This window comes from Eulemur rufifrons, chromosome 5 (assembly GCF_041146395.1).
Source record: "Eulemur rufifrons isolate Redbay chromosome 5, OSU_ERuf_1, whole genome shotgun sequence".
NCBI lineage: Eukaryota > Metazoa > Chordata > Mammalia > Primates > Lemuridae > Eulemur > Eulemur rufifrons.
Genome location: NC_090987.1, coordinates 27,652,198 through 27,796,376, shown reverse-complemented (window position 1 = coordinate 27,796,376; position 144,179 = coordinate 27,652,198).

Below are 144,179 nucleotides of genomic sequence, written 5' to 3'. Positions count from 1 at the left end.
GACTAAAACTTAAAGGAATTGTGATTATCCTCTCATGCCACCAGGAATAATAATTAAGTCAATGCATAAGCAGGCATATAGCACAATTCGTGTTACAACTGCCCTCTGGTAAAGCATGATTGTAAGATGCCATCAACTATAATAAGATAATATTCCAATTGTAAAAGTGATAAAATATGAGAAAATTGGTATATTATGATTATTGAATTGGAATCTGAGTTGGAATAATAGGAAATAACATGATAAGATATTGTCTTAACAAATGTTACACCCAGCCCCAAACATGTAAAAAAGAAAGGTTGCTTTTAAATTCCAATTAGAGACAAATTTTATTCTCATTATTAATAAGTGGAAAAATGGATATGGACTATTCAATAAATGAAGAGATGTACTCATCTGTGGTTACTGCATCATGGTTTTTAATAATAAAAGTTAAACTTAAAAACCTAGAAACAATAAAAAATACACTTCAGCTTTAGGATGGATACATAAATTGGTGGGCATTTCTAAATGGAATAACTTACAGACATGAAAACGAGTGAACTTTACTTATGCTTATCAACATAGATGAATCTCAGAAACAAAAGCAGAACAGATAAATAAATTATGCAAATTGAAACTACAGAACATAAAAGTTAAAATGAATAAAATAGAGCTATATATAAAACATGGTTAAAAACTCAGAAACATAGCATTGAGAAAAATAAAGTTATGTAGAAGATTTTGATAAACTGTGATCCCATAATTAAAATATTAAAAAAAAACAGAAGTATCATAGCTTGCACAAAACATTCAAACCGTTAATAATGATATAGAAAATTAAAATCATAGTGAGAAAGGGAAGGAGGGAAAGAGACACGGAGAGAAGGAAGTAGAGAGAAAGACAACTTGAACTAAAAAGGAGAAAACCTGTAGTTGTTCTTTGAAGGAGATAGATTGATTTTATGTACGTAGAGAGATAAGAAGAAATATTGCTATACCCACATAACTAAATATTTGAACTTTGAACACAACGTTTTACATGATCTCTTTACTTCAGGGTGTACTGATTCTGAGAAATATATGACCAATATTTGGATGAAAAACACCATGTCATTGTATTTGTTATGGCATTTTGTTTTTTCATAATAGTTGAATAATTTTATTTCATGCCCCACTTTGAAGAAATAATTGTTCTGGGTGTTGTGATTTAATCTTGGTGTAACAGAATCTTGTTCAGCCATTTATCTCAATAATACCCCAAATTCTGCCTTGTCTTAAGTTGAGTAGTCCCTTTCATCCTCATTATTGTGTTTATATGCCCATCTAACAAAGAAGTGGATCCTAAAGATTTTGGTCATTCATCCTTGAAGGTTGAATTAATATCAGTTTCTTTAAAGAACACAGAGCAGAGAGAATTTCAGCAACAGCAGCCTGTTTATCTCTTTAAAGATCTGAAATGGAACTTCTAAGAGCCAGGTTGAACACTTGCCTTAAAACAATACAATATTATTCTCTAATTCCTCTTGCCTTGACTATACAAAATATGTGTAAAGCACACATGAACCAATTAAAGCATAAAACAAAAGCATATTACAATCAACTTCACCTTCATGCCATAGTAGTTGCTAAAATATGTAAATGGCTTTATGGTTTACAATATACTTCCACTTGTACTGGCGTTACCTGACCCATACAACAATCCACTGACAGAAGTGAGACACGCATTATGTTTCTCATGCTAAATGTAAGGAAAATAAGCTCTTCAAAATTATTATTATTGTTTTTTTTTTCAAGTTGATAAGACGCAGTATTGCTACAAATACAATAAAACAGGGAGATCTTGCAAATACATGAGGATATCAGCTGGGGAAAAATTTTTGTTTGTTTTCTGTTTTTTTGTTTGTTTGTTTGTGTTCATTTTTGTACAGCACATTATATACAATCCCAAATATAAGCTAATGAGTAAGTCCAAGAAAATGGCACACACTACCTTTACCAATAACTTAAATAGTTTGAGGCATTTCACTTCTGGAAGACTGTCTCTGATAACTTTATGATTTATACATTTCAGTGGCCTTTCTTGGATTTTTCAGGGTAACTTCAGAATATCTGATATTAAGAAGAGTGTTTAACAAATCCAAATGATGCTTGAATTGAATGGAGGTTGGGAAAAGGTTTTTTAAAGCTTCAGTGTGTGTTGGTGGCAGTCATTAGAGGTGTTTGGATTATGTCCAGATCACGGATCATTCTCCTGAGGATCACTGACCTCCAGTAGGGGTGCCTGCCAGTAGGATCTGACTGTGTGTTAGTCTAGAGGGGTTGGACAAGTACTCGGCTCAACTCCTTAAAAGACGTTGTGAAGTCCTGCCCAATTCCTCTTAATTCACTGAAATAGAAGCATAAGTTCTGGTATCCTCTATGCTTCACTTCAAAGCAGTTCAGAAAACAACCCCTTCCCAGCATTATGCAGTTGATATGGGATGTCAGTGGAGGTGAGTAGAGAAATATTCTTAACTCGCTCCTCTTCTGATGCTCCAGGAGTTTTCATGGCAGCAAACTGAAGCCATTCGGCTTAGCTGGTGTCCGCTGTGACTAGCACATAACAGATATAGCTGCCTTACCTGGTAGTACCTGTGAGCAGCAAAGAGCACTAGAAATGTACTCTGACGGGGCTCCTTCTTCCACTCTGCTGAGGGATGTGCTCAGAAAGGGTTGAGCCTGAGTCCAAAGCCTTGGTTCAAGCTTTCCACATAAGTAATCACTTTGGATGGGCTAGCATTTTATATCTTTATATCTCACTGCCTCTGTAGATTTAACGTCTTCCCCATCCTCTTCCTCCCTTACACCTGCATTTCACCTGTCCCTTCTCCTATAGCTGTCGCTGGATTAGACCTGTACTCTATGATTTTTTTCTGTTTCATTTGTTTTCCAAGCCAGGCTGCTGTAACCAGTTTATTAAGAAGTTTCAATTCAGTGGAGAGTAAATACAAAATGTTATTTTTCTCCTGTCACTGACTTCAACTATATTCTGTCCAATGCCCCATCACTTACTAACACCTCAGGCAGATCTCACAGTTTTTTGTTCCAACTTTTGATCACTTTCCAATTTTAAAAGTTTAGTCCCATTAAAAGTTCCAAACCCTGATCTGATTTAAAATTCTTCTCTTTCCCTTCCCCCATGGGCAGTCAGGCTGCAGCTCAAGGAACCCGAAGCAGAGGTGGGGACTGGTATCTGCCCTTTCACCCTTCCTCCCACTCCAGGTCTCCTCTGGGGAAGTGGAGCCTGCTCTTAGTCTGGGACACCTCCCTCCCTCCCTTCCAAGAGTTAGATGCTAGAAGGGAGAACCTGGGGCATACAGATTTTCATATCTAGCTTGCTTTTTAATTATCTCTGAGTGGAGAAGAAACATCCCTTGTCTTGCTCCAGCCAGAATGACTATCGTCTTAATGTAAATTTGTGCGGTCTGCATGTTTTTTGGAGATTTGCTCAGCTTCATTCTGGTCCCCTTTGTCACCAAGGATGCCCTCAGAGAGGGGCAGCCCTGGCTCCCTCTACTTTCACTAGCATTCCTTCCCCCACGACCTGGTCCTTGCTCCTCTTTATCTTCTGTGTGCCTTCATATGAAACCCTGGTGGCTCTGAGGTTCTTCTCTGCATCTTCATTGTGCTCAGCGAAAACTGTGCCTCAGGTCCTAGTCACAGTGCTCTTGCATTTGCTCTTGTAAACCATTGCCTTCACAGATCTGCAGACAAGAATCCAGCAATAGTATCTATATTCACATAGACCACTGAACTCTAGGGATCACTTCGGAAGCTAGGAAATCTCTCATCACACTTCTCTTCACTATGTATTTGGTGTATGCTTCCATAGCTCAGCAAATCTCTCTCTCAATAAGACGCCAGTCTCTGCAAGTGATACTCATGAGGCTCCCCTTCACCTGGCATCCCTTCATGAAGCCTGGAAGGAGTAACCCCTCACCACATTCACTGAACTTCCAGCCACTCCTATTCTGTCAGCTGTCTCCCCTCCATAACCTTCTTATGTTATCAGGAGATAGAGGCTTGCTGGGTGGGCTGGTGATAGGGGAGCCCACTCTGCCACCTTTAAATAAGCTCTGGAGAATGCCTGGCCCCAAATACTTTTTTTATTGTAGCTTTTATAAGACTAGGCTTGAATAATCACACCAATTTGTCTCCAGTGGGGGGACTGGTTGCTAATTCTGCGACAATAAGAGAGATTCTAAATCACTATTCTGGATTCTAAATCCACTATTCCACAATTTTACCTACTTGACAGAATCAAGATTGGATGCCTATTCTAAGGTTTCCTTAGATAAGAGAAATTTGAAGAAAGCCAAAAATTCTGCCTCCCAAGCTCAAAGTCCATAATTACCTAAACCCCAGAAGTGGCTGTGCTGGATTTCCCCAAGTATGTCCAGAGTAAAGGACAGGCATTTGGAGTTAGGTCATCCCTGATGTGGTGAGCCAAGAATTATGGGTAAATAGGCCAAAATGGAATTGCTATGGTTTGAGTTTGTCCCTTCTGAAACTCATGTTGAAATTTGATCTTTAATGTAGTGGTATTGGGAGGTGGGGCCCAATGGGAGTTGTCTTGGCCATGGACGTGGATCCCTTGTGAACAGATTGATACCCTCCCATGGGAGTGAGTTTTCATTCTCCCAGGACTGGATTGGTTACCCCAAGAACAAGTTGTAGTAGAAGCAAGTTTGGCTTCCTAGACTCTCTTGCTTCCTTTCTCACCCTGTGACCTCTTTGCACACACCCACTACTGGTCAGCCTCTCCGCCATGCTCTGAGCCAGCACATGGCCCTCACCAGAAACCATTCAGATGTGGTGCTATGCTCGTAACTTTCAATCACGAGCTAAATAAATGTCTTTTCTTTATAAACTATCCTATCTCAGGTATTCTCTTATAACAACACTGGATCGACTAAGACGGGAAAAAATTTACTTTTTCATTTTATGTATATCAGAACTGTTGAACTAAGAATTGCATTTCTCCGTGTACTATCCAATATTATTTTTTTTGTACATTTGCTTGCTTACAGAGGAGCATTCATGTTCCTCGTAGTTCTTGTATAGACACATATTTTGAACCATTGTTTTGGACTTTTAGTTTTAATAGTCTAAATCTCAAATTTTATATTGTATTAAAAAGTTCACACTCTCTTTAAATAATAAATGTTTATGTTGATAAAAACGTGACATTTTACTTCACATACATATCTTATATAAATAAGACTATTTTTAAATTTTTTTTTATTTCAGCATATTACAGGGGTACAAATGTTTAGGCTATGTATATTGCCTTTGTCCCACCTGAGTCAGAGCTTCAAGCACGTCCATCTCCCAGACGGTGCGCACTGCACCCATTAGGTGTGTATATCCCCATCCTTCCTCCCCTCTCCCAGCTGCCTGACACAGAATGAATGTTATTACTATATGTGCACTTAAGTGTTGATCAGTTAATACCAATTTGATGGTGAGTACATGTGGCGCTTGTTTTTCCATTCTTGTGATACTTCACTTAGTAGAATGGGTTCCAGCTCTATCCAGCATAATACAAGAGGTGCTAGAACACCATTGTTTTTTTCTGGCTGAGTAGAACTCCATGGTATACATGTATCACATTTTATTAATCTACTCATGTATCGATGGGCATGTGGGTTGTTTCTACATGTTTGCAATTGTGCTGCTATAAACATTCCAGTGCAGATGTCTTTTTTTATAGAATGCCTTTTGTTCTTTTGGGTAGATGTCCTATAATGGGATTGCTGGATCAAATGGTAGTTCTACTTGTGGCTCTTTGAAGTGTCTCCATATTACTTTCCACAGAGGTTGTACTAGTTTGCAGTCCTACCAGCATGTTTGAGTGTTCCTATCTCTCCTCATCCACACCAACATTTATTGTTTTGGGACTTTTTGATAAAGGCCATTCCCACTGGAAATAAGTGATATCTCATTGTGGTTTTTAATTGTATTTCCCTGATCATTAGAGATGTTGAGCATTTTTTCATATATTTCTTGGCCATTAGTCTATCTTCTTTTGAAAAGTTTCTGTTCATGTCCTTTGCCCACTTTTTGATAGGGTTGTTTGATTTTTTTCTTGCTGATTTTCCTGAGTTCTATATAGATTCAGTTATCAGCCCTTTATTGGATGTGTAACATGTGAATATTTTCTCCCATTCCGTAGGTTGTCTGTTTGCTCTTGTGATAGTTTCCTTCTGTGCAGAAGCTTTTTAATTTGATCAGGTCCCATTTATTTATTTGTGTTGTTTCTGTGATTGCCTTTCGAATCTTCTTCATAAATTCTTTGCCTAGGCCAATGTCTATAAGAGTTTTTCCAACATTTTCTTCTAGAAGGAGAAGATTATAAATAAAACTATTAAAAGGTAATATGCCTACTTCTTTTAAATCATACTAATTTAATCATTATTAATTTAATATGTATGAATATGTCTCTGGAGGTAGAAGAAGAGTTATTCAGTAAAAATCTCTATCTCCTTTTCTTTCTCTTCTCTTCTCTCTTCTCTCTCACTTTCTCTTGCTGTCTCTTATTCTCCAGTAATTTTCTAATTTAATTAAGCAAGAGGTGTTCAGTAATATGGTTAAAATAGTATGTGATTTATAAAAAATCAACTGGCATACAATTTCTGAGTAAAATATCTATTGCATATGAGATGAACACCTATTCTAACATTCTATGTAGGGCTGTTCCAGTTCAAAGTGTTTCCTCTCAGCAAAATATTAACACATAATCTGCAGTAATGGTTGGAATTCCTTTCAGCATGTCTCCTTTACAGTAGCAGTAACCTTTCTCAGCAGAGGTTCATTGGGAGGATATTGCAGGAAGCAGGGGACTGTGCTCCTGTTTTTTGTGGCCTAAAGGTTGGTCAGCAGTGTGGGTGGGAGACTATCCTGTGAGCCTCTGCTACATCATGAACTCAGAATGTGCAGTTCCTCAGAGACCTGTAGCCCAGGCCTGAACAAGTCATCACCTTTCCACAGACCTACCTCACTTCTAGGCCCTCAACTCTGGGTGGAGGGATGACCAACAGAAGCAGAACGGGGAATCAAGGCATAGGAGAGAGCCAAGATTGCATTTGGACACCATAAGAAAGGACATAGAACCAGTGTGGCAGGGCATAAGGAGAGAATTATGTCCTAAGTGTTAGAGCCACAGAGTGAGTGAAGACTGTTCAGACAATTAAGTCCTGCTCACAAGACAGGCTGTGTAAATCCAACCATTTATATGACATCGGGGAAAGCTGGGCCTCAAAGGAACTGCACCTGGCTTATCTTCTATTTATGTGTATGGAATTTAGTACAATCTAAATCTAATCTAAGTCTAATCTTAGGATAATCTAAGAATACCTATTTTGAACAAGAGATGATACTAAGTACATCAAGGGCTCTAAGTTAACAAAAAAAAATAGGCTAGGTGGTCTCTTGAAATGATGTCCAGTCTTTAAGATTTATAATTCTATTTTGCATCCATGATAATTAAACTGAAGTTGAGACATAAAGTAACATCTTTAATAACATTTAAAATAAAAATTTATAGACATTTATCTGAATAGTATAGCACAAAATAAAAACACCATGATAAGTTGCCAGTAAATCCAATTTTTCTCTTTTTAATATATATGATTTCAATGTACTCAGTTTTACAACAGTTTACATAAGCCAGCCATGGATCTAATCAGTAAAAAGCATAAAATTGTGCTGAGAGAGATATGAGTTAATATCATAATCACCAACTGACTTATTCAAACAATAAATATCAAAGATATTCAAAAAAGAGACCTATTATATTGACTGGTAAAATAAAAGGTTTCACTAAAGGTAGAGGAATTGGGTTGGACCTAAAAGAATTGGTACATGGAGAGAAATAAAGTTTTACTGGAGAGTGTTGGTTAGACATTGTGGAGAGATTGTCAGTACATCACATGATCTGTAGAGGAAATTATGGAAAATCAAATTAGAAATACATAATAGATCCACATTGTGGAAGAAATTTTTCATACTGTTAGGGGAATTCAATTTATCATTGTAGCTGATTTCAGTAGCTTGACAATATATAGTTATTAAGTGCTTCTATGTTTTCTACAATTTCTCCCTCTTTTATTGGTTTTCCTATTCTTATCCCTAGATAGTACCTTTGCTACAAAGGGTTATATAGCTCCAACAAGCTCTCAATGTTTATGATTCTCTTGAGTTTATTTGTACACTGGCATCATTCTCTCCATTTTACAAGCAAGAGTTGTGGTGGAAGGTTTGGCAGCTATCGCACAGGGTATGAGTTCAGTCCCTGGGCCTGAGTTTCCAGATTGCATTTAGATTGCTGTGTTCTGAAACATCTCTTACCCTTAACTCAGCTAAGTGTGAGTTCCCTTGGCCTTTGATTTCACTTTGCTCGACTTAAGACTCATGGCTGTGGATTTGGCTGACTGTTTAGCATTTTGCCCTTATCTATTAATCTTGCCTTGGAAAGCAAGACTTGCTCTCTGCCCTCAGATGCAAGTCTTTCAGGGTGAGCCTACCTCTTCCCTATGCAGAGGATATCTCTTTACTTGACATGCCCATAAAGAAATCAATGTGACCTGCAGAACTGCTGAGCCTGGGAGATGGAAAGGGTCTTCATTAGGCCAATCCAATCTCTAATCAGATCTTCTCCAGGTGGCAGTAGTTGATGTGAAATTATTACTGGCCTGCTGGTAGAGGAGGCTGAAGGAATCCTGAGGAAAGTGAATGCTTCTCTCCCTCATCCCTATTACGAAGTTAAGCCTTATACCTATTACCTCCCTCCTATTACCTAATCTCTCCCTTCTCCCATCACCAAGCCCCCTGCTCTCTCTTCAGCTCAGGCATTTTCTCCTAAAAGTGCCATTCCCCTTGAAAAACCCTTGTTCTTAAGTCCTGCAGAACTGTTAGATTCTTTGTAGAGGTCCTTTTAATGTCTCTTTGACCCTTTCCTTAATGAAGTGAGAATATTACAACCAAGCTTTAAATTGTTCTTTAGTATCTGCCTATATGTAAGTAAAGCAATCCCTTTGGTGATTTTGCAAATGGCACATGGCTTCCAAGGTCTGTGGAATGTTCTTTGAATATCCTAAGGCATATTGAGGGTGAATTTCACTTTTGGAAACATTGAAGAATTATACGTGGCCAAATCTGGTATGCAGTAAAAGAAGTCCAGCTAAATAATGTAAGTCAGAGTCAAAAACAGGATTTGCTTTTAAAACTATGAATGAAAATTGAAAATTGGTGTTAATCACTTCTGTGTCATCCTTTTGGAGACAGTGTGTGCCACCCTACATGACCTTTGTATACTCTACACCTCTACAACACCCACAGTGTCCTGGCAAGGGGCACACCTGTATCATAGCGCCTGTTAATCTTGTGTTGTAATCTGTTCTTTTCATATACCATTCCTCCATCCAAATAGCCACATCCTAGAACATGGGGACTATGTCATAGTCATCTTTGCACAATGTTTGGCACATAAAATGTACACAATAAATATTTATTAAATACATACAATATTAACTGAGGATGACTTTAGCAAAGGTGTAATGTTCAAATAGATCTGTGAAAAAATTTCCGAAATGTGTCTTTCTTGGGCTGAGATGATTGTGTGTAATTTTCTTTGTTTCTGCTGATTACTGTCATTCTGTACATTCCAATTTTTTTAAAAGGAACATGGATTACTCTGTTAAATAGGAGAAATGAAAGTTAAAAGTTGAGAAAAAATATACCTGTGGTAATGTAAACAGTTTTACTCATTCATGGCCATGATCAAGAGAAAACATCTAATATAACCAAAAGTATGGCCAGTTTGGAAATGTGAATGGATTTACTACTTCTTTCTCTCTCGCTAGTGTTACATGTGTACAGTCTATGAGATATATGATCCACAGATGAAGGTCTGTGCAGAAGCATGACTGATGCACAGCCTTTGCATTTTTCTAAGATATTACAGGTGTGCTTACCTAAAATAGTTGATGTAGACCCTCAATAGGACCTCCCATGTGGCATGCAGGTGAGGTTCTTTCACCTTGTTTACCAATGACAATTAACAGTCCCAATGAGAGCATTGAAACACTGACCCTACACGTGAAAGATTTAGCATCTGCCTTTGCCTTCAGTCAGTCTCTGCCTATAGTTCAATCTGAAGGTGACAATGCAGAGCTTTCTCCTTTATGGAATGAATGGTTCCTCCTAAGTCCTCTCTATGTCAGTCACAGTGATTCAAAAGAATAATTGAACCTATTAATGAAATGGCAAGGTTATTTTAATTTATTGGTATGGTTTGATTTTTGCATTTTGATATAATTTATTGAGCAGAGCACTAACAGTTGACCCAAGACTTTTCTAAATGCTCTGTTAGCTCACAGGGAAAAGAGCAGAGACCAAACAAAAGGGCCAGGGTTATATAAACAGAGCCCCACCAGCCTCCCTGTCTGGGTAACCTTTCACCCACTTGTTCCTGTCATGGGCTCCTAAGTCTTTCCTGAAGTCCATGTTGTCCCATTTATGGATATAATAGATGTAGACCATCCCTTAACTAAGAAAATTATCTCCTGTTCCATGAATAGGGCTTACTCTTAGCTAAGAATATGATAAGCTAATTCTTACACATTTGGGAATTAGTAAGTCTTAGAGTTCCAACCTTGTGGGTACATTCTATCCTTTGCCCCAGGGCTCCTAGTCCAAGGATAACCTCAGATTCCATTTCTAATCCAAATATAGAATGAGGTCCCAACGTTTATGGAATAAAGCCCAGAGTCCTAAACAATTGCCCCAAGGGAAGCTCTTTGGTCTTATCTTCCAAAAGATTAGACTTCTACTGACCAAGTCCAACACAGATACTTACTATTCCTTGAAAGGGTCAGCTATTTCATGGGCACATGCTTTGATGATGTTTTTCTTTCAACACTGAAATTCCTATGCCACTCCCTCCTATATACTAACACTTCTAAATTCGGCTCAAATGATAGCTTCTTTTTATAGGTTTTCCTCCTCTTTCCCTAGCATTATAGAATGTGTCCCAAAGCACTTTCCTTTTTGATACTTTTCATTTTTTGACTTGGGTCATAGTTATAAAGATGCATAAAGCCACTAAATTTTAAGTTTACAAAAGGTCTATGTACAAATGCTTAGCACAGTGACTTGCCCATAGTTAGAGCTCAACTAAATTTTATTTGAAATTCAGAGGTATTTAAATTGTATCTTAGATGAGTCAACTGTAATTATAAAATCCTAATAAAAACATTTCATATATTGCAGGTGAGGGAACTACTTTAGGGTTAGTTATACTTCCCACTTTATACTAAAAGAAATTATATTATGGGTGATTTCTTTTCTTTCTAAGATTTGAAGCAAGCTCTAGTCTGTGTGTGTATATGAAGATGTTCTTCATATGGACACCCAATAAGAATGCACAGGGGAAAAGAAGATAGAGGGAAGATTTCAGCCTATGGTAGAATTTTATAAAGTTAGAGGCTAGAATTTGGAAAAGGGGACTTCTAGATGAAGAAAACAGCATGATCAAATGGAAGAATTATGTTTTGGGGGGTATGACTAGACTAGTGTAACTGTTGCAGAGGGTATAGTTTTGAAAATAGTTCAGATTCCCTGTAAAGCAATATGCAAATATGACAAGGTCATATGTGGGGGCAATGATGGTGTTCAAAACGCCAAGCTGTCAAACCACTTCTCTGTCCTTGCAGAAGAGCATGTCTGTCAGGGAGTTGTAAATGAGGTGAATTTGTGTTAAGTCTGGGCAGCCAGGAGACTTGGAAATAGCCCAATGCACACTATGAAGCTCTCCATCCATGGCTGTCTTGATGCTCAGCCTTTTTTCGAGAACACTTTTCAACCTCTGCTCTGATTATCTACACCCTTTCTATTCACACTTTAAGGCCCATCTCCTCAGGGTCATCTTCCCTAACTGCTCCACCCTCAATAATCTCTCCGCTTTCTGAATGTCACTAGTTCTGCTACTTGACTAGAGAAGATTTTAGATTAATCTAGGAGCATGGCATTGCATGAAGTGAAGAGGGCAATGCATATTGACATGGGGGGGGGCGGATTTAGAAGGTCATTCTCTTATCCACATTTGAGGTGATGAAAAGATGAACGTGGACAATATTGGAAAGGAAAAAAATATATATGTAAAATAATCAAAATGAATTAGCTATTAGAGAAGAGGAAGGCAAAAGAGGAAGGAATCCAAAATTAGTTTGAAGTTTCAGGTTTGGAAAATTACTTTGATAACATTAAGAGTTCTCTAAGAAAACAGAAATCCAAGGGAATGTATTTGAAGCACTGGTTGGAAGCCAAACCCTGGAATATTGAGAGAGGATGCCCTTAGGGTCAGGAGAGGAGTACTGAAGCTGTTGGTTGAAGTGAGCAGCTGGAATTGTGGTGCAGTAGTGCTTACAGAAGTAACAGCTAGACTTTAAGATGTGAAGGTCATCAGACCAATCAACCACTCACCAGTTATCAATACATATTAATCAATTGATAACAATGGTGCCTAATGCTGTGGCGGCTAATACTTCTTTCAATGTAGCGGGAAAGGAAAATTTGCATCTTCTTGTTAGGTAGATTAAACTCTACATCGTAACATTTTTAGCAATAGCATTTCCTTTTTCTTTCTTTCTATTCAGTGACTACTGAAGTTTTGATTTGAGACAATTTTTTTTCTCCCCAACTCAGAAAGTCCAATATCTAATTTTGATACTTTCAAGGATTGAATCTATGCTCTTAAACAAACAGTTTCTCTACTCTGTTATTTTCACTTGATATGAAGGCTAGGTTAGGCCTAACAGGAAAGCCAGAGTGAGCGACATTGTTATCATTTTTTAAAGCCATTTCTTTTGATCTGTCTATGTACTTTTCTATCGTCTGTTCTAAATATTAATATACTTTTCACACACATAAAATACCTACATACACATAATAAATAAGAAGTTCCAAACTTGAAGCTTTTGGGGATTTCAATTTGATTATTTTAAAAATAAAACTGCTGTCAGCTTTGTTTGTGGAGAGGGTTTAGCAGCTCTGTTTACTCTAAAAGTAATCACTTCTTGATTCAAACTGCTTCACCAGTAAATAGAATATCTTAGGACATTAATTATATGGGAGAGAAGTCAGCAAGAAGTGGCTGTTACAATTCATTACTGTACAAGAAATAGCAAGAGATGGGAGAAAATGTAAAGACGGAGATAATTGTTATTGCTTGGCTGTGAATAGGATTGGGGTAGATGGATTGGAATTGGTTTATCTTTCTCCTTCATAATAAACTGGAACATAGGCTAGTGAGGGAGGTTAGGAGACACAGCCAGTTACCCACAGGCTTAATGCTCTCAAATACAGACAAAAGAGGCACCGGGCAACATTCTTTGGAAAAAAAATGTATAAATTAATATTTTTATGTAAAACAGTTAATTTCAGTTCATATGGTTGGGCAAGACCTCATGCACTATTTTGGCTTGTGGTTTGCAAACTTTCCTTTGGAGTGGTCCTTCTCAAAGGGGATCTTACTGATGACCACAACATATAAAACTGGCTCTAGGTGACATTGGAGTTCAAGTTGGCCTTTTGCCAGATGCCTACACACCATCTCCCTTTCTTCACTCACCTCTAGCATCCTGAGGCATCCCTGAGGAACTCTGGCACCCTACAGAGCACAGCATAACAGCCCCTGATCTGAATCTCTCATTTTACAGATGCTAAAATCAAGACCCAGAGAGAGGCAGCTTTTTGAGGTAACTTACATCATTGGATTTTTGGATTGTGCTTAAGCTGACTAAAGAAAAAGTGTCTTTGGTTCAGGTGTGTTGTTCTTGGCTATACACTTTCTACTTCTGATTTGAGGTCAATAATGTGAGAAGATCATTTCAGTGTCATTAATACATCATTTTCCAGTCCTATCTTGAAGCAACACTTCCTTTATATTGGCCCAGGTTTGTCTAATGCAGCACCTAATCGTAGATATGGAATAGTAAGTTTATAGCAGGGGACATTTCGGAGAGAGAACCACATGATAACTTAACTTGGGGTCTTGTGACATTTGGTCTGGGATTAGAGGGCAAGAAGCATCAGATTGCAAATGATTTTAAAGTAAGACATGGTGTAGATAGTACACACAAAAGTTTTCACGTTTTTTGTGTGTTTGTTTTACTTGTTCTTGATTTTCCTGACCATACGTAGAAAGAGTCATATTCATTAGTCAATAATCCCAATGTAACTGCTCAAGAGCATATGCAAGCACTCTGGTATGTGAAGGTGAACAAATATCATCATGAGATATTGCATTATCAATTACAGTAAAAGATTAAAAGTATGACCTAGGCAAGGTAAGTTTGCATAGCTTTGTCACTGGAGGGAAGGGAGACCTAAATGGTTTAATAATTAGACAAAAGCCTTCTTGTTAAAAAAAAATACAGAACAATAGAGAGGACAGTAAAAAGAAGAAAATTAAATACAGATAAGGTAGATAACGGATGGGACAGTGTAGTTGTAAGAGAGGAATTTGGGGGAGTAAAAACAAGAAGAGGAAGAGCCAACACAAGTGACATTGAAAAAGAATAGACATTTGAGTGCATGTGTATTTTTGATAAAATGCCTTTTTTTTCTTTGGGTAAATACCCAATAGTGGGATTGCTGGATCAAATCATAGGTCTACTTTTAGTTTTTTGAGGTATCTCCATACTAATTTCCATAGAGGTTGTACTAGTTTGCAGTCCCATCAGTAGTGTACAAGTGTTCCTTTGTCTGGAATCAACCTAAGTGTCCATAAATACATGAGTGGATTAATAAAATGTGGTATATGTATATTACGGAGTACTACTCAGCCATAAAAATATGGTGAACCTTTTATATTAACTTGGATGGAACTGGAAACCATTCTTCTAAGTGAAGTATCACAAGAATAGAAAAACAAATACCACAAGTACTACTATTAAACTGGAACTAACAGATCAATACTCACACGCACATATGGTACTAAAACTCAGTGAAACCAAGCAGGCAGGAGGGGGAGGAGGGGACAGGCAAATTCACACCTAATGGGTACAATGCATGCTATCTTGGTGATGGGCACAGTTATACATTTTGGTGATGGGCACAGTTATACATTTTGACTCAAACTGTACAGAAGCAATTCATGTAACCAAAACGTCACTCTTGGCAATGGGGAACACTGTCAGGTATGTTGCAGAGGACTCAGGACACTAGGTTTTGGATTTTAAAGCACACAATTAGATTGTGGAAGTACTGCAATTTAATCATTGTCTCTGCTCCTTGCCTCAAAGAATGGAGTACTGGATGAAGGTGTGGTTTCTAAACCTCCATCCTAAAATTCAAGGCCTCATATCTAGCTTTAAGTGATTTGACAGATTGCCCTCCCTTAAACCCAAGAACCTGGAAACCATTTTACACAGACCTCCTTTGACTTCTCAATGGAAGTTACATTTTTATCTCCCCTCCTTTTTATTCCCCCCTTTCTAGATATGCCACAGATCTCCAGAGGAAAGAATTAGGCTGCTCAGGGAACACCAATTAATAGCTCATTTTTCACTGTAGTTGATGCTAGCTGCAGAGAGAAGCATGCTGTGTATATGTTCCATACGTGCTGCGTGCCACGGTTATCCCTTGAACGCTGTCTTTTCTGATGGCTGCACACGCCAGTCACAGGGTAGCTCCTTAGGGGAGAGGGCACTCATGCACAGTGCCATCGTCCCTCTCACAGTGACTCTCTTATCATAAACACTCCAACACCTCCATTCAAGTACAGAAACTCTGGAATTAGGATTTCTCAGCAACTTATCTCAATGTCAGCTTTGTGAGTTCTTGCGCTATTTCTGCCATTAATTTACTAGAAGATTTCGATAAATCACTGAATTTATCTTGACTTTAGGTCACTCCTCTTTTGGATGGGCATAATAATTCATAACCAACTAATCCAGTGGAATTATTTGTAGGATCAAATTAGATAAATATGTGAAAGTGTCTTATTAAAAGACACATGATTAATATTATGATGTTATGATTAATATTATCAAGTTAAAAATTTATACATCAGTTTCTCCATTATTCAGTTCTAGAATATATATAAATGTAATATTGCAAATTATTGAAATATAATTTAATTTTCAAATATGTTATGTAAGATAAATTTATGAACCACATGGTGTTGTAGAGTATTTATAATGGTAGATCCAGGAATCCATATAATTGTGTCCATTTCTTTTATGTAGAAATATGTAGAAATATCATAATCATCACACATAGAGTCATTCATTTATTTTATAACTGGTCAGTCACTAATTACATTTATCAAATTCAAGACCTTCCTTGAAACATTCAGTTTTTTAGGTTCTTGTTATCAAGGAACACCTATTCTAGAAGGTAAAGTGCCAAATTATTACAATCCAATTTAATAAGCAATTTTTTGAAATTTTTCAAGTTTTCTGAAATTGTGGTAATATATAAAACAATATTTTCTATTTTAGCTATCTTTAAGTGTACAATTCAGTGCCATTAATTACATTCACAATGTTGTGTAAACTCCACCACTATTTCCAAAATTTTCTCATCACTCCAAACAAAAACTCTGTACTTATTAAGCCAGAACTCCCCACACCCTCTTTCACGCATCCCCTGGTAATCTCTAATCTACTTTCTATAATTATGAGTGTGCCTACCTGTTCTAAATATAGTCATTCTCTGCATAACAATGTTTCAGTCAAAGATGGACCACATATACGACAGTGGTCACATAGGATTATAATACTGTATTTTTAATGTACCTTTTCCTTGTTTAGCTATATTTAGATACACAAATTCTTACCATTTTCTTAAGTTGCCTACAGTATTCAGTACAGTAATAAGCTGTACAGGTTTGCAGTCTAGAAGCGATAAGTCTATACCATATGGCCTAGGTGTTAGTAGGCTATACCACCTAGATTTGTGGAATTACATTCAATGATGGTTGGACAATGACAAAATTGCCTAATGACATATTTCTCAAAATGTATCCCTATCATTAAGTGATGCATGACTGTATTTTATAAAAATGGAATCACAATATTTGCCACTTTTAAAAAGCAGTGGCAAAAGTAGCCATACCTTTCTTATTTCTAATTTTAGGAGAAAAGTTTTCAGTCACCATTGAGTGTGGTGTTAGCTGTGAGCTTTCCTAAATGTCCTTTATTATGTTAAATAAGTTTTCTCTCATTTCTAGTTTTCTGAGTATTTTTTATCATGAAAGGGTATTGGAAGGTACTGTTAAATGCCTTTTCTGTGTCAATTAATACGCTCATGTATTCTTCCTTTTGTTCTATTTATTCTCTTATGTTAAACCACCCTTGGATTCTATTAATTCCCTTTTTTTTTTCCTTTTCATGCTTAACCCAGTTTTACCATCATCCTAAGCCTGTCCTTTCAGCATTCTGCCTTGGTGTCATCATGATAACTTTTCCTCAATGACTATAACAGAAATTTCAAGTTCTGTGATCAAAGTGATGCTTAGTGTGGTAAATGCTGCAACCGTACCTGGACCTCATTGTACTGAGGAGAGGTTAGTATGTTAGTTCCAGTTATCTTTCCATTCCTGTGCAGGAATGAAAAAACCTATACAACATATGCAACCTAAGTTTGATTTTATGTAGTCACCAAACATTTGTTGGGCTGCCCCGACCTGGAGAGGATCCAGCGATATAGTCCAGACCATAAAAATACTCACATTCTAGCTATATGGCAGAGACCAGAAGAAACCTCATAACTTTACCCTTTTCCTATATGTAGAAATACTTTAAAAATTACACATAGTTATTGACTGACCCAACCTTACCAGCTGCTATAGAAAACTGTTAGACTGGCCACTGCCCTGATATGATATTCACTCTTTGTTCCCCACTCCACCCACCATTCAAAGATAATCTTGATGGTAAATTTGACAATGCTTTAATGGTATTTTTGTACTGTTAGGTGTTAATATGATTTCATAGATATCACTGTGGACTGTCATAGGAGATATTAGGGGCAGGAGAGCCCTTTCAATGCCTTTAAGAATCATACTACTCGGGTGTCCCTGAATATGTTAATGAAGTAATTAAGGTCACTTTAGCCAGTCAGAACTTAATGCCTTTATGGATTTTGACTACTGTTTTAAAATGGCATTTGGAAAATAGCCTCATATAGGCACTCTCAAATTACATATATAATTCCTATGAGGACACTGGAAAAGATGATAATTCACAAGTATGGCTTAAGCGAGGACTGGAAATTCAGTCAAATATTAGTCTCTGTGGATAGATATCATGAAGTATAGGAGAGTTTTGAACCCCTGCTGTGCAGCTACGGAGCCTACCTGTTTGACAGTATATAGAAAAACTCATCCTGTTCCACTTAAGTTCATTTTGAGTTAAAAATACAAAATTTCTGTGTATCTATCACTTTTTTGGTGACTACTATTTTTTTAAGACTGATCCTTGGGTAGTTTTTTATTCCCTCAATTTCTCCAACAATATAACTCTTCTCATATCTGCTTTAAAAGAGCAAGTGGTAATGTGAGGGGCAGGAAGCACAGAGAGATGATGCATGCACATTATATTCTGGAAAATGCTGACCTGAAACTGTTTAAGCAAGATGGAAACAGGAAGAGTCCTAGAAGCAGAATATTCTGGGCACTGTAACATCACATGAACTCCTTCTATCTTGAAAGAAAGAAGTAATAGAAGGATGGCACTGATTGCAATTCTGTCCCACAAAACCATGTTATATAAATGCCTGTTAGACTCCAGAAATTGGGTCAGGGGCTGCACTCCACCATCTGAAATTCTCCAATAGATAGGAGATTTTGCCAGCACCTAAATGTACAGAAAGACTGTAGCTAACTCAAACTGATACAACACATCTGTTGATAACTATTGAATCCGGTTATATGATATTTTGTTCAAAGATAAATTTAAAAAAGAAGAAATAGTAATTCTTGTAGATATACTTTACTATAAGGAAAAGAGAGACCTGCATAAAAACTCTTGTGAAAGGGTAAGAGTCTTACCTTTTGTAAATGGCGTTATTGACTCAAAATGTTCACACTTTCTTGTACACATGCCCTTTTCCATGCTACTTTAGGATATCTTCCACAAACGCAGAATATATTTCTCCATTCATTGACTTTGGTCTGGATCAAAGTATATTTCCCCACACCTTGATTTGGCCAACAGAAAAAGGTAAATGGTACAGTGCGTCAGCTCTGAGTCTGGGCCCAAGGGGACATGTGTGCTTTAGCTTACCCTGTTGAGTATCCATCCCCACCAGGAGAAAAGTGTGTCTGAGCTAGCCAGTTGGTCAGAAATAAGGTAAAGGATAAGTGGAGCACAGCCTCCCTGCCCAATCTCCTCTAGTCAATCTCAGTCTAACTCAGCTAATACCTACAGGCAGCACACAGATGCATGAGCAATATGAATGATTTTTGTTTAAAAGTTTTAAGGTGCTATGACTATCCATCTGGAGGTTTCCATGATGTGAGGAAGCCTAAGCCACATGGAAAGGCCACTTGTTGGCACTGGCACTCTGGTTTACTGTTCCTGTGCCCAGCTATTCATGTCTGCCCAGCTAAGGCTCCAGACATCACTGAACATGGAGAAGCCATCCTCATTGCACCCATTCCAAATTCCTGACCCACAGTATCTGTGAACATAATAAAATAGTTGCAGTCTTAATACCACTACAAAAAATGTTTTAGGGTGGTTCAAATACACAGTTGGAAACTGAAGAAGACTCCTAAAACTTACCTATTGCAAGAATCAGAAAACACAATTTAGATAACTCTGAAAATTTCAGAATTGTTGTAAGATTATTTGGCCCTGATGAAATATAGGCTAAATATGTATTTTTAAGAAAAACTCACCTGTAATTCCAGCACTTTGGGAAGCCTAGGTAGGAGGATTGCTTGAGGCCAGGAGTTTGAGATCAGCCTGGGCAACATAGTGAGAGCCCATCTCTGGGAAAAAAAAAAAAAAAGGAAAACAATAGAATACAATGATTTTTTAAAAAATAAGAAATGACTATTTAAGACTGTAATAAAAATAAACTATTCATGAAAGAAAGAAATAAAATACATTCATGGAGGATAAGAATGTAATTCATGGATAGGATAAACTTGATATATCATCTCTTTTGGAATTACCTAAAATAAATAAATAGATACAAATACAAAGATGTGAGATATTTGTAATAGAAGTATTTTAAAAAGAAACATTTTAGAAACTATAAAAAGGAGTAAATAAAAACAAAAACTTTTTTAAAAAATAAAAGGATTGTCCCTGAATGGGAGGGAAGAGGTTGGGAATGTAGATCTAGATCAAAAGGTCCATGTATAAACATAGTTCCAATAAATCAATGACAAGAAATAAGATCTTTATAGATGCTGGAAATGATTTCAGTTGAAAAAATATAGAAACATTGCTACAAACAGTCATGTAGAAGGAAGAAAAAAATATCCAAAATTGTTTTGTGTCAGACTTCTCCTCTCCAACACTAAATTTTGGAAGATAATAGAATTAAGGTTATCCATTGTCATCTATTCATGACAATTCTTTCTGTATTTAAAATTATAGGATAATACAGTAATATTCTCAGATAGTTAAAGGATAAGATAATAGAAAGAGTTTTTATAATCATTAAGTTGAGTGGAAAATGAAGCAAGATTAAGAACCCCAAATCAGGGATGTCTCAGTATAAAATTCTCTATGTCTACTTGTATATTTTGTGCTTTTCAACTTAGAAATTCATTTGAATTATACTTTAGATAGTAAGATGGTACGATATCCCCAGAGTAAAGCTTGGCACTAAAAGTTTATCTTCTTTTTGATACATTCCTAGAATCATAAATGTGATTCTTTTTTACCAGAAAGATGCCAAAGAAAAATAATTTTTCCTTCTACAAAATCTGAGGAATCAAGAAATAATTTGAAGCTTTCAAAAATAGATGTTAAATGATATGAGATATTTTTTGATTTTTAAAAATAAGAATAGACTAAAAATCATACATATTTTTTCTCATCCAAAATCCTATAATTTGCTCATTATTAAACAAATATGCAGTATACTTGTAAATGCAAACAATATAGGAGAATATTATTGTTATGAAATGCACCAAAATTTTAACTTTGTTTATTTCTAGATGTCTTTCTTTCTGTATGTATAAATTTTTTCAATTTTATTGGAGGAAAAAATGGATTATGTTTATAATGGAACAATCCTTATTTAAAAAGAGGAATGTTATGTTTGTCTACTTCTTTATACATTTTTGTGTCATCTAGTGTTCACAAAATTTGTGCATTAATGATAAGGATTACATAACTATCAGAGAAATGATGTGAGCAGAAACAGGTGTTTTGTGAATTCTGCTGTAAGCCCCATATTTTAATATACAAGTGACAGCTGTGCTACTGATTTTAAATCACATAATGTTTAATATTCATTTTCCAAGATAAGACATACAAATCAACAATATGATAAAATTTTATGATATAGTAATAATGCCACATTTTATTATTGTTATTTGTAACTTCTCATCATATTTCTATTAGCTTTTTCATAAATAACATGCAAATATATATTAATAGCTGCAATTTCAAGTTTTATTATAATACCAATTCCAAAGCTATTTAGCTCATTGTCTAGAAATAGGAAGCTATCAGAATTTTAACTCTAGAAATTAAGAATTGTAACTAGAAACCACAGAGCAGCATTTGACCTACAGTCATGGCCTTGGACAAAACTCATTTGCACATCCACCTCCCTATTTGTGATTGATTCAGATAGTGTAGTTGACTGTCTCTCCTTATTAAATAGAAATTATAGGATTTTAATGGGATTCTGTAATTGAATCTGAACCCCAATGTTTTGGAAAGCTTATGGTGTGAAGGGGCAAGGACGTGGGCAGTGAGGGTGGGGATAAAACTGCTATTTAAAACTGCAGCAAATTTTAGTTGCTCTAAATAAAGGTTCAGAGCCATCTGTGAAATTGAGTTAGTCCATTGCTTTAGAAAGATGGGTGGTAAGCAACTTAAATGAGTCTTTTATTTATGCTAGGAAGAGAAAACTTCTCTTTTGAATTGGGAAACTTTTAGAAAAGATATAATTAAATTTTTTTTGTAAAAATATATAAAACATTTTCTTTTCCTATAAGAGACAGGGACTGTGATTGAGGAAAAAATGGGGAGATAATATTTTCCCATTCTCATTGGTCCTCAGAGAAGTTGGGGAGGAGAGCTCAAACTCTGGGTAAGGGGGCATAGTAAGAGGCACACAGGTCAAGAGAAAGCTCATCTCCCTGCCAGACATGGAAACAACTAGGCAAAGCAAAAACGTGGCCAGTAAGGGACACTTTGGGGAAGTGTGACCTGTGACCCTAGCAAAAGTCATTCTGCAGTCAATAGCAGGTTTTTTGATTTCATGTCTTCTAATTCCCTTCTATTATCCTCAGCTCTTCGGTGAAACCTTATTGCCTTTTATGGCCTGATATTGACTCTGTCTTGAGATGTTCACAGAGTCTAGGTCCAGACTTTGGGAGAAGTGATGCAAATAAATAGAAAGAAGAAACCAGGTAAAAGATGATTACAGATGATCTTTAGGGAGTAGAGCAGTAATATGCAGCAAAACACCTATCTGTCTAGATCCATACAACAGGCAGGTCAGATTTGTTGGATGTATAAGCATTCCTGAGAGATTCCCAGAAATACCTGGGAAGTGGTGCTCAGGGGAATCTAGTAGAGATTAAACTTCCCACATATATGTGGGTCAAAGGATTGTTACGCTGACACTGAAGGCACAGTGAAAGTTAAAGAAATTGGAAAGTTTGAGCAACATGAATAACACTTGTAGTCAAAGTAGTAGAATGTTATACGTTTAAGTTGTTAACTGCAAGAAATGAGATTTTAATTTTTTTCTTTGCCAGTTCATGTTGCATAGTAGAATCTTCATATGATTGCATATTTCAAGACTCATATATATATGTGTGTGTGTGTGTGTGTGTGTGCTATTCAAATAAAAGGATAATTCTGTTAGTCGTTTAGGAGATATGCATTTATCCAGGATTGAAACACATTATTTCCTAGGCATGTTTCCTTTTTCAGTGTCATAAGAATTGGAAAATTTGGAAACCTACTTTACAGATTATACTCATTTTAGTCTGGTATAATACAAAAAGTAAAGCCCCCAGTTTCTCTATTTGTAATCACAAATATCATACCTTTGGATGAAACCACAAATATTTTTGCTAGTAAACAAGGGATTATATCGGCTGGTGGGTGGAAAGTTGTGTAGGATTTAATTCTTAAGAGAATTGCCCAATAATGAAAAATGTGCTGCTGGCCGAGAGTAGCCATAATCTTACCTTTCAGTTCCCAAAGTCCAATTTGGTTTTGTGCATCCATTCATCAGATGTATATTTAAACAAGATGTTTTCCCAGACACTGTGGAAGGTAACAGAGCTCCAGGAGGGATGAGACATTCTCTCTGCCCTTAAAGAATTCAGAACGGAAAGAAAATAATATTAGCTGCTATTTATTATCCAAGTAGTATGTGCCAAGTTCTGTTCTAAATATTATCCCAAAGGTGGAAAAGAGCTAATTCTCCCTGGGAGGTGAAGAAAATGTAGAATGTGAAGTGAATCTTGAAGGACAAGTAGGGCTTCATCAGTTGGAGAAGGGATGGAGCACATTCCGGATGGAAGGAGCAGCATGGACAAGTTCATCTATGTGTGATCGCAGTTGTGTGACAGCAACAGGGAAGTTCAATACAACTGAGTAGATGTGGTACTGAGGACTTGTGGTGGCAAATACCGCAGGCTGAAGCTAATGATAAATAAGAAAGTGTCAGGTAGGAATCAAGAGTTGAACCCCTTCTGTGGCAACTACTATAGTAGAAGGAATACTCCTATTTTTTTTTTCCAGAATAACATGGGGGTACAAATGTTTAGGTTACATATATTGCCTTTGCCCTGCCTGAGTCAGAGCTTCAAGCATGCCCATCCCCAAGACGGTTGTACCACACCCGTTAGGTGTGACTATACCCATCCCTTCCTCCCCGCTCCCACCTGCCCTACATGTGATGCATGTTATACTAAATGTGCACATAAGTGTTGATCAATTAGTACCAATTTGATGGTGAGTACATATGATGTTTTTTTTTCTCCATTCTTGTGATACTTCACTTAAAAGAATGGGCTCCAGCTCCATCCAGGATAATAAAAGAGGTGCTAGTTCATCATTGTTTCTTATGGCTGAGTAGAACTCCATGGTATACATATACTACATTTTATTAATCCACTCATGGACTGATGGGCACTTGGGTTGTTTCCACATCTTTACCATTGTGACTTGTGCTGCTATAAACATTCTAGTTCAGATGTCTTTTTTATAGAATGTCTTTTTTTTCCCTTTGGGTAGATGCCAAGCAATGGGATTGCTGGATCAAATGGTAGATCTCCTTGTAGCTCTTTGAGGTATCTCCATATTACTTTCCATAGAGGTTGTACTAGTTTGCAGTCCCACCAGCAGTGTGTGAGTGCTTCTGTCTCCGCATCCACACCAAAATTTTTAATTAAATATTTCAAGTAATACTATAAGGCATCTATTATTACTGCTATTTCACAAACAAGCAAATGGATAACACTAAAAATAGATATAAAGCATTACTTATCATATACAAGTTTATATAGCTAATCAATGATAAAGACTTCAAAAAGTTTCTCTTCCTGTTGATCACCACATGAAGACTCTCACATGGCATGCTAACAAGGTCAAGCTTAGATCAAAGCAATGGTGGACTAGCTGCTCATTACTCAGAGTTAGAATGTCCATCTTCTTGGATTCATTCATTCATTTAAAATAATTAGATTCCAAATGGGTACTAGACATTGTTGGTGTTTTTGCACAGTCCATTAGAGAGAAGAAGATTGATGCATAAAGTATGTCTTTGATATAAGGTATGAGGCTTTGACAGAAGCATTTTAATACATGATTGCTGCACAAAAGAGGAAGTGGCAAAGCCTACGATGGAGGCACAATGGGAATGAGTTAGGGAAAGCTTCACAAAAGAAATGATGCTTGAGAAAATTCTTTTTTAAAAAATGTAGTGGGTTAGTAGGTGCTATGTGACTCCAACAGGCATCCAAGGCAGAGAAAGAAAAAAAAAAAATAGGCAGAAATGTATGTAATTCAGTAAGATCAACAGTTGGACCACTGGCGATATGGCTGAGGAGAAAGTCAAGTGTCATGTCATAAATAGTCTTGTATTCTAACAGATCTTTGCAAACCACAGATGGTGACCCAAATTCAGACAATAGTTATACTCTTTTTTTTCTTTTATTATTCACACACACAATTTTTTCAACTAAAATTTGTTTAAAAAAAAAGAAAAGAAAAGTAAGACTTTACATAAGATCCAGATTTCTGTCTCTCTTGAAAACTCAGGGGAGGTGTCCACTTTGGGCCTGGATTCCAGTCTAGTAACAATTGTTTGGTGCTGAAGAATAGTTCCCTTCTTGAGGTGGACAAGTTCATTTCTTGAACTGCCTCATTCTTTTATGTTAATTGACTGTTGGTCACTGTTGCTTGTGTTTGTAAAACTGTTAGTCAGGTGGGGGTGGGTGGGTAAACTCATAACTAATGGATGGGGTGGCCACTGTATGGGGGAAGGGCACACCTTTAGCCCTGGCTTGGATGAGGCAAAAATCATTACTTGTAACCAAAATGTTTGTACCCCCATAATATTCTGAAATAAAAAAAAAAAAATAGACCTTAGGTTTGTTTCACAATCACTCATGTATCTTTTCATTTGGCCCTCAAACCCTCTTACACCTACTTAAAACCCAGTTACTTTTGCTAGAATTCATTGTAATTTTTGCCAACCCAGGGATTGTAGAGTTGGTTTTCTAAAGCAGTGGTCCCCAACATTTTTGGCACCAGGGACCAGTTTCCTGGAAGACAATTTTTCCATGCCTGAGAGTCGGAGCACAGGGGAGAAGTAGAGCTCAGGCAGTGATGCCAGCGATGGGGAGCAGCTGTAAATACCAAAGAAACTCCACTTGCTTACTCACCACTCACCTCCTGCTGTGTCTCATGGAAGATAATTTTTCCATGAACAGGAGCAGAAGGGTGGGAAAGTGGCAGAGCTCTGCAGCCCAGTTCGTGGCCCAAGGGTTGGGGACCACAGGAAAGAACTAAGGCCTCAGTTGAAAATTAGAAATAGAAGCAAGAGAGGGGCTGGGGATGCTGTGATAGTAAATAAAACAATAAAAGATTCACTTATATTTAAACATTTTATTCCTCTCGTTTTACCTACAAGTGCCAAATACAAAGGCACAGAATATTATGATAAATATGTAGAATCACTTTTTATTAAATGATCTTCTAAAGTGTGTACCAAATAGTGTAAGGTCCCATGATACTGTTCGCAAGTAAAGAATTTCAGACTAAATCAATAATTTTGGAAAATCCAATGCCTTTTTCTTGAAGATTTCAAATGGACCTTAACGTACTAAAATATCTTAAAAGTTAAATCTTATCCAACAACAATTCAACTCTCTGACACTAGCTCTATGTCCTATAGTTCACTTCTGACACTACTTGAATTTAGCACAAACCCCACAAGTGAAAGACAAAGTCCTTCAATTCTGACACAAACTATGTAGAGTTAGTGTCCACCCCACAGGTTAAAAGCTCAGTTCCACAAAACTACTCTCAATGCAGACTCCAGTTGCAAGTTTTGAGTACCCCCAAGTTACCTGTACTTTTTTCCAACAGAATATAAATTTGGGGCTCTCATTATACTCCACCCTCAAGTTTGATAATTTCCTAGCATGACTCACAGAACTCAGGAAAGTGCTACAGTTGAGGATATAGTTTTATTATAAAAGATACGATTCACAAACAGCCAAATGGAACAGATGAATAGGACAAGGTATGGGGGAGGGGGGCACAATGCTCCCATGCTCTCTCTGAGTGTGCCACCATCCCAGGACATTGATATATTCACAAACCCAGAAGCTCCTTGCATCTCATTGTTCAAGACTTTTATTAAGGCTTCATTATCAGTGTGGATGATTAAGTCATTGGTCATTGATGATTGAACTCAATCCCTTTCTCTTCTCCCCACATCAGAAGTCTGGGGGTAAAGCTGAAAATTCTAGCCTTCTAATCATGTGGTTGGTTATTCTGGCAAAATAAACCCCATACTGAAGCTATTTAGGGGCTTCACAAATCACCTCATTAGCATAAAAAGACACTCCTATCACTGGGGAAATACCAAAGTTTTTTGAAACTCTGTGCTAAGAACCTGGGGAAAAGACCAAATATATTTTTTTATTAACCTATAGAAGTCCTTCAGGAAACAACTTATTTATTTTTGTTTAACCTGGTATTAACCATACAAATGTCTTATGAAAACTTTTTTGATAACTTTTTTATATTACATGAAACAAACTTTTGGAAACGTTAATTTATAAAATGGCAAAGCAATGAATGGAAATTCCCAGGAAATACATTACCTTTTATAAAATTAAGCAGAGAGAAAACAAAAAATGAAATCTGGTTGTGTCTCTGAATTTGATCATTTCTGGATATTACCAAATGGTGTTGTCTTTCTGAATGTATACACTTCCAGTGCTTTCTGGTCTCCAGCCATACCTAAGAGGAAAATAGAGATAAAAATACATTTTTCAGCCTTTCCAGTTGTGGTTCCAAATTCTCATTCCTGTGAGCAGGCACAGGGACAGGGTGCGCAGCAGCTGAGGGGCTCTGAGCTGCCTCTCCACCATGGTTGTCCCTCTAGGCTGGCCTGCACCTGACAACCAATGTCGGCATCTTTCCTCGTTAGTACAGTTTTGCCCAAACAACAGTAACCCATCAGGGATGCAGGACATAAACATATCAAACCCACACTACCATCAGCCAATGTCCATCATCCTGAGAGCCCCTTCTGCTCCAGGGTAGCAATGAGGTTTGGAGAACTGGACCAAGAGGAGTTCTGTGCGGTTGTGTGCAGCCTGGGGCTGCCTTTGGCCAGCCTGCCAACATGCAGCTGTGCTCGCAGTCCAGCTGCTTGAACTCCCTCTAGACATGTGGAAGCTAACAATTTCAGTATGTACAGTGTGTGTCTTCATTTTCAAATCCATTGGATTAGCATCTTAATATATCTATAGAAACTATAACTTCACCATCAATAGAGATGTCTCCTTTTCTTTCTTTCTGCATTTCAAATGCTTTCTTATATTAAGTTACTTCCTTTTTTATTCCTAATCTGTAAAGCCAGATATTGCCAAGTCACCGAGAACATAGTAACTAGCTCCCCACTAGGCTTTTTATTAATAAAATCAGGACAATAATATGACACTTACCTACCACAGCAAGTTATAGCAACTAATAGTCAATGTCTATTGAAGTAGTGTTTATTTAAACTATCCTGTTTTAAGTACTTTAGATAGATAGATAGATAGATAGATATAAGCTCATTTAATACAACAAATATAGTACATGTATACTTTTATTATTGCCATTTCATAATTAGGAAACTTAAATACAAAATATTAAGTAACTTACCCAGGGTTGCACAATTAATAGCAAAGGTAGAATTCACACCCATGAATTCTCTCTCTGTTTACCATACCTCTACAACTCCATTCATGGAGCTTCCTTAATAAGGAATAATGATGAAGGGAAAAGTGAAAGCACTTTGGCAAATGTAATATACTATAAAAATATAAGTTTTTGACATGCAAAACCAAATGTAGTACAAAGCATTGCATGTATGTCTGTGTGTGTGTGTGTATACATATATGTAGGGGTATATGTGTAGACACGTGTGTGCATATATACACATATATATACACACATATATGCACACATAAACACACACATGTATATGCAAGTTGTGTGTGTTTGAGTGTATGTGTGTGACTTGAAGAAAGAGCAGTATGCCTAAGATCTACCATTAGTCCAAATCAAGACATTTAAATTGGATTAAAATACTACAGATTATACCAATATGAATATTTTGCTAATTAATGGAACTATTTAACTTTTAAAAGTAATCTAAATTCAACTGAAATAAATAATTTCTTTAAAGCATTATTTGAATTTTTTCTTTTCCTTCTTAGCATTCGAGTCTGTTCCTCATAGCACAGTTGACCAACTTCTCCCTTGGGCACCTGTGTACCAGACACCTTAGGCCTCTTTGCCAGAGTCAAGGGCAGTGTCGACTGCCACACCAGTAGCCTCCTGTCTATCCCTGTTTATCAACTCCAGCTTTTGGGTTCTCTTCCTCCAGAGAGTTCCTGGGCTGACAGCTCCACTGGTTTGCCTTCCTAAATGTACTTACTTAATGTTCTTAACTCTTTGTATAATACATTGGTTCTCTTTCTAAATCCCACATTGCTGGAGGACAGAGGGTCTTCCTTCACCCTGTGGGCTATAGCAGACATCACATAAATGAAAAGTCATTAGCAAAGGCTTATAATTGATCTTCCACTTCCAAATTATGACACTTTAGGCAAACCAGCTACTTGCCTTTTTTTTGTTGTTTGTTTGTCATAGCTTTGATGCTATCCTCTGTAAAATAAAAAAAAAAAAAAAAGCAACGCTAAATGCCTGTACCACTCTGAGGGTCTGTGTTTGGAGTACAGAGCAAATTATGACAAAGCAGAGGAAGCACCAGGATGGCTGGTTGGGCCACATCACAGGAAGTGCTATGCTCAGGTGTTTTACATTTAGGTCCTGCCCCTCCTTGATGGGGATTACTGTTTTCTGGGTAACACTGCTCCAGTGGTGAGACAGCCAGAAACTGTCTTGCTCTCATAAGAATGAAACAATGGCATAGACCTCACCCGCAGTGGGGGTCTGGGTTTCATTTGGTCTGAAATGCCCCCATAATGAGGGCAAAATCAGGAAGACAACTAGCAATTATTGTAGCCCAGTAAGGTCTGTACACTATGCTGAGAGCTTTCAACCACTGTATCACTTAAGCCTCTCAACAATCATATGGGTTATGTGCAATAAATTATCTATAGTTTATGGATAATATAACTAAAGCCTATTCAGAAGCAACCTATTCAAAGTCAGTCAATAAGCATTATTATAGATACTCAAACTCAAGTTTATGTGACTGGCAACCTTGTGTTTTTGTTGTTGTTGTTTAGTTTTTGTTGTGTTTCACCAGATAGGACATGGTGTGGCCCACTCCAGTTGCACTCCTTTGGAACTAATGGTTCATAACCTTAGCCACTACATTTGGTTCTCCGAATCTGGATTACTCTGTGGCCTGTTTGCTTCTCTTTGATAAATAGATTGGCTCATCAGACAAAGCAAGAGAGCACTTGTACATATAGAAACTATTTTAAACAAAGGTACAAACACTTGGGAAAGCTGGTGCCACAAAACTTCATTTTACTTCACCAAAGTATTTATTTTTGTCTGTAATACTTGGAAGTCTTCTAAATCTTTTACTGATGCTTTGAGCAAAAATGTTCACATCCCTTCGTCTTCATACACACTAAAATGCAATGGAATTAGATTTAAAAGCAGTGTATTCTTTGAGGCAAAATAAATTATAAGCAAGTCTTGCAGATAGTAGCTAGGTAAATTGATTTCTGTGTACAAAATGTCCTTTCCCTGATTTGTTGATAAAATTTTAATGTTATACATGTTAGAACTATTAAACATATCCTCCAAGCATAAGACTTTTACTAGTATTATGTTTTCCCCCTTTTATCACTTGTTTTGTTAAGACATTCACATTATGTTGGAAATTGGGTAGATCATGGTGTTGGGAAATAGGATTCTAACTATTACCAAAGGGACTTCATGGTATTTATTACCTTTACTTGCCACTCTGAGCATTAGGTCTGAACATGGAAAATAACTAGGCTGTCCTAGGTGTACTTTAAGGAAAACTGATGAATAGAACTTCAAAACCTATTACAATTTGGATTTAATATCAAGGTATGGTGTTTCTGTGAATCTGGAGGCTTATCAAAAAAAAAAAAAAAAGAAGTACAGGAAAGGCTGCTTTAGCAGATGGTCTAAAATTATATTAAAATCTAAGTGGTGGTCACAGTAGGCCCTGTAGCCAGTGGTAGCATCTGTGCACCGTGACTGGGCTAAAATGTTTGGCAAGGTTAAAAGCAGGTTCAAAGCAAAGCAATACACACCAAACAGTTCATTCAGAGACGTTAATCATATATTTAGAATTTTTTTTTTAGGTTCTTTTAAAAACAGGGAGGGCCACATTAATTTGTGGCTGATGCACTATCTTTTAACTAAAAACGTAGAGATGCTGGGATCTATATCCTGGATGCTCCCATTTCACTGATCTGAAATTGCTCCCCTTCTCTGCTCTCTACCATTCAAATCCTTCTCACTTTCACTACCTAGATTAATACCTACCCCAGACTATGAATATGCATGGATCAATCATCTAGCACATTATGTGGGCACTACATATAGGTATATTTTAAAAGGCTAAGAAAAAATGCTAAGCTTTAGGGATAAAGAGGCCAAATCTTGGTCTGAATTATCATAGAAGGCTTCCAGAAGAGGTGTGATACGAATTGCAAGGATTTGCGTTGGTATGAGGTTTCCAGAACTTCACTGGTCTCTTATACTATTTATTTTTGATTAATAAAAACATTTTTCTTAACTTACAAAATCAATTTAACCCGGAAACTTCATATCCTTGAAATTAATAAAAAAGATATAGTATATATGTGTGCTATATATGTATGTATGTATGTGTAAATTTTCCCAGAATTTAAGATGTTAAAACAATAAAAACAAAGACAACAAAAATAAAATAATATTTTTGAGCTACAGTTCTTACCTGTTGCCTGCGTAAAGCTCTGAGTCTAAAGTCTACTCCAATTTTGTTAAAAAGGAATATGCACTCAGATATAGTGACCCCCTGCTATGGTGTAAATGTGTCTCCCAAATTTTATGTGTTGGAAACTTAGTCCCCCAATTCATATGTTGATTGTAGGTGGGACCTTTTGGAAGTAATTAGGATTAGATAAGATTATTAGGGTGGGGTCCCCATGAAGGGACTGGTGGCCTCATGAAAAGAGGAAGAGAGACCTGAGCTGACATGTATACATTTGTCCTCTATATGATACCCTCTGTCATGTTATGATGCCTCAAGAAGGTCTTCAGCAGATGCCAATGCTATGTTGTTGGAATTTGCAGTCTCCAAAACTGTGAGCTAAATAAACTTCTTTTCTTTATAAATTACATAGTCTGTGGTATTCTGTTACAGCAACAGAAAATGGACTTAAACCACCCCCAACTCCCAAATGAGACTTTCATCTTCCCATAATCAGCAGGACTGAAGGATAATTGAAAAGGGAATAACTCTCTCATTATGTGATTCAATGACATTTAATGCCTTATGCACCCACCACTGGAATGAGTACAAATCTTGCACTGAAAGTCACGTTGCATTGTGGTAGCACTACATAGCCTACACATTGAACATATTGAGTTATGGGAGAGAAAACCAGGAGAAATTGGTATTAAATTAAAAATAAAGGGTGGCGGAAAGTCCATGATTGAGGTGTTTAGAAGACCGGGAAGCTCTTCTAAACAATATTTTTTTCTTCCTTAAGCCTTTATTGCACAATCAACTACACTTATTTAGATATGACTTACTTCCTTCAGGAGATTACAGCCTGTTTTGTGTAGAAACAATGTCCCACAGTTCTTTCTTACTCCCTCAGCAACGAATAAAGAATGAAGGACATAATACAAGGGTAGGAAATAATTGATTGGAGTCTATGTTGAGTAAGTAGCCACACTCACATATAACTGCAGAAAAAAATTGGAAACCATAATTTCATTGCCATTTAGTCATAGCTCTCCTGAGCTGTAAGGTACAATGTCTGAAAAAAGACACATGGGTAAAATTGAATCCACAGTCAGGTTGGTGTCCCAGTTCCAGACATGGTAAGGGCCTGCAGCTACACAGGGAAGGAGAACTAGAAGAGCTCTTATCTGAGTCCTCTTCTCACAACTCTTCTTAACTTATTCACCTGATGTACTTGGAGTAAGCTTGTGTCTCTTAAATAGAGTTTTTTCTTCCATTGAATAAATAATAGTATCATTCTTGAATTTCTAAAATACTATGCAATTTTTATTGACATGAAATTTTTTGTAAAAGATCCAGGGTCACCCAACATTTGAAATGTGTGATGGTTAATTTTATGTGTCACCTTGAGGGGACCAAGAGATGCCCACATTGGTGGTAAATCACTATTTCTGGGTATGTTTGTGAGGATATCTCTAGAAGAGACTATAATTTGATTCAGTAGACTGAGTAAAGCAGATCACCCTTACCAATGTGGGCCAGCATCAGCCAATCAAAATAGAACAAAAAGGGGAAGGAAGAGTAAATTTTCTCTCTCTCTTCTTAAGTGAGGACATCATCTTTTTCTTTCCTTGAACATTGGACTTTGGACATTGGAGCTCCTGGTTCTCAGGCCTTCAGACTTGGACTGAATTATAGTGACAGCTTTTCTGGTTCTCCAACTTGTAGATGATATATGATAAAACCGTGGCTTCCATAATCATGTGAGCTAATTCCCTTATAAATATTCTCATATATGTATATGCACATACACACACCTTATTTTTTCTTTTTCTCTGGAAAACCCTGACTAATACAGAATGTGCTAAATCAACCAAAGAGACTTGCATACCTTAAAATGAGTTCATAATTATTAATAAAATCACCTTCAAAGAAGTGGACAAAACAGGGAGACCCAACTTCACTGATAAGGAATCCTATTACATGGGAAATATAATATAATAAATGTAATATTCCCCACATAATTAAATGCTTTATGATAGGAATATTGTTGTGTGTGAAAGGAGAAATAGATTATTTGTAGAAGGGAAGACAGACCAGAAGGAATAAGCTTGGGATGAAAAGTACAGCCTAAGGCCAGCCAAAACTAGTCTGCTGTTCCCTGACTTTGGCATGTCCTTGTGAAGGACACCGTGAACTGCATCTAACTTGCATGACTTTCTAGAAAATGTGACAGTAAATGCTACTAAATATTAGAGAACAATCCCACATACATGCACACACACAGGTACTTACACAAAAACCTCTCTGACACATACACCACTAACTTTGGCTTGAAAAACCTTTCATGGAGAACCTAAAAATAAAAAACTTACAGCAGTCTTGGGTCCCTTTACTATCCTTGCACTCCACCCCTAACTGTCTCTAGTGGAAAACGGAGGCAGCCTGCTGCTATTGTTCCTCTGTTTAAGTGAGATAAGATCCTCATTCTGCACATATTTCCCCTTTATCTCCACAGTCCTCCTGTCTCAGCTTGTTCTTTGAGTTTAATGACTTTCTTTCTTGCTTTGTTTTGCTTCTTCATATCTCTTTGTGTTATGAGATCTTTATTGATTTCATGACTTGGTACATTTTTTTTCTCTTTGAGTCCTTTCTGTGTTCATTGTTAACCAGTTGACTTAAAAATGTGTCCAAAGCATATGAAAATTCTATTTTTCCTCCTTTGTTAGTTCAACTTTCCTTAAGAAACCAGTAACAATTGAAATGTATTTTTATAGATGGTTTTGGCCATTTAATGATATATTTCCATTCATTCTTGGTCCCACCCACAACACAGTTTCTTTCAACAAAGACCGAAATTGATAAATATGTTTTGCATAAGATAATTTTGAATTTAATTCATTACCATATGATGTGTTTGTAACTACCTTATACTTTATTTCTTGGTAACTACCTTGCACTTTGTTTCTTTACCCATAAGATTTATATCTTTCATCCTTGTCCTATATTGCAAGTCTCACTATTTTAAGTAGAAAAATAATTGTTTTAGAATAAAGCTGATTCATCTGTTTTAGAATTGGCACAATATTTTCATTACTATAACATGACTTGGTGTTTGTGGGATGGAGGCCCATCCCAACAATATCATTATCAACCAGGAGAATAACAGTAAATGGAAAAGAGTACACAAATGGCATATAATTCCATGTTTAAAAGATAACCTAAGCATAAGCTTGCCATTTATTAAATGAGGTTGCATAATTTATTAAAATCAAAGGCCTTGATTAGATAACAGTTGAATGAAGACCGTATACCTAAATATGATGATATGATAAAGTTGAACCTAAATGAAAACAGATTTTCTTAAATATATTATACAGGTTTAACAATCCTAAATGCAAATACTCCAAATCCAAAATGCTCCAAAGTCCAAAACTTTTTGAGGGCCAACATAATACTCAAGATAAATGCTCACTGGAGCATTTTCAGACTTTGGATTTTCAGATTTAGGTTGCTCAACCTGTAAGTATAATGCAAATTCATAATCTGAAAATATATAAAATCTTATATACTTTTTGTTTCAAGCATTTTGGATGAGGACTACTCAACCTCTGTATGCCCAGAAATGTGCTAAGTATATCAAGAGGTAAACATAACCAACATTTACTATCCTTTACCACCAGAGATCTTAGGATTTAGCTGAAGAACCAGGGTTTTAAAACACGAAGAAAGAAGAGAATTAGTCCAATAGAAATATAATGAAGTGGGGAAGTATGCAGTAGAGGTTATGTTATAAAAGTCAGGGAGAAGAGAGATTATTCTGTGTGGCAGCACTGTCAGGGCGGGCATTGTAGAAAGTACAGGATGCATATATGGACAAGGTACTCTATTCGTGCTTCTATCCCTGACATGCCTTTTGTAGACATAATTGGCGAAGGGGATGCAGAGTTACAACTAAGCTATACTACTGTACTTAAATCCCCCCATAGGCCAAGGTCAATAAACCTAACCCTCATAAATTATCTTATGACTAACTACATTAAAGTCACAATTAAGGTGGCCATTTTTTAAATGCTAAGTAAGTATGATCAACCAAAATATATCATGTCCTTTTCATCTGTGCTAATATAAATGTAATCTATTCCTCCCTGATACAGGCCATTTCCCCACTGAGGTATAGATGGAATCAGTCTTACAGGTACGTAGAGGATGTAGACTATCCATGTACAGTAAAGGCTTCACTGGCACTCTTTTTTCCCTGAGAATGTGATATTTTCAATATGTGTGTTTCTAATGCTCTCCCACTCCAACAAAATACCTTAATAATCTCCTATCATATTTGAAAACTCTAATAAATAAGTTTAGTACATAATACTGAATTAAGTGCTCTATACATTCATGTGTATAAATTTGGATTGTATAGTAAAGCTTTTTATTTTTTTAAACTAGAAAACATGGTTTCATCTTGAAGAAAAGAAATTCTACATCAAGAATGATAAAAGTATGTGATAATGTCAAAAAACTTAAAGCTGAAGTTAATGATGAGTGAGTCCCTGGACTAGAGTTTTATGAAGCTCTGTTCCTGGTGGTCCCACGGTCTATAGTTGATGGGTGGTACTATTCAAATGTTCAAATGACACAAGCCTGGCAGAGGTACTGACCATCACAATGGACTGAAATGATAAATTAAAACTAGGAAGTTGAAATTTGGCCGGAATAAGCGTAAAAAATTAATGTATCTTTACAGGCCTATAACAGATCACTCAAAATAATCACAACGTTTCAAAAAATCCACAATACAAAAAGGTTAAAATGAGCAGCTCTATTAATTGATGACCTACCTCATCTTTGAAAGTATCTAAAAATGTGGAATGATACTTAAAGAATTTTCTGCTAAGACTCTGGAATTTAGTGGGAAATCAATTATGACTGACTACAGAAGCCACTAACATCACTAACATATTTCTTTGGCATTCCCATTAAGTTGCATTGCTTACAAGTCACCAGATTACCTGAGCCTGGGGCTCAAAGATTTGGAACAGTTTGGCCATGCAAACTGGGATTACCAAAAAAAAAAAAAAAAAAAAATCCCAAAATGAAAACCAAAACAAACAAGCAAAAACTTAATAAGTCCCCAGTCCTGTGGACTTCTAATGACCTTCCCTTGCATTTCATAGGACAACCAGCTACAATTGCATTATTTCCATGGACATAATTCATTCCAGTTGTGGTTGGTCACTCGAACAGTAGATTTCTTATTTATCACTAGGTTTATACAAAAGTAACCACATCCAAACCACCTACCCAACCAATATTAGTAATGTCCTTTTACTTCCTGATTAAAGTGCAAAGTGCTTTAAACATTCAGTGTAAACACATTTGTTTATTTCTTTCTTAATTTGTGAGGCCACTTTGCTGGCAGAGACCAGAGTAGAGGAATCCAAGATGTATTGATTTCTTTCTTCATGACTATTTAATCGGTTAAAGTGTGCACCACTTGCAAGTGCCAAGATGCTGGTTACATTTTAATAAATGTCCTCTTTGGTCGATCAATACTTCTCAGCCCAAAAATAAATAAATAAATAAAAGTGCTGTTCTCTCATAAGTTAATGGGGAGAAAATCTTTTTACTATCGTCAGTCATCATGACAAACAAGAATATGAAAAGTGTTAATGAAATGACCAACTGTCTATAAAATAAAAGACTTGCAAGACAGTCTCCTTTCTTCCCTCAATTTGATGAAACAAAATGGAAAATTACACTAGTGCCCATCCAGCGTGAAATGATGTTAACAAGCAGAAAACAAATGCCATAATGAAGGACTTCTAGGATGTACTATGTATAGTCTTACTTGTAAAGAGGGAATTACTGGGCAGAGCTCTAGCCCTGAGCAACATCCCACCCCCTACTGAGGAGAATCACAGCTATCATCATGTCCCTGGGGAAGTAGCACCATTCAGCACAATGCGACAAATTGATGTTCACAGCATAATAATTATCCATGTGCTGCAAACAATAGGCCACACAATTACCAACCAGGGCAATGCCCTACACAGACAAAGTAAAGTTACAAAATGAAGCAATTGTACAGATAATTGAGGCAACAGCCCCACAAAAAAGGCATGTGGACAACTTGTCATTTACTGAGCATTGTTTGAGAAGGAAGAGTTACAAATAACTGAATTTTCCAGAACATCAAAACTTACCATTTAAGCACAAAATATTTTATTTTAAGATGCATTCATTGTGGATGGATATCTTACTTAAAATATATTATTAATCTCCATCTCTTGTTAAACACAGTATATAAATATGATTATATACTGATAACTCTCTTGATTAAACAAACAAACAAACAAACAAATCTTTTGTTAAGGAAAGGTAGCCCAGAAACTGGTACCTGGGTTAAGAACTTAACCACATTCATGTAACACTTTGCCGATTTCTACATAAGGGTGGCGGAGGCAGGGGGACATTGAAGGACACGTATAGAGCCATTATTCCAAAAGAGTTAGCAGGTCCCCACATAAACACTGCAGGTGCAAAGAAACACAAACCAAACACATGACATTTCTAAAGTTAAATGGGATACAAATTGTAGATGTTTTAAAGAGTATGGTGCTATTTTTGAACTTCTTTTTTCTTATTAAAGCGTGGAGAATAGAGGAAGAGTGTGGAATGAAAGAAGTAGCTTAATGCGGTGGTTATGTACTTGTTATGAAACTCGGATGGCATGGGTGCAAACCTCATGTAGCATGTAATAACCGTGTGGTGCTGGAAATCTTTTTTGAATCATTCTAAAAGTGTGGATTCTCATCCACCAAATAGGAATAATTATAATCCCTTTATTGTAATTTTTAAATAAGATTATCCATGCAGAATTTTTAGCCCTTTCATTGGCACTTATTAAGGGCTTTATAAATGTTAGTAATTTAAGAAAATGGGGAGGGAAATTGGTTAAATAGGAATCCAGGGATGTAGATATAAACAATAAGCATGAGAAAGACTATAAAGGGAATGAGTACAGAAAGCAAAAGAATAAAGAAAGGAGTAGAGGAAAATAGCTAAGGCTATTTTCGAGATCACCATGCCCTTGACTGTTCAGAAAAATCACTATTTTAGTATTAAGAAATATTCACTGAGCACCATCATAGACTAGACACAGTGCCAGACACCATCAAATTATATAATATGGTCTATTTTGTACCACTTTCTTTAAGGTAGAATTAGTCACTGCCATTTTGTAGATGAGAAAACCAAAACTCAGAATAAAGGAATACTGCAAGTCATACGGTAAGTAAGATTCAAGCATATGATTTAAATATATTATCTTTCTGCTTTAAGTGTAATGTGCTTTTTCCTATCATAGAGCCTACATACATGTTTTCCTTACTACTCACTTCTCTTTCTGACCCATCTTCTCCTTCTCCTGTGGTTTTTGAGCAATCCCTATGTGTGAAGTGCTGAAATGAAAGGAAAATTAAAATTCGGTCTCTGCCCTTAGAGATTTTACAGTCTATTGGTGGTCAAAAGCATGTGAAGAGATGCATACAACATAACAGATGACTTCAGCAAGTGTATGAGTGGAGCGCTATTGTTTCTCACACGGGCATCTCTGCCTGGAATGCTTTCTCTTTTCCAGGTGCCCAGATCCTGATATTCTTCCATCTTTCAAGCCTCAGCTCAAATTTTCCTCCTCTTCCACAACACGTTGCACGGATAGTGATCCCCTCCCCGCTCATATGAACCCTCCTGTGATTTATAGTATACAATTGAAGAGCCTATTAAAATACATAGCATTTGACCCCACCTCCAGAGTTTAAGATTTAGTATCTGGGGTGAGCTTTGAGAATTTGCACTTTAACAAGTTCCCAGATGATCTTGCTGCTCCAGGGAGCATACACTGAGCACCACTCAGTGGCCCAAAGCACCCCTTCAGCATTCGCCAAACATCTCTGGTCTGAGCTAATATTCCCGTTGCGTATATCCAGTTCCTGGCTTAGCCATTACCTCCTGCATCCAAAAGGTATTTCTTTTTATTTTTTGTAGTTTGCTAGTAGCAAAGTAGGCCAGTCAATAGTAGGTGTTGAAGAAATATGCTTTACTTGACTGGCTGATTGGTGGATTGATTTATGGAGAGCTCCGTGGCTGTTTCTCTCCCACTACTTCCACCTCTCACAAGGGCTCCACCCAGAGCAGCTATTTTATGTGCACTTGGATTACTGTGTGGAAATGGAGGTAAGCATATGTAGATATTTGTATTATCATATCTTTCAAATAATCTCTCAAATAATGATACTTACAAACTTTTCCTCATGCTTATTTGCAGGGTAATACATAGACAGTTGCCTTGGAAACACTCACTCTGAATATTCTAAATTTTCTATAATGGAAATTCTTGCCTTTACCTTATAATTTACACAGTCTCTCTCATTTTTGTATTTTGCTGAGAATACATAATAAGATCCAAATGCTGATAAATGTCATTTTTGAGGACATAATTATTATATTCATGTATTACTTTTTTCATAAACCCATTTTTGTCAATCAAGCTTCCAAAGGGCAATTATCTAATAAAAAAAATTAAATTTTAACTAATGCTATTTGCAGTGGTGTTTTAACTGCCCTTTCTATAGTGTCCATTTCTATTTTACTAGTATGTTTTTAAATATTAGGGTTTTTTATTATCCTTTTTGTCATAAATCATAACTGGAGTTGTCATTATCATGTTTGGGTTTGTGAAAGAGATACAGAACTGTTAGGCAAATTTTGGGGGGATGTCATTAAATACCAACTAGCCTTAACAATTCAGAACATCTGGTTCCAAAACCCAATTGCTGGATACAGTCATAACACATTGCATTTTCCATTAGACTCAGCAAAGTCTCCATTATTTATTGCTCCTGTTTACTTAGTTTTAAGCTAGACTCTCCCAAAGTACCAATTATGTCCTGAGAGCACCATGTACCACAAGGTGAAGAACAAGTTTGACAATTATCCTATTAATTTGAGGTATGTTTACATGTAGATAGCCAAATCAGATAATTCAATACAAATAACTCACCCAAAGGACTTATTATCTGAGTTGGTTATCTACATCAATCAAATTAGATCCTAATAACTCCCAGATCTCCACTTTATTTTATGTCCTATAGACATAACCAAAAAGGTGATTCTACCTGCTCTGGCCTATGCATGCCAACCTATCCATTTATATATGGAGAATTCAACTTTCACAGTTATCACATACTTACAGAAAAGTGCTTGAAATCTGGAAGTATCAAAAATAGGTACTAATGGGATATTATTACATTTATTCTCATTAGGAGAATAAACATCAACAGGAATGTACATTTTGTTTACATTGTCATTATCTCTCTTTTGCATAGTATGAACTCTAAGATTGGCTTAAATATCTATTCTATGCAGGTCCCATCTGACCATTTATATATTGGTGCCTCTACTTGTCAATGAAAAGTATATCATACTTGACCATATCTTAGCTATGAGAATGTGACAACACCAACTCTAAATTAGTCTAGGCATACATTATTGAAATTATTTACACAGGCTTCCCTTCTTCTAGAATTCATAACATATGGCTACTAGACTCCTCAAAGATAAAGAAGATGATATTTTTGTGTGTACAGCCAGAGCTTTTCTGAAGCATGATTGATACTCAATAAATTATTGAACAAACATGAGCATTACAAAAATTAAACATGAATATTGTAGGAAATAAAAAAATACTAACAATGAAGAAGAAAAATAATAATAAGATCACTAACCCACTACTCCAAGATAACTACTATTGATATTTTGCTGCCTATTTCTTTACATATTTTTAATATTTCAGCATTTTATAGAAAGTGCCTTGTAAACTTTTTTCACTAACCATTATATTATAAATTCTTATCCATACAAATAAATATATTTCTGTGACTGTGAGAAACCTGGTTTGCATTATTACTTACGTATATATATTTTACCACTGCAGTGCACTCCGCCCTCATGCAGAAGCTGACATCATCCCATCCAGACTCTGGAACCCCGTGTGGAGTTACCTCCACTGCTCACCCTGCTTGGGCTTGGACACTTCTTGTACCTTGAGTCCTGCTTGGACTCTGACACCGTGAATTCTCTCCTTACCACCCTTGAGTTCTGATGCCCAATCTGCCTGTCCCCGCGGATGGATAACCCACCCCCCAGCTTAGGCTCTGACACCCATGCCAGGCCACCACCACATGTTGATGTTATTTTCTCTTTGCTGAGGTCTCATTCCCCACATTAGCCTTCCCTTCTTTACAGGTGTACTGCTCGGCCTATTTGAGTTCTGACACTCCCTCTGAGCTGTCAATGATCCTTCCCAAGCCGCACGTAAAAATTCTCCTTGTCAACCATCCTATTGGCTTTAGGACTGAAGGGAAGAATTTTTGCTTTACACAAGCTCCCAGATGCTTCTCTTTTTATGGCCCAAGGACCACATTTTGAATAACACTGGATTAGATTATTATCTACAACACTCACAGTGACAAAATACTATGATACGTCACCAGTTCTTCTCTACTCTCCTCACTAAATTAAAAAACACAAATAAATGTTTACTCTCAACTTGTTTGTTTTGCCCTTGTATTTAACATGTTTCTCTGTGAATCTTTTGTTATGTAGCTGGGAGAATAAAACAGTTTAACTTCCTACATCCAGAGACTAAAGAGAAAACAGTGTCTTGATTCAAAATTTGATCCTACTAGCTGTCATTACACAAATTTGTTCTAGACTTTGTGTAGTTAAGGAAGGAGTCCTTAAAATGCATATGAGTCAATAATGGGCCTATTTCTTACTCCTGATGGGTCCAAGAAGGCAAAATTTTAAAACAAAAGGAGCTTATGCTATTTTTCTTAATAATGGATTGTATATATGTTACTTTAGCTTTTCAATTTATAGTTCATTTAGGAAAATGTTTTGTATTCCTCTCTATGACTTAGGAAAATTTAGACTGAAGAATTACTGTATATGATAGTTAATGTTTTCTTTAGGGAAATGGTTTATATGTGTGTGCAGGTGAGAATCTACCCATGTGTTTGCATGTGCACAGGAAGGCTTTCTAGGGGCTACCTGGTACAATTTCTAAGAATTTAAAAGTTATATCAATGGAAAAGCTGTAAAAATATTCTGCTTAAAATGTTAATATCCAACATAGACTATTCAGCCATATAAAAAACTGCTAAAATGGGTGAATGGATTTCCCACAAGGTAAAAGAACATGTATATTTTAGAAGAAATAATTTCTGAAGCCAAACAGATTGAACTTGAGGGGGAGGAAAGCTATATTAGGGAGAGGGGGGAGAGGGCAGTTATATTAGGAACCAGGGAACATCATGTGCAAAACTCATAAGATGAATTTAGCTTCTTGCAGCTTTTCTCTTAGATATTGAACAAAGTCACAATTGGTGTGGTAAATTATAATTTTCAAACAGTTAAAATATTATTCTCAGGCAAATACAAAATGAGCATGTGTCAAATATTTTATTCATCTCATTAATGAATGAGAAAACCAGTAAGATGTTAAAGTCAATTCAAGTAAGTATTAGAAAATGGACATACATGGATATATAATCAGCAACACTAAGTGAATTTGTTAATAGATGCAAAATGTATTAATAGTCTAAAAGATGATAAAATGTGATATTTAGGCTCATATTTTCTATGGGATAAAGCCAACTGTATCTTCACTTGACCTTTTTTTTTTTTTGAGACAGAGTCTAGAGTGCAGTGGCTTCATCGTAGCTCACTGAAACCTCAAATTCCTGGGCTCAAGGGATCCTCCATCCTTAGCTTCCCAAGTAGCTGGGACTACAGGTATGTGTCACCACACCTGGCTAATTTTTCTATTTTTTGCAGAGATGGTGCTCCCACTCTTGCTCAGGCTAGTCTCAAACTTCTGGGCTCAAGTGATCCTCCCACCTTGGCCTCCCAGAGTGCTAGGATTATAGGTATGAGCCACCACACCCAGCCCACTTAACAAAATTTATTTGTATCTCTGTGAATAAGAATAATTCGTATTGCTATTCATTTTCTACAACTGAACTTCTTCCATTACAAAACTGTCAAATAGCCTCTTCAGTAGAAAGACAATCAAAGATGCACATCCCTATAGGTTCAGACCCTGAAAGGGTCTGCTGGACAATGCCCAACCTTCCAGTGGAAGGGAATACAGTAAGCTTTTTGCCCATTTCCAAATCTTGGACAATTTTTTTATCAGTAGACATTTAAAATTATCTTCCCCATACATGTTAATTTCTTTAATGGCAATGTCCTTAGTCTTTCATTAAGACTGCTACATGTGTACAACTTTACGCAGAGGCTGTAAAGGACAATGGGGCCAGAGGTTGGACACACAGGAAAATACAGCCTGCCCTACCCTCTCTACCACTCACCAGAAGGCCTTCCTTGTGGCACACACAGCAGTGAAAACAATTGAAACCAGACTTCATGAGTTCCAGACCACAGCTAGCAACTAGAAGGTCACTGATGCTTGGAAAGAGCAGTTCAGTGGGTCCTCCCTGGCAAAAAGGTTAACGTTTATTGAGAGGACATTTTCACCAAAAAGCATGAATGGACTAATAATTGAATCCAGGTGAGGATATACACTGGTGCTGGGGAGGTTTTGGAGCAGGGAGTCTGACTCATAAGGAAAATTAATGAGGACATTAAGGTAAAGCCACCTCCTGAGATATTTAATCCTGTTTTGCTCACATGTCAGCATGCCTCTTGGAAGAACCTGAGGGATTATGTGAGCCCAGTGCCACTTTGGTGGCTTCCAATCCAGACTGAATGGGAGTTGTTATGAAAACCTGCCTTGATTTCACACCTACCTGCTAAAAGATGTTATCACCCTACCAGCTCTCTGAAGGAGATAGGCCTTTCTGGGAGAAGGAGAGCCGGCTGACAGCCCTGAAATGTGCCCTGGGTTTTGCAGCTGGAAAAGGCATAGATCAGAGTAGTGATTCAAGAAAATTCTGTCCCACATGGGTTCTGATAAATATGCAAGCACTAAAACATTAAGCCACCTTTGTCAGCAATCTTAGATCCTATTATTTTTTTTCCTTTCCTGCTAAATTCTTTTATTAGCCACAATGATAATGATGCTAATAATAATCTACTTATTCCAGCCTCTGGAATGAGTCTTAATAATTTATGATCTCCATTTTTGTCTAAAATTCAGCACAATTCAGCCTTTAAGAAAAGAGAAAAAAAAATGAAGTTACAGACAGAAAATGAATTATGCACCAAATTGTAAATATTCCATTTCTTTTGCTGATCTGAAACTCCCCAAAGAAATATGAACACCTGATTTAAAATTCAGCTGCAGTGACATTTCCTAGCTAGAAAAAAATACTTGCAAAAATTCACAAGTATTTGCAAAAAGATAACTTTTTTTGGTGGATACTAGTACATTCTAATGTGTTTTTAAAAACTACCCTGTGCTTATATTCCCCAAAATGAATAAAATATTTCTTAGTGGAAGTTTGTTCTGTGAATAGACTTTAGCAACATTTGAGCAAGCAGGGACTTTACATTGCTAGGGATAGCTTGAAGCACGTGACAACAAACTTCCTACCCACAGAGTAGCAACAGTCATTTAAATGTCTGCTATTGCACTGTAGACATACTATTAGACATCTTGGCCAAGTGATCTGTTACAACTGAAAACTATGAACACACTAAATTCTAAAAGGAGATGGGAAAGCCTACTTGTGTTTTCACTGGGGTTTCCAAATATAAGGAGTCAAATAAATTAATCTCAGAGAAATATTACTGGTATTTTACTAGTGACTCTTATCTTTTTTATTTTTGTTTGCTTGCTTATTTCTTTAAAACATCACTCAGCTATAAAAGGATTAGCTTCCATTCTTGACCTACTATGTTAAACGATTTATGACGAATCAAAAATACCACTGTCCAAGGACTTCAGGCATGTGGGAGAATAGGCAGAAAATGGAATTGAGCCAACATCCTTCATTTTGATGATTTCACAACACATAGACACACAGAGCACATTACTGCACCCTAAATATCTTAACACTACATTGAATATTCAGTACAAATAATTTGATTTTTGGCATATTGGCAAAACATGGATATTAATTTATTTAACATTCTCTCAACACATATTTAGTGACTATATTTCAAAGCTTTTCATACACTTTAGCTAATCATATAACCTGTGAAATGACATGGCAGTGAGAGTTTACCCCATTTTTTTCTATGGTAAACCAACGATTATAGAGTTTATTGATTACAATTCTAGATTCCTGACTCCTATCATTAATCATAATGAATTGTCACTCTGGAGAAGTCTACAGATTCTTGGCATCAGAAACACCAGGGCCTTATTAAAAATGCACAGCCTAACGCTCTCTAACACAAAACAAGGCACTATAGAATCAGAATATGTGAGATCAGGGCCTAATAATAATAGCATTTAACAAGCACCCCAAATGGCCTGCTTCTAGGAACTTCCTCTTTAAAAATATCCTAGGATCTATTTTTTTATTAATTGGTTGGTTGACTTAAGTTATAATATTACCTGGTATAACTCTAAGTATCTGTTTAACCTGGAAGAATCCCTGCATAAGCAAAGACCTGGGGTGGCAGCCCAGATGAGAGGAAGGCATGATAGTAGGTGGTGAGAAGCATCTCACAGAAAGGCCTCTGTGTCTGAAAGAACTAGAAAGTTGTCTAGGAAATAAAGACTACAGGGGAAGAGGCCACTGTCAGTAAGATGCAGATGTGCCCAATCCAAGAGATTGCATCCTTCTGTGGTCACTGTAAAACAGTTACTTCTCCACACAGTTTTAAATTAAGCAAAAGATAGTGGAATAAAAATGGGTAAATTCTATTATTTTTTTGTAACTGGTTCCCACAAGGAAGGTCTACATCAACATATGAGTGATGAGTTGTTTTTGATATTCTCCTTTACCCTTTCCAAAACCCTTCTTCTTTCCATATCTGCATAATACTGTCCCAGGCATGCTACTAGTTCTGTGACAGCTTTTAGAAAGACAAATTATAAAGCCCCTAATGGTGGTGTATGAACCCAGTGACTGCCATTGAGGGATTACATGTCATCTTTTAGACTTGAGGTATTGCTCACCCCCTCCCAAACCAGGCAGAACAGGCTGTTCCCTCCTCAACTCCTAATAGGATACACCCAGGTCTTTAGTTTTGTGGCCAAATCAATCCTGCTTATATATCAATTTTATTCTATGCAGATTACTTGTGACTCATTGTGGCTCATGTATGAGGCTACGGTGGGACAGGGAAGAAAAATCTCATTTCTGATCCTTGCTTTCTATACATTGAGATGTGTCCCTCAAGCTGCCAATCCAAGCCTTTCAGTGTGTTCCATTTACCCACAGTGAGGCTGTAAGTGCACGGAACCTAAAGCACCAATCAATTCTGTCCGAGGGAAAAAAATCAATCCCACCATTTTCATCTTTGTCTTTGTTTATAAGAAATGACTCATAATTGACCTTTTTGTAAAACTTTTTCTATAGTTTTGTTGTCCTTAAAGAAATAACATTGCTGAAAAGCCAAATAAGTGATCCATCAAAATAAAATTGACATGCAGGTTTTCATCTTCTCCTCCTAATATTTTACATAATACATCTTCACTAGATAACACAAAGTATTTATCACAAGGTAAAATGATACAAACATACACACACACACACACTTTCCAATGAAATACTGGAATTATTGGAATTGACAAAGTAACCCAAGGCCGTATTATAGTGTGCCTAAGAGTAATGGAGCTTTCTTTTTTTCCAGGTGGTATATCTAACAATTCTCTCTCTCTCTCTCTCTCTCTCTCACTCTGTCTCATCTCTGTCTTTCTATTTCTCACCTCTTCCTCTACTCACCCTCCCTTTTTGGTCTTTGGTTTATCAATATATCAAAAAGCAAATGTGATGACTCCTCCATATATCTGCTTTTCAGATTTCATTCACCTCTGACCTGTAATGGCCCAATTTAGCTCAAGTACTTTTATTTATGCTATTCCCTAGACCTATACATTTTGATCAAAGAAACGACACTCGCTGTTCAGTGCCTTCAGAGAGCACTTTGCAGGTACCATCCGTTCAGAAAAAGCAGTCACCCAATACATGAGATTGTGACAAGGTATAATGTAATGGTAGTTATGCGAACCTCCAATAAACCAGTGCTACTTCACAGATTACTTGGAGAGAAAGTCTCTTAGCGTGCTTGAAGAAGTATGAAATGAATTTCATTTCCTTCTCATTTGCCTTGCTTCTGAAAGGTTTCATGCAAGATATGTGACCAACTATTATAGTACTAATCCATCCATGACAGAGCTCAATTTTCTCTGAGAATTTACTTCTGAATGGGCTTCCGAAATACTCGAAAGCTCAAAATTAAAGTACACTGAACAGAGCAGCCACTGAGCTGTGGACAACTGTCAGTCAAGAAAACCAGTCGGAACAAAATGTAAATTAGATTTTATTTTATTTTATTTTATTTTTTTAAAGTGATCTATAATGATGAGGTGGTAAAGTTTTATAGCCCATTTCCAAACAAGAACAATAAGGAGGGAAGTGGCAAGAACTGTTGTTGTGAGCTTTTCTCATTACTGCAAATGAAAATGGGGCTTGTGTTATGGAAACTCTAGAAATGATGTGCAAACACTGTGGCTTGTCGTATGCACTCTTTGTTTTGGTGAGTGAGAAAGTGGAATGAGGGAAACTGTCTTCCAGTCACTTGAGACAATGTCTATAAAACAAGTGACACTGACCGTGGCGTTCTGGTACCCAGGCTATGGTGGTCAGGGCACAATGCAATGTTAGTTATACCAAGGACAGTTTTGATCTACTCAAATAGCAGAATTTTTAAAATCTAACACGGTTTGACTCCAGAAATTTATGAGATTAAAGATCCACTCGACCAAAATAGGAGAAAGGGCTGACATAATTCTAAAATTTCTAATTTGTGGAGGTAAAAGTTCCCTAGGTACTAGAACCAAAGTTTGTGTCTAGTATATACCCGGGTCTGTTCAAGGTACAGTGGAGCTACAAGAACATGTAAACATATTTCTTGATCTGAAAATCTAACATTCTAGTGACAGCATAGAAGGGAGGGGAACAGGATATAGAATGATGCTCCCAGAAAGTTCCCAATTTATAATATAAGCAACAAATTCAGTGTCAAGCAGCTACTGGAAGTAGAATGTATTTTCTTACTGAAACAACAGATTCAGTGAACAGACTTATGTAAACAATAAACCCAGGGCTATTCTAGTGGAATTAGATACTTCTAAAGTATTTTTTGCTTGTTTCTTTGTGAGAGGCTTGGATGCAGTATTTTTAGGAGGCGTTGGCAACTAAGTGGGAACCAGACATGTGAGTATCTATTAATGACTTTATATGAGACTCCCCAGCCTTGTAAAAAGAGAGAATTCAAGGAAAAGTTTCATTAGTATGATAGAAATAGAGTATACCTGAGAGATGGTTAATTTTAGGTTTCAACCTGACTGAATTAAGGAGTACCTAGGGAACTGGAAAAGCATTACTTCAGGGTGTGTATGTGAGGGTGTTTCCAGAGGAGAATGACATATGAGTCAGGGACTGAATGGGGAAGATCTGCCTTCAATGTGAGTGACACCATCCATTCAGCTGGGGCCAGAGAGAATAAAAAAGAAGAGAAAAATATTTTCTCTCTCTCTGGGACACTGGGACACTCTCTTCTTCCTGCCCTTGGATATCAGAACTACTGGCTCTCTGGCCTTGGACTGAGCCATGCCTCCAGCATTCCAGAATCTTCAGTTTGCAGATGAGTTGTCATGGGACTTCTCAGCCTCCATAAGTATGTTAGCCAATTCCCCTAATAAATCCACTCTCATATATATATCTATATATCTATCTATATCCACATCTATATCTATATCTATATTTATATCTATCTATATATCCATTTGTTCTGTCTCTCTGGAGAACCCTGAATGATACAACCTGGGTGTGATGATGCCAAACAGGGGAATGAAAGGAGGCTTGGTGTAAGGTGTCAGGAAGGGCCTACCAGCAAATCTCATTCTGTCACTTCTCAGACTTCCTGGGTTTTTTGTATTAATAAAGGAATTCAGTTTCCTCAGGCTGGCAACCCAATCAAACCAATCAGACAAGGGTAAAAAGTGATTGTACAGTGTTCTGCAGAGCTCTGATCAGCTCCATCTTCCAGGGTTTGTGCAATAGATGAACATTTATAAAAGGTTAATGCATTTCAAAACCTTCCTTTCCCCTACCACCTGGGAGACAGAGGAGTGGCTGGGATGCCACAGAACCAGATGTTCTAGCCTCCCTCCATGATGACATTTCTAGACATTTGAGTTAAAACTCCAATTCAGTCTGAGGCCTGGAATAATGGAACATTGGCTGTTTGTTTGTTTGTTATCTTTTTTTAAAGGCCAAATTCAACAAGTTTAAAACATCTTTACAATTCTAGCTGCTAAAAATAAGTTGAGGCTTACTATTATATTTGAGTACAATCATTAAAAAAAGGATACTTACACTTGTCTTAAAAACCTGAAACTTCAGGAAGGTCATTGTGGTAAAGGGATCATGTAGGCATTCATAAAAGCATAAACTGAAAAACACTGTCTAGTTGGAAAGCCTTATTTTCAAGCTCAAATTTAAAATCTGATGTGCTCCCTCAGCAAAATGTTTGGAACAAGAGTGCATGAGATAGGGCAAGAAGAGAAGAGGATGAAGAAAGAGGTTTCTAGAAGGTTCCAAGTCTATAAAAGGAACCACAAATTTGGTGTCCCATCGCTGCTGGAATGTAATACATTCCTAAAGCTGGAGAGATGAACAGATCTATGGAGATGAGAGTCCCAAGTTATATTCTAGTCAGACCATTTCTAGAGTGTTTGTTTTTCTCCTTCCTCCTCTCCTCTTCCTCTCCTTCTTCTTCTTTAATTTTCAAGGCTACCTTTTAAGAGGCATTAAAAACTAGGGGGCAACAAGTGTGGCAAGTACATGTTCATGATCTTGCTTGAAATACTGTTAGAAGACTTGGGCAGTTTGACCAGGAGAAGAGAAGGGTGATGTGGGAAAGGGGTGGTTATAACATAAGGATTCAACAGGGATAGCACTAGAAGGCTCTTTATTTACTTCTGAGTAACAAGGATTTTGAAATAATTTGTAGAAGCAATAAGGAGAGGAAAGCCTTTTTCTGTTTATATACTAAAATCATAACTGGGAGAAAGTGCTGGTGTTGCCGTGAGGCAGGGTGTGGTAGGGGATTAAGAGTGTGTGTTCTAGCTCTCGGCTGCCTAGGTTTGACTCTCAGCTTGGTCACTTAGGTCTCTAAAACTCTGAAAACATTAATCTATGTCTTTGGGCCATATTTGCTGTAAAATAAGGATAAATATAGTAGTGCTTGCCTTTGTATGTTTCTCTGAGCATTAAATGGCCTGATACGTGTAAAGTCCTTTGTGCAGTGCCTGACCTATAGAGAACATGAGACAGACAGGAGCCACTAGTATCACCTGCTTGTGGAAAGAAGGTCTGGCCATAAGAGCCGTTGCAAAAGGAAAGAACAAGCCTGAATGCCCACTGGTTAAGATGGCTGTAGCAACTCTAGTAATTTAATTAATTTCCTGAGAATAAAGAAGAATTCTTTCTTTTTTTTTTTTTTTTTTTTTTTTTTGAGACAGAGTCTCATTCTGTTGCCCAGGCTAGAGTGAGTGCCGTGGCATCAGCCTAGCTCACAGCAACCTCAAACTCCTGAGCTCAAGCGATCCTCCTGTCTCAGCCTCCCGAGTAGCTGGGACTACAGGCATGCGCCACCATGCCCGGCTAATTTTTTCTATATATATTTTTAGCTGTCCATATAATTTCTTTCTATTTTTAGTAGAGGTGGGGTCTCGCTCTTGCTCAGGCTGGTCTCGAACTCCTGAGCTCAAACGATCCGCCCACCTCGGCCTCCCAGAGTGCTAGGATTACAGGCGTGAGCCACCGCGCCCGGCCGAAGAATTCTTGAAGGTGCTTAAAAATAGTTCCTCCTGCAGGGACAGCCCAGTCTGGCATAACCAGATTCTAAAGAAAAAGCTAACCAAAAGCCTTCCAGAGTCTATTTCTTTCTCTCACAATTTTGAATGTGGTCCTAAGAACCCAAAGCTGTAGTGGCAAATGTGGAGAGTGTGTTGAGTTTGTCCTTCAGCCACACGGAGAAGTCGCTCAATCCTTGTGTTCTGAGTTCTCTTTGTTCACAATCTGTGCTAAAAATTTCCCTAACAAATCCATCTACGTGCTGCCCTGTTCCCACTCACCCACAGAATTCGGAGGATGTGGAAGGCATAAAGGAAGGCAGAACAAAAAGATGGAGAGATTTTGAATCATGCATCACAGCAAGGAGAGCCCCTTACCAAACACCTGCACTGAACTCTTATGGGAACAAGGAAAGTACTTCTTTTGTGTTCAGTCCTTGAGGCTTGGGCGTAACATGATTTTTGCATTATCTATCTGAAGAATAGACCAGGGAGATAAATATTATTCTTATTTTTAAGGTAAATATTATTCCTATTCCTATTCCTATTTTGGATGTGGATTTGGAGACTTAGAAGATCCCAGAGTTTTTACTCAAATCTCATTCTCTTCTTGCTGCAATAGGTGTCTTCAAAGCAACCTAACAGTAATAGCAGATAATAAGTTAGGACTACAACATATAAATCACTGTTCTTAGTGTCTTGTGTCTATCACATCTTTTGCATCTTTTTACCTAGAAGTTGAGCAATGCAATTATTCCCATTTAACAAGTAAGAAAGTTGATACATTGAAATGTAAAATATTTTGCTCAAGAACACCATTTAGGTAAGTGCTGGTTCCAAGATTAAAACTCAAGTAACCTGATTCTGACTCTTAACATACACTCAGTATGCACTCCAGTCTCCAGAAAATAGGGTATTTTATTAAATACTTCATTAAGGGACTTATGCTTTATGGGGAGCTGATCAACATGGAGAAAGAGCAGAAGTGAGAATTATACACTTTGTGCTATGTGTTTCCTTATTTTGATTTTGTTTTATTTCCAGTATTTTTATTTAGTAATTGAAATCATCCAAAGACTTTGCAAAAGATATGTCCATTTGCAGTAAGCAGAAGAACATTTCAGACATGAATACAGGGGCTGGAATGATTGACATGAAACATCAGTTGATTTGCCTGCTCCTAGTTTGGGTTCCTGACAAAAAGAGACGACTTATCATCTTGTTAGTAATATTACAGGTACGATACCTCAACTGTAATGACTGAGAACCACTTCTTGTGTATTCCCTTCCAAGGTAATAAAAGAGAATGGACCAAAGACAGTCTCTCATCATATCTAGTCAAAAGTGCTAATGCCAGCAGTACAACTTTTCAAAATTAAAGGGGAAAAAAAAAGGAAAAAAAAAAAAAAAGAATAGTAAACAGATATGTTCTGCTTGGTTCCTTCTTCCTGTATTCTCCTCTGGAATTTCACTGTAGCTGATGGTATTTAACATTATTCTATGTCACCAAGATGGCAGCATCAGGAGCAGTAGTGGTTTCTCCTTCTTCATTCTTCCTACTTCCTTCCTCCCTCCTCCTTCCTCATCCTCTTCCTTCTTCTTCTTCTTCTTTTCTTCTTCCTCTTCCTCCCCCTTTTCCTCCTCTACCCCCTCTTCCTCCTCCTTTTTGTCTATCTTCTATTCTTCTCCTACTCATTCTCCTCCTTATTCTTCTCCTCCTATTATTTTATACATTGTTCTTAATCCAGAACAGCATTGTATTCGATGCAAAAATCTTTAGAAATTAGAAGTTCTGTGTTCTAGGACAAGTATTGCTACCATCTGTATTATTGAGAAAGTTCTTTAAATTACCTAAACCTCAGTTTCCTCGGTGGTAATTAAATCAGTGATAATTAATTCAGTCCAATTATGTCTCTATGAATGCCATAAAGAATAATTATAATCTTAAAAGATATTGAATTTATATACACTTTACCATTAATGAAAAAAATAATATCAGCTGTTACTATTATTGTCATTTTGAGCTAATCACTGTATTAGAACACACCATCATTCTTTCCTAGTCTTTGAGTGTGCCTAGTGGCCCTTCTGGAATGGTCTTCTCCTATCATTTATCTATCTATCTGTTGTCTACCAAATACTTATAAGTTAATTTTTCTCCTTCATTTATTCTTTTATCATTAAATATTCATAGACCAGTTAAGGACACAGCCATCTTTCTTATCTCCAACTTCACAGCACACATCTGTGCTAACCATTTGGCAGTGTGTGATGCATATAATATTCCATTTTGATTTCGAATAGCTACAAAATTTTGAGATGTATTTAAATTTGGAGGGTGCTAAATTTTATTTAAATTTGGTTGATATAAGCTTATTCAGAACACAAATGCCTTTTAATATCCACAATAAATAGTATCTTGGACAGGATATGGGACATAATATAATATCTATCCAAAAGATGTCTATTTATTAATGGCCAAATTATCTAGTGTTGACAATTCCATACCCCAGCAAATGCTGTAGTTGGTTGACGTTTATGACCTTAATCAGGAGTCTTCTATGTTTTTGTAAGAAGTATATTCTGAAAGAGTAAGAAGTGAGCTAAATCATAATGCTAATGCTCACTATGATTTTCATTGTTTATGAAGAACTTCCTGAAACTCCTTAACATTTCCAGAGGTACCCAGTTGTTGCATACTCTTTGCTGGAAGTGACTGAAGACTGAGCAGATGAGGCATACCCAAAGCTTCTGGCACTGAGACTTACCATCAATCGGCTGGCACCCACCTAATTATAGTTTGGCCATGTCTTTCCTTCTCATTTATCCCCTGTGATCATGGCAGGGTAGAACAACAAAGAATTCTGTACTGTCATCCACAGGAAGTAAAAATGGAGCATAAATATTTTTCATCTGCCAAGTAAGTATTTTTATTCCACGGGCATAGTGTTTTTTGTATTTAAAATGACAGATCCTGTCACAAAGGGCCTTAATATTATATTGAAAAGATATCTGTATTACAGCAGAGGTTAAAAAACTCATTTATTTATAAGACTCTCAGGTCCTGGAGAGGTCTTCTGCCTCTTTCTCCCTGCAGACAGTTAATATCATTGAAAATAAAAAGTTGTTATATTATATGACAAGGCACAGTGGTATTAAAAACAAACACAGGCTGGCTAGTGCCAGAAATGTGCTCCAATGCTGGTAAACTGTTGGCTCTAATTGGAAAAAAAAGTAGGTGCTTGTTTTGTTTAGTCTATTTCTGTTTTATTTTTTTTTTTCCTTCCAGCTATTTTTGCATTTTCCTATGTAGATCGGGTTCATTAAAAAGTTACACAAATAAGTTATATAAAATAAAGTAGGCGTTATTTCATGGGGTTTCCAGGTTAAGAAAAAATAAAGCCACCTCAGGAGATGAAGAATGGAATGAGAACTGAGCATGGAGCCAGCTGGAGGGATGGCATGTCTTACCTGGGCTACAGAGAAGCTCACAATTTTAGAAAGGCAAGGAACAATAAACTAAAAGAACTGACTAAAATAAAAAAGGAGGGCCATTCATTGCCCTGCAGCCAGTGTGGGCTTTTATTGCCTTCATCCCTGAAGCTTTGGAGCTTAGCTGAGTCCTCTGAAACTGCTGAGCAGGAGGTTGGTCAGCGTGATGCAGAAGCATTTTCACCGCATATCAGACACCCACTGGGGGTTCCTCCACAGTACAGCTCTTATGGCTGGGCTCTCAGCTCACCAAATGAAACCCATGTCCTCCGGATCTGCTGAAGTAGAACCATGGAGTAAATGGGCCTCAGAAGTTGAGAAGGACTAGGACCAACTACCACAGACTATTGTAACTACCACAGGTTATTGTAAGAGTCACCTGGGAACACATTAGTAAAGCTTTCCAGAAGAAAAAGAATCAAAGCAGAAATGCAGTTTAGTGAGAGACTGATTTCACCATTCTACCTGAGCATACCAAACCAGTAGGAGAAAATGGTATGTCTGATCCCTTATGAACAGTACAAAATTGCGTTTAACTTTTCTTCTTTAAGACAAGGTTCATAACAGGTGAAGAAGAAACAGCTGGAATGTGGTGATAATTTCATTTTTTAATTTGACTTTGCTGCTCTAGGCATTCTTTAACTCAAAGCAATGCTTTTAGCTTCATTTATTCTGCTTACTTCTGTTTGAAGGAAAAGCAAATTAGATCATGGATTTTGATCGGTGAAGACCATGGACCACCTTAGATCAGTTCATTCAGCAAGGGTTTACCTAATACTGCTGTAGATACAGTAAGGCACAAAGCGCTATGGGGAATCCACAGCCCCAACCTTAAAGCACCTACTAGCAAGGAAGACAAGACATACATAAAATGGTCTCATAAGCAGTGCCAGTGAGTGGATGCCGAGGACTACAAAAGTGTGCAACAAGGAGATATATCGAATTATATTTAAAATACAAATCTGTTTCTTTTTGATCCCAATAATCTGAAAAAAATTCCACATGTATCTATTTTATATACTTGAATGCAGACCTAGTTACAAATGCAGTTGTCCTTCCATATCCAAGGGGGTTTGGTTCCACTATCCCCTGCAGATACCTATACCCTACACATATCCTCCCCTGTACTTTAATTCACCTGTAGATTACTTACAGCAATACAATGTAAATACTATGTAAATAATTGTTGTACTATATTGTTTAGGGAATAGTGACCAGGAAAAAAGTCTATGCATGTTCCTAGTACAAATAAAACCATTACTTTTTTCTTTCTAAATATTTTTGTCCAAGGTTGATTGAACCCACGGATGCAGAACCCACAGATACAGAGGGGTGACTATGTATATTAGTGTAAACACAAGCATTTATTTATTTTAATTCTAAAAATAAAATGAGATTTTAACAAATTTTGTTCATTGAGAAAATCTGGGGATGGAGGACAATTTTTATTAATCTGGTCATTTAAATTTATTCTGTAAACTTTGGTAATATTTCCTCAAAATGCAGTGTTAAGAAAACTGTCACAGAAAAGGTGCAAAATGTTTATTTTCAGAGATCTGGGGTGAGGGACCATACAAAGCCAGACCTACTACAATTCACAGTTCACTAGGTCACATCATGCAACTGGGAGACAGAACTGACACAGGATTTGTGGTTCAGACTGTGATAAAACCGTTTCTAAAAGTTTTCCTTCATTAGTCTTCTTGGCCATAAAGAGATATTTTTTGTAGAAATATGTGTATGTTTACACATCACTTAGAATCTGAATTTGTGTTAAGAACTAGTTAAGAGCAATCATGTGGCAAAAAGTAGCACATGAAATTGTGGAAGAAGCCTTCTTTATTTTCTGCTCTCAATATAAGAATATAATCTTTTAAAAAAGCACTAGATATATTCTTCCTTTATATTTAAATACTATTACCAATGTTATTTTGGACACACTTGGGTGTAGTTAGACATCAACATTTAACTCTGAACATGTGGCTGAGATCAGAGTTTCTAACTGGGGGCTTCACAGGCAAAAATTCTAGCTCCTTGTTCAGTTTGTATGAATCTCTTCCTTTTGTAAACATCCATAATGTTTGTGATATAATAGGAACCACATATTTCACAGCTTTTTACATTTTGCCTCTAGCAGTTTATAACTTTTTTATGTGGAAACCTTACATGCTCAACCTACGGAGCAGGAACAAAGATTTCTTTATTTATATTTTTGTGGGCTCTCTTTTGGGAATGAACCCCAAACAGGTGCTAGGGATGTCCTTAGAAGGAAATAATCAGTCTTGTGTAGTGCAGATGGTCGAAAGGTGGTATGTGCATGGCATGAGAATATCAGGGTGTGGCTTTAAGCACATGGGCTTGACTTTTCAGTGTGTTCCAACAAGCATTTATGAAGTGCCTATGACGTTGAAGGCAGTGTGGTAGGTATTGTGTCAGGGCAGGGCACACACATGAAGAAAAGATATCTCTCACCAACCAGCTTTTTCTACTCAATTGAGAAAGAGACACATACATCAAAGTAGCAAAACTATTACAAAAAACCCTCAACTGCAAAGGGAACTGTGATTAGGCCCCAAAGCCATAAAATATTATGTTTGGAGGCAAAGGGAGAAAAAAAAATCTCAAAGGGGATAATTTTGGCAAGACAGTCAAAAAATGTTAGGCAAACCTGCTTTCTACGAAGTTCAAGTCGACATACGGTTAAAAGGGGAAAGGGCAAAACATAAGGCAACAGTTGGGATGATTAGCCTAAACGGTGCCAAAAATATGTACGCTTTGAAATATCCTAAAGTTTCGTTAATTTTTATTCCACTATTTGTTGTCCCATAAGCAACATCACCCATGACTACAGAAATATTCTGTGTGTTTAGATCAATTGCTTTGTCAGGTTTGCTTTCTGGGGATACACACTTCTGTTTATAATAGTCTATATTGAAGTTACCCCCCGGGATGCTACATTGTGTCAAAACAACCTAACAGAATGGTTCCCTGCTCTCTGAGAGACACCTCCCCCCAGGTTTAGATATTCTACCTGGCCAAAACTACATATATAAAGTGTTTTTAACATTTAAAAATATGCTAATACAATGAGCAAGAGTTCAATCCAGCAAATGGTCAGAGATCAGCCCTATGCAGACTTCAGGTGCTTGGATAACAGAGCTGGCAATTTCATGGCCTCTCTCTCTCTTTTTTTAAGTTCTTTTAGAGACCAAATGAGATAAATTGCTATCTGACCCATTGCTTGGGGATAAACATTAAATGGTTTATCTGGGCAACCCAATCACCTCCAGCCAGAGTGGAGAATTGGCCTAAATAATGAAGGTGTGTGTCATTCATCTCTTTGTCTGGCTCCTAGTAACCTTGACAGGAATGAGTGGAGACATGCTGATTTGTATACACTCAATAATTCAAGGTGTTTGCTTATCTTTCCTTGTCAGATGCTGTTCATCCCAAGTCTATGTTACCATCTAATTAGCCATTTTTTTTGCTTTGCTTTTTCACATAAGGCATTCTTTCTTATTTCATGAATTTAATTTGCAACCAGTCTTGCTGTTATCAAATGTCACACTTACTTCATTTGTTAACATGTTTATTAGTTTTTATTCATATCCTTGATATGTCCTCCCCCCACACACTTTTCATTCACCTGCAATGTAATAATCAGCTTGATTTTGCTTTTTAAAATATAAATGAAGCATCATGCTAAAAACATTATTCCTCAACTGTGCTTACTGAAATTAGATGATATATATTTTTGCCTCTGAATTCTTTCTCTGGCATATTTTCATCAGCTTTTCTGGATTTTAGTACTCTATATAGAATCCTGTGCTTTTTTCTACTGTTTGACATCTGATATTAGTTCTTACAAGTGAAAATACTAGAGCTGCTTATCATTATATCTGCTTCTCCTCTTTCTGAGCCATCAAGAGATTGGTCCCTCCCTAAACCTGTGGCCTTGGTATCACCCTGTGATTCTCCTTGAACAATGAACTACAAGCAGAGATGGTGGAAATATTTAATGGCTTATTTAAGACTCACCTGCATAACTCTCTTCTCTGCCTCTATGACCATGGAGGCAATACAAAACTGATTCACTCTAGGGAAGATTACTGCCCTGAAGACAACATGACTTGCAGGAAAGTCTCGGTGAGTGAAAAATAAACCTTTGCTAATCTCAGCCATTGAAATTTGGAAGTTGTTTCTTATATCAGCATAGCCTCACATGACCTAATCAATACTCTACATTTGCAATTATTCTGCAGAAGTATTTATTCAGTGGCACACTAACAGTGAGTGATAAACATTATGTGCCCATTACCATGGGCAGGTTTAAAAGAAATTCTACTAAAAATGAGGTTTTAACCTCACTAGGGAGACAAGATTAATAGACACAAAATAATTAGAAGGCAAGCCAGGTGTGTGTGTGACTAAAAAAATTAATTGTGGGGTACAGTTTCTAAGTACTACAGCAGGGACATGAAGAAGGTCAGAATTCCAAATGGGATACAATGGACAGAGAGCAGGAAAGAAAGCATTCCAAGATATGGAAAAGGTAAGGCTAAAAGCAAATAAAACAATAAAAGAGATAGATGGTGAAGCAGAAGAATGATCAGTGAGGCCAGGTAGAAAAGAGGTTCCAAGTTACCAAGCAAGAGCTCCTAGCTCGATTTTCAACGTAGTCCATTTCTTTCATGCAGACGTCTTTTTTTCCCCTCAAATGATCTGTGAATAATTACAAATCAAGGAATAGGTTCTTTTCACTTCATCACCAGCACCCATACTTGCGTTTTCAAAATAGTTCTGTTTCTATAGAGCCAGACATTCTTCAACCTGAGCTCAGAAGGACCTAGAGATTCTACAAATCTTAAAAGGGCTGATCTAAGCCCTACACATAAACAGCTTGCTGTACATGCCTTCTACCTCCTAGGAATTTATAGTCTAAGCAGAAAAACATGCATGCAAATGGCATGCTAGGCATGGAAATTCATGATATCAAGTGTGAATTGTTTCTTTCAATACTCACTAGTAATACCAAACCCATCGCCCAGCCCAGCTCTCCAGGGAAGGCAGCCTCTGCCCCCAACCCCCCAACCCCCCTGCTCTGCATTGCTACCTCAAAGCTGTCTCTCCTGAGAGCTGAGGATCAAATACAGCACCCTTTTGTTTGGATTCTTTCCTTCAGAAATCTAAGACTCTTTTCTCTAGACTCTTACCACCTTTGTGACAACAGCAATATTTAAAGTACAGAAAACAATGACCTAAAATCTACTGTATGTTTGGGGGCCTTAGATGACATTGAGAATTTCTTATTTTTCTTCAGAACTATAGAAAATGGCTCTAGAAATGTGCTCCCCCCACCCCATGTTGTATAACATTATACTTGTACATACAGTGGTTAGGACCAGTTAATTCAGACTGAAAAAAAAAAGAAAAGAAAAGAAAAGAAAAAAATAAGAAAAACTTCAGCACATAGGCAAGCCTCACAACTGGGCCCTGGGGATAGTAGATGTTGCCTCATCTATTCCCTTCCATCTATATTTTTTTACGATGATAATCAGATTCCATTCATGGTGTATAGCTTTTGGGCCCTTCTCATCCTTCTTGCTCATATTTTATATGCTTCACATCTATTTTAGAATAATTAGAATTTTTGTAGGAAATTTGTTTTGTCTTTCAGAAACAGTCTCATTATAGTCTTTAAAATAAATGTTGGAAATATAGCTGGGGGCTGTAAGTGGGACTTAAGTTCCCATTTTTTCTTAAGTAAATCTCTCTTAAGGGCCACCATGATTTAATCGGATGGTACCACTGAGTGGAAACAATGGTCTCCTCACTGTCTCTCTTCTATTTCTCTTTTTAATTACTCCCACCCCCCACATGCACACCTCCTGTGCATGCATTTAGACTCACATATTCTAGAAAGAAAATAAGCCATCTTTGACCTCTGTTAAGGCTATCTTTAATTGGAGTCATGTTCACCTGTCCAACATTTGAGGCCTCAAAATTCAAAGGCCTGACTTTATTTTGCAAGATGCTTTCTTGATCAGCTGGATGCAGGCTTACCATTTGATCTGAACCAATGACCCAAGTCTCAAGTGCTCCATCTATTAGATCTGCATAATCATCCAGCTTAGCTGCACATTGTCCATTTTAATTAAGGGTGTGCTAGCCCCATTAGAGAAAGTTTATGAGCCAGAGACTGAACTTATTTGTGTGTATAACAATCCCACAAATGGAGCTTTAGCACCTCCAAAAGAGTAAGAGTAATAATAAAAATAACAATAATAATAACGAAGGCTGTGTCTTCTTGAATACCAACCTCCTGCTAAGTGCCCTTTCTCTGTTTGAATTTCTTGTTAATTCAATGCCATTAAAATAGATTCTCTTAAAGACTCTGTTCTGTCAAACACAAAAAAGAGAGATATATAGAGTGTGGGATTTAATTATCACTGCTCTATATCTCCAAATGTGAGTTTTTCTGAGTAATAATTGCCCAAGTTTGTCTTCAAAAGGCATTTTAATAGTGCTAATACTAGTAAATATTGCTCATTTTGATACTGATGTGCCGTTTTAATGGTTCCCATGGTTTCTAAAAGTCATTTCTTATCGTTTTACTGTAGAAAGAATCTTACTTTAATTATGTCATAATTGTTTGGAAGCTATAGAATCTTAATTAATGCCAATGGCTTCAAGGCACAAACCAAATGTAGAGTTTATATCCATGTTTGTTTCTTCATCTCTTCCTGCCCAAGAAGAGGCTCCCTATGAGCTCTTTCAAAGTACGTTCATAGATGTTTTAAAAAGATTCTGGTGATGTCATTCCTTTATTTTTCTAAGTCAGATTTTCTCAGCTTCACCCTAAGATTTTAAAGGTTAATATGGAATCAACATTCAATCTTCACAGGGAAATCTTTATCTTGAGAATACAGTTGTTCACTCTCCTAGTAAAAAACAGTCACCTCCAATAGCTCCTTAGGGTGAATGGGATGAACTCCAAATGTCTTCCCTTGGAATCCCATGACTGCTACCCGCCAGCTGCACTTTCTCCTCCTGAAAAACCACCTCCAGCTAACACAACACCAGCTTATTCTGTTTATTGATTCTCTCCTGTAAACACATTTGCTCACTCTCTTCCCTCTACCAGAATCCTTCCGTGTCCCATTTCAGGCCCCAGGTCCTCTCTTGCCACATCATACCACAGCATAGATAACTCTCCTCCCCTCCCTTGGCACCAGGAATCACAGATTGACTTCATCTACATGCATGGCTCTTCTGTCTCTTAAAATTGCTTTACAGAAAATACCATGTCTTAAGAGCTTTTGGGTTTTTCATGGTGTTTTGCATAAGGCCTTGCTTGAAGCAGATATCCCATAAATATTGATTTAGTGATTGTCCATGGACTTTTGCCTTAGGACCTAGCAAGGTTTCAAAGCTATACCTAGAAAATATTAATATATCTCTGTTTGGTACGAAAGAACCAGCACAGAAGTTCATTCTCTTAGAAGCAGAGAAACAAAAGTAACTTAAGAGCTATATATTCCTATTTTTAATAGAAAGAAGTTGATGCACTGAAAAATTTAATTATATTTTTCAGGGTCCCACAACTAGTTGGTAGCAGAGCTGTAACTAGATCACAGGTTTCCTGACTCAAAGTGCTAAAATTTCCTCTTGTTATTTACATAAGTCTCACAGAAATCACTTTTGTTTAGCTATTCCAAGTATCCATCTGATTGTCTTTGTCAAATCCCTATTGTGCATGCTGGTGGGTAAGCAACAAATAGCTATATGGAAACCATTGCTAATCTAACATCTCATTTTCTCTTTAGTTTCAATCGCCTATACAAACTAAGATTCAAATAACAACAATTCATTTATCTGAAAATTGATTTGCAAAAGACTTTAGCTTTTGACTGAAATGGAGAGAGAACATTTGCATAGGCACTTGGGGGGCATGGCAGTGGGAACATGAAGGAGCAGGGGAGAAGATAAGACAGAGAGGACAGCATTGGCTCTGTCCTTGGTTCAATTCCATGACCTGATGTCCAAGGGGGGCGAGTAAAGTCACTGATTTCCCGTGAGGAACCAGCAATCCTGTGGAGGTCAAGGTGAGAAATGTTGAATGAAGTATGGAAGACAAGGGATGTCCTCAATCTCTTGGAAAACAGCCCAGTTGGAGAACTTTACCATTTAGTGGTTCTGAAAATGGCAGGAGATAGCCCTACCATCCCAGATGCGGCACTGTCTTGGTTGGTCATGGTTGTCACGGCAGGGCTAAGGCCCCAACAGAAAACAAGAGTCGGTGAAGCAGAATAATGAAGGCAGGAAGAATGTCGCAGATGGCACACGACACAGTTGCAGACTGAGAAGGCCAGACCAGTGATGTACAATGAAGAGAATACAGGTGTAATTCAAGAGATATCTTTAGGGGTTTGAGGTTGGGGAAATTTCTGGTACATCTATTCTGACTTCCTTCTATCCATAGATTTGAAAAACTTGGGACATTTGCATTGCACACTATAGTTAATGTACCAAAAGGGACTGAAGAATCCTAGTAGACACCAGGAGCAGAGCTGCAGAAGTGGTCAGGTTTTTCTCTTTAGTGCTCCCAATTTACATTGGTCACTGTTGTTGCAAAGTTAACTGTTTTCTCAATGTGACCCCTGAGGATGTGCCATCCTGACCCTTCTTTGGGTGGGCAGCAGTGTGGGAACAAAGGGGAGTCCTGAAGTTCTAAGGAGTCCTTTCATCATCATGACCCAGGCTTCCACTACTATATTTGCAATTCTGGAACAAACATTCCTCTCAAGATGAATTAAAGATTAAAAAAAAAAAAAAAAAAAAAAAAAACTACAATCATAATTTCTATAATCAATGTTAAGTCACTGGCCAGGATCACTACTGAAAATCACTGGTACATGGGATAGCTTTTAAAACAAAGTTGTATCTGAACCAACTTTGGAAAGCTGGTATATGAGAATTATTATGAGCACATTTCTGGACTGTTATCTTTCCTCATGTTTACCATCCATTATCTGCCTTTGTTCTGGTTCATGCTAGTCTTTTTATAATCCTTTTTTAAAAATACAAAATCAATACAACTTTAATTACAAAAAGCTCATAGTGCCTCTTGAAAAACAAGACAGACAAAAAAGGACATTCTGAAAGGGGGCTAGTGATCTAAGAAGCGTGACCTCAGGCCATCCTATTTCTAAGGGGTGATGTTGTTGATCTGTTGGTCCCATTATAATGATTTACACATCCATATCTGGCACCTTTTGTTCTCCAGCAGGCTTTGTGTATGGTAAATGGAGAATTGCATACCAACCAGGGGTTTGACATTTACAATGCTTTGTAGCATAAGATAGAGTCACATCTGGGCAAACATTGTCCCTGGTGGTTAGCGGCTCATATCATCTGTGCATAGTCTGGCTGCCAAAATGATGAGTACTCATTAGAAATGTCCCATTTACTCTCAGAGCCAAATAAAAGCACAAACTAATCTAAAATGAACATTCACAGGGTATGTATATGTGTGTGTTCAATTTGTGTGCTGGTTTATTCCAGGAGCATACAGCAGTTTGTTTTTCCTTCGAATATTGTTTATATCAATGGCTTGAATCGATGTGAGCATAACAATGTGGAAAACCTAATTCTTGATCATGTGCCTCAGCCTGAGCTGAGGACCATTACACAAAACAGCCAGATGAAACTTTATGGCTGATATTTAATGTGGAGATGCTGTTAAAAACGCTGTTTACTACTTGACACAGGGTCAGGTTTATGAAGACCTCCTGGAGACATTATCCCTAAGAATGAGAAACAAGTAGGCTTTCCCTGAGAAACTGAACTTTTTGTTTGTTTATTTGGTTATCTGTGTTATACATACTGTAAGTCAAGTTTCTGATCATGAATTCATTTTTGAGTTGGCTGTTACAAAGATGACACATAATAACCTATCTAAAGCAGGAGTCCCCAACCTTTTTGACACCAGGGACCTGTTTCATGGAAGACAGTTTTTCCACAGAAAGGGTGCAGGGGGGAATTCTGAATTGAAATCAGAATTTTAAAGTGATATCTTTATTCCCATGCTTATTACAGCAATAGTCACAGTAGCAAAGATATGGAAACCCAAGTATTTATTAACAGATGAATGGATAAGGAATATGTGGTATATACATATAGTGGAATGTTATTCAGTCTTAAAAAATATGAAAATCCTGCCATTTGCAACATAATGGATGAGCCTAAAGCAGTGGTCCCCAATCTTTTTGGCACCAGGGACTGGTGTCATGGAAGACAATTTTTTCATGGACCGGGATATGGGTAGAAGGAGATGGTTTCAAGATGATTCAAGCTCATTACATTGATTGTGCAGTCAAACCTCTCTGCTAATGATAATCTGTATTTGCAGCTGCTCCCCAGTGCTAGCATCACTACCTCAGCTCCATCTCACATCAACAGACAGTAGATTCTCATAAGGAACATGCAACCTGAATCCCTCACATATGCAATTTGTGGTGTGATTCTCGAACCAATGAAGGTCTGATGCCACAGCTGATTATGATGGGAGGGTGGAGCTCTGGCGGTGATACAAGTGATAGGGAGCAGCTAGGGGTGCATGTGAGGCTTCATTTTCCTGTCACTCACTTCCTGCTGTGTGCCTGGTTTCTGGCAGGCTGAGGACCGCTGCCAGTCCGCAGATCTAAAGCATTGTAGAGAGCTTCACAGCAGATCTTTGTATGTATTAATCTCACCCTTGAATTCATCTTATTTTCTACCATGATTTTCTGTCTTCCTAATTTTTTATTCTTTATGCATTTATCTCGCAGAATTGTAATTTTTTAGTCACCTTAAGTCCTTTTTTGGAACAAGGTGGATGTAAATACCCAAAACAAAGTAAAAGAAAACAAAATGAGATGAAACTGGTTTCTGACCTCAAGGAGCACGTAAATTACTTTTGGATACTGTATAAATTTAGAGAAAGATAAAGATATACGGAAGGCTATTCTAAATGCCAATACATTTTAGACATTTAAAGCAATAGTACTTGAGAGGATGGGAGATTAATTAGGGTTGTAGAACTCAGGGGAAATTAATAGTGGGGATGGAATTTCCTTCTAAATACTGGATCTCTAGTCAGTTTTATGATACTGAATGGGACATAAACACCCAGGCATGAAAACTACATATGACATAAAGAAGAAGGGAGTATTCTCCTAGCTAGGCAGACTAGGGAGTTAAATGTTCAAAATTTCTTGTCTCATTTTTATGATGCTATTGTTTGAATTTTTTTTTCCTCTCCAAAACTCATGTTGGCAATTACTCTTCAATGTAAGAAGACTGGTAGGTATAACCTTTTGGGGGATGATGAGTCATGAGGGGCTCTGTCCTCATGAATGGGATGAGGTACCCTTATAAAAGGGCTTGCCAGAGGGAGTTTGTCTTTTTAGCCCTCCCACATTCTGCCAGATGAGGACACAGCATTCCTTCCCTCCAGAGGATGCAACATTCAAAGCGCCATCTTGGAAGTAGAGACTGGACCCTCACCAGACAACGAAACCCACTGGTGCCTTGATCTTGGACTCCCCAGCCTCCAGAATGGTGAGAAATAAATGTCTGTTCTTTATAAATCACCTGATCTGTGGTATTTTGTTATAGCAGCACAAAATAGACTAGGACACATGGTCATCACTCAAATCATTGTTGGTCTTATTTTAGACACAATTTTAGCACACTAGTTTTTGTTTTCTCAGTTCATAGTAGATTGGAAGCAGTAGGAACTTCGACAACAGGGAATGACAGGCAGATAAAAGTGGAGAAGAGAAAGAGGAAAAGCAAAGATGGCACTTGTGAGTTTATCAGTCTAGGGCCCTCCCCGTGGGGCAAATATACCTCACAAATCATAAGTCCTGAAGCAGCAGCAATCTCCAAGTGTCAATACCTGATCTTGGAAGAAATGGGTTTACATGCTATTAAGTCAATTTTGGTGAACAAATAGCTCATTTGTACTACATTGAAAAGCATAGATAAAATAATTAGTAAATTGCTCTAGGAAGATGACCAATATCCCCCAATTCCCAACTCTACTAGTACTTCTGCAATCATGTTCAATCACCACCACTATAGTGATGTCATCCTTAATGCCATCACTGTTATTATAAAAATGTTTCTAATGCCACTACTCCACAATTGTATCCCCAATACCCATGGTAAATTTATAGAAATGGTTCATTTTTGCAAATAATCAAAGGCGTAAGAATTGACCATTGAATTTAACAACTTGGTGGCAACCCTAACAACAACAGCTTTAGGTGCGATGAGGATGACTCAGAAGTGTAAAAGTATACGTGCATAAAAGACACAAAGGGATAGAGACAATGTTTTGAAAATGTTTTGCTGCAAAAGGAGAGGAAAAATGCGATGATAGCTAGAGTGAGATGCTGCGCGTTTGTAGGAGGCTTGCTTTTTGTTATTGTTGCTATTTGTTTGTTTTCTTTTAAGGTTAAAACATGCCTTGAGACTGAAGGAAATGATCCAATAGCAAGGAGAAAATTGGTGGCATGGGAAAGAAGCCTTTGGATATGTGAAAGGGATCAAGGGAGAAGGGGGAGAGAAAAATACAAAGCCAGAGAAATGTGGGCAAGGACAAGCTGGGTTATAAGTTTTCTATCAGAGCACTATTTTGTGCAAAGTTCTCTCAACATCACAGAGGTTCTCACTTGTATGGAGATGCCAGAGTGACCACATAGCAGGGCTGGGGATGATAATCGGACTCTGTACATCCTGGGATTCCAGTTGACACAACTTGATCAAGTTAATTTTATTGGTACCAAAGTCTATTTTCAAAGTCTATTTCTGAGAAAGAAACAGCCACCAAAAAAAAAAAAAAAAAAAAAAAAAAAGGTTTGAAGAAATAGAGCAAGTTAGAATAAGAAAGCAAAGGAGATTAATGGGCTCGTTTTCTCCTGTTTTGTAAATACAGCTTGAAATCCTACCAAAACAACTCAGAATGAAAATAAACCAGAGCACTGGAAACTCACACTGGCAATTCAGTTGTCAGTTCAAAAACAGTCTCTGGCATTACCAATAAGAGTCACAGCACTAGCACACAGAAAAAAATGAAGAGAGAGGAAAGAGATGAAAAGGAGGAAAGGGAGGAGGAATAAGACAGGGAGAAAAATACATACTGGAAGAGAAAACTTGACAGAAAGAAACTGAGAGAGCAGAGAAAGAGTAAACAGGAGGGAAAGAAAGAGGCGTCCAGCTGTAAGTGGTTATCATTCCTTTGTCCACACAAATGCCAGTGAGAGTGGCAATATGTTCTTTGATTAAAATGCAGTAGCATCCCAGCCTCACCGAATAGTGCAATGCTTTGGTCTGATATTTTGCTCCCCAAATATAATCATGACACAAAATAAAGACAAATGAATAATGCTGGTATTTTTTAATGGCAGTTGCCTTTGAGTTTGGCTCAGAGACAATGGCCTGTGGTTGCATTTGATTATAACTCATCTCCATGGGGGCAGAGTGAGCTGTTGTAAATGTCTGAGAAATTATGAGCTTCTTTAGAAAGATGAACTCTGTGATTATAATGACACTTGGCATTTGCACATTTTATAGCCTTTCTCATCTGAAAATCATGGAGCTATGTTTATATTATAACCAGATTCTTGTGTGTCGCTTTGGGGTTTATACCAGTGAGTGTTCTTTTTCTTTCTTTTTTCTTTTTCTTTTTCTTTGTTTTTTGGAAAGGCAGGAAGTAGTTTGGAATATTCTCATCAGGATTGAGAAAAACAGCCTCCAAATTTGATGAGATGTGTGAAATCAAAGCTCATGAGGCAGGTCTAAGGAATGGGCAGGTAGTGGCTCTGTGTTAACTCTCAGGAAGAACACAGACTATTGTTTGTAATAGCCTAAATATAACCCCAGAGTCTAGAGATTTTCCTATTCCCTGGAGGTGGCGCTATCCCTACTTCCAATCAGTGTCCAATATGTCATGACTTAAAAAACAGTGAGACGATCCCCACTCTGAAAATATCCTCTCCATAGCTACTAGAGATTCACACTCTAACCACTATGTCAAGATAAGTCCCTAAAAGGCCCTATTTGTGGGGAAAGGAAGGCCCCAAACTTGTCTGAGGGAAGGGGAGAGTCAGAAGAAACTATGAGGGTTCTGGACACGGAAAGAAAAGGTGCAGCAAATGGGAAATATTAATAGGACACTGTAAACCGGCTCTGACCACATACTAGGTCAAATGACTCCCATGTAATAATGAATGGTTTGGTTGCATTTCTCTATATACTTTGCACTGAGAAGAAAACAGACTAAGGGAAAAATAAAATACTGTGAGGCATACAGCAGCATTGGAGATTTCAGTGTCTCCACTTATCCAGATCTTTGGCTCCCCCTGCTCTCCACCATTGCCTGAATTTTGGCCACTTTTACCAGTGGGTTTCAGAATCTTCCAGCTCACCTCCGTGCATATCCCAGTGTGGGTCTCTGAGCCCAGGACCTAGGGCCACCAGATAACATGCAGGATACCAAGCTAAATTTCAATTTCATATAAACAAAGCATGTGTGTGTGTGTATGTGTGTGTGTGTGTGTGTGTACACACACACACACATATATATATATATATATATATATGGGGGGAGAGAGAGAGAATGCATATGCTTCATGCAATATTTGGGACATACTTATATGAAAAGCTATTTGTTTTATATCTAAAATTCAAACTTAACTGATGGCTTGTATTTTTATTTGCTAAATCTGACAATCCTATCAGAGCCACGTCCCAGTGGAATAAATCAGACCAAAGAACTGGTCTGTCGACAGGTTAAACATTCATCTTTGGTCTGTATTTTGACTTGTGCTCTGCTGATGGTCTCTGATCTTTCCTATGCCAGACTCTGATTAACAGAGCTTCATCCTGCTTCTGTCGCCAACGGTCCCAGAGCTGCCTGCCCTGTTCCTACTGAGACCCTTAGCCTCTCATCAGGGAATTAGCCAACTCCTCGTGCTAGGCTGACCACACTGACCCTGTGGTATTGCCAACTAAATGGAGCAAACAATACTAATAAATGGAAAAGAAAAGACTAGGGGCTTCTAGAAATCTCAATTTGTTTCATCAGATATTTGAAGAGTATTAATCTCCTTAACTCCTACGATTGTTAGAATGGCAAAGCTTTTTGCAAATTTTAATGAGAAACAAAACAAGATGCCATGATTGTTGCATTGATATAAAATAAATATTGACAAATTATTTAGTGGAGATGGAAGTTGAAAGAAAACTTTGATATGTAGTCACTCACTTACTGCACAATTTAGTCCCATAAACCCTAAAACCTTAAAAGCTATTTTTTTTTCCTTCCTAGTCAACCAGCCTTCATCTCCCCTTGAGAATGACCCGGTTTACCTTGTCTCAGGGTAAAGCTGGGTTTTGGCAATCAGTGAATGTCTTTGCTATTCAAAATTGCTGTAGCAGCTTCATTTCAGGCACCTGCTCAGCAAGCAGGTTCCTGGTCAAGTTCAAAAAAGGAGCCATACCTTCATTTGTGGGATGCTGTGTTGAAGTCAGACTTCAGAGGCATGGCTTTGTGCAGCCTCCCGGGATTTAGCTGGGCTTGAATCGCCTGTGACCTTGGCGCCCTTACAACATCACAGAAAACACCATCACGGTGCCCACTAATTGGTCACCTTGATGTCAGTCACAGCGCGGAGATCAAGGACAGAGCTGGTCCTGGAAAGTGAACTACACACACTCTCGGAGGTGGTCTCTACAGGTCAGGCTAGCACCCTGCTGAGAGCACAGTGCCAGGGAACCTTACCCCAGGACTACTTGAAACATGGCTGTGCTGCACAGGAACAAAGGACAGGTGGCCCCATGAGTGACCCTTTCCTGGCCACCCACAAAGTCCAAATTGTCAGCCTTTCACACCTATTATGCTTCCATTATCTGAGGAAAACACTAAGTGCCATGCTCCGCATCGAACACACACACAAAGCAGGCTCTTGAAATTAGTTTCTGCTTATTGGTTTTAAAAATTATTAAGATTATTTTATTTTTAAAGCTGCACATCGGTCATGGATTGCTGGAGTGTTACATGCGGGTGACATATCAGAAGCTCACTGTCATACTAATCACAGTTTTTTTAGACTCCAAATGCAATGTATTTATGAGAATAACTCATATGGTAGTAGGAAGAATGGGAAGAAATGTAAGGAATAAAATTTTCCATTGTTTTTCTTGGATTGAAAACATTTATGGGTTACCCTTCTCACCCTTTGAAACCAGGCATTTTAGATGGTAGGAATGACTGGGATTAACTAGAGACTCTAAAATTCTAATCACGAAAGACAAGAAAGAGAGAAGAAGGAAAGAAGAGAAAAAGAAAAAGAAAGAAAGAACCACCGCAGAAGGTGTGGTTTGTTAAAAGTGCTTTATTCTGTGGTTCAATGTACCAAATAAAATATTTCTATTTCTGTAATAGGAGATCTTTCCTTAAGTGTGCTGACCATTTGTGTTCCCAATGCTAGGCCCAGGAGCCTCTAGAAAGATTTATTTGTCTGTCTTTAACAGAGACCAGTGCTGCTGCAAGAGTCAGGGACAAATATTACAACAGTGGAAACGCAGTGGTCAATTAAAGGTGTAAATATCCACAATCAGAATGAGAACCTACCTGGAACTCCTGAGGATAGAATTCACTGAAAATAACAAGGACCACAGTCTTGGATGCCTTGTCAAATAAACGAGGGAGTATGAGTTTCATACGTAGACACAAGAAGGGCCCACAGAACCTCTATCTTTTAAAGCAAGATCAGCTAGACATCTTTTCAGTAATGAAGGCAAAACCTTTTGGAACTTGCCTAAGGATAGTACGAGTCTTCTTGCAGAGGTTTCATATGCTAGGAATGGATGAGAACCAGATCAAGGTAGCCGCTAGGTGGACAGATCCAGATGTCAAGGGTAGAATAAATAACCAGCCTTTCACATGGCAATAGGAGGGCTGAGCGTTTCATGCCCAGTAAGAGTTGTGGCACTAGGTATATGTATAGATACATAAGATCTCCCTATCTACTTAAGACAGGTATATGTATAGATCATAAGATAACAGTGACATTTTAAGGAAGATCTTCCCTGGAAAACTTGAAGGAAATAGGATCAGGTATCAGATTACAGAACTCACTATAACAAAATAAAAAAAAATAACGTAGTAGTATAAGAACTAGAGAGAAGAACTGAGTCAGTTATTGGCATTCTAAAGAATCATTCTACATGGGAGTATTAACTTTCCTGCTTTCTCCATATTCTCCTTACTATGGCCAATTATCAAAACTTAGGGTGTCGTCCAGGCAAAAATAACTAGACCAGGAGGCAGAAATAGCAATCCAAAAGCAGTTCATGCTGGTCTTGGTCAACTCAAGACTATGACAAAGAGTCAGGGACAGTTTGCATTATTCTGCATACTAGTTAATATAAATTGGTCTGGGAGCAAGAGGACAGGGAACAAGGTAGAAGACTTATTCCCCAAATCATGGACATGGAACAGACTGTGATGATGTCTAGTTAGCTGGGCTGATTTGCTTAACTAGTTTAACCAGCTTTTTAAGTACCTTTCTATCTCTACCATTCTGGCACAGCAGATTCAAGAAGAGGCCTGGGAGAGAAGAATAAAGAGACACTTGAGAGATTGTTTTGTAGTATGATTCCATTAGAAAAGGGACCTGGAGTTCCAACCTAATAAAAGCTTAGGTAGCTTCCTGGTATTGTGGGAATGAAATAAAGGGGCCTGAGGGCTAAGTCCTTGTTTCTCATGCAAGAGGACTATTGAGGGTTCATCTTCTCAAATGTGAACTCCGCTGGGTAATCAGTCATCCCCATGGTAACCCAGCAACTTTTAATTGTCTTTAATTAAGGGGCCACAGAAGCAATCAGCTGCATTTCTAGCACATTAATGAGGGAAGCATGAAGTGCAAAATGGCTGCCAGAAGTAGGTGGTGCTCATACAAACCAGGCTCCTGGCAGAATCTCTAAGGCAAAATGTGATAGACACATATCCTTGAATTTCCTCCCCAGATTCAGAAAGAGAAAAATAAAAGAATAGTCAGTAACATCTGGCGGGAAAAATGAAATATGAGAAAAAAGCAAAAGAACAAATAACATCATCTTGGCTAAATTAATAAAACACATAGGATATAATGTGCCTCTGGAATTTTGAAAAGATGTAAAAACCGAGAAAGAAGACAGTGAGCAAATTAAATCAAGCTAAGGAGGAAGACCTGAGGCTTCGCCAATAGCCTGATATTAAATTGGAAAGTAAAATTGGAAAATTGTGACTTTTCAGTTCATCTCAAAGCTTGTCTCCTTCAAATAGCTTTCCCTGGCCACTACAGTGCATATAAATCATTCTTTTTTTTTTTTTTTTTTTTTACTGTTTACTATAATATTTACTGATCCCACATTTTTTTCCCTAATTATAAATGGTCATACATTCTGGAGAGGGGGATGATGGCTGATTTGTTGAGACAATTTGAGAAGTGGCTCTACACGCATTTCCATGTTGAGTTACCACCACATCCTTGTGATTTACTATGTGGAGCATGCTGGATACTTGCTTTTGTAGTTGAATGAAATGGGCACTAAAGCCCAGCCTAGGTCCTGCTGCCCAAAGTAGCAGAGCTCAACCTAGAACTGGATTCAGTGTTCTTTCCACGGTCAGGTGTAAAGAGAGAGCCCTTCGGAACACACCACAAGTACTCAACACATAATATTTTAGCCAGATTCAGAAAGAGAAGCTGCAAATTAAAGACTGTGGTTTTGAAATGGAGGCAAAGAAAAAAAAAAAAAAAAAGGAATATTTTCACTAAGTTTGTAAAAATGTAAATATGTACTTTAGGATTATTTCTTTTCACTCACAGTCTCATTAAACAATCTTAAATCATATTGTTTAAAATTATATCCAATTCTTTGCTAGGTACTGTGAGAGAAATTATGAAGAAAACATTTTCAGGAATAAGGGTCTGAATGAGTAATTAGCAGGGGCTGGACTACTCTAATTCTTCACAAGGAGATTTTTTCCCAGCTTTGCTTGCATATTTCTGCTCACCAATGATAAGGCTTGCTTGCACTGGAAGCTGATGCCTAATTTAGTTTGCTGCTTTTACTTATACTAATCAAGCAACTCACAAAAATCTTAAATCAGCCACTGATGCAAATTTAGGTTCTTTCACAGAAAGAAAGATATAAGGCAGGCTTTGTTTTCCAGGAGTTTGCAAGTTAGATAAGGAGGTAAAGCTCACATGGAAAATAACACTAACAAAGTGGAGAAGCCCATGTAATAGATTCTACGGTTTGTATTTTTAGACTTAGCAGACACTGATCAAGCCTGTCAGTAATTTTTATGTGCTGATGTTTCAAGCATTATCTCACTTTGTCTTTATAATAATCCAGGGATGTAGATATTATTATCATTCACATTGCATTAGATGTGGGTCGAGTCCATCTGCTGTTCAAAACTCTCCAACGGCTTCCCTTCTTGCACTCAGGAATAGCACAGTTCTAACATGGCTGCAAAGCCTGTTGGGTGGGACCCAATCTTCTTCTGAGGCCCCACTTCAGTGCTCTTCTACCACATGTCCCCTCACTCACTATGCTCTGGATACGTTTGACTCCCCAATGTACCCACAGAGAAATCAGGCTTGTTCCCACAGTGGTCTCTGGTGCTTCCAGGACTCACCCTAATTCCAATTTCTTCAAGTCCTTCAGTTCTCTACTTACACAGAATCTTACCAGGAATGCCTTTGTTACTTTCCATAAATGAAACTGCAGGCCCTACCCTCTTAGCCAATCCCCTTCACCCAGCTTTGTTTTTCTCCATAAACTTCTCGTGTTGGCATATGTTCCATATGTTTGTGTGTTAATTCATTTGTTGTCTCTCTCCCCAGACTAGCACAGATGTGTTCATGGGCATATTCCCATTACCTGCAGCAGAACCTAGCACAACACAGGGCTTAACCAGTATTTAAGGAATCACATGGATAAGTCAGTAAGACTTTGATATTTTAGTCCATAGCAGAAATGGGACAGATTTGCCATTTTCTAGTATAATATTACCTGTCTGGATGGTCTTCAAGGAAGAAAGACCATCTTGGGCTGTGGACAATGAAAAAAGAATATCTAAGAACAAAACTTAAGAGTCTTAGGATTCTGTCTTTAAACCTAAATTCTGACAAATGTGAAAGAAAGTATGAAGTTACTGAGAGTGAGCTCACATTTTTGGTTAGTATTAGTATCTAAATATTAATACATCAATTCATCCACCATTCTGTATGTGCTCAATGTGCAGCACTGCAGTTCCTTTTTCTTCTTTCTTGCTTGCTTGCTTGCTTTCTTCAGAGAGATAGGTAGATTGATGATCGATTGATAGATAAGTAGATAGACAGGTAGATGGACAGAAACTTTCAACTATACTGTTGTTAGTTTCAACTCTAAATCCAAGCATCTCCAGCTCATGCCCCCTGTTAAGACCCCTCAAAATAACAACACACCTTCTAGATAAATATCCAATTAAATCTCTGAGCAATAAAAAAACTACTATTTCTTTAAATCCTTACTATACCCTTAGGTACTCAATTAAAAAAAAATCATAGCAAGTTATTACTATTTCACATTTGTGGTAAGATTTTTGCATTTAGAGAGTTTCTGAAAAGATAGCAGTAATGGTTGAATTTACAGTAGTGTTTTAGGTCAAAAAAGAGACCTATAACCTTCATATCATATTATTTGGTTGGTCTGAATTCTCTACGTAAACATAAAGCTGGCTTTGTCCTGGTAGGGAAACAAATGTGAAAAGAAAGGAAGAAAATGAGTTGTATGGCTTAAAGGAAAATACTTTTCTGCATTAGTTTTCTTCCCCTTTCTTGAACTTCACTATTCTATCAAGAAAGGAATGGTCTTTCCTCTACAAGGAATAACCTCTCTTTCATGCACAAAAAAATGTCATTTTTTAGTTTCTCTCTGGAATAGTTTGACAAATTTTCAGGCTATTTGGGATGCACAGACCTCTGTCAGTCCAGGTGGCTTAAAACTGAACAAGAAAAAAAAAAATGAGTGTATGATCACAGAGCCTATTGTTTGAGTTTGTGGCAAAATATAATACAAATTTATAATAATGTGGTCTTTTATAGTCAGTACTCTGTTTTCTTATTTTTTTAAATTTTCAATTCCTGTTTATCTAGAAATTTCATTGAAAATGTATATATGTATAAGTGCAAAATATTAAAGTACAAATTTTTTTTTCTTTAACTCCCTCTTCCAGTTAATTAAATTGAAATGGGGATTCTGCTGTTCGCAGCTTTAAAAAATAGCCAATTGAAATTTAATTGGTATCTTTTTTTCTTTAGTATTCATGCCCTGAAGCTAAATTAATGATCAGCTGTAAGCACTTCAGCTAAGAGACTATTATGACTTTTGAATGAAATTAAACCTTGAACCATATAGTGGATAAAATTACTAAGATAAGAATGACAACTGTACTATAAATAACAAAGGGTTAACACATGTCTCGGTGTTTTCTTTCTCTATCTTTTTAATTTTTTTAACAATTACAGAGAGACAGAAGGCTCAAGTGTATTCTAGGACCAGTAGCTGTTGTAAATCAAATTAATTACTTTTGCCCAAAACTGTCTTCAGTGGAGGATTTTTGGCCACTGGACTGTTAAAACATCTTTACTTAATCACTGTCCTATAATGTCATCCCCTGATAGAAGAAATGAACTGAAGGAATGGCAATCTTTTCACCTTTCCTAAAGTCCTCACAAAACCTTGATTTACAGGGTGAAAGTGTTATGTATGGCTTAGCCACACAGACTGCCTGCTCTTCAGAAGCCTCTCTTTTTTGGGGGGCAGAATAAAACCCAGAGAAGATGATGTAGGAGGACATGCATATTCAAAGACAGAAGGCTGATTCAGGGAAATCTGCCTATTCTAACTTCTTGATACTCACCCCAGTCCTCAGGTAGACACAACCATCATTTCTAAGGCAAATGGAGAATGCCAGGGAAGGGTCCAGACAAAAATAAATAAATCATGAACTTATTTACTACTGATTGTGAGTTTAAATTACACTGTATTTGTTTTTAAGTGAACAATCTTATTTTTCTCATTAAAGAATGCTGAAGCTAACATAATAAAAAAAAAATCTTCTCTGATTAAATGTCAATTGATTGTGGCGGGGGTTGACTAAGACATATTTTGAATAAAAGGAACACCCTGTATCTGAATACAAAGTATTCCACACTTCCTGCATACATACACACCTGAGGTCTGGAAATACTGAAATAGCGTTAAACTTGATCCTCTGAGGCCAGCACTTCTCACTGACCTCCCTGCTCCCTTAAATGGACTGAGGAATTGGTGTTCAAGCCCTGCTATTTCAGGAGGAAATTCCTCCTTGCAGATCTTTTCCCTGGAGCAGGTTTTACAAGACAGCTCAATAGATGTTGTAAGAAGTAGGGTCCTGAGCATCTCTAAGAGTGTCTAGGGAGAGGAATCAACTTTAATGTTTTCACTGCTTTGCTGGAGAAGAGTGATTGATTCTTAGGGCCTAGATTTGAATCCCCTAAATATCAGCATTGCTTTGTGGGTTCTAATTTCTTTTCTATGGAGAAGATTATAGTTAATAATCAGAAATTGTAGAGCCAGGGGTATGTTAGGGAATGACTTCATACCATGCCTTTAAATGTAACTTCTGAAAGTTCATGAAAATTGCCTTAAGGGAATTCTTAAGATAGAGCTTGGTCTCAGGTCTTGTGTTCATCACTTGTCTTTCTCTCTGTAGTAAAGGGTTAATGTCTGGAACATAGGCGATGAAGCAAAGGAAAATTCTTTTGCTTAACAATATACAATTTAAAACCCTAGCAATTGTTTTTGGTCAGTTTCTTGCAATCTGCAAGGTAATTTTTTTCAATTTATTTGGAATTAGTCAAGTGCACTGTTGAAAAGGCAGAGTGAATTGATGCTAAATAGTTTTTGGAAGATGTAATTGTCTGATGATTTGTAAATAGCCAAGCTTATCAAAAAAGTAATTTAAATGTTCTGCTGACAATTTTGTTCAGTTTAGTGTACTCTGTAAACTGGGGAATCCAATTTTTTTGCCCTCATTAGCATGAGAATTCTCTTTGCTTGGCTAAATAATTTGAGGGCCTAAGGATGTCTAGGGTTTTGGAATCTGAACTTTTAATGATCTCTTACCCAGCATAAACATCACTCATAGAATGATAATAGCAAAGTGCTTTTTAATAATGAAGTTTTAAGCATTATGTATTGGCTGGAATGTGTTCCATATACGTTCTGTTAATGTCTATCTTGAAGGAAAGTGGGGTGCTGTTAATTACCTCCATTTCTCCCATTTTCTCCCTTTCTCCTCTGTTTTGTGCTCTTTAATGTGAGCACTCCAAACTCCAAAGTGACCATTGTTCATCAGATGAAAGAACTCTGGCCAGGCATGGGGCTCACACCTGTATTCCTGAGCCTAGGAGTTCGAGACCAGCCTGAGCAAAATGAAACCCTGTCTCTACTGAAAAAAAAAAAAAAAAAAAGAAAAGAAAATAGAAAAAGTTAGCTGAGCATCATGGCGTGTTCCTATAGGACCAGCTACTTGGGCGGCTGAAGCAGGAGGATGGCTTGAGCCCAGAAGTTTGAGGTTGCTGTGAGTTATGATGAGACCACAGCACTCTAGCTTGGGCGATAGAGCAAGATTTTGTCTCAAAAAAAAAAAAAAAAAAAAGGAACTCTAACGAACACATTCCTATAAATATGTCAAGGGCTTGATCATTTTAATTAATTATTTCATTTATAATAGTAGTAAAATAATTTTTAAAATATTTATTTACAAGGTAAATAAATAAGTACTTAAATGCTTTATATACATGAATTTTTTTTTAACTCCATAGCATCTCTGAAATAGGCATTTATCCCTAAATACCTTACAGTATCTAGAGATTTAGTAGATGAGGCAACTAAGCTTTAATTTGCCATGGTCACACTTGTGATAAGTCAACAAACTGAGACTCAAAACCTCTGTACTGTCTGACCTCAGGTATTAAACATCACACGAGATTGCCTTTAAAATAAATAAATAAATGACAAAATCAAACAACTGATCATTTTCAGGCATTGGAATGGAAACATCTTGAACAAACCTTGAAAAGTATGGATGTGAGCCTTTTACCCAGCAAGCTTAATTTCATACCCACTGTTGGTTCCCATATAATTTTAGATCAGACTTTGGGATAACAATCTATTTGGAAGGAAGGTTTGAAGCTTCAATTACACATCATTTTACAGATGAAAAAAATGGCAGTAGGGAGGCTGATGGAGTTTATGAGCTGACTGAAGACTCCCATCCATCCACCCTTGTCAATACCACGTATTATTGGAAGAGAGAGTAAGCCACAACTCTGCTGCCAAACATCTTTGAATCAGGCCTACAGAAAGATGGAATAGACTATTTTCTTGTCCCCAAATCATCTTCTCTGAAACTTCTTGGAGGAGGTACTCATTAATGATAAGGTGATAATCTCATAATGTGCAGAAGTATCTGGAAGGGGTAAGCCATTATCCCCGTATTCCCATTAACATCCAAATCGAGGCATGGTATCATTTTAGTCACCTAGCAGGGCCATAGCTTATGGGACTTTGGCCCAGGACAAGAATAACAGAAGGAATGGGATGACCCTAGGCCACAGCTTCTTGCAAAGAGCAACCTGGTATGACAGAGGATTTGGAGAAGCCTGGGAGGAGAGCCTAAGATGGCACTGCACACAGGACAGAATAGGAGGGAGGAGGGCTGAAAAGTATATGAAAGATAACAAAGAAAAATACATGCCTACTTTATTTACTACCTTTTTCAATGGCCCTGCTTCTGAAGTTTCCATGTATTTCAATTAGGTCTGGCTGCACAGCCAGGACTGGAATGCATGTGCAGCAGAAAGAAAGAATGGCATCAGCCGGAGGTGTAGCAGGCTCACTGCTCTGCGGTTTTGTTCTACTGCATTGAATAAAATGAATCTTTTCAAACAGGTGAATTTTCCAACAGAAATGGCCCAAACAGCCTCAGCTCATTGAATAGAAAGTGTAATGGTGATCTAAACCTATTACCTTCAATGGAGTCTGTGACATTTTCTTCCAGCATATTGATCGGCAAGAAAGGGAGAGGGAGAGAGAACTTTTTCCTCCACTCATTTTGTTGCATCAGTCATTGTAATGCTAGTCACAATGCATTAAAAAGCATTGAGAATCAACAGGGCTGGCTCTTTTGTAGCAGGAGTAATAAATGATTTTACTGAACAGAATTAAAATGCTGTTTAAAATCTACTCTACACATTTTTCAAATTTCTCACCAAATGACTTCTTCTCCCTCCCTTGCAAAACCAGAAATCAAAAATTCTTATTAATTAACAGTTTTCAGCAAGTATACATATTTTCTATCAAAGATTCTGACATATTTTATGGAAAAATACCATGAATATCATTTATCTCATAAATATCCTATCTCACATCGAAGTTTATCTCAAATAATCTATAATCTAGATTTGAAAATTTCAATTTTATTTAAACTAATGTGGACTGCAACAACTTCTGGAGGGTAGAAATTCTTCCCCTTTTTATTGCTGCTGTTTTTAACATTTGTTGTGGCATTGTTCTTATTAAACAACATAATCTCTGGAGAGAAATAAAATGGAATCAAATCAAATCCAACCTCATTATATTGAAATGTGGCTTCTGTGGTTGTGGTTAAGGTGGTACCAGAGTTTCCACAGTAATATAATTTTGAAATATCCCAATTTTATTGATTATAATGACTGGCTTAATCATACAATCAGAGGAAATGTGAAACTTCTACAATCTTCAAATTTTCAGGTAAATATTATTCATTATTTCCATGAAATACTAATTTTCTACATATGGCATATACATTTATATGTAGAAAACACTACCTTGAATTTCAAAGGAATATATAATAGCAAGCATCTCAAAAATAGATGACAGATGCATGGAAATTCCCTGGTAGGGAGGTAACTACTGAATTATCTTCATTATTAATGTTATTAATTTATATTGAACCCATTTGTTTTGGTTTTATCTTAATTTGGTCCATCTCACACCTTGTCTCTAATATTTATATGCACTTTTTCTTTGTCTTAGTATAAACTTATTGCATTTCATGTTATCTGAATTTTATAATCTTGCCTATTACTTACAAGCAATCTGCTGCTACAGTTGTTCCTAGGTGTTTTTATAAACTAATTTAACATCTGTTAGTATTATATAACAGTATCAACCTACAAATGGCCAATAGAACTTAGCATTGTTGTGAATTACCATGTAGATGGATGGAGTTACATTAGTAATTGTAGGATCCACTCCATATTTCATGGTAACTCGATGAATAATCAGTGTTATCTGGGCTATTTTCTTTTTAGTATTGCTTACAATCCACATTTGAAGCTAATTGCATTTAAAGCAAGGATCATACAAACTATCTTTTTAGTAAATTAATTGATAATTGTGCTGAATTAAGGAATTCATATAGGTAATTCTGGAAAATGAGTTTTCTAGTGGAGAAATAGAGATTCAATCACTAGAGAGAATACAAGTTGAAAGGAATTTTAGGAAGTTCCTTCGCCATTTTGGTCTACATAGAAAATTGCACTCTCATAGAAAGTGGCTAGTTTGGCAGAAATAAACTGGGCACAGGTCAGACAAGAGCCACAAGGGCATCTGCTGATATCAATATTTTCTTGTGAACAGGACACCTACTCACAGGTTCAATGCTTAGGCATTGGGTTGAACACTTAGGCATTAGGATTTCCACTGGATAAAGAAATATACCATGAAAAGCACCTTATAAACATCCACAACAAAACCCCTGAAAGTCTTGTCAGGGCTGAGCTAGAGTTTGTAGCCACTCTCCAGAGAGAGATCTCAAGACGAGATTAGAGAGAAATAAAACAGTATTATATCTCCATTTTACAGATGACAAAACATACTCAGAGACAGAACCAGTATTTAATCATTAAAAAGTTTTTCAAATCCTCAAAATTAAATGTTTTTTTTTCTATAGTAGGCAGAATTCTAAGATAGCTTCCAGATTCTCTTCCCTTGGTATAGATGCTGAGTATAATCCCCTCCAATTAAAAGCCCTGACAAGGCTTTCATCCACATCATAGCTCTTCAGATAATTTCAAATCAATATTGTGTGTTCCTTAGACTAACTCTCCAGTGTTAGCATCTCTGCCTCCTTTATTGAGTTATCATAGGATATAGTCCTGAGATTCACTCACCTTCTTAGTATTTGTAAATACTTTCCCAACAATGTAGTACTTACAAACACAATATTCTGATTCCATTTGACTACTACCAAAAAAAGAGTAAAGTATCATATAAATGTTCATTTTACTAAAATCAAACACCACATTTTTTTTTTATCATCAACTAAGCGCCTTTCAAAATTGTATAGGTTTTAGGTTAGTGGTAATGGTAGGTTATGAAATTTGACCATAAAGACTTACACTTATATTTTATTTTTTTACTTTTTTTTATTTCAACATATTATGGGGGTACAGATGTTTAGGTTATGTATATTGCCCTTGCCCACCCGAGTCAGAGCTTCAAGCATGCCCATACCCCAGACGGTGCACACACCCTTTAAGTGTGTATATATCCGTCCCCTCCCGTCCCCTCCCATCTGCCCGATACCCGATGAATATTATTACTATATGTGCACTTAAGTGTTCATCAGTTAAAACCAATTTGATGGTGAGTACATGTGGTACTTGTTTTTCCATTCTTGTGATACTTCACTTAGTAGAATGGGTTCCAGCTCTATCCAGGATAATACAAGAGGTGCTATATCACCATTGCTTTTGTGGCTGAGTAGAACTCCATGGTATAAAAATACCACATTTTATTAATCCACTCATGTATTGATGGGCACTTGATGTGGATTGTTTCCACATCTTTGCAATTGTGAACTGTGCTGCTATAAACATTCTAGCGCAGATGTCTTTTTTATAGAATGTCTTTTGTTCTTTTGGGTAGATGCCCAGTAATGGGATTGCTGGATCAAATAGTAGTTCTACTTGTAGCTCTTTGAGGTATCTCTATATTACTTTCCACAGAGGTTGTACTAGTCAGAAAGACTTACATTTATTTTTATTAAGTATAACTAATCAGATTCTATCCCTAATATTTGAATTGGATATCACCATACAACATTTTCCCCTGATTTTCAGCTTTCAGCTTTGGATCTGATCAGAATGCCATCACTGGCCACCTAACGGGTACAATGCACATTATGTGGGTGAAGAGTACACTTAAAACTTTTACTCAAACTGTACAAAAGCAAATTATGTAGTTAAAACGTGTATACCCCCATAATATACTGAAATAAATTTAAAAAAATACAAATAGATGAAGTTAAAAAAAAAAACTAATAAATGACTAATCCTATTTCCATTATTCTCCCCACCGCATAATTTTTTTAAAATTCTCTCTCTTTGGGGGCTAACCTAACACAAAACATATAGCTGCTTTTATAACTGGCATTAGTTTTATTCTTTTCACTTTCAGTTTAACTTAATATTTCAATAGAATATTAATAAAATCTTGAGCTCTACTCTGCTGCTGTTCATTATGCTAGTTGCTCTCACATACACTGTTTCTACTAACCACACTATAGGCTAGGAATATCATCCCTTTTGTTTGTGAAATATGGGAGGTTAAGATAAATGCAGCAATTCACGACAGTCACAGGGTCCGGGAGACTTAATCCAGGTTTGATTCCAAATATTTTCCGTAACATTGGAAACACCATTTCTGGCCTTTGTGAGAGTCACTCCATCCCCAGGTATTACCTTGAATGATGGTCAGGAAGTAAAAACCAAAACAAAACAAAAACCTCTTTCTTTAACACTGGTCTATAATTAGTTGTTCATTTCCCAAAAGCCTATAAAAATTTCCCTTGAATCTGTCGAAAGCATAAATTATCTTTATTGTACAATAGACTACGAAATATTATTACCTTTCATAGAAATGCAGATTGACCATCTTTAGAAAAGGCTTATTTCAATTGTATATCTCCATTGGTTTGGTGTTTTTTCTCTTTTTTTATTTCCCTATGATATTTGTTCATTCAAATGACTTTCTTTATACATTTTATTTGTGAAAATGGTCAAATCTACCCCCATCCTTATTTTATTGTTAATTTTTAAAATTCTTTTTACATAAAATTTACATATATTTACATAGAAATATTAACTGAACAATTGTGATAGATGGACACATCAATATAACTCACTACTTTGCGCAATAAAAAGAAATTTCTATTTCTCTCATGTCCCTTCCCCAACAATTCTCCTAACCCAAAGCTGACTACTACTCTGATTGTTTTTTTTTTATATTGGATTAGTTGTACTTGTACTAGAACTTTATATGAATTGAAGAATAACACTTTTGCTTTAAACTTCTTTTACTAAGCATAACATCTGAGTCACATCCATGTTGTTGTGTCTATCAGTAACTCAATTCCTTTTTCTACTGAGAAATACTCTGAATATACCACAATTTGTTTATCTATTTTTCTTTTGATGGACATTTGAATTGTTTGCAATTTGAGAGCTACTGTGAATAGAGCTAGTATGGACATTCCTGTAGAACTCTTTTTCTGGATATATATTTTTATTCTCTTGGATACATACCTAGAAACACAATTACTGAGTCAAAGGACATGTGTATATTTACTTTATAAAACATGCCAAATCATGTAGAGAAACAGCAACCTCATACAATACAGGTATAAATGTCAAATGGAACACCTACTTTGAATATAGTTTAGCAGTTTCCTAAAAAGTGAACCATAAATTAACTATATCATTCAGTGATTCTATTCCTAGGTATCTATCAAAAGAAATGAAAATGTATCTTTACTCAAAGATTTACACACAAATGAAATACAACCAGAGGATTCAATTCTCCTAAACATAAGAATATCCTCAAAAGAAACTTTTTTACCAGAGCCAAAGTATCATGGTTTTTTTCAGAGAGGAATTAACCTCAGGAAAGGAAATACCCAACTCATACCTCTCTATCCTTCCATGCGGGTAAGTAAAATACCCAACTCCTGTCCCCCACCCATCCCCCTCTCACCTAAGGCAGGTGGGAAAAGCTGAGAAGCAACTGTAAAGGTCACCATCAAGGTCACAGGCTCACTAAAAGACAAGGCATAATCAAAGGCTTATGAAGTGCCTCCCCTCACTCCCATACCTTACCACCACGTCAGCTAGCTCCTGTATCATATTATAGCAGTATAGTACAGCTTAGGAACAAAACAAAACAAAATGAACATGCCTGCACAGATCAGACCCTATTTAAGGAGTCTCCAGGGAAACCCTAAGAGAATAAATGATATGCTCTAAGTCAACAATGTAGGCAAAAAATAAGGACACCATCGGATGTTTTAGCTTCTGACACCTTTAGGTATAGCAAATAGTACACATAGACTAACTTCTAGCCAGGTGACATAAAATTTTACACTAAATGCCTATTTACCTCAGTTACTTTAACCAAATTTATCATGTTTGGCTTTCAGCAAAAAAATTTCAAGGCATGATGAAGACAAAAAACAAAGCAAAACAAAACAAAAAACACCAAAACAAAAATAAAAATGAAAAACAAAAACAAAAACACACACACCGAAAAAACAGTTTGAAGAGACAGACCAAGGATCAGAACCAGAATCAGATAATATATAGATTTTGAAATTATCAGAATGGGAATTAAAAATAATTATGGTTAATATGCTAAGGGCTCTAATGAAAAAATACATTTTGTAAGATTTCAATACTTCGAAAGTTATAAATCTGTTTTATAACTCAACATATGATCTATCTTGGTAAACATTTTATATGCCTTAGGGGAAAAATGTATTCTTCATTGTTGGATATAAGGGTCTACAAATATGAATTTGGTAAATGTGATTAAAAGTTGCTTTTACTGATTTGTGTTTATCTGTACTACCAATAAATGAGAATTGGATTTTAAAATCTCCAACTATGATTGAGAATTTGTCTATTTTCCCTTTATTTTGTTAGTTGTTTCTTCCTGAAACATGAACTTCTGCTATAAACACAAAGGTTTAGATTCATTATGTATTCTGATGTACTGTCATTTTTGTTTGTTTGTTTGTTTTCATTATGAAATACCCCTATTTATAATCTAGTAAAACTGCTTACCTCCATGTTTCTTATGAAAACTGTTTGGTTTATTTTTTTTTTTCCATCCTTTCTTTTCACTTCATTTTTGTCCTTTTATTTAAAATATTCCTCTTACAGATATCATATAGTTAGATCTTTGTGCTTTTTAGTTATTATTTAATATGATTATTTCTGTATTTTAACTGGTATGCTTAGTTCACTTACATTTAAAGTAATCATTGATATGACTGGTTATATGATATAGATTTACCAGGTAGTTATTTCATTTCAATTTTTTTACCTGTTTTTTAAGCTATAATATATGTGTATTTATATTGAAAGTGGTGTTCTTGTAAACAACATATATGTGGGTCTTGATTTTTGATTCACTCTGATATCTCTCTCTCTTAATTGGTATATTTAGGCCATTTACATTCAAAATGATTACTGATATATTTGCATTAATATCTCCATATTTATTACTGTTTCTTATTTGCTGTCCTTTTCCTTTGCTTCTCTTGTCTTTACCCTTTTTTGCTTTTTGTGGTTTTCATTGAACATTTTATGATTCCATTTTCTCTCCTTTCATAGCATATCATTTATTCTCTTTTAACTTTTTAGGGGGCTACACTAGATTTTGCAATATAAATTTCCAAAAATCCTACCCCACTTCCTAATAACACTGTACTACTTCATAAGTCCTGTGAGTACCTTATAATAGCAAAATAATCCCAATTCCTCTCTCTCATTCCTTGTATCACTGCTGTCACTTGTTTCACTTATACATAAGCAAATGTATACCTATTTGAAAGGGGTCTTTATTTCACCTTCATTCTTGAGGGATATTTTCACTTTTACTTCAAACTGTATTTCACTATCATTTTAGAAGGATATTTTCTCTCTACATGTAATTCTGAGTTGTCTGCTTTTCCTTCCACTGCCTTTCAACATTTTAAAGTCACTCCACAGTGTTTAGGCCTCCTCTGTTACTAATGAGGATCAACAATCATTTGCATCATTCTGTCATGCAATCTGTCATTTTCTATAACTAATTTCAAGATTTTTTCACCTTATATTTGGATTTCAGAAATTTGACTTTGATGTGACTACATGGGATTTTCTCTGTATTTCTCATGCTTGAGATTTATCAAGCTTCTGGGATCTGGAAGTTGCTGAGTTTCACCAAATTTGGTAAGTTTTAAGTCATTATTTCATCAATTTTTTCTCTCTTATTGTTGCTTTCTCCTTTTATTCTGGAACACCAATTATACATATATTAGACTACTTATTATTGTCCCACATGTTTCTGCAAGGCTGATCTTTTTCTTCAATATTTTTTCTACAAATTGAATAAGTTTAGTTAATCCATTTTTGAGTAAATTTATTCTTTATTTGTCACTTCCAATCTGCTCTTAATCTCATCCAGTTAATTTGATATTTTATTTAGTTATTATATTTTCAACTCTGGAATTTCTATTGCTTTGTATAGAAATAATTCTATGTTGAGATTTTATTTTTTTCTCTTATAATATGTACATTTTTAAAAGCTTTTGGACATGTTAATGATCGCTGATGTAATGTCCTTTTCTGTTAATTTCAGCATCTGGGTGATCTTGGAGTCAATTTCTATTGACTTGTTTTTCCTAATTATTAATATGTGTCACATTTTCCTATTTTCTTTCCATGCCTTGTGTTTTTGTGTGCTTATGTTTTGTGGTGCTGTCATTTTTTCGTTTTTTCTTGTTGGATCCTGTACATTATGAAGAGGCTCTGAATTCTCTAATATTGCTCTGAAGCATGATTTCTGTTTTAGTAAACAATTAAGTTTTCTAGATTCAAACTCCAAACTCTGCCTCCTGAATATCTCCATAATTATTTTACCTTCCAGTTTCTCTTCTGCCTCTAACTTTCTAACTGTTCTGCTATCCTCAGACTCTTCTCTCTGGTACCTTAAGTCCTTCAGCCTCTAGTTTTATGCAGCTTGAGGGGCCTGCCAACTGGGGAGTGCTCTCAGGCAAAATGCTGTAAATTCACTAACCTTAACCTGCTGCAATCAATATTTCAAGAGTAGATGCCACTCAAATTTCTGCAAATAGTTGTTAAATATTATTTTCAGATTTTATAATTGCTATCTGTGGGTGGGATATTCTTACCCAGCTACTCCAAGTCGGAACACTCTCCTAACTTTTAAAAATACCATTGCCTGATGTCTGGTACTTGGAATTTCATTTTGCTTTCTTGTTTCCTTCTTGTATTATTTCTTCCACCTATGAAGAACTTCTTATTCTCCTTCATAAACTTGAGGTTTAAAAAGTATTCTACCTGTTTCACCTTCTCAAGCAGGTATATTTGAATGCACCTTGCTGGACTTGCATGTTGCTCTGAAGACAAATAGCTGGTTTAGTGGAAATCTTGCTCAGCTTCCATATCTGTTTTTCAAGTATGTAAGGTGAAAGTGTCCACTGAGGGCTTTACTATGACTAGGGTATTAACAATTTCTAACCATTATTAGTTTTTTCTAATCATTAACACAAGCTTATAAGATGGTTATTGTAGCCTTTTTACAATGAGGAAACTGAAACTCAAAAAGTATTTAAGAAACTTAATGAAGATTCTAAAGTGAAAAAACCACTTTTTCTGAGTCCGAAGACCAGATATTGTCCACTTCTACAATGCTCTTTTCTAGTCTTCTACAAACATATCCGACTGTTTCTGTGACAACTTTCAAAAAGAAACTATATTTCCAATTAACCTGCATTTTAATATCAGTTTGAAATGTAACTGTCCCTGATTATCTGCAGTGAATTAGCACATACTTTTTTTTTTGATATATTTTATTTTATTTTTTTGTTTTTCAGCTCATTATGGGGGTACAAAAGTTCAGGCTATATACATTGCCCATGCCTCCCCATCCCCCCGAGTCTGAGCTTCAACTGTGTCCATTCCCTAGACAGTGCACATCACACTCATCATGTAGGTGTGCACCCATCCCCTCCCCCCACCCCATCCCCCCCAGTCAGAACTTCAAGCGTGACCATTCCCCAGGCAGTGTGTATCGCACTCATCAAGTAGGTATACACCCATCCCTTCCACCCAGCCCTGACCTCTGTCTGATACCCAATTGGTGTTATTCCCAAATGTGCACTCAGGGAAACCAGTTTGTTGGTGAGTACAGGTGGTGCTTATTTTTCCATTCTTGGGATACTTCACTTAATAGAATGGGTTCCAACTCTCTCCAGGAGAACCAAAGAGATGCCATATCGCCATTATTTCTAATAGCTGAGTAATATTCCATGGTATACAGATACCACATTTTGCTAATCCATTCATGAATTGATGGGCACTTACTTTTTGACAGGATATTCTATTTGGCTTCTCTTCCCAATCTATCTCCAGAAGGTCTGCAATATACGTTGGTTCGACATGGTGATTTACTTATTTTATGATGGTGCAAAAGGGATACCCATTCAGTAGAAATTGTATTTCAAGTACCCATATGATTATTCTATTTTTCACTTTCAGTACAGTATTCAATAAATTACAGGAGGTATTTAACTTTTTTTTTTATAATATAAGCTTTGTGTTTGATGATTTTGCCCAACTGTAGGCTGATATGTGTTCTAAGCAGATTTAAGGTAGCCTAAATTAAGCTATGGTGTTCAGGAGATTAGGTGTAATACATGCATTTTCAACTTACAAAATTTTCAACATAAGGATGGTTTTATTGGGTTGCAACCCCATTGGAATTTAAGGAGCATTTGTATCTGGTTTGAACAAGATCTATCTTCCTCACTGACATATTCTAATCCTGACTGGTGCATCTCTAAGTGGCCCAGATTACAAACATCCTCCAAGAGGCAGAAGGTGGGAGAGAGAGAATAATTTACCACGTGCATAGTCAAGAAATTATACTTTAGGTATTAGGTATTATCTATCTTAATTGTTATTAAATAAAGCTCTGGGTACAGGGATGTAGTAAGCTTATGGTAGAGGGAGAGAATACAGACAAAGTTCTCACAATTCTATGTGGTCAGGGGAATAATAGACTATAGTGATACTATCTTTCCTACAGGCCTAAATGAAGGGCATTTTTTAAAAGCACATTCAGCAGGCTTCAGGCTATGTAGAGTCCCTGGATATGTTTGTGTAAAACAGTGTGTGGAAGAAGAGGACTTTGGGGAAGTCTAAATGATCTAATGGCAACTATTTGCTGCATTCTTTTCTCTGATGGTTACACGAACTAGTGCAATTCAGGCTGTGAGCACCTGGAAGGAAATGCCCAGGCAGGCACTTGCCATTGAAATATGGTTGAAGAGCCATTCCTGCATGTAAGTATCACCCTGTTATTTTCTTTACGGTTTTCAGCCCGAAACCAATCAACCTGAAGCCCAGTTCATGAAGGCATCTTTACAATCACAAGCTGTGGAAATGTGGTTGGTTCAGTGGGATCTAATTTGTCTTGGGTAGAAAAAAAAAGATAAAGGAAAAAAGGAAAAAAACAACAAAAAACAGAACTTGGAGCAGTGGGGATTAACAGAAGCCGAACTGACTGCATACAGCATGTTTGCAGTAATAAACAACAATGTTATTAGCAAATATAAAGCCTGTGATAAACAATGCCATGATGTTCTATTCACCCAAATAGGCAGGAGCAGATAATTGGGACAAATAAAGTGCTAAAACAGTCTCTAACCACCTTTCTGAGCGTCTCTCCAAATGAGCGAATCGCCCCGCATGCTGCATGGCGCAGCGGTAGCCTGGGATACCAGCTTTTGTGTTTCACTAAAAGAATATGCTCCCGTTGCTAATGGAAAACAACAGAAGCTAAAGACGATTGCTGGGATTGTCACATCTACTTTTTTTTTTTTTTTTTTGAAGTGGTAATGAGTATACAAGCAGACAATTCCACACATTAATCAAAGCCGGCAGAGAGTTCGTTGGAATACACTGCCAATTGAAGGCCCAAAGACTTCCAAACATGGGGGCTTTTCAATCTAAACTCAGAGCTCAGCTGTTTCATGTGGCAATTTCTTCTTTTCCACCCACCCTCCACAAACTGTCTTGTCCCAGCAATAGTCTTTTTTTGAACAGGACTTTCTTGTTTCTTATCAGAGCATCATTCTGACAGTTTCTACACTTTATTTGGTTGTTTTGGTTTATCCTATAGATGAGAGTTTGGCACAGCTGAGATGTGATGTTCTTTCTCTGGCTGTAAAAGGTAATCATTGCCCAACTACTTCTTCTTTAAGCCTCAGTGTTTCCACTTTTCCCCTTAGAGACTGTATTGGTTTAAAACTCCAGGAACTGGCTAAAGTAATAAAAAGCTCTGAAGTAGCACTGATGTTGAAAATCCCTGAAGTGATTCAGGCCTATGGAGCAAGTAAGACTAATTGGAATTGAGCTATAGAGGACTTTCTCTCATTCATTCATAAATTCAACAAATATTATTGAGTGCTTATAACATACCACTCACTGTTTATTCTTGGTTTTCCATTTATTTGGACCTTAGTCTCACTTACTGTAGCAATAATCATAGTTTAATTATCTTATCTCAAAGGAAAACATGTATATTCACTGATATACAGTTTCTTGAATCTTAAAAAATAAAATAAGTAAAAACAGACAAAACAACTAACAAAACCAGAAGATCTGTGGTGCAATATAATAAGAAATTAATACATATTTGGTCTTTCACAGTGCCTGGCATAGAACTTCAAGACCCTTGTAAGCTTCTGAGTGATGGGGTGAGAAAAGCCTATTTTGTTATTCATAATAAGCCTTTTTTTAACCCTACCTCAGCTTATAATATGTTAATGAGGTGACTCTTGGATGATGAGGGTTGTTTGCCAGAGGAACCAACCATGTGATCAGAGGTTTAGAACTTTCAGTCTCACCAGCCACCTGCACCCCACACCCCTGGGAGAGGAAAGGGGCTGAAGATCCAGTCAATCACCAATGGCCAATGATTTAGTCAATCATACCTACATAATGGAGCTTCCATAAAACCCCAGATAAAAGGGATCAAAGAGCTCCTAAGTGGGTGAACACATTCACAAGCCAGGAGAGTGGTACATCCTCTCTCCACAGGGACAGAACTCCTGAGTTCAGAACCCTTCTGGACCTTGGCTCTATGTGCGTCATCATGTGACTTTAAAACAGAAAAATTCAAGTATTTATTTATCATGTGGCTGTTACTGCTGGTAGAACCCTGTTAAAGAAAGGGAGGCCAACCTTGGATTATTATTTGCTTGGGGAAGACATTAATTTCAGCTGCATTATAACCACACTGAGGGCAGGTAGGACTCAAAGAAAGAAGAGAAATGGGAGATATTGTTTCAGTTTGTTCCATATGCCAAATATATTATCAATTATTTTTATGATTGGAATTTTTATATGCTGCATACCTAATCTTTTACCTAAAACCCCAATCCTTTCAACAAAAGCTATATATAACATTGGGAATATTTCTTTTCTATATTGCCAATGCTCTACATAGATTTCAGTGTACTTAATCTCTATTAATATTATGTTAAATGCTATAAATCTGTTTACCTAATGAAATGCTAAATTTCTTTTTAAATATGTATAAAATGAAGATATTTAGCATTACATATTTATTGAAGTTTTCAAACATATTCTTACAGAAAAAAGAAAAGGCACAATATATTATCTGGACTATGAAGCCAAATGAAATAAGTAATGGAGTGAAATTCAACAGAGTAATCTCAAATTCAGATAACTGGGCATTAAAAAATCACTTGCATTGTAAGAGATCTGTGATATACATTTATCCTCATATATCTTAACTCTGCCATCCCCAACCCCCGGGCCACAGACTGGGTACCAGGCTACACAGCAAAAGGTGAGTGGCAGGTGAATGAGCGAATCTTCGTCCCTATTTACAGCCATTCCTCATCAGTAGCACTACCACATAACCAGGCGACACAGCAAAAAGTGAGTGGCAGGTGAATGAGTGAATCTTTGTCCCTATTTACAGCCATTCCTCATCAGTAGCACTACCACATAAGCTTCGCCCCCTGTCAGATTAGCAGCAGCATTAGATTCTCATAGGAGCTCAAGCCCTACTGTAAACTGTGCATTGAGGGATTTAGGTTGCCTGCTCCTTTATGAGAATCTAATGCTTGATGGTCTGAGGTGGAGCTGAGGGGGTGATGTTGTCACTGGGGACTGGCTCCAAATACAGATTATCATTATCAGAGAGGTTTGACTGCACAATAAAAGTAATGCACTTGAATCATCCTGAAACCATCCTCCCACCCCTGGTCTGTGGAAAAATTATCTTGGATGAAATCGGTCCCTGGTGCCAAAAAGGTTGGGGACCACTGCCTTAACTGAACATGGAAATACATGGAGTGGGGACAGGTGGGAGCACTTTGATAATGCAGGATGACAGAATTGTGTCCAGTCCAATTGGATGCATGACTTGTTCTTTTTGCACTTGCTGGTCTGTTGTGTTCTCGCTGGTGCCACTCCATCAATTCAGGCAACCTTTCCTCCTGTATCCCCTCTGTCTAATTCTTAGACATTCTTCAAGGCACTGCAGACTTTTCCTAACATGCCTTTTCAGGGCACATGCCAGTCTTTCTCTTCCTCTGACTTTTACCATCAGTATCACCCATTTGACACTGAGAATATATGGCTTTGGGTTATCTTTTTGGAAGTAGGCCTCCAACTAAATTGTACACAATTTTCCTGCCTGCATTCAATATAATGGCACAATCACATAAAGTTCTCAATAAATGCTCACTGCTCCTTATTGTGTCATTGCAAGATGGACTCTCTGTATCAACCAACTGCACCAGTTCATTGCTCACCACCCTCTGGCCAGATCTGGCCTAGGCCTCTAGGCAAATGGGAACAGGGTTTTCTCACTGCATCCCTAGATCAGTTGTTTGAATCAGATACAAATTGATTGTGAGTAGAAGTTGTTCTGATCTGACAGCTGTCCAGTGTCTTGTTTGTGGAGAGAGAAAATGAGAACATGTTGACTGACTTCCTTTTTCTGATGGGCCATGGAATAAAAAGTGAAGAAAACAGGAAGGACCTAACATAATCATGACAGTCAAGAGTGTGCTCAGTCTGAGCTTGGTTTTCTGCTCAGCCTTGTCAAGGAAACAAGATGGCATGTCCACAGTCCCCTTAAACAAATGTGTTGGCTAATTCTGACAGGGTAGCAGAAAAACCAATGGTATTCCTGTGTCTTCTTTGCATTAATAAAAGATATTGGTCTCCAAAGCTGTCATTATACCAGCCTTTTTCATGAACACTAAAATTCATCTTCCAACATGAAATAACTATCAAAACAATCTACATTTGGGATCTTACTGAGTTCATGGATTTTTCTCAAGATGCAAATTTATGATTTTACTTTATTTTCAGGAATGGAAAAATGACCTTTCTCTCTCTTGCTTCATCTTAGCATCATGGATTAGTAAATACATTCTACTTTTCCATAGATGCTTTATTATTATCACCATATTTCCAGAGCAGAAAATATGAAAGGGGAGAAAGAGCGAAAAATAAAATATAAAATAGGGAAAAGAAAGAAAAATGTAGAATATCAGTCAGGCTTGAAGAGGTTCCCCTAAGAATAGATTACCTAGTCTAATGTTGTGGAAAAATGACTGCTATACATCAGCAGAAGAGGTCAGGAAATTAAATTTTATGTGTCCTCCCTGGAAAAAAAAGAGTTTGACTGAAAAATAGAATCCTTCATGGCTTGGTAAAAATTTTGAACATTTCAATCCTGTTTTACCAACAAAACAAAACAAAACCCCCCAAAAACACCACATAGTAGAAGTAACCACAAGTCAGGGAACAAAATCAATCAGATTAGATCATTATCTACCCCATAACAAAAGAATGTGTATCGAAGATCATGTGGCTGCCAGGTATTAGGTCCAGTCCCATGAGGTGATAGGAAAGGTGGCAACAATGTTTTGGACAGTGCTTGAATTCTGTAAGATTCAGGTTAGAGGAAAAACTGTGGCATCTTCTAAAAATATTTTTAGCATCTCTCTAGGAGATAATACCTCGGACTGAATGGCTTATGGAACTGAAGGAATATTATCTAACTTACAAATTTAATAGAAATTCTTTTAAAATGCTACTCTTGTGAAGAGACTGACCACTCTCTCTCTCTTCGTAGTGACCTTTCCTTGCTTCTCAGGTCATGTTCTGAGTCACTTAATTTTTTTCTGTGCTTTCACCTTTCTTACTCTATGAAGCGATGCCATTTACCTTCCTGCCAGGAATAACTAATTCACTGGGACTCCTCATATAATTTTACCACTATCCAGTTAGATAATCCAGTCCTTCAAAAATTTCCACATCACCTTAAGAGTGTCACTTTTTCTACCTATCAATACTCCGCATTTGTTCACAATACTTTGCACAACTTTTTGATCCTAATACTCATGCAATTTTCTGCCTTTAACCTTCCCTACTTTTGATGACCTAACCTGGAAAATGAGAAGTGAAATCTCCAGCATCCACTTTCTCTTCTCTTCCAGTCTTGTCTATCAGGTCTCTTTACTCTGATTTCTTCCCTCACCTAATTTACAAGATACGAGTTTTATCTTTTCAAGAAGAACAATAATTCAACAGTCTACACTTGCATTGTATTTTTGTTCTCCTTAACTTCCAGCATTACTTGTTACTGTTCCCATCTCCACGAACTTCTCTCATCCCCAGTCTTTCACAATACAGCCCCTTCCCCCTACCCTTCCATCTAATCCTTTTCTACTTCCTTTCCTTCTCTTATCTCTTAAACATACACATTCCCCCTGTTCAAGTGCTAGATTAAGGCTAGTTCTTTTTTTCCTGTGCTTTCATCTCCTTTTCTTACAGTGAAGATTCTTCTAATAGATTCTGCTTTTTGAGAGGTGGTGAAGCCATGAGGTTGGAGGTACAGATGTTGAAGATGATCTGGCTCGAGACCATCCTCTATCCTGGTTTGACATTTTTTTTTTTTTTTAGCCTTGGAGTTTTAAGCAGTTACTTAACCTCTCTAACCTCACCTTCTAAATTTTAGAAAAATAATGACATCAACAGTCCATTGAGAGAAATAAATAAGAAAATATATGGCAAGCACTTATCATCAAGCCTGATACACAGTAAATTTATAATAAATTGTCTCATCCTTTCATCTCACACCATCACCTGTTCTGGATCATGCCCTCATTGCATTTCCCTTAGCACAATACAATGACCTCTGTCATATATGTCCTTTGCTCTTTATACCCATACTCACCCACCCCACCCTCATTTTTCTGTCATCCTGAACTCTGTAATTGGAATGTTCTTCCTGAAGCACTGCTCAAATCATGTCCCACCCTGATCCCACTCACCTTTGTACTTAAAATAAAACCATATGAATTCTCCACTGCTTATAGAATAAAGTTTAAATAACTTAGTCTTGAAGGCCTTCCCAGTGTGGCACCGCCTTCGATTCTCAGTTCCCTACTTTCACCTTGATATATCCAGTGCTCAAGTAGAACGGGTTTATCTAATGTCCTCTGAACATACCACACAATTTTTGGTGCCATGGTTTTGTTCTTGTTATGTTTCCTGCAGGTAATGCCACCTACTGAATCATTTCACTATCCAGACAACATCTCTTCCTACCCTAACCCAGCATCTCCCCTCATAAATTATATATTTTTTGAAATCAGAGATTGATATTTGTTTCTTTTCTGTGTACTTTAATAATGAAAATATGATTGGGGCTTGGGGCTTTCTCAATGTTTTCTGAATCAACCAAAATCATTATTTTAACTTAATTTCAATAAAGATTGCCTTGGTTATCTTTTTTTTTTTTTCTTTTCTTACTCCAGCTTTTTTTTTTTTTTTTTAATACTGTTTGGTTCAATTACTATGAAAGGTAGCAGCAATGATAAAAGAGACAATACCTGGGCAATGATCAATATTTTCTCACTGGGAGTTTAAACAGGCTTATTGAGATTACACAGAAAAATTGCTTATTATTGCCATTAAATATTTGAACTAATTTTCCTGATTATGAAAATGTAGAAAAGTGAAGTGTAGAAATAAGTTCTTTTATTTGACAGGTGTAAATTATCTCTATTTTTTTGAAGAAAGAACAATTGTTGGATAAGCAGTTTCAAACTTCTCTCCCTGCATATAATGCCATCTTTGAATGGCTCCTAATTGGTTCTTTGCTTCTATCTTGCTATCTATGGACTATTCTCAACTCAGTATCCATAATTGTCCTATAAAAAAGGAAGGGCAAACACTTTCTGTGCTTAAAACTCTGCAGTGGACCCCTGTTTGTCTTAAAAGAAAATCCAAAGTTCCTAATGACCCCAAAGTCTTACCTGAACTTGCTTGTCGTTATATTTCTGACCTCAACTTCTAATGCTTTCCCCCTTGTTTGCTTACTGTGGCCATTATTGACCTCTTTTGTTCCCTTAACAATCATTGACATTTCTGTTTTCAATCCTGTGCATTAGCTGTTGATTGCCCTCACCTGGAAAGCACTTCACTTTCTCCAGATGTATACTTGGTTGGCTGCTTCTTTGCTTTTCAGCCTTGATTTTACTGTCATCTTCTTGAGGCCTACCCTGGCTACTCTGCTTAAAATACAGACTTTTCTCCTTTAGCACTCCTGATCTCCCTTAATCTGCTCTATTTATTTATATAGTACTTATCATCTTCTATAAACTATGTAATTTATTTTTATATAATTAATTATGTACATTATTTATTTATTGTTTTGTCCACTGATGAATTCCCAACCTTTAGAAATATATCTACCTCTAATTTGTGCTCAGTGAATATTTACTCAATGAATGTATAAAATAGATATTAATACATTTTTTGTTATTGTTATCCTTCCTCTCTTACTGTGTATTTCCTTTAAGTGGGAATACCGTATACTAAATACTAAGATGAGCACAAAAAAAGACAATCAACTAGATAAATATAGAGTTTACAAGATATAAAGCATCTGGATATTTATAGTTATGGATAACTGACCAGCCTTCAGTTTCTTTACCATAAAGAAACTAAAAAGTCCCATTACATACATGCTTTAATCTGATATATTCACAGTGATAGTGGCTTTTAAAAGCTGACACTTTTTATTGACAAAGAGGGAAATAGAGACCCATAGAGATTTCAGAGATGTCACTGTGGGAATTGTTTTTCCCCAAACCCTGGGATGTGAAACAACTGTATTTACCATCACATTCAACTCAACTATGCTCAAATAGGTATTTTTACAAAGCAAAATCAAAGGCTGAGCAAGCAATCCAATTTTTTTTTCAAACTTCAAATTTATTATCTAGAGGCTGGGCTCAGTGGCTCACGCCTGTAATCCTAGTACTCTGGGAGGCCAAGTTGGGAGGATGGCTTGAGGTCAGGAGTTTGAGACCAGCCTGAGAAAGAGGGAGACTTGATCTTTACTAAAAATAGAAAAATAAGCTGGGTGCGGTGGCTCACACCTGTAGTCCAAGCTACTTGGGAGGCTGAGGCAGGAGGCTCACTTGAGCCCAGGAGTTTGAGGTTGCCTGAGCTATGATGACACCAGTATACTCTAGCCAGGGAGAGAGAACAAGACTCTGTCTTAAAAAAAAAAAAAAAAAAGTATTTTGTTGTCATAAGAACTATTGGAAAGGAATTTTACAGCTATGTTTAGTCTAGAAAACTCAAAGAGTATATAAAGAAAAGTCACAATGATATTTTGTATTATATAAATCTCTCTACACAAATCTTAATGTTGAGTGCCCGTGGACTTTTTGTATCACTGCATATCAGCAAATAACTTCCAGCATTTATTAAAAAAAGAATTTGAAAAATGTTATATTTGAATACTGAAAAAAAATCTCAGAAATTGCCATTTGTAGACTGAAAAAATACACAGGGTTTACATGTTCCTATTTTAGTACATCAATCATGAAAAATTTCTTGAGCACCACCTATATTGTTCTCAAAACTTTGTGGGCATTACAGCCAATATTAAGAGATAGAAAACATTATCTTTGCCCTTGGCAACATTTTAATTGTGGAAATAAGAATAAAAGACTTGAAATAGGGGGGAAGACTGTCTACATCTAATAAACTTTCTCCAAAGAGAAACATCAATTCAGGCCTGAAGTCTTTCTGTAAGTGTTAAGACTTGCGTTGGATCCTTAATAGGATTAGATAAATAAAGAAAGAAGACATACTAAAGGGGAAAAAATATGAACAAAGAACTGGAGTATATGTGGCCATGACAAACATCTGTTAGCACAGAGCTATTGTAGCATGTTGGAGGCAGTGATGAATATGGTCTCATGCTGTAGATGTAACCATTTTATGAAGCAATTTGAACCACAAAACACAGCAATAGAACTTAATATAATTGGTAACAGGGAGTTATCAAGGGTTCTTGTGAAGGAGAAGAAAAACAAATTTTTTAAAATAGGGTCTTGCTCTGTTGCCTGGGCTGGAGTGCAGTGGCATCATCATAGCTCACCGCAACCTCAGACTCCTGGGCTCCAGCATCCTCCATGCAGCTGGAACTACGGGTGCACACCCTGGCCTAATTTTTTCTATTTTTGTAGAGATGGGGTTTTGCTCTTGCTCAGGCTGGTCTCAAACTCCTGACCTCAAGCAATCCTCCTGCCTCAGCCTCCCAAAGTGCTAGGATTAAAAGCATGAGCCACCATGTTCAGCCAGGAATGGTTGTTTTACATGAAGTAAGTGACAATAGTTGTTCACCATTCTCTTCACCATAATATCCATTCTCTCCTTCCTTTTAAAGAGCTCCTAAAATCTGCTAGGGATAGCAAATGTTCACAACTAAAAATATTACATTTCCCAGTCCTCTCACAGATAGAGGTGACAGGTTGACTCATTTCCAGTTAATGGAATGGAAAGAGATGCTATTGAAGGAGCTTCTGTAATGCAGACGATTAAAGATTCAGACAATGGTTAATAGAGAGTTGATGAAGTTCTGGGACTATCTGAGAAGAGCACAAGGAGAGTACTTGTGACCAACATTTAGGGCTGGATAAAGGCAGAGGTTGCTGTGAAGGAACAAACAAGAAATGTGTGACAAGAGAGACTAATAATGAGAGACAGTGGTGCCGCAGAAGCCTGAGTGGAAGAGCAAGTCAGGAGAGTGAATAGTGTTGAATGTGCAGAGTTGTCATGGAGGGCCAAAAGACACTAGATGTCCCCAAATTCCATCCAGAACAGGGAGATACCCATCTTGACCTGTAAGGTCAAACCATCTAGATGCAAAGAAATAAGCAAAATATTCTTTTTATACTAATTCACATATATATGAACAAAAATGGACTTGACAAAAAAGACAATAGATGAGTACCATATATAGAATGGGGTATATCACAATACAGAAATGCTGAGACTGAACATCAACTTGGCACCAAATTTCAGATTTTGAAAATTCAATGGTTCTGGAATCATGAGAGAGACATGTTTGATATGTAAAATCAAGTTGGTAACTCTATGCAATAAACATTTTTTGGTACCTACTCTGTGTAGGGAGCTATTTTAGGAACTGCAGCTGGAGAAATAGACCATTTTAATTTACATCTGGAACTTACAATCAAGGGTTTATATATCATAAAATTTGATATGTAATATGAATAATTACTATGTTAAAGGCAAGTATAAAGTACTATGTTTGTTCATATGTATACATAAATATGCATATGTTAAGTATGCAGATAAAGTGGATAGATAATTATTCACACTCTTAAAGACATATGCAGATATTTTTTCTCCAAAATGTTAGGTCCAACATATACAAATAGCCCATATTTTTATATGTCTATAAGCACATATAAATTGAGAAGGTAAAAATGTATAATCTGTATATAAGTCACCACAGAGACTAACTGATCACCCCAAGATTGAGTTTCATACCAGCTGTCATATCTGAAAGTCTATAGAAGCTTATCATATAAAGAAATATTTGAGATAAAGGAGAAACACAGAACGTCCATGTGGAACATTTTTGTCCCACCTAAAGTTTGAGAGGTCATGGAATATTGAATGAATTCCTTTTGAAGCCATGTACAAATAGTACAGATGATCATTTCTCTTTGAATAAACCGCCAGCCTATCTTAATCTTTGGGTAAACATGTATAAAAATGCCAGGGGAGTATATATTTTTATAAGATAATTTGGACTACTAATTAGCTCAGATTTGATTGAGAGATATGGCCAATTAGAGAAAGTAATAATTAGCATTGGTTCAAATAAATTTATTTTGTTCATTTAGCTTAATCCTGGTGAATGTTTTTATTTCCTAAATGTGTAATACTGCATATAAATATATATGTACATATGTATATGTGCATGTGTATTTGTTTATATATGTATATAACTGAATTGAGAAGTTTACTCTGTTGCCTTAGTGATTAATACAGATTCAGATGCTGAATGCATTGGTGTTTAAAATGGCATTAAATAATTAAGGAAATGTTCTGAGTTCATTTTGAATATCATGCAGAAAATGAAATGTTAAATCCGTGTATGAAAACGAAGCAGCTTCCTACACATTTGCAGCCAACCTGTTCTGAATAAATAAGACAAAGTAACAAATTCATGTGTTTTAGAGACAAATGTGTTCCCCTTTGTTTTATTCTTATTTTCTCTTCTTTCCCCCCCAAAAGCTGAAAACAACCAAGCAGGCAAGAAGGGAAGTGTCTTACAGATGTATCTAAGACTCCAACATAGAATTGAGTTGTATTTACAGCATACAAATAAATTGCTTCTGAATGTGAAATATTTACCTGTGCAAATGGCCACATTTCCTGGCTATCTTTTCTTTTTCAGGAAGGGGAAAAGTAATGCTTAACAGCTCTTTAACGTGGACATCTTTCCTTTAACAATGAATTCATTCAAAGAATATTTACTGACCAACTATTATGTGCAAGGAATTGGGATAGAAGATTCTGCACATTCTAAAAGAGGACAGCGACTATCTTGGCATAAACTCCTTGGTTCTACTGTTTACCTAAACCAACAAAAATAACTAGTATTGACATTCATATTTGATACAAACGTAAACTCAAAAGTGTAAGTTTATTGTAGTCTTTTGATTATTCTAGAATAAAATAAAAAAAACTTCATTTTTTCATGAGGAAGAGATGGGTTTCAATTTTACAATGGCTGTAACAGTGCTAAAAAATAATTTAAAAAAATATAAATAGAGTAAGTGAGGAGAAAAGGAGGAAGAAAGGGAGAGAAAAGGGAGAAAGAAGGGAGGGAAGCAAGGAGGGAGGGAGGGGGCTCTGTAGCCAGGAGACTGCAAAGAAGTTGGTCTGGTTATCTTCAACAGGGATCACATTCTTTGGAGCTTATTTGTAGATCTGAATAAAGACACAAGCAAAAGTATACAGATGAGGGATATTCAGAAGCTGCATAAAATATTCCTAGGTTATTACTTGTATTTAGGAGATGTGACAGAAAAGGGAAATCTGGATGAATAAGTCTCAACGCCCATGGACTAATTTTGAGTTGGAATGAGTAGAGAACAGGAAAAATCACCAAAGCCTGATTAATCAGAGAATTATATTTCCTTTATGTAAGGTTCTTTGATAAGACAGGCAAAGACAGGTTCCAATTTATTTTCCTCATCTGACAGTAGTTTTGGAGACTTCTAAGGATGCTGATTCTTGTTGCCTACATAATCTTATGAATCACATTTTCTGCCAACAGAAAAGATATAGCTGTTTATTCTCCCATCGGAGTCAGTCTTCTTCTGCTCATTTTTAGGCTAGGTCTATGTTTGTCAAAAATTTTAGAGAAAAATAAAAACAAAACATTGTTAAGTCCATTACCAAAAAAATTTAGTCAAGCCTTGCTAAGCTGTTGTTTTGAAAAAACCTTGTTTCAACAGTTTGAAATGTTAAGTATTTATTGCATTAGGGAAAGCATGAAATGACTTCAGGGGGAAAGGGAATATAGGTAGAAGTTGGTACCTTTTTAATGGAAATAAAAAGTGGTTTTAGAGGAAGAACCTGTTCTGAAGTTTTCACATTGCTAAAAATCTCACCAGGACAACATTTATGTATCCGTACCATGTGAATTTGTTTTATGTAATTTCACAGTCCATCAGCAATGAGAGTCAAGTTCATGAGACATTTATGTAATGCTGAAATAGAAGATACCACAATATGCATGGAACAAATGTCTATACATTTTGCCTAGCTGCCTAAAACTGAGATATAGATCACCAGTTCTCAAAGTGGAGTCCATGAACCTAGAGGTACTGAAGACCTTTTTCAGGGGACATTCAGAGTTAAACTATGTTCATAAAAAATCAAGATATTATATTTACTCTTTTCTCTGTGTTGAAAATTGCACCAATGGTACAAAAGTAATAGAGAATAAAACTGACAATGTTTAATGTGAATAAAGGCAGTGGCACCAAACTATAGCAGTCAGTGTATCACTGCCACATAATTGCAGGCAAAAAATGACACTACGTTTAAGAATGTCCTTAAAGAAGTAGTAAAATTTATTAATTTTATTAAGTCCCAACTCTAGTATAAATCTTTTTACTCTTCTGTGAGTGAAAATAGGCGGTGTGCACAAGGCACTTCTGCTGTATACCAAAATGATAGTTGTCTCAAGAAAAACATTCCTGTTAATGTTTGAGCTGCAAATTATTATTTTTTATTTCAACATATTATGGGGGTATAAATGTTTAGGTTACATATATTGCCCTTGCCTCACCCAAGTCAGAGCTTCAAGCATGTCCATCCCCCAGACGGTGAGCACAGCACCCACTAGGTGTGAAAATACTCATCCCCTCCTCCCCCCTCCCACCTGCCTAACAAACACCCAGTGAATGTTAGTACTATATGTACACATAAGTGTTGATCAGTTAATACCAGTTTGATAGTGAGTACATGTGGTGCTTGTTTTTCCATTCTTGTGATACTTCACTTAGTAGAATGGGCCCCAGCTCTATCTAGGATAATACAAGAGGTGCTAGATCACCACTGTTTTTTGTGGCTGAGTACTACTTCCTGGTATACATATACCACATTTTATTAATCCACTCATGAATTGATGGACACTTGGGTTGTTTCCACATCTTTGTAATTGTGAATTGTGCTACCATAAACAATCCTTTTGTGATATGTCCATGATCTCATATTCGTTCACTAAATACTGTATCCAACAGCTCTGCCTGTGGTCTACTGAAATGTGGAAGAAAGACACAGGCTTAGATGTCAACGTGATGGCTCTCCAATAAGAGTGAAACCAAGGAAATTGTTCTGGCTCACATATTTGAGCCTTGGACTAGACATGTATGTTAAGCTGAATCCTTAATGATATCACTCAACAGTAGGCTGTAAATCTCCCGTGGAATTCTTGATATAAACAATATGTTCAACAGATATCTCAGTATCCAGTTGATGTCCAACCTCTTTTATAAATGGTTCTTTGACTATTTCTACTTATATCAAGTAGTCTCTCTCCTCAATGAGATACGTAGTCAGTTCTAAGTTCAGCTGTAGGAAGGACTTATACATTTAAAAAAAAATATTCATTCATTTAAGAAAGATTTTGACCTCCTACCATATGCTAGACACTCTTCTAGGTATTTAATATGCAGTACTGAATGAAACAGGCATAGTTCATATTCTCATTGAAATTATAGTCTAGCAAAAAAGAAGTCTGTACTCCAGAAAAATAAAAATATTTTAAAGTCTCTAAAGCTATAAAGTCTTCATCTCATTGTATTATAATGTGCATATATATATATATATATATATATATTTGCTTTATTCTCTGGCTGTACCTCAGGCAGATATTACTAACAGATCTTTCATTAGATTATTTGAAAAACAAAACTAGGAAGCCAAGCAGATGCACCACATCCAGAGACATTAGTACAACTCTCATTGTTTGTCTAATCCACTACACACCTGGGAAAGAGAAATAAGGTTGAATTTATAATTTATTTGTACCAGGGGACTAGTTTAAGAATAAAAATGGCTAGTAATATAGTATGACACCACAGAGACTGGGAGATAAGGCAAATGTAGCCCAGAATCTTTTCATCCCTGGTTAATGGGAATTCCCAAACTCCAGCAAACAACTTAATAGACTTAGCCATTACCTGAAAATTTTGCCTTCTAAGCAGCTTCCCATTCTTCTTCCATTAATTCAAAATTTCAAAAGCACCACGTTACATTTAATTCACAAATTGGATGAGATGTTAAATTAGGGAGGTGGGATCTGAGTCACTCCAGGTTGTTAGACTTGTCGCAGTCAATATAAGCCATGACTCTCTTCTCACATGTGCTGGGCTGCTCTACTCACAAAATATGGAAGGGCTTCTATTCACATACACAACCCAACAAGGTTTGCACAGTGTGATTTAGCCATGGGGAAGATACACGTAGCCGATAGCACTTATTCAAAGGTAAAATATTGGTGGCAGAGGGAGAACACAAGCACAACGCACATTTCAAAGGCATTACTAATCACTTAGTACACTCACATCTATACCTTCAAATCAAAAGTCTTGCTTTATCATAATAGATATAATTTTTAAAATAAGTATAAGTAAATTAGAAAGCTGATAAGTTACATTTTGAAAAACTCACTTCACTTTATCATTATTTGTAAAATAAATACATTTTCAAACTTTACATGTCCTTTGAAACATTTTTTAAATCCAAAATGTTTAACATAGTCCCTCACCTATAAAATAGTGATCCTTATATATTTTAATGTAAAAAAATAAATGTTAGAAATGAAACAAAATGGGGACATATAGATACTATCACTGTAAATCTATATCACTGTAATTAAATGGCATTAAAGTAATAAACAATTTAAATAAAGAAATATTTTCATCTATAAGTTGTAGCATGAGTGTGTGTGCACACACACATGCACTTAATCTTATAAATATGTCTGAAAATGATATGACAGGGATTAATCAATTACAAAAGTGAGCTTAAAGGTAAGGATAAGAATGAAAAAGGCTACTAGGGAGTATCAATAAATACATTTTTGCATTCAATACATTTAAAGACTATTGGTTTCAATGGATAGCATTAAAGGGGAAAGATGGTAGGTAAACATAAAGTCTCTACTTTTCATACTCAGCATGTTGAAAGATAAAGAGGGGTCATTGCACTTTAAAAGATAAAAAGAAAACAGTCTGAGTTTCTTGTGATTTCTGCAAATATCAATATTTGGAATTCACCTTTCCTTACTCTACCCTGCCAGGCACAGCTCAGGGTAGGTGCTCAAGAAAGACAATTTTTGAAAATATGCGTAAGTCTATATGCAACTGATGGTAATCTTCTGAACAATTGAAAAGGGGGGGAGAGAAAGAGAGGGACAGAGAGACTGTTAGTCTAGAATAATCTACTGCTAAGGAAGAAAACTAGACATCTGTGTCCAAAGACAAAACCACTCATTCAATAGGATATTATGCTAAATATACGGTATAGATATAAGAGAGATTAATAAACCTTGAAAAAGTACAAATATAAGCAAAGAAGAAAAGGATCAAAGAGATTCAGATGATGGGTTTGTCAAGCCTTAACTCTCCACAAAGATTCAGAGGGAGGAAAAATTGGCTTAATTCCCAATTTAGGAATAAAATTTGGGAGCAAGCATAAAACTATTTTATTATTGTATTACAATTCCAATAAAGGACATAGGAATTACAAACTCTAGACTTGGTATATAGACAAGATGAGTTGTCTAAAGTGATTGTTCAATTATTTAGATGAGTGAGTAGGGTACATTCCTCAAACCAATATTTATTGAGTACTAACTATGCCCTAGGCCCTCTTATAGGTACTTAGAAGACATTAGGGAACAAAACAATAAATAGATTCTGTCCTATACTCTAGCAAAAGGCAAGGAAAATAAACAATGAACATTATAAATATGTTATGTAGTATATTAGAAGGTGACAAATGCTAATACTTGCAAGAAGCAGAGTTCACATTAATTACTCTCTCCTTGTCAGCTACTGTTACAGGCTTTGGTTCTTGAGACAACAAACAGGGCCATAACTCCAAACACCTCCCTCCCAAGGCAGTCACAAAACCATGGCAATTGGATCTAGAACATGCTGGTAGGTGTTCTGGCAGCCCTACGGAATCACTTTACTAATTCTGAGGTCCCACTTTATACTCACCTCTCTCCTTCACTCCCTTCTTCTAGACCTTTAGAATTTCTCCAAACCCCAGGGACTCACTGGCTTTACAATCTGCAATAGAGGGAGCTGAGTGGTGGTTAATTGAGAATGATGATGAGGAAGAGAAGGAGTGACTTGCTATTTTCTAAGGGTCTTGGAGGCAAGAAAGACCATGTGGCTGACAGAAGTTTAGGAAGACCAAGCACACAAGACTCAAACTGGCAGGACCTCAGTGATCTGCCTTCCTATCCAATATCCACTCATGGCTGGAATAATTAAAACCCAGGAGAGAGCCAGCAGGATGGATAATAGGACTTGGTAATGACCCTCTTTGTTTCAACAAATTCATATAGCAGTTCCTGAATTTTAAAAAGTGCTGTGCAAATCGATTTGTTGGCTGATAAAAAGTGAATAGTAATTAGTTTATAATAAAATGGCCCATTTTCATGCTGCCTGGTGTGATGGGGTGGGGGAGGGATAATAGGATTTCTGAGCCCAAACTCATTCAGGTAAAGCTTCTATTGGATCACTTCAGCAAAGTTATTAAAGTTAATCTCACCAGAAGGGACAGAGCCCCAGCTTTCACCACTAATATTTATTCTTTAGGGTAAAAGGTTTTCTTCCCAACCTCTCTTATTTCCTGTCCCATAGAGCCCCACATTAGGTCATTAATGCATCAGTGTAAATTGTTTGTCCTATCTCTTTCCTTCATAATCAGAAAGTCCCAGAGAGTTCTGCTTTGGAGTAGAAACAGGCTTCTAACATACTGCAGGGAAATACAGCTAATATAATAATAATGATAATAAGAGCTACCAATTATTTAGCTTTTCCCATTAGCCAAGCATTGTAGTAATCCCTAAATAGATATTATCTTGTTAAATGTTCACAATGACCTTTTGAGGTATAGTATATATTATCCTAATTTTAGAGATTAAAAAAAAATGAGGTTGAAAGTAGTCAAGTGACTAGTTCAGAGTTTTATATGTAATTAGTGAAAGAGCCTGAATTTGAACCCAGAGCAGATTGATTCTAACCGCTGTGCTACTTCTAGGATAGTATGCTGAATCTTTGTAATAAAGAAGAGTGTGAATTCAAAGTGAACATATCTAAATCTATGAAAGGCTTCAGAAAGCATGCTGAATAATAACAGAACCTAATGGGGTTATATTATTTGAACCTTCATAAAGATGTTGGAAGGATTTGTAAAGGGTGATTAGCCATGCACTCTGGAGAAAGAGCCATACATATTTCATTAAACAATTATCTTAAACATAAGTACATATTATAAATTGTGACTGTAACACATCAGAGTTGCTCCAGTGACCCCCTGGGATCTGGGATATTGGCAGCCACTCCTAGGAAGAAAATGCTGTGCAAAAACAGTTGTGTCCAAGAGATGAGGCAGTGACCAGTGGAATTCATGTTGCTTAGCAATATCAAAGAGCTCAAAGCAGAAAGTTGGCACCCAGTGGACATGTTGGAACATGATGGGAGTTGCAATAGTCTCTCTAGAAGCCGTGTGATTCTGTGAAGCAATGCAGAACGCTCAGCAAGGTTGGTATGGCCTTGAAGACACAGAATAATGAGTGGTAGTTGAGAGTCTTGTTCGTGAGCTCATGTGAGTCCCATGGTGGACTTCCAGAAGTACTGATACCAATAATGGGATCACATTTGTAGTCATAGGCTTGTAAAAGCAGGGAAGACAGATTGCATAAGATTCACATAGTAAATAACATCAGATTCTGATATACGTGTAAAAAAGGCAGCTCCTGTCAAGAGAATAGGACACTTGTTTCCCCTTGACACTGTTAAATCTTGCCCCTTTCATTCTCTTTTTATTGAGCTTTAACTTTTGGCTACCAAATTCTGCTGTAAGCATTGTTTCCTCAGATACAATATCACTTTCAATCACTCCATGATCACTGGCTTTGGTGATTTAAATATTTCTGCTCTGATTACTTTGTAATATACTTATAATGTATATCAAAGGGACAGCATTATCTTCAAGTTCATAGACAGAAAACTTCCTTATATAACTCCATTTTCTGTTTTTCCTACATGAAGGAGGAATTTATCTGACATCACCTGAAGAGCACTGTGGAGTCTTTGTACTCAGTTCCCAGACCTGCTCATGTGGATCTATCCCATAGATGATATTCTTCAAGATGAAAGACCTCATTTATTTAATGGGTCTAGTCCCCATCGGGATGGAGATTATCCTCCCCTACCCTCCTTCTATGGACTTCCACAATCTGCATCCATTGAAGAGGCACAGGGTTTTCCAAAGGAGTGCCAATACCCACAATGTGAATAGAAGTTTGATTCAGAGGTGATTTGATAGGAAGATGATTCATATTCTTTTTCCTTGAGATTTCAGTTTCTGTATTTCCTATTTGAAATTGGTCAGGTGCAAGCACTGAGCTGCAGGTGAACTAACTCTTTATGAGCAAAGACTAACATTATCTCAAAGCACTTAGCACAGTGGCAGACATATGGGAGCATTGAAGCAAGTACCTGTTGGTAAGCTGTCTTGGAAAAAAGGCTCTAACCTAATTCCTGCTGACATGACTTCTCAGCATAAGAAGGACAACATAATTACATTTTATATACATGTAATATTTGCGATCTTTTGGAGCATTTTCGAATAAAGTCACCTTTTTAATTATTCACAACTGCCCCGCAGGAAATACTCAAAACTGCATTACACACGGATCAGCACAATGGTCACCTACCAGTGTAAAACCACCCAGAAGTTAAAGCACAGAGCTCATATAAAACAATAATACAAGAGGTAAAACAAAGCAGCAAAGTACTACCCAATCAGATGAATGGAATAGAATCCCACACATCAACTCTATCAATCAACTTAAATGGTTTGAATTCCCCACTCAAGGGACATAGGCTGGCTCTACAGATAAAAAAAATACAAGCCAAGTATCTGCTATCTCCAGCAAACACATCTAACCCACTTACAGACTCAAGGTCAAGGGATGGAAAAAAAAAATTCATGCAAATGGTAACCAAAAGAAAGCAAATGTATCCATTCTTATATCAAATAAAATTGATTTTAAATCAACAATAGTAAAGAAAGACGAAGATTATCATTATATAATGGTAAAGGTAGCAACTCAACAAGAAGACATAATGATCCTAAATATTTATGCTCCTAACAGAGCATCACCCAGATTCATAAAGAAAAACCTACTTGATCTTAGCAAAGAGATAAATAGCAGCATTGTATAATAATTACCAGGGACTTCAACACCCCACTGACAGCTGGACAGATCATCCAAACAGAAAATAAATAAAGAAACACTGGACTTAAATGAAACTCTAGAACAAATGGGCCTAACAGACATTTACAGAGCATTTTACTCAAAAATTACTAATTATACATTCTCCTGATCAGCACATGGAACATTCTCCAAGCTCGATCATATATTGGGCCACAAATCATGACACAACAAATTTGAAAAAATTGAAACCATACCACATATCTTCTCAGATCACAGTGGAATAAAACTAGAAATTAACATCAAGAGAAACACCCAATTTTACACAAAGACATGGAAATTAAACAACCTCCTGCTGAATGATTATTGGATCAATGATGAAATTAAGATGGAAATCAAAAGATTCCTTGAACTGAATAACAAAGAAGACACAAGCTATCAAATCTATGGGATTCAGCAAAAGCATCCCTAAGGGGAAAATTCACAGCCTTAAATGCCTGCAACAAAAATGCAGAAAGATTACAAAATAACAATCTAATGACACATCTCAATGAACTAGAAAAGGAAAAGTAAACCAAACCCAGAGCCAGCAGAAGAAAAGAAATAATTAAGATCAAAGCAAAACTAAATGAAATCAAAAACACGAAAAAAATACAGAAGATCAATGAAACAAAAAACGGGTTCTTTGAAAAGATAAACAAAATTGATAGACCTCTTACTAGATTAACCAGAAATAATAAGCTTGATCAGAAATGAAAAAAAAGAGATATTACAACTGATACTACAGAAATACAAAATATCATCTGTGAATACTATGAAAATTTCTATGCACATACACTCAAAAACATAAAGGAAATGGACAAATTCCTGGAATTACACAACCTCCCAAGACTTAATCAGGAAGAAATAGAAATCCTGAACAGACCAATAACGAGCAATGAAATTGAAGCAGCAATAAAAAATCTTCCAACAATAAAAAAAGCCCCAGACCAGATGGATTCACAGCTAAATGTTATCACATCTACCAAGAAGAGTTGGAATCCATACCTCAGAAATTATTCCATAACATTGAGAGGGTGGGAATCCTTCCTAACTCATTCCACAAAACCAGTATCACCTTGATACCAAAGCCAGGAAAGGACACTACAAAAAAAGAAAACTGCAGATCAGTATCCCTCATGAATATAGATGCAAAAGTCCTCAATAAAATACTAGCAAACCAAATTCAACACAGCATCAAAAAAATAATCCACCATGTCCAAGTGGGCTTCATCCCAGGGATGTAAGGATGGTTCCAGACATGGAAATCAATTAATGTGTTTCACCACATAAACAAAAGCAAAATCAAAGACCATATGATCCTGTCAATAGATCAGGAAAAAGCATTCAACAAAATACAGCACCATTTTATGATAAAACCCCTCAACAAACTAGGGCTAGAAGGAACATATCTCAAAATTATAAAAGCCATATTTGACAAACCCACAGCCAATATCATACTGAATGGAGAAAGCTGAAAGCATTCCTACTAAGAACCAGAAAGAGACAAGGATGCCCATTGCCAACACTTCTATTCAACATAGTGCTGGAAGTCGTAGCCGGTGCAATCAGGCAAGTGAAAGAAATTAAGGGTATGCAAATCAGGAAAGAGGAGGTTGAACTATTGCTTTTTGCTGATGATATGATCTTATATGTAGAAAATTCCAAATATTCCACCAAGAGATTCCTCGAATTGATAAATAAATAATTGATAAATAAATTCAGCCACATCTCAGGGTACAAAATTAATGTACACAAATCAGTAGCATTCCTATACACCAATTCTAGTCAAGCTGAGAGTCAAATAAAAGACTCAATACCATTCACAATAGAAAAAAATAAAATAAAATACCTAGGCATATACTTAAACAAGTAGGTGAAAAATCTTTACAAAGAGAACTAAGAAACACTGAGGAAAGAAATCACAGATAATATAAACAAATGGAAAAACATATCATGCTCATGGATCAGTAGAATCAACATTGTTCAGATGGTCATACTACTCAAAGTGATTTACAAATTCAGTGCAATCCCCATGAAAATAGCAATGTCATATTTCACAGATCTAGAAAAAATAATTCTATACTTTGTTTGGACCCAGAAAAGAGCCCAATTAGCCAAAGCAACCTTAAGCAAAAAGAACAAATCTGGATACATCACATTACTAGACTTCAAATTATACTTCAAGGCTATAGTAACCAAAAACAACATGGTATTGGCACAAAAATAGAAACATAATGGAACAGAACAGAGAGTCCAGATATAAAACCATCCACATACAGCCAACTGATCTTTGACAAAGCAGACAAAAAGGAGAAAAGAAACCCTATTCAGTAAATGGTGCTGGGAAAATTGGATAGCTGCATGCAGAAGAATGAAGCAGGACACATATCTCTCACTACTCACAAAAATTAATTCAAGATGGATAAAAGACTTAGATGTAAGGCATGAAACCGTAAGAATACTAGAAGAAAATGTTAGAAAAACTCTTCTAGGTATTAGCCTAGGCAAAGAATTTATGAAGAAGACCCCAGCGGCAATCACAGCAACAGCAAAAATAAATAAATGTTACTTGTTTAAATTAAAAGGCTTCTGCACAGCTAAGGAAATAATAAACAGAGCAAACAGACAACCTACAGAATGGGAGAAAATATTTGCAAGCTATACATCCAATAAAGGGCTAATAACTCGAATCTACAAAGAACTCAAGCAAGTAAGCAAGAAAAAGTCAAACAACTCCATCAAAAAATGGGCAAAAGCCATGAACAGAAGCTTCTCAAAAGATGATAGACAGATGGCCAATAAACATAAGAAAAAAAAAAAAAAAAAACACTCAATGTCACTAATCATCAGGGAAATGAAAATTAAACCAACCTCATCCCTGTAAGAATGGCTTTTATTAAAAAGTCCCAAAACAATAGATGCTGGTGTGGATGCAGAGAGAAAGGAATGCTTACACACTGTTGGTGGGACTGCAAATTAGTACAACCTCTATGAAAAACAGTATGAACTTTCCTCAAAGAACTAAAAGTCGACCTACTAATCTATCCAGCAATCCCACAGTTGGGTATTTACCCAAAGGAAAAGAAGTCATGTTATCAAAAAGACACCTGCAACTGAATGTTTATTGCAGCACAATTCACAATTGCAATGATGTTGAATCAACCCAAGTACCCATCAATTCATGAATGGATTAACAAAATGTGGTATATGTATACCACGGGATACTACTCAGCCATGAAGAAAAATGACTTAATGCCTTTTGCAACAATTTGAGTGGAACTGGAGACCATTATTCTAAGTAAAGTATCAAAGAATGGAAAAACAAACACAAAATGTACTCACTATTAAATTGGAATTAACCAATGAGCACACATGTACATAGAGGGAAGTAAAACTCAAGAAAAATCAAGCAGGGAGGATGGGGAGGAGGGGATGGGTGGTAACCTACTTAATGGGTACAGTGAACACTATCTGCATGACAGGCACACTTATAATCATGACTCGAGCATTATAAAAGTATCCCATGTAAACAAAAATAGTTTCATCCCCATAATACTTTGAAATAAAAAAAAAAGCTATTCACAACTGTATGTGATGTAATAGAACAAGTATTATTGGTCCACCTAAAAAAAAAAGAGACAAGAGCCATGTTTTTTTCACCCTATATGACAAAAATAATAACCTTAGTTCTTCATCCAACACAATACATTGCATGCAGAGTTTTGGTTAATTTCAGTTTTAAAAATATGCCACATTTTATTTTTGCAGAATTTCCTGGTTTGAACAGCAAGTCCAGAATCCTGAAAAAATATGATAAAGTTCAAAAAAAATGGGGAGATTACCAGTGAAGTCTCTAAAGAAACAGGTAGAAATATTTAATATAGATAATTATGCAAACAAGATTTTTATATCCTAAGTTTTAATAAAATTAGATTTAACAAAATTCTCTAGGGATCAAGCCCTAAGGAGTTTATCAAGATGAGCATTCGACTGAGGAAAATTGAGCTTAAGGCTAAATTGATTTAAGGGTAAAAAAAATACAGTGACTATCAGGGATCTATTGAAAAGAGATGGACTTACTTTTCGGAAAAAAAAAAAAATGGAGCATCTACACACATTTGAAAAACTTCAAGTTCTTTTTAAGCCTAGATATAAACTTACACCATGCTAATAAAATGAGCCAGCTTGCAGCATGAGTGAAGAGAGAGAGACAGAGTGAAAGAGCAAGCGAGAGAGAGACAGAAAGAGGAAAATGTGTTATCTATTAATATTTTCTTCAACCTAAAGAGTGTTTTATACTGAGGACTCAAGTGTAAGAAATGTTCTGATGGAATCCAGGTCAAATATGTGGTTATGAGGTCAGCTACACATTTGTGTGTCTCTTTTTGTGTGGAAATGCTTGAAAAAAGGAGGATGGTTTTATATTGGTACAGTCATGAGTTGATGAACAGTGGGGACACATTCTGAGAAATTCATCATGGTGATTCTGTCGTTGTGCAAACATCATGGAGTGTACTTACACAAACCTAGCACACACTAGGCTATATTATATGGCCTATTGCTTCTACACTGCAAATCTGTAGAGCATGTTACTATACTGAATACTGTAGGTAACTGTAACACAATAGTAAACGTTTGTGTATCTAAACATATCTGAACACAGAAAAGGTACTGTAACAATATGGTATAAAAGATAAAAAACAGTACACCTGTATAGGGTACTTACCATGAATGAAGCTTACAGGACAGGAAGTTGTTCTGGTAAGTCAGTGAGTAAGTAGTGAGTGAATGTGAAGGCCTAGGACATTACTGTACACTACCGTAGGCTTTATAAACACTGTACACTTAGACTATACTCAATTTATTAAAAATATTTTTCTTTCTTCAATAACAAATTAACCTTAGCTTACTGTAACTATTTTACTTTATGAACTTTTAATTGTTTTAACTTTCTCGGACTCTTTTGTAATAACACGTAGCTTAAAACACAAATGCATTGTATAGGTGTACAAAAATATTTTCTTTCTTTATACCCTTATTCCATACACTATTTTCTATTTTTTATTTATTTATCTATTTACATATTAAACTTTTTTAAAAAAACTAAGACACAAACACACACATTAGCTTAGGCCTACACAGGGTCAGGATCATCAATATCACTGTCCTTCATCTCCACATCTGGTCCTACTGGGAGGTTTTCAGGGGCAATAACACATATGGAGTGATCATCTCCTATGATAACAACGCCTTCTTCTGGAATAGTTCCTGAAGGACCTGCCTGGGCTGTTTTATGTTAATTTTTTTATTTTTTTGGTAAGTAGAAGGTTTACAGTCCAAATTAATTTTTTTAGAAGTATAGTACAGAAATACACAACCCAGTAACATAGTCGTTTATTATCATTATCTAGTATAATATACTGTACACAATTGTACATGCTAGATATTTATATGACCAATAGGTTTGTTTACACCGACATCATCACCACAAAAATGTGAATAATGCATCATGCTACAACTTTAGGATGGCTACAACATCACTAGGAGATAGAAAGTTTTCAGCTTCATTAAAATCTTATGGAACCATTATAGTGTTTGTAGTCTATCTTTGAGGAAATGCCATTACATGGCACGTTACAGTATTTATTGCTAGGGAAGAATTAAAATGTCTTTTTTGGAAGATCCTCAAGCCCTTAGAAATTTCGTGCAAAGTTGTGAATATGTTAATTTTTCTGTTTAGTCTTCTAACACACCACCAAACAATAGTTTAACCTTGAATGAGGATATTTGAATGGATAAACTCTACTAGGTTTTTCTAATCTCATGAGCGAGATGTTAGGAACATGTATTATGAATTACCTGAATATTAGTGTCACCATAAAAAATGAATAAAAACTAAATAAACAAGTTACTATCTTGTTGCAGTGAGTTATCAAATATAAGTTTTATATTACAAAAAATCCTTCAATATTGCTCATTACTTCTAATATGGACAACTTCCACAGCATGGTATTGCCATATTTTCCAGGATCTAACTTTTTCCTGATTTTCCAGGAAAAAGGATAAATCTCTATTGCTTCTCAACTTGCACTGTCTCATCAGCTATACTAAATTACTTGCAATTATGCAAACAAAACTAGCTATTGGAGGAGGACCTTTTTTTTATATATAATCTTATATAATACTTAGGTTTAAAACATTTCCCCCCCCCATTTCCTTAGTATTGAGATTTAGTTCAAGATTTTCTTTGAGATTCAGTTTAAACATTATCCAAGAGACTTCCTTTCATTGTAATAGACTGGAATAGATGTCCTTTCCTTTGCCATACCATTGTGCACCACAGTATCACATACAGCACAACCCACTAGATAGTATCCACATGGGTTTATATATTTGGTTCTCCACTTCATTATAAACTTTTTTTTTTATTTATTTTTTTATTATTTTTTTTTATTTCATCTTGTTATGGGGGATACAGAATTTCAGGTTACATACGTTGCTCCTGTACCGCCTTTCCCCCCAAGCCAGAGCTCCAGGCGTGTCTGTTCCCCAGGTTGTGCGCATTGCACCCATCATGTAGGTATATATCCCTCCCTTCCCCACCCCCCCTTCCTGAGTCAGCACCTTCAAGTGTTACCACTCCCCAAACGGTGCGCAATGCACTCATTGTGTAGGCATACCCCCATCCCCTCCCCCACCCCCACCTCAGTCTGACATCCAATTGGTGTTGTTCCCAGATGTGTATTTAGGTGATATTCAGGGAAACCAATTTTCTGGTGAGTACATGTGATGCTTGTTTTTTCATTCTTGGGATACTTCACTTAATATAATGGGTTCCAATTCTCTCCAGGAGAACCATAGAGATGTCGTATCTTCATCATTCCTTATAGCTGAGTAATATTCCATGGTATACATATACCACAGCTTACTAATCCAATCATGTATTGATGGGCATTTGGGTTGTTTCCACATCTTTGCTATTGTGAATTGTGCTGCTATAAACATTCGGGTACATGTGTCTTTGTTAAAGAATGACCTTTTTTCCTTTGGGTATATGCCCAGTAATGGGATTGCTGGGTCAAATGGCAGGTCTACTTGAATCTGTTTAAGATACCTCCATAATGCTTTGCACAGGGGTTGCACTAGTTTGCAGTCCCACCAGCAGTGTATGAGTGTTCCTGTCTCTCCACACCCACGCCAACATGTGTTGTTTTGGGTTTTTTTGATAAAGGCCATTCTCACTGGGGTTAAGTGATATCTCATTGTGGTTTTGATTTGCATTTCTCTGATGATTAGGGATGTTGAGCATTTTTTCATATGTTTGTTAGCCATTCTTATATCTTCTTTCGAGAAGTTTCTATTCATGTCATTTGCCCACTTTTTTATAGGGTTACTTGATTTTTTCTTGCTGATTTTCCTGAGTTCTAAATAGATTCTTGTTATCAGTCCTTTATCTGATGTGTAGTATGCAAATATTTTTTCCCATTCTGTAGGTGGTCTGTTTATTCTCTGGACTGTTTCTTTGGCTGTGCAGAAGCTTTTTAATTTAATCATGTCCCATTATTAATTTTTGTTGCTGCTGTGATTGCCTTGGGGGTCTTCTTCATAAATTCTTTGCCTAGGCCAATGTCTGTAAGAGTCTTTCCTACATTTTCTTCTAGAATTCTGATTGTATCACGCCTAAGGTTTAAGTCTGTTATCCACCGTGATTTGATTTTTGTGAGAGGTGAAAGCTGTGGGTCCTGTTTCAGTCTTCTACAAGTGGCTAACCAATTCTCCCAGCACCATTTATTGAATAGGGATTCTTGTCCCCAGAGTATATTCTTTCCTGCTTTGTCAAAAATTAGGTGACTATATGAGGATGGTTCTATATTTGGATTTTCTGTTGTGTTCCACTGGTCTGTGTCCCTGTACTTGTGCCAGTACCAGGCTGTTTTAAGAACCACGGCCTTGTAGTATAGTTTGAGGTCTGGCAAATTAATACCTCCCATTTTGTTTTTGTTGCTTAAAATTGCTTTTGCTATATGGGGTCTTCTCTGGTTCCATACAAAGTGTATAATTATTTTCTCTATATCTGTGAAGAATGATGTTGGTAATTTAATAGGGATTGCATTGAATCTGTAGATCACTTTGGGTAGTACAGACATTTTAACAATGTTGATTCTTCCGATCCACGAGCATGGTATATTTTTCCATCTATTTGCAAGTTCTGCTATTTCTTTTCTCAGTGTTTCATAGTTTTCCTTATAGAGGTCCTTTACTTCTTTAGTTAGGTATATACCTAGATATTTTATTTTCTTTGTCATTATAAACTTTTTGATGACAAATGTATTGCTTTATTCTCAGAACTCCAGCCCTAGACCAAAATCTAGCTCAGATGATACTCAATACAAGCTTGTTAACTCAAAGAATGACTTTGATTGGAGAATATAGAATGAACCAGAAAGAGAAATCTGCTCCTTAATTTTATTTTATTATTATAATCTTTTTAATTTTTTTCTCCTGAATTTTATTTCAGAAATTAGGTCTTTGACAGAGACTTATGTTAGTTGAAGAAGAGGAGGAAGAAACATAGCAAAAGTAAAATACATTTAATATAATGTGATTTTATCCTATAAATAAGAGAATTCATGGGAAAAGAAAGAAAAGCCCACCTGCATGTGGTCGAAGTGAGCAAACAATCCAATATTTTTCTAAAATTGTTGGAGAAGAATAGAACATATACAAAGAGAAAATACAGGTAAATAAAAAACGCTGGTTAGAGAATCTGATGTTTCTTGTTAATAAAAATATGTTATATAATTCTTTATAGTTTTAAATTTGTCCACATATATTATTTCATTTGATACCAATAAGAACCCGTGAAATTGGCATAAGTTTTAATTTTTATTTAGCAGGTGTCAAAATTGATATAAAACAAAGTTTAAGTTACTTTGCAGCACTATCTACACTATTAATGGTAGAAGCAAGAACCTAACCATCTGATTCTGACACCAAATACATGTTCTTTCTATTGTCTCCAGAGCCTCTCATCAGAAGAGGGTTCCAGAAATCTCAAATTTATTTCATTTAAAAAAAATTAGGTCACTAAGTCAAAGGTCAGAGCTTCAGCTGTACTTATTTTAATTCATTTTAGATTGGATTAAGAAATTTTCATTTTATTTTAATTAAATTGAATGAGTACTTCTTGAAGTCAAAGATATGTAACTATAAGACAAAAATCTTCTCACAAGAAGCATAAGAGAAGAGCCTAGGAAAAGAAATTCAGGTAAATATGTTCGAACACCAACATATATTAGAAATCTCAGTGGAAGAGACAGTTTAAGCATCTTTGACATCTCTTTGTTGTTTCTAACAATTGCTAGTAATACTTTCATATGTGTTGGCTGTGATAGCAAAAAGACTCACAAAATATATATATATTTTTTTTTTAATAGTTGGCCGTAGGCAAAATAAACATAATAGTAACAGAGGCTTCCTTTGGCCACGAGGTGGAGCTCAAGACTCCTTCCCGCAAAGACTTGTTGCGTTCAAGGCCAACAGGTGGTGGGTGAAGGGTGAGTAAATGCAGCTGGAACAGTGAAGTTCACAGGTGTTGCCTCCTGCATGAGAGTAGGCTGCTTAGGAGTGTTTTACTCTGGCATTAGGGCAAGTGCTTTTTCCCATTATTTTCTCTCCTTACTGTGCTCTTTCTTTTGTTTTTCTTTCTATACCACTGTAGTGGTGAAATCTACAGGGCTGCAGTCTAATCCACTAATCATCTAACTCAGAGAAACCTGAGGCACTGGTTAAATTGCATTCTCTTGAAAACAATCTCACATCTTCTGAATTGGCTTTTCCAGAGCTTGAAGTTCTGGAAAATGTATTTTCCAAGGCACACCCTCCTCCTCCACAGCCAATAAATCTGATTTGCAATTAAGTATAAGAAATATTGACCCTAAGAAAACAAATTAGGCAGCTATGCTACTTTTAGGCAAGAGTTTTGTGGCTTAACTTGGTCTAGTCAAGTTCCCAAGAGACTACGTAGGTGTTTGGGGCCAAAGACCCCAGCTAAAATGGTTAGGATTTCTTTTGCCTCTACTTATAGACATTTATCTCCTTAAGGATTTAATGGTTCTTGCCATAACGAGTAGCTGACTAGCCATTAAAATATCCTGGGGCCCTTCCTTCCCTTGAATCATTCCAGTACAGCTAATTCTGAGACTCACCTCTTATTCCCTTTTCTATCACAAGAAGATTTGGGGATCGAGGATAATATATTTGGGATTAGCTCATGTTATTCCATATGGCTCAAACAGGTCCAGGTTCATTCAACTAATTTGATGACCTTTGAGATGTAATCTGCCTCAATAAGAAGTCAAAATGCTCCTTAACGCAAGGATGCCAGGTTTAATATTCCTCAAGGGGTAGGCTCTAAATTATGTTAATAAAAGACATATTTTTTTAGGCATAAGATTATTTATGCTTCTGGGGGTAGAAAAATGAGCATTCATTTAAGTGAGGTACTCTTAAGAAAACTAGCTTCCACAGTGGCTGCAGTGGTGGCTGACGAAGAGACCAAAGTTGAATGTGGGTGGTCAACTCCTTCTGTTAATTCACAGAGCCCACTAATACTCCCCATGAAGTCTCCAAAATCACCGCAAAACTCAAGGAAGGTATCACGAGATTGTTTCAAGGGAGTAACACATGCAGTTTTCCAAAGGCTAAGGGGAAAAAAAAAACACAAACACAAACAAAACAAAACAAAACAAAACACAAATAAAAAGAACTAAGGTAATAGAAAAAAAGACAGAGATGTCAGGAGAAATGGAACATCCATGTGGGCCATTCTCCTTCTGATGTTTGAAACTGCCAAACTTCCCCGTCCTACCCTTCCTCATGTGATTGAATGAAACAAATAAGACAAAGGTACAACTATCTGACCCTCAATCCTCTGACATCTGACTTGCCATTTTTAAAGCATCAGGAACCTCCACTATCATTCATATTTTGACTCTGGACAGGACTGGATTCAAGCTATCTGAAGGCTTCCTGATCCACAGGCAGTTGTGGCCAAGGTAGGGCTCAAGGGACACAAGCCCTACTTCTAGGTTTTCCAAGTTGTCATAAACCATAAATACCCCAAACCATCAGAACAATCCCCACAGTTCTCCTTTCCAATAAAACAGTGGTTTTCAAACTTTATAGTGCCGCAGGATCTCCTGGAGGACTTGTTAAAACACAGATTGCTGGGCCCCATGCCCAGAGTTTCTGATTCAGGAGAGGCCAGAGAATTTGCATTTCTAACAAGTTCCCAGCTTCTGCTGCTGCTCCTCGGAGAACTACACTTTGAGAATCTCTGTAATAAGGTAGCTAGGAAGACATCCTGCAAAACAGAAAGCAGATTCTGCCACACCTGAGTTCCAGATAAGGAAACTTAATTTCAAAAATATTTTTGTTAATGTTTATAAGTTTATACAACTGTCTTTAATAATAATTCTAACATTTTATTATGCACTTATTTTATGTTTGGCATGGTTCAGAGGAGAACTTCATCACTTTTGTTTCCTTTGTTGATTACACCAATCCTATGAAGTATGCACTATTATTTTTGACAGATGAGGAAACTGAGGCACAGAAAGCAAAATTATCTTTTCTAACATCACACAGTTACTAGATGAGAAAACCAGGGTAAAAACCCAGGTCTCTGTTACTACACATCATATCTGTGTTTTAAATCACTATGCTATACTTCCTTTCAAGAAAACCACAGGTCTAGACCTATATATCACAAAGCAACACATTTTAATACTTGCAGATGGAACTACAACGTGATTCCAAATCAGAGCTCTACCACTTTATGCCATGTTACGCTCAAGGTATTGGATCTTTCCAAATGTGTTTTCAAAAACCACAAATAAAATATGTTGAAGTTAAAGCATGCTAAACAATTAGAACTAAGAATTTTAAAAAATGAGATCTTCTTGCAATTCTGCTAAGGTACTTCTACAAAAATAATCCTGTGGACCAATGGATGGTGCTTGCGTTGGGCTGGGCATCAAGAGATCAAAGTTCTTATCCTGACCCAACCATAGACCAACTGTAAGAAATTGGTGAGACAAAGCATATTTAGCTTTCTCATTAGTGATGTGCACACAGGCAACACTTGTACAACCACCATTATGGGAGCACTTTTAAAATAAATATCTATGTAATATAAAAATATATACTATGTTTACATAATTTATGTATTTTGCATGTAATATGTATTTACATGCATGTATGTATACATATATAATTTGTATATCTGCATAAGTGTTGTAAATTAAATTATTTTAAAGTGCCAACCCTCCCAAATGTCAGATATTGCCATAATGTAACTTTACAAGCAATTTCTCGGGCTTCAGGTATAATTTAGATGTTTTAATTAAATTTTGTTTATCCTTCCTTAAAAGCCTAAAGCACAGGACAGAAGTCATTCATCAAACACAATGCTACTGCACATGAACTGGCACCTTCCTCTGTTTCCTATAAATTCATTCTATGTTTATGTTAATGTTGTAATATTTTTTATTAAAGTTGCAGAAACTTTATATAATGGTATATAATAGTATTATGAATCCCCTCCTAAAGATAAGGCTAGTTCCTCATGGGCTCCTACAGCAACCACACCAATTATCGTATCAGTCTCTGCTGCTGTTGTTTCTCCCAGAAAGAATTATCTTCCCTTTTCCCTCTCTGCATTCCACATGCCTTCCATCACTCAGGTAACTAGTTCAATATACTCCTCTTCTATGAAACTTTCTCATATTATTTAAGCCCACGTGAATCTGTTATTCATTCAATCTATTAGTTTGTTTTTTCCACAAAATGTGAAGTATCAGTTGTTGGCTAAGTCGTGAGCACCCAAAAATCAGGAAGACCCATAACTGATTCTAGCAAGCTCACCATACAGTGATTAGATAAGGAAATGAAGAAAAAGTTAAAACTCTTATGATATGGACATGCACTATTTTTATAAAAGTGCAGAAGATGTGCTCCTAATTTAGTCGAAGAGAGCTATTTAGAGTGCCATGTCACTTGAGCTGAGTAGCTAACTTCTCATTTATGGGTAGGTATTATCCAGCTGATGTGTAAGAGAAGTGAAAGGTATCCCAGGCCAAGGGAACAGTGTCTACAAAGGCCTAGGGATGACAGAGAGCAGTCACTAGCAGCACAGTGTGGTGTGGGAAGAGTGGGGTGTCAGGACGTGAGTCTGAAAACTAATTCAGTCATTCAGCAATGGCTACAATTTTCCAGGGACTATGCCAGACCATGCATATAAAAATAAATAAAACCCAATTTCTGTCCCCTATGACCTTATTTATGGTCTAATTAAAGAGAGACAAATAATCACACTAGAATGTGGAACTATAATAACCATTTAACTTTATTTTCTTTTGCTTTATTTTTATAACATGTCACAATGGGGACTCAGAGGAGGCAGGAGTAGAAGCAAGGCAGGGCTTTAGAAAAGACATCAGGGAACACGTAAGCCTCAAGCTGCGTCTTAAAGGAAAGAGTTCACAAGGGAGAGGAGTAGAGAAAACAGTCTGGGCAAAGAATGCATGATATTACAGGCATGGGAGTCACCAAAAAAGGATAGCCCAGGTACAGATTAGCAAGCAATTTTCTAGGACTAGAGCTTGCTGTGCAAATGTAAGCATGGAAAGAGATAAGCCTAACAAGTGGATGATGACCAAAATCACAAAGGTTAGTTAATACTACCCCAGGTGTTTGGAATACATCCTTTAAATCATTCAAAATCATGGAAGGACTATAAGCAAAAGAGTACAAAATTGGATTGGCATTCCAGAAAGTTATTCTTGATAGCAGAGTCCAGAATGAAGAACAGAAAGGGGAAGGGGATATTTCGTAACTTATATTCTCATTTGTATTCTTTTGAGTATAATGTTTTAATGTCTTGTCTGTTCAATTTCATGTCAAACTCACTAAAGACAAGAGTTCCTGACACTTTGCATTTTTTTGGTTTTGTTTTGTTTTCCCTGCAACCACAGAGCACAAAGTAAGGCACATATCTTTTCACTGAAATGATGCTGATTAAATGTTTGATTAAACTTAACTTCGAGCCTAGACCCCTGCCGAGTGGAGAAACATTTTATTGCTGCCCTGCAGGAGAGGAGCAGCTGTATTCGCCTTCCTTGAATAGATATCTTAACCTGTCCAGAAAGGGGAAATAACTACATTGGTACGGAGAGGTGTTGGGAAGTTTAATTAGCCAGTGTTTTATAATCTTCTTTGAAGCTGAAAAGTGCTAATTATGTTTTTCCCACTTTAAGACTCTGAGTCACATGGACCATATCTTAAGAGCTTCTGAGTTAGGAAAGTTTTTACCCTCACAAATGGAGCTGGGTAGCTTTTATAGACACATATTCTAACGAGAAAGCCTTAAGGTTGGTCAAGTCACTCTAGGAGGTGAGAGGTTGGGAGATTTATAGTGATTTTTTTAAGAAAACATGCTAACTCTGTTAATATCATTAAATCAACAGGAGCCACAGAGGGAGTGTTGTTCCATGAAGAGATTTTCTTTCTCTAAGGATCTCCTTCTGATTATCTTTGCCACCACCTTGATGGATGCAGTATAACAGCTCTCATGCAATCTAAGCATGAACCCTCTTGATCCTTCATATCTAAGCATGCATTGAAAATTTAACTGCCAATTTATTAAAGAGAGCTAGATTTAGATGTAATACTCAAGTCACCTGAGGGGAACCTAGTTGGAAGCCATTGTACCTACTCATAGTCAGTATTCGGGTGAGAGAGTTATCTGATCCTATCACCAAAGACTGTCCTCAAGCCTGTTTTGACATTTCAAATCCCAAACCAAAGATCCTAAAATAGAGATACTAAAGTTCCCACCTTCCTATCAAAGTCTTATTTTCAGAATGTTTGTTTCCATTTTGAGGACCTGCCTCTTTTTCAGATAACTGACACTGGGGACACCCATTTTCTTCAGAGGAAACCTTATTCCCTACTACAAGGTAGGTGGTCTTACCATCTTGCTTCAGTATGCCAACAATTTAAAAATATAGCCCAATAGGAACAATTTATATAAAAGACTTACACAATGGGTATCAGAGTACAATAAATATAATCAGGGATCAAGCATTTTGGAAACTGCCTAGAGCAACCTTGTGTTGTGTTCAAAAGTATATCATTTAAGAGTGGTCCTTAATAGAAATGGATGTCGATATATTAGAGACCATACCCTAAGGGAGCCAATAACTATTAACAGTATTAATGGCATATTACCAATCATCAAATATCATTTATGTTTGAAGCACTGTACAGTACTATGTGTCTTACATATAACACCTCATATCAAGCCTATGGATGAGATTTTTTTACGATTTATAGATGATGAAACTAAAAATTAGAATGGGAAAGAAACTTGCTCAAGACCACTCAGTTACTAAGTGGAAATTAGGCTGCTTGGGTCAAATGTCTGTTCACTTAACTGCTACAGACTCAAATTAGGGCATCTAACACTACGCTAGGGATATGAAATGCTACAGATAAACAGGGATTATCTTCCTGGAATCAGCTTAATTTGTAATGGTGAGTAGTGGAATTTCATGTAACATTTACCTAAATGTTTCAGATAAAGCACAGCACTGTAGAATTGTCATAATTGTGGCAGGATATTTTTATTTACATGCCTCAACCTATTTTGGATACTTGTCTACTCCTCTGTGTTGTTCCTATACTTTTTGAAAAGTTTTAGGAATGACACAAACTCTTCTACAATGTATACTGAGGTTTCTCTCTGGACATAATGTAGCTAAATTGCTTATTTGCCACATTTTTGCACTCTAAGTATATTGTTAGTATACAATTTACCATGACAGCAGAAGTTGGACAGCTGTAACTTTACCCTATCCTGTGACTAATGATGTTAGTTAATAAATTTTAACTCTTACAATATCAAAAATATAGCAGTAGAAAAAGAAAATAACATACACGTTCATGCACACTCATATATTACCTATTTAGTTAAAAAGGCAAAGGGACAACAACCCATCTACATACACTGAACTCCATTGGCCACTCATAGGTAAATGACAGAACCAGGGATACTTAAAGACATCATTAGGTTATCTCATTTATTTATCCTGGGAGTGAAAATCTTGCTCAGCAGCCCAAGGTTGTTTTTTCTGCTCAAAGGATTTTTCTTGATCTGAGAGGAAGACTGCCAAGAATGTCCTGGTAGAGGATGCTGTTGATTTAGAAGTTCATGTCTAAATTGTACAAGGATCCTTAGTATTTAGATCAAACTATACTGTTGGAGGGCTTGAGATTCCCTGACCCAATGGTTTTAAGTTAATTCTGAAACTCTGCTTTCTAGGCTTACAATTTTCTAATGATAAAAATTTCATAAAATTTATTTGGCTGCCTATAAATTTTATATTTTAGAGATTCTATTTTATAAAAGCTAACTCCAGAGTTTTGGACTGGTCAGAAAAATCCTTGAACCCTGATTACCAGGACATTTTAATGGTCTGTTAGTGCCATGACTACTTTGTTTCAGTTGATTTGTGGCTGTTATATAGGGTACGTCCATTTTTGTTTTTCTATACTTAATGGCATTAGATTTAAAATTTGACTGGATAATAAAGTGGGTTTATCAAGTAGTATATTACCTTCTCAGAGTATGGCTTATTGTTGCATTTCAAGTCTAGTTATGGGATATTCTTTACAATGGCTAGCGAGGATGAGGGTAGGAGGGAGCTCCAGGAGCTACTTAAGAGACACATAGTAGGTTTGGTTTCCTAATATTTTTTTTCCTTTTCCCAAATATTCCTGCACTATTTGGGATAGTGTAGCATCATTTCTTGATTAGTGTTATAACTTATGTATGGAAAGAGAATAAATCAAACAACATAAATACTAACTTCCAGTCAGATGAAGTGTTTCTGGCATTTGGTAAATGTAATCAAGCAACCCAGATTTTCTGCATTTGCTTTTAGTGGAAAATTCCTGTACAGAGCTTGTTTCTCTGTTATTGAACTTTACTGAAGGTCTCTGAGAGTAATCAACAGAGTCTGTATCCGCTCTACCTCTCCAAAACATTACCAAGTGTGGCCATTTGGCTGAAGTCTCAGTAGATGACAAGTAGTAACTTTACTAACTACTGCACTGTTAGTAACATGTTCTGTCAGTCTCTCACTCTGAGATGAGTGAGTAGACACTATTGGTCTTACCAACCCAACTGAGTCCATTCCGCATTTTACTTTGCTTCATTTGTTTTTCCAGTATTTGTATTGGGTAGAAATCTATTTGAATCAAGCTGAAGAGAAAGCTCAAGCTAAGACAAGCCAAAAAAAAAAAAAAAGTTATTATTCAGGGAATGTTTTTCTTAGGTCAGAAGAAAATCCTGTCCTCAGGAAGTGACTAGAATTCGAAAATGGAAAATAATTAGAATGCATTCTCTTCATCTTTCATCTCTAATCTTTTCTCTAAGGACATTTAATAGCTTTCTATCTGTAGATCTCTTAAAGACTCCACGATCTCTTAAAATGCCAATTAGTCCACTGAATTTTTTAGCATTCCACTTACAGAGAGAATGAACTTTGTTGAGTAACACTCTAGTCTGAATCAGGTATTGGTCTGATCCAGAATTACTGGTGTTACATGAGCCATCCCAAACCCTCTACTTTGTTCAGCTTACTGGTGTGGTTAAATGCATCACTTACATATGCTTTAATGATGAATCCCATCAAATAAGATGGATTCAGTGGTTTTCATGAGGCTGAAGAGAGCCATGAACTTCCATCTCTGCGCATTTCACAGCCCAATGGTCTTAATATACCCACATGTATTACGGGGCAGATATATACTTACACAGTTTCCCAAAGAGTGTTATATTGGAATCAATATTTCATTAGCACTCTCTAGAGCTAATGATTAAGCCATGCGCCAGCTGGACCCAATTTCCTGCCATGAGTCATTGACATTTGCACCGTGGCCTGTGAGGTAATGTGCCCTTTTAAAGGAATGAAAAAGGTTAACCCAGACCCTTGTAAACCTTTATCAATGACTTGACATCATTAAAATCTGTCCAGTCCATTTTGTGGCAGTCAATCAAACACAAAATTCCCTAGAGTAGTAGACTCTCAATTTTTTTTTTAACTGAGAAATTCAAGCCAACAATCTCTTTTAAAGTATCATTTAACTATCGAATATGTGCCCCCAGGCAACACAAGGTGCTATGGTAGATACAGAGAAAAAGAAGAACTGCTACCTGCCCTCAAGATACTTATTTTCTCGTTGAGAAGTCATAATAAAACCCCAAGATAACATAAGACTTTAGTGGCTAATAACCAAAATGAAGAAATAGATGAAAACAATGATAGTCATGGACAGTTACTCCTTAGTCTTTAAAAAAAATTGTATCTGATGTATTTTATATTGAGGGAAAAAGAGAATACAAACACAGTAAATAAATGTTTGGTTGTATTTCTAAGGATTGATCAGATTTTCATGGATTGAAAACAAGAGAGGAACACTTTTGTTTTATTTGGGGGAAGGGGGAAAGGAGTGGTTACAACACGAAGAAACTGGAGTTGCACAAAATAAATTTTCATCCAGATATTTCTACACACCAGAGCCTGAATATTGCAACTTGGGGAGAGAGTTACTATGTGAGCTATAAATGAAAAATTATTAGAACCTACAGAAACAATAACCAAAATAATAATTTGCATTAGGTTTGAGAAAATTCTTGTTTATATGGTATGTTAAGGGAGAAAGAGACTTTAATGTGAAATCCCACAGGTGCATCCTGACTCCCTAACAATACTTTTCCTCTTCTTGTACACTGCAGGTCTACATCTGCTTTCCACCAGGTAAGCTTCTCTTTCCAACAAGGCTTTCTTTCCTTCACAGGCTTTGCTCCCACTACTGAATTAACTACCAGGATGCTCTTGGCAGCTTCCAAAACACTTGAACCTCCTGAATGCTTCACCCACAGGCTTCCACACCACCCACTGGGTATCAGTGGGCAATTTTTCATTTTCCCAAGACTTCAGAATGACAGGTCCTTCAATTAGCCTTCCCAGAGTCTTCCTTCTTCCAAGGCAGTAGGTGTGGTGAATGTCAAAATCCCATCCTCTTAGCAGACTCAGTTTAGTATTAAAAACTTTGTCTATGACAGCAAACAAATGTTCACGGGCGTGGAAGGGCAGAAGTATCTTAAGAAGGAAAATGAGTAGGCCATTTGTTTCATCCAATTGTGGAGTGCTAAAGAAGAAAAACTCAACTAGTCCAACCCCATCATTTTATTGAAGAAAAACATTGGAAATCTGAGAAGCAAAAAGTGTCTAATCAAAGATTTGACAGAAAGTTAGTGACAGAGTTGGCACTGGTGCCTTACTGGGAACTTGAAAGCCCCTCTAAGACAAACACCATGATTCATACATCTTTGAAGCTCCATGGTGCCCATAACAGTGCGTTGGTCATAATAAATGCTAAGTAAATGATAAGAAAGCAATCAATGATTGTTTTTTTAACTAAAATGATCAGAAAGTTAAGTTGGTTCCTAATTTCTTTTTGGTTAATTCAATTTTCCTTTATTATTATACAGCCAGTGTTTATGTTGTATTTACTTTTTTATCTGCAATTTTCTATTTCCCCCACAAATCAAGGATATTCCTCAGTCAAGTCGGGTATCTTCTTGTCACCTTTGGAAAAGAGTAAACACATCATCTGTCTTCTTCTGCTCATCTCCTTTATTTCTTTGAGGTTGTTCTGCACTCCTCACCATACACCCTTTTGTATTCTAAACATTGTCTTCTCTGCACAATGTATTCAGAGAGGTCGGTCATCCAAGCATTGTTTGGTGAAATGTTCCATGCTAAAGAAATTAAACTTACCAACCACAAATTGCATACTTACTGTCTATTCCTCAGTATTAAATATGTGGAGTACATAACAAATCAAAGAAATAATCTTTGCATTTTTGAGGTGTGAAATAATTTCATGAAAATTTAAATTAGAACACACTAAAAATCACAAGAAATGACAGAAAACAGAAAATATATCATTGATGTCTACAGAGACAAGAACTGCAATAGTGTATTCTGTGCGATACAATGAGGTCTTCAGGAATAGGAGAGATGGATGAGCTTGTGGATCAGACTTGCATAAGCAAAAACAAGAATACTGGGGCAACATTTAGGGACAGGAATCCATCCATAAGATATAATTAATTGTTGGTGAGTAAGTGAGTTTGATTAGAGCAAAGGGCATATGTAAGGAAGAAAGATGCAGTGGTTGATAAGCCAGGGGTTTGGGGCCTGGAATGTTGATGTATATGCTTAGCCAGGTAAGTCACTAGGTGATCTTGCCCTGAAAGGGCTCCTGTTCTCACTGGGGAACCAGATATGAATGCATATAACCACTAAAGATTAATTTAATAACCTATGGAATGATGTGGAAAATTATGTGGTACTGAACCAACCTTAAACAATAGGTTTTCACAGGCTAGTGTGGCCAAGAAAGACCTCAAGTGAGCTAAATCTAACGTATTGAAAGAGCACTGAGAATCTGAACTATCAGTCAGCATGAGAGGCATTACAGGGAGAAGGCAGAAAGAGAGTCTCTGTCTTCTTTAATTTTTATTTGTTTGTTGGTTTGCTTCTCCCACCTTCACCATTAATTGGTACTAAATAAATGGCTTTCACTGTTCAAAAATTATATTGGATGCATTTTCTGCTTCCCGAGGAAAGCACACACAGTAAATTTTAGAGTTATGCAGTTAGTGTTTATGAAATTCTCACTTGAGAATATATGCTTTACTAAGCTTCATCTCTCTTTTGAAATTAATAATTATTGATTTTTTTAAAATGTCACTTTATGTAAACATTAAATATTTCAGAAATATAGATGGTGGCTGCTTGATTATGAGATCTGTGCGTGCTGCTGGTTTCTTCATACTCAAGAACCAATGAAAGGAAAGAGCAGTTTGTAATCTTGAGTACACCTAGTCTGAAACAACCACTATAAGAAGAAAAAAAGCAATACTGGAGGGCATGATTAGAAATATTATATACAGATAAAAAAATAATATTTTGGCCAGGTATGGTGGCTCATGCCCGTAATTCTAGAACTCTGGGAGGCTGAGGCAGGAGGATCACTTGAGCTCAGGAGTTCCAAACCATCCTGAGCAAGAGTGAGATCCTGTCTCTATTAAAAATAGAAAAAATTAGTCAGGTGTGGTGGCACATGCTTATAGTCCCAGCTACTCGGGAGGCTGAGGCAGTAGGATTGCTTGAGCCCAGGAGTTTGAAGTTGCTGTGAGCTAGGCTGATGCCTGATGCCACAGCACTCTAACCTGGGCAACAGAGCAAGACTCTGTCTCAAAAAAATAAAATAAAATAAAATAAATGATGTTGAGAAAATTGGATACCCACATGCAGAAGAATGAAACAGGATCCACATCTCTCACTACTCACAAAAATTAATTCAAAATAGATGAAAGACTTAGATGTAAGGCATGAAACCATAAGAATACTAGAAGAAAATGTTAGAAAAACTCTCCTAGATATCAGTCTAGATAAAGTATTTATGAAGAAGACCCCAATGGCAGTCACAGCAACAGCAAAAATAATAAATTGGACTTTTTTAATTTAAAAAGCTTCTGCACAGCTAAGGAAATAATCAACAGAGCAAACAGACAATCTACAGAATGGAAGAAAATATTTGCAACCTATACATCTAATAAAGGGCTAATAACCAGAATCTACAAAGAATTGAAGCAAAGCAGCAAGAAAAAAACAACCCCATTAAAAAGTGGACAAAAGACATGAACATAAGCTTTTCAAAAGAAGATAGGCAAATGGCCAACAAACATATAAAAAAATGCTGATCACTAATCATCAAGGAAATGCAAACTAAAACCACAATGAGATATCACCTTACCCCAGGTAGAATGGCTTTTATTAAAAAGTCCCAAAACAATAGGTGCTGGTGTGGATACAGAGAGAAAGGAACGCTTACACACTGTTGGTGGGACTGCAAGTCAGTACAACCTCTATGGAAAACAGGATGGAGATTCCTCAAAGAACTAAAAGTAGACCTACCAATTGATCCAGCAATCCTACTGTGGATATTTACCCAAAGGAAAAGAAGTCATTTTACCAAAAAGATACCTGCATTCAAATGTTTTTTGCAGCACAATTCACAATTGCAAAGATATGGAATCAACCCTAATGCCCATCAATTCATGAGTGGATTAACAAAATGTGGTGTATGTATACCATGGAATACTACTCAGCCATAAAAAGGATGGATTAATGCCTTTTGCAACAATTTGGATGGAACTGGAGACCATTATCCTAAGTGAAGTATCTAAAGAATAGAAAAATAAACACAACATATACCCACTATTAAACCGGAACTAATGGATGAGCACACATGTGCACAGAGGGAAATAAAGTAAAGTGAAACTCAAGGGAAATCAAGTAGGAGGGGAGAGGCAGGAGGGGATGGGCAAAAACCAACATAGCAGGTACAATGAACACTATCTGGGTGATGGGCACACTCATACACCTGAGTCAAGCAGTACAAAAGCAATCCATGTAACCAAAAACATTTGTTCCCCATGTTTTGAAATAAAAAAAAAAGTAAAAAAATAAAATAAAATATTTAAAAATATATAAATTTTTAAAAAACTGTAAATTTAATACTATAATAAAACTTAAAAAATATTAACAGTAACTTCTTCATATCAATAAAATATTCAGCCAGTCTTTATTAGATTTTTTGCTTTGTAGAATTTGCCACGTTATAGATTTGCTGATTGCATCCCAGTGCTATTCAACATGTACTTTTATTCCCTGAATTTTCTGTAAGTTGAAGTTAGATAAAGAGACTTGATCACATTCAGGCTCAATGTTTTGGGGCAAAAATACTTTAGAGATTGCATTACATATTATTTATCAAAGGAGCTGTGCAATGTCTGATTCTTTCACATTTTGTTATAATAGCAGCCATTGATAATCATTTTTCTTCATTTATTAATTCATCAGGATCTACAATGTGGTTAATTTCTAATTTTGTCTTTCCTTTTTTATTTGTCTTTTGGAATATTAAGTCTGTGTTGAGTGTTCATAGCACTCAGGCAGTTCCAAACCTTTGAGACTTTTTCTTAATCCTCTTGCATTCATCTGCAAATTGTGTATGGAGTTGGCCCATGCAGTTTTGGGTGTTCTTAGATTGTTTATATCATTTCTAGTGAATATGCGCTGGATATTTGGGGGTTTTCCTCTTTATAGAGCAGTTAGATGCCCTTTTTTTCTTCTCTCCACTTATTCTTGTCTAGAAGCTGATACAATGCTGTTCCTGCACATATTTGGGGGTTAATGGAACTATTTTGTCACCCAATATTTTGTAAATGTCCATTGATGTCTAGTTTTATTATTCTCATGGCTCTATTTTTTATAAAAATCTAGAATTCAGAAATATTTAAAATTACCTCACTTCTTTACTCTGTGTCCCCAAATTGTCTATTGTAGGTATTCTACAGCTAACAATATACTTAATAGTGAGAAATTGGACATCTTCCTTTCTAAGACAGAGAATGAAGCAATGATGTCTTCTCTCATCACTTATTTAATGTCAGATTAGAAGTCTGAGCTAGTGCAGTAAGACAAGAAAATAAATAAAAGATATTCAAATTGGGAAGCAAAAAATAGAACTATCTTTTCTCTCAGGTTACCTGATTATAGAAAATCCAAAAGAATTGACAATTAAACTCCTAGAAATTAGTAAACAAGTCTAGCAATATCACAACATACAAGGTCAATATATAAAATTCAGTTGTTTTCCTATATATATGCAATAATCAATTGGAATTTGAAATTTAAAAGAATATTACTTATAATCTTACATAAATAAATAAATAAAATAACTAGTTAGCTATAAATCTAACAATATATCTACAGGATTTATATGTAGAAAACTACAAAACTCAGAGAGAAGAAATCAAAGATTATCCACATAAATGGAAAGATATATAACACTCCTGGATTGGAAGACTCAATATTGTTAAGATGTCAATTCTCTCCAACTTAATCTGTACATACAAAGCAATCCATATCAAAATCTCAGCCAGTTGCTTTGTTGATAGCAACAGACTGGTTTAAAATTTATATGGAAAAAGGTGAAAGACATAGCATAACCAACACAGGATTGAAAATGAGGAGCAAAGTTTGAGGATTCACATTATCCAATTGGAAGGCTTATTATAAAGCTAATAATCAAAGCACTGTGGTATTGGTGAAAGAATGGGCACATAGAACAATGAAATGGAATAGAGAGCCCAGAAATAGACCTAAATAATTGTAGTCAATTAATCTTGAACTAAAGAGCAAAAAAAAGTCAATGAAATCAGGGTAGTCTTTTTTAAAAAATGGCACTGAACTATTGCAGGTCCAAATTTTTAAAAAATGAATCTAGACAGACCTTCTACCATTTGCAAAAAATAACTGGAATATTAAATAAAATGGATATAAAATAAAAAACTATGAAAATTCTAGAAGAAAACATAGAAATATAAGTGATCTTGGGTTTGGCAATGAGTTTTCAGACAAATGCCAAAAGCATGACTAATGAAAGAAAAATTGATGAGATAAGGGTTTATTAACTTTAAAAATTGCTGCTCTGTGAGAGGCACTGTTAAGAAAATAAAAAGACAAGCCAAAGATGAGAGAAAATACTGCAGAATGTGTATGTGAGAAGAGAACATTATCTGTAATAGCAAAAGCACACTTAAAATTCAACAATAAGAAAATAAACAACACAATTAAAAAATATGTAACAGATCTAAACAGATATTTCTCCAAAGAAAACGTGCAGGTGGCAACAGACATGCAAGGATATTCAACATCCTTTGCCATTAGGGAATTGCAAATTAAAAACAAACAAAAAACAAACAAAAAAAAAAAACAATGGGATACTACCACACACCTATTAGAATGGCTAAAATCCTAAAACTTTTGACATTACCAATTATGAGCAAGGAAGCAAAGTAATAGGAATTCTTATTCATTACTTTTTGGAAAGCAAAATGGTATACATAATTTGGAAAACAGTTTGGAAGTTTCTTACAAAGCTAAATATAGTCTTACCAAGAGATTCAACAATCATACTCATTGGTATTTGCCCAAATGATTTAAAAACTTATGTCCACATAAAAACCCCCAAAGAAATGTACAGAGCAGCTTTATTAATAATTGTGAAAAAAAAGGGAGCAACCAGTCATTCACTAGGTGTATGGATACACAAACTCTGGTACATGGGTATATTGGAATATTACTCAGTGATGGAGAAAAAAGAGCTTTGAAGCTATGAAAAAAGATGAATAGATCTTAAATGCATATTTCCAAGTAAAAGAAGCCAGTCTGAAAATGCTACATACTATTAATATATGATTATAATTATATGACATTCTGCAGAAGGTAAATGTATAGGGGTTATAAAAAGATCAAATGTTGCAGTGATTCAGAGGAAGGAGGGAAGGAGGAGAAAGTTGAAATACAGGTATTTTTTTAGGGTGGTTAAACTATTCTGTATGGTGCTGTAATATGGATACATGACATTATGCATTTGTCAAAACCCACTGAACTTCACAATACAATAGTGGACCTTAAAGCATGCATACTAACACAATCATGTATGAGGTCAGGGGAATCACAAAATAAGATGCGGAATGTGGCAAATAATTTAACTATATTGAAAATGTATGAAAAAACCTCACTGAAAGGCATATGGTCAGGAGGATGTGCTGACCTAAGTAACATTAGATGTGATGAGAGTGTGTAACTAAAGCCAAAGGAAGCAGCACATAAGTACTGAACTAGTTAGTAAAATAGTTTCTCACAGGTATAGGGGTTAACAATTATGATTCTGCTATAAATAGCAAAAGAGAATGAACAGTTAATCTAACGGTGGGAGGTGGGTGTTTCACTCTTGGAATAGAGGTTGATAGATAAGTATGAGAAGGAGGCTAGAATGATACAGAGAGCAATGTATCAGGGTTGGAGATATCAGTATGAAACTCTATGAATATATACTTTAATATTGATACAGATAATTACATATATAAATATTTATAGATATGTATATTTACATGGGCTTATACATACACACGTTTCCTTGCTCTGAAGTGGCCAAGAAACAACGACATGCCAGCAGAAATGAGCACACCTACTGTCTAGACCTTGGTCTCTAATGTCATTCTCCAATAAAAGGAATCAGGGCTCGTTGGAAAAATGGCTGCTGTGCAGATGGGGGCAGAAAATATACAAGATGATCTGGGAGCATCTCAAAATGCCAGAAATAAAAGCAGTGCTAAAAAGGAGCTGTCTCTAAGGATGGGGGTAAACAAAAAAGGAAAATAGGAGTCAACTAAAAGAACTCTGAATGGTTATTTCTGGAAGAAGTTGAAGAAGAAAATAAATAAAGTAGTGTTAGGTTATAACCCAAAGTATAAAGTAAATACCCATGGATTCACACTGACTTAAATAATATATCATATAAACATACAAATCTCTTAGGAGGAGGAGAAATCTCTTAAGTAAAAGAATTACAAATAATTTACATCGCTACTCCCCCACCAGGGAGCTTTAGACTACCTCCCCACTCAAGTGTGGGCTGCTCATAGCGATGTCCTTCCAACGAAAACATTACATAAAAGGGGACAAATAGAGGAATTTTATAGTTGAGAAACCTGACAAAAACTACTTCAGCCAGGTGGACAAAATCAGCATCACCAATGATAAGTCATGTTTCTAGTATATATAGTCTTGATATGATATGATGACAATATCAATTTGTTAGATCCGGTTCCCCTTGGCCCCAGGAACAGAGAGGCAGAGTCATTGAGGCTGCAAAAAGGCAAAGGAGTTTATTGGCTAGCCTGAGCTAGGGTCCAAATTCCAGAGCACCAACGCAGTGGCCTCTCCACGAACTAGGACCCCGCCCTGGGGTAAAGGTTAAGCTTTTATACTTTTCTGTATGCTAGTTTTCACACGACACATTAGTCTGCACACGACACACTAGTCTGCACTTCATCCCCCTTTAGTTTATTTGTCCTTTTTTTTAGAAGTGGCTGATCACGTTGGCTCCTGGTTTGTTGACTCTAAGCTTCGGGCTTTTCACGCTGGCGCCAGTTGTAGTTAACATCATCCAGGGGAAGAGGAGGGTCTCCGACGGGGGAGGGGGGCTGTTGTTGCATACCTTCTAGTTTTTGGTTACAAGCGATACTGGGAACACACGCCCTGCACAAGCTGTTCATGTGCTGATCATGTCTTGCTCTTCTTATCTCCTTAGTTGGTTGGAGGACACCTGGACTCTCCAGCCCTTCCTCAGGAAGTAACTTGTGGTTACCTCCCTGGGGCTTTGTTTTCCTTTACTTTAGTGAAGCCTGCCATGGCTCCACTTACGCTAAGCACCAAGCCAGCAAGCCATATATACAGAAGCAGAACTAGGCTTCTCACATCCCGGAAGCCTAGCCTATCATGGAGTTACCTTTGCTCTTATCCCTGTTTTTCATTCTGATTAACTATATTTATCAAACAACTAAAAGCAAGCATAGTCACAGAAGTGAATAGCATCAGTTAGAATCAAAGAGAGCACACATTTTCCTACTATCAATTCCTGTTCTTCAAATTTATCTCTATAGTCCTCCTCCCAAAACCTCTAACTCTAGTCTAATCATGAGAAATCATCAGACAAATCCAAATTGAGCAACATTCTGAAAAATACCTGACCAGTACTTGTCAAAACTGTCAAGGTTATCAAAGACAAAGAAAGTATGGGAAATTGTCACGCTCAGCAGTAGTTAAGGAGGCATAATGACTAATTGTAATGCTGTACCCTGAATGAGATTATGGAACAGAAAACGAACATTAGGTAAAAACTAAGAGAATGTGAATGACACAGTTTTTAGTTAATAATATAAATACATCATAATAATGTAAGATGTTAATAATGGAGGAAACTGAGTGAGAAGTATATGGAAACTCTGTATTATCTCGGCCATGTTTCTGTAAATCTCAACTCTTGTAAAAAATAAAGTCTATTCAGGAATAAAAAAACAACAAAAAAAAAACGCTTGACATGCTTTGTCTTAGTATTGAAAGGGCCAACATTTTATGAGTCTCTATTTATAGCCTCCCAGAAGAATGACACATTAAGACCTCTTAAAAAATGCTGTAATAGGGAAACACACATGCAAACCCACACATGTGCATTCATGGGAAGTAAGGTAGATAATGACAAAAGAAAGCACAATAAAGGTGAAAGAATACCCAAGACATGGTATCTTTTTCATGTACCTCTAGATCTATAGGACCCACATAGTTAATCTTCTGTAACTCCTGTCATTTTGCTGGAGAAAATCATCTTATAAGCTAAGTTTTCTGACTTCCATTTGAGTGTATTTCAATACAGCCTAACATATACAAACCATTTATGCTCCAGCTCACAGAATAGTTTTTTCCTTCATTTCTCTAGAATATCTAATATTAGAAACTCATTTACTCTATGGGAGTTCTTTAATACTTGGGTAAGAAAAGTAAAACATGTCTTGCCCCAGGCCAGTAAATAAGTGACAATCTGAAAATTTAATATAAAAATGATTAATTTTCATAGATAGTACTGCAGTCCAGTAAAATCTTGTAAATGTGCTGTATTAAATAGGTGAAAAATAAAAACTTAATGAAACCTTTTATTTATGGAATCTTTTTTAGTGTAGAATAAGAGAGTAATGCTGTTCTAAAGCTGGAAGAAATGTTTGACACAGGTTTTAATATTATAACAAAGCAAAGAAATACTTGTCTATTTAGAGGAGCTATTTTTAATGAACCCACTCATTTTATTCATGCAGCTACATGACCTTCATTAAGGAAGAAAGCTAAGTATTTTTCTATTCTAACATTGCCATTTTGACTTTTTTAATAGTCAAAGAAGAGCTAACTTTAATCCTGCAAAAAGAAATAATGATAATTCCAAATAAGTGAAAGCATGAGGCTCCATGCATTTACAAAGCATGTGGTAGCATTTTAGTTCCTCCAGTCCATTGACATCTAACCTAAATAGATATTTATTTATTTGCTTAATGATTAATCTAAAAAATTTCCATTTAAAATGACATCTGTTATACCCATCTGTAGATCATTCCACCAAAGGGGAAATGACATTATTAACTAGAGAAAGAAAAAAAAATAACAATATGAGAGATATATTGTGTATAATATTTCTAGACAGAAAGAAGTGATAAAGATTTTATTGTTGATTTTATTTACTTATTTACTTACTCTATTCTATGTTATTCACTTTGAAGACTGAAAAAGAATTATGAAAGCACAGTGGCAGCCCTTTTAATTTACCAAGTATTCTTTGTCCATTAGAAAAATACTGTCTTGTTTATAGCATGCATATAATCAGATTCACTTTCCTCATCACAGAAAAGCAGACTTCTCAATATCCAGATCATGTCTTGTCTCATACTTACCAAGTGAAGGAGGTGGGTGTGGAACAGTAAGAAATATATATTTGGTCTTTGTCCCTAGCTCCTGACATGGAGCTCCTATAAATCTTTTGGAATTTCCTGAGTCATAGGAACATACACTTCTCTCTCTCTTTTTCTCGCTCTCTCTCTCATTTTAGGCATATATAATATTTGCATTTTATATATATATATATATATATATATATATATATATATATATGAGAAAACTCTTGGCAGGCCCCTAGATAGCTTCAGGATGGGGGCTGATTGCCAGCATGACCGAACTTTAATCAGAAGCCTGGAATTTTAATCCCACCTATAACCACTGAGGAGGGGTTAGAGATTGAGTTAATAATTGATCATGCCTGCATGATGAAACCTCTATAAAACCCCCCAAAATGACAGGGTTCAGGGAGTTTCTGGGTTGTGAACACATGGAGGTACTGGGAGAGTGGAGCATTTGAAGAGGGCATGGAAGCTCTGCACCCCTGCCGCCATACCTTGCCCTACGGATCTCTTCTGTTTGGCTGTTCCTCAGTTGTAACCATTATAATAAACCAGTAGATGTAAGTAAAGTTCCTTCCTGAGTTCTATGAGTTGTTCTAGCAAATTATCAAGACCAAGGGAGGGGCATGGGGACCCTTCATTTACAGCTGGTCAGTCAGAAGTAGGAGTGGTCCAAGACCTGAGATTGGTGTCTGAAATGGGGACAGTCTTATGTGACTGAGCCCTTTAACTTGTGGGATCTGACACTAACTCCAAGTAGATAGTGTCAGAATTGAACACCCAGTTGGAGTTACAGAGTTGTAGAAGTAGTATTGGAAAAAGACAATATGCATTTGGTATTAGAGAAGAAAAAATCATCTTAGTGGGTCTCCTAAGAGCTCAGAATAATTGATCAGTTAATCGAAAACCTTACTTGGTAGCCACTATATCAAAAGATTTTGCTAGATGTTATGGGGCATATGTTTAGATAAAGACCCTTAAGGAACATCCAGACAGTTCGTGTACTTTAAAATGTATCTAACAAGGAAGTGAATCCATATCAAGTGCAAAATTAATGCCAAAGATGTTAAATGTTATAGAAATTTGAAGCATATATGGGTCAAAATCATAAAGAGATTAAAATTAGGAAAATGTTCTCTGGGTTACAGGGCCAGGGCATGCCTTTGGCTCTGCTCTGGGCAGTGAAGAACACAGTCTGGGGTGAACCTCACTGTTTCTCTAGACAGTGACATAAGATGGGTTTTTCCTTCCTCCCACGTGATCCACATTGAAGCTTTCTCAATCTCCAGCCTCTACATAGGGGATTTTTTTCTTATATTACCAATAGACATTTTGGCATTCTTTTGTCTCACCAAAATAAATTTTTCTTGTCTCACCTTACGCACATACACACACACACACACACACACACACACACACCCAAATTTGAAAGGCATACATACATACATGCAGCACTATGCTGAAAGCTTTAGCAACAAAACCCAAATCATATGGACTTGGAGGAGAGGAAAAAGGAGCAGTGGGTGCAGTCAGGTGTTAACTTCCTAATTCAACTATTTCATTGTCTTTGGACTAAGGTGGGATGCATGTGTGGATGGAGATTACGTCTAAGATCTGGAAAATTCTTCCATGTGGGTATTTTATAAGTTCTTAAAGTATCTAGGGTCTGCCCCTTCTTAATTTCCCCATCATAAATGGACCCTAGATCTTTAAATACCATGTAGAAGGCTGCCAAACACCTACATCACAATTGGCTAGAGAAAAAAAAAAAAAAAAAAACTCTTGCAGTGTTCAGCAACTGAGATAAGAGGTTTTGTTTGTAATGGCAGTTTTACTAAACTAAGTAGTAAATAAGCTGATAGAAGCCAGGCATTGTCATAATTAAAAAAACAACAACAACAGTTTTTTGACTTCAGTGTAATGCTTTTTTTATTTTTTTATTTCAGCATATTATGGGGGTACAAATGTTTAGGTTATGTATATTGCCCTTGCCCCATCCGAGTCAGAGCTTCAAGCACATCCATACCCCAGATGGTGTGCACCACACCCATTAGGTGTGTATATACCATCCCCTTCTCCCCACTCCTGCCTGCCCAATACCCGAAGAATGTTATCACTATATGTGCACTTAAGTGCTGATCAGTTAAAACCAATTTGATAGTGAGTACATGTGGTGCTTGTTTTTCCATTCTTGGGATACTTCACTTAGTAGAATGGATTCCAGCTCTATCCAGGATAATACAAGAGGTGCTATATCACCATTGTTTTTTTTTTTTTTTTTTTTTTTTTTTTGTGGCTGAATAGGACTCCATGGTATACATATACCACATTTTCTTAATCCACTCATGTATTGATGGGGACTTGGGTTGTTTCCACATCTTTGCAATTGTGAATTGTGCTGCTATAAACATTCTAGTGCAAATGTCTTTTTTATAGAATGTCTTTTGTTCTTTTGGGTAGATGTCCAGTAATGGGATTGCTGAATCAAATGGTAGTTCTACTTGTATCTCTTTGAGGTATCTCCATATTGCTTTCCGCAGAGGTTGTACTAGTTTGCAGTCCCACCAGGAGTGTAGGAGTGTTCCAATCTCTCTGCAACCATACCAAGATTTATTATTTTGGGACTTTTTGGTAAAGGCTATTCTCACTGGAGCTAAGTGCTAATGTCATTGTGGTTTTGATTTGTATTTCCCTGCTGATTAGAGATGTTGAGCATTTTTTCATATGTTTGTTAGCCATTAGTCTATCTTCTGTTCATGTCCTTTGTCTAATTTTTGATAGGGTTGTTTGATTTTTTCTTGCTGATTTTCCTGAGTTCTATATAGATTCAGTTATCAGCCCTTTATTGGATGTGTAACATGTGAATATTTTCTTCCATTCTGTAGGTTGTCTGTTTGCTCTCGTGATACTTTCCTTGGCTGTGCAGAAGCTTTTTAATTTTATCAGGTCCCATTTATTTATTTTTGCCGTTGCTGTGATTGCCTTTGGGGTCTTCTTCATAAATTCTTTGCCTAGGCTAATGTCTTAAGAGTTTTTCCAACATTTTCTTCTAAAATTCTTAGTTTCACACCTTAGGTTTAAGTCTATTATCCACCGTGAGTTGATTTTTGTGAGAGGTGAAAGGTGCGGATCCTGTATAAGTCATTCCTATCTATAACCATTCATATATTTTTAAATAGTTGCATAGGACTTGATTCTTTAAAGAGTTATCATAAACTGTGCTATCTTGTCAAGGAAGAAGACTCTTAGAAATATTCCAATCCAAGAGTTACAAAGTTGAAGAATATGACAGTTTTCTCTGAGTAAGGATTAGACATCAGTGCAATGAAGCACAACACTGAAAAATTATGACACATCAGAGATGAAGAGAATCGATTAAACTAGGGTGGGGAGTATGGCACATGTAAGAAAAGCGACGAAGTAAGTAAAACTTTTCAAAAACAACACTGGAGACTAGCAGATAGTGGAGGAAAGGCT